At 46.7% G+C, this 126,909-nt stretch overlaps 5 protein-coding genes, 4 long non-coding RNA genes and 1 other non-coding gene across 13 annotated transcripts; 5 read left to right on the top strand and 5 right to left on the bottom strand.

Moving 5' to 3' along the window:
* Window positions 1-6,148: 6,148 nt before the first annotated feature.
* Window positions 6,149-19,393, top strand: LOC135400315 (serine/threonine-protein kinase Wnk-like). The gene is made up of 7 exons (XM_064632143.1): window positions 6,149-6,220; window positions 6,861-7,072; window positions 8,087-10,226; window positions 10,699-11,340; window positions 14,044-14,162; window positions 15,811-15,866; window positions 19,291-19,393. Exons 2-7 carry the CDS (start codon window positions 6,871-6,873, stop codon window positions 19,297-19,299), a joined length of 3,168 nt encoding a protein of 1,055 aa, XP_064488213.1. The 5' UTR covers window positions 6,149-6,220; window positions 6,861-6,870; the 3' UTR covers window positions 19,300-19,393.
* A 6,678-nt stretch (window positions 19,394-26,071) lies between these two features.
* On the bottom strand, window positions 26,072-38,633 carry LOC135400313 (popeye domain-containing protein 3-like). 4 transcript variants are annotated; one of them, XM_064632142.1, is made up of 9 exons: window positions 38,318-38,633; window positions 38,088-38,262; window positions 37,834-38,015; window positions 37,630-37,760; window positions 35,471-35,579; window positions 34,079-34,231; window positions 32,804-32,945; window positions 27,920-28,046; window positions 26,072-27,655 (listed from the first exon to the last, which is right to left on the bottom strand). In XM_064632142.1, the coding sequence occupies exons 2-8, from the start codon at window positions 38,251-38,253 to the stop codon at window positions 27,967-27,969; spliced, it is 963 nt and encodes a 320-aa protein (XP_064488212.1). In that variant the 5' UTR covers window positions 38,254-38,262; window positions 38,318-38,633; the 3' UTR covers window positions 26,072-27,655; window positions 27,920-27,966. The 4 variants fall into 4 exon arrangements, with proteins under 4 accessions (XP_064488212.1, XP_064488209.1, XP_064488210.1 ...); XM_064632139.1 differs by having other exon boundaries at window positions 38,088-38,320; window positions 38,410-38,633; XM_064632140.1 differs by having other exon boundaries at window positions 38,088-38,317; window positions 38,410-38,633.
* Window positions 38,634-38,981: 348 nt separating this feature from the next.
* Window positions 38,982-39,054, bottom strand: Trnat-cgu (transfer RNA threonine (anticodon CGU)). Its single transcript has one exon. It is a non-coding gene; the product is annotated as a tRNA-Thr (tRNA).
* Window positions 39,055-42,877: 3,823 nt separating this feature from the next.
* On the top strand, window positions 42,878-45,354 carry LOC135400312 (engulfment and cell motility protein 2-like). The gene has a single exon (XM_064632138.1). It carries the CDS (start codon window positions 42,959-42,961, stop codon window positions 45,089-45,091), a length of 2,133 nt encoding a protein of 710 aa, XP_064488208.1. The 5' UTR covers window positions 42,878-42,958; the 3' UTR covers window positions 45,092-45,354.
* Window positions 45,355-48,678: 3,324 nt separating this feature from the next.
* On the top strand, window positions 48,679-51,967 carry LOC135400310 (uncharacterized). Its single transcript, XR_010424583.1, has 2 exons — window positions 48,679-49,917; window positions 49,999-51,967. It is a non-coding gene; the product is annotated as an uncharacterized LOC135400310 (long non-coding RNA).
* LOC135400311 (uncharacterized) lies at window positions 50,409-54,334 on the bottom strand. The gene is made up of 3 exons (XR_010424584.1): window positions 53,934-54,334; window positions 53,589-53,731; window positions 50,409-53,536 (listed from the first exon to the last, which is right to left on the bottom strand). It is a non-coding gene; the product is annotated as an uncharacterized LOC135400311 (long non-coding RNA).
* A 3,657-nt stretch (window positions 54,335-57,991) lies between these two features.
* LOC135399664 (uncharacterized) lies at window positions 57,992-59,285 on the bottom strand. Its single transcript, XR_010424378.1, has 2 exons — window positions 58,687-59,285; window positions 57,992-58,139 (listed from the first exon to the last, which is right to left on the bottom strand). It is a non-coding gene; the product is annotated as an uncharacterized LOC135399664 (long non-coding RNA).
* Window positions 59,286-81,143: 21,858 nt separating this feature from the next.
* On the top strand, window positions 81,144-95,260 carry LOC135399663 (uncharacterized). The gene is made up of 3 exons (XR_010424377.1): window positions 81,144-81,336; window positions 89,877-89,931; window positions 95,064-95,260. It is a non-coding gene; the product is annotated as an uncharacterized LOC135399663 (long non-coding RNA).
* Window positions 95,261-100,699: 5,439 nt separating this feature from the next.
* On the bottom strand, window positions 100,700-103,002 carry LOC135399662 (engulfment and cell motility protein 2-like). The gene has a single exon (XM_064631397.1). The coding sequence runs from the start codon at window positions 102,972-102,974 to the stop codon at window positions 100,848-100,850; it is 2,127 nt and encodes a 708-aa protein (XP_064487467.1). The 5' UTR covers window positions 102,975-103,002; the 3' UTR covers window positions 100,700-100,847.
* A 9,961-nt stretch (window positions 103,003-112,963) lies between these two features.
* Window positions 112,964-113,527, top strand: LOC135400520 (uncharacterized). Its single transcript, XM_064632352.1, has one exon. The coding sequence runs from the start codon at window positions 112,964-112,966 to the stop codon at window positions 113,525-113,527; it is 564 nt and encodes a 187-aa protein (XP_064488422.1).
* The last annotated feature ends 13,382 nt before the right edge of the window (window positions 113,528-126,909 follow it).

Raw genomic sequence — 126,909 nt, 5'->3', positions numbered from 1 at the left:
ACATGGCAACCCATTGGGACTTACCTAGTGCGGACAACCTTCAAACACCAGGATACATGAGACAGTCACTCCATCTCGGGCCATCCACTAGACCTGGCTTCCAAGTAGCTGGATTACAGGAGCGAGCCACCACTCCGAGCCTGTCATATCGTGTACTTTTAAGGAATATACTTCTCAACACGATCTCTTCAAGTCGAAATTGAATGCTAGAGGGCCTTTTCTCTAATTCAGAAATTGAGAGATCTAGGTCTGGCATGATTGCTCGACTGCCTCATGTTCCCGGGTGATGTGATCGTACCCACTGGGGCTAGATAAAGGAACATTTTCCCATCTTCAGAAAACCAAGAGGTTGCGGACAAGAACATGGCAACCCATTGGGACTTACCTAGTGCGGACAACTTTCGAACACCAGGATACATGAGACAGTCACTCCATCTCGGGCCATCCACTAGACCTGGCTTCCAAGTAGCTGGATTACAGGAGCGAGCCACCACTCCCAGCGTGTCATATCGTATACTTTTAAGGAATATACTTCTCAACACGATCTCTTCAAGTCGAAATTGAATGCTAGAGGGCCTTTTCTTTAATTCAGAAATTGAGAGATCTAGGTCTGGCATGATTGCTCGACTGCCTCATGTTCCCGGGTGATGTGATCGTACCCACTGGGGCTAGATAAAGGAACATTTTCCCATCTTCAGAAAACCAAGAGGTTGCGGACAAGAACATGGCAACCCATTGGGACTTACCTAGTGCGGACAACCTTCAAACACCAGGATACATGAGACAGTCACTCCATCTCGGGCCATCCACTAGACCTGGCTTCCAAGTAGCTGGATTACAGGAGCGATCCACCATTCCCAGCCTGTCATATCGTGTACTTTTAAGGAATATACTTCTCAACACGATCTCTTCAAGTCGAAATTGAATGCTAGAGGGCCTTTCTCTAATTCAGAAATTGAGAGATCTAGGTCTGGCATGATTGCTCGACTGCCTCATGTTCCCGGGTGATGTGATCGTACCCACTGGGGCTAGATAAAGGAACATTTTCCCATCTTCAGAAAACCAAGAGGTTGCGGACAAGAACATGGCAACCCATTGGGACTTACCTAGTGCGGACAACTTCGAACACCAGGATACATGAGACAGTCACTCCATCTCGGGCCATCCACTAGACCTGGCTTCCAAGTAGCTGGATTACAGGAGCGAGCCACCACTCCCAGCCTGTCATATCGTGTACTTTTAAGGAATATACTTCTCAACACGATCTCTTCAAGTCGAAATTGAATGCTAGAGGGCCTTTCTCTAATTCAGAAATTGAGAGATCTAGGTCTGGCATGATTGCTCGACTGCCTCATGTTCCCGGGTGATGTGATCGTACCCACTGGGGCTAGATAAAGGAACATTTTCCCATCTTCAGAAAACCAAGAGGTTGCGGACAAGAACATGGCAACCCATTGGGACTTACCTAGTGCGGACAACTTCGAACACCAGGATACATGAGACAGTCACTCCATCTCGGGCCATCCACTAGACCTGGCTTCCAAGTAGCTGGATTACAGGAGCGATCCACCATTCCCAGCCTGTCATATCGTGTACTTTTAAGGAATATACTTCTCAACACGATCTCTTCAAGTCGAAATTGAATGCTAGAGGGCCTTTCTTGAATTCAGAAATTGAGAGATCTAGGTCTGGCATGATTGCTCGACTGCCTCATGTTCCCGGGTGATGTGATCGTACCCACTGGGGCTAGATAAAGGAACATTTTCCCATCTTCAGAAAACCAAGAGGTTGCGGACAAGAACATGGCAACCCATTGGGACTTACCTAGTGCGGACAACTTTCGAACACCAGGATACATGAGACAGTCACTCCATCTCGGGCCATCCACTAGACCTGGCTTCCAAGTAGCTGGATTACAGGAGCGAGCCACCACTCCCAGCGTGTCATATCGTATACTTTTAAGGAATATACTTCTCAACACGATCTCTTCAAGTCGAAATTGAATGCTAGAGGGCCTTTCTTTAATTCAGAAATTGAGAGATCTAGGTCTGGCATGATTGCTCGACTGCCTCATGTTCCCGGGTGATGTGATCGTACCCACTGGGGCTAGATAGAGGAACATTTTCTCGTCTTCAGAGAACCAAGAGGTTGCGGACAAGAACATGGCGACACATTGAGACTTACCTAGTGCGGACAACCTTCAAACACGAGGACACACAGTGACAGTCACTCCATCTCGAGCCATCCACTAGACCTGGCTTCCAAGTACACTCTAAAAACAGAACTTCACCGCATATCACGCTGTGCGCCAACCATTGCCACGAATGATATGGTTATCGTTTCTGATTCGAAGAGAAGGGTGGGCGTACGCCTTTTTGTGACAATTTGGATATATGAAAATTGCCACAAAAAGGCGTACGCCTCCCTCTCTCTTCGAATCAGAAGCGATAACCCTATCATTATTCGCAATGATGGGCGCACAGCGTGCTATGCGGTGAAGTTCTGTTTTTAGAGTGTAGCTGGATTACAGGAGCAAGCCATCACTCCCAGCCTGTCATGTCGTATACTTTTGGGGAATATATGCTGGAGAGCCTGGACACCTGCATATAAATAAATATACATGCAAAGATACACGCATAAATAAAATGATTATTAGCATCCAGATGGAAGTCCAATTCTCGGGACAGGCTCCGTAACATTTGGAACGTCGTACGCAGAGGTGGGCAGAGGGGGGGGAACCAGATCTGAGAGCGAGACTGCTAGGGAAGCCAGAAGAGCAAAGACGAGCTGGGGGTGTTCGATCTACGCCACCGTCTGCCTAGCCAACGAGATATGTCACGAAGGGACTCGTTGTGCCTGAGCGCCAGAGGACTCCGGCGTAAGGCGAGAAAGGTATTAACCGTGAGAATACGGAAGCGAGACTTGAGAGAGGGGAGCCGAGCCTCCGAGTATAGCGTGCGGAGGTCGCGTAAGGCAGAAGAAACATGCAGATCACAGCTTATACAAAGTCCATCATCGTCTTTCGTGAAATCTTCTTCTTCTTCTTCTTCGTCCCACGGAGAATGGCCAGAATGCCAAGATGGCGGATCGCCATCAAGGAACGGGCGATAAAATTTAAAATGAAAGAACTAATGTTCTGGAAGATGTGGGTTCAAGTCCTACAGCTGGCTAACCTTTTCAGTGACTTTCATCTTTCATCGATAAAATTTAATTTTTATACGTTTCACGCAATATACGAGGGTCATTCCCGTTAAATTTCGTTCCTAATTTGCTCCTGCTTCATGTAAAAACATATAATTTACCGACTCACCTAGTTACCAGCTCCCGTTGCTCAGTGGTTAGCATGCTGGCCATGTCACGTCGAGACTGGGAGGTACCCGGGTTCGAATCCCGGTGCCGGCTGTGCTGTCTGGGGTTTTTTCTGGGTTTTCCTCAGACGCCTTCAGACACATGTCGGCACAGTTCCCTTAGAAGTCGGCCCAGGACGCACATTCCCCCAAGGCGTCAGTCGTGACGTTACCCACATACGTGAGGCCGACAACGGCGAGCCCTATCACCACCACCTAGTTACTTTCTTTGGTTACAAAAACGCAGTGGTCCCGGTAACGAACTATACATCACGACAAAGTGCCTCATTGCCTCGGGTTCTTGACACCGGCGGCTCTTCAAGAGCTTTAGTGGTAAAGCGTTTGCCGGTGCTCTTTTTTGTCGGCTGCAGAATTGGGCCCATTTTTGGTCTGCGGCGGCGAGGCGAATCGGCGCAGGTCCGCGTGTCGCTGGTGTCAGTGGGAGCGTGATTACAAGTGCCGCACTTTTCGAAAATTATTAAGCACTCGAAATATGGGTGGGCTTCATAATGGTGCCCGTTTCCGTTGCTTTCCATCGTGATTAAGCAGCAAAAGGAGCGTAGGAACCTAAGCGTAACCTAAGCGTAAGAAACTCGGACCCGGTGCTACAATATCTACAGAAGGGCTCCTCGACGGACATGAACGTTTTCTCTGTAGACGTGGAAGACCTATTTTATTCCATTCCTCAAGAGGTCCTTCTCCCCGAGGTGCAAGAAGTGATCGACAGGTCTGGAATCATCGCATTCCAAAACAACGCAGGCATGGCGACGTCGGCTTTCACGGAGCTTCTAACAGCATATCTGTCTTCAACCATCATCAGGCAAGCAGATCAGCTCTTCATACAAAAGAGTGGGACCCCCATCGGCTCAGGACTTTCGCCCGTGCTGTGTGATATATATCTCGGCGCCTGTGACGTTAACGTCAACCGGGCTCTCGAAGGGACCTGTGACTTTCAAATCTTCCGGTACGTGGATGACTTTCTGGTCTTTTTTTCGGGGAGTGACAAGTAGTAACCCCATCTCAAAAGAGGACGTCCTAAATACATTCAGGACGTGCGCAAAGGGCCTCAATTTCACATACGAGATCCCCGTGGATGGAATCATTCACTTTCTTGACCTTCGCCTACATGACGCGAGTCTCCATATGTGCTGGGCATATGATCCCAGGTCAAGGAAGGAAGTGCTCCCGTACAAGTCAGCCCACTCCAAGATCGTCAAAAGGGGAAATGTCATGAACGCCCTGGACTCAGCCCTTGCTAGGTCATGCGAGCACTGTGTTACGGACAGTTTTCACACACAGGTGGCAAAGATACGAAAGGGTGGCTACCCAGAGGTGATGATAATAAAAGTGGCCGAGACATTGCTGAAGAAGATCAAAGCGAGTGCGAAGCCAGCGAGACCGCGACCCCCGGGTCGACCCGTGTGTATCCTCTACGTTCACGCCATAGTCCACAATATAAAAAACGTCGCCCATGGCGTTCCGGTCGTCATGCCGGCACCCATCAAGTTTAGTTCCATGTGCGCCAAGGTCAATCGACCGAAGAAAAAACAAGTGTGTGCCATCCAACATAGGAACCCACATGTAGAATGCCAACAAGGAGTGGTCTACCGGATCCCACTGCAGTGCGGACGCGTTTATATAGGGCAAACCGGAAGATGTCTTAACGTCGGACTTCAAGAACATGGTGCATCGCGCGAACAGATGTACTATCAATACACAATGAGCAGCTAACGAGGGAAATAGTAGAGGCATTTTTCATTACAAAACACGACGACGATCAATGCGTAAGCGCTCCGTCACTGAGCCTGTTGACGTGTGTTCTCACGACGGGAGGGTCATAACTTCAACGTGAATACCGTTGGCACTGGACCGGCACGTTTGAAAAACTTTTGTTTCTGCTATCCAAATTACGGCTTTGCTTTGCAAGCACGACGGTCACGGCTATACAGCTGATGAACACTTCGCGACAATGGGGGTAGTATATAAGCTAATTTACAGAATGTCTTAGTCATCACGTCAAAAATAGAGGGAACGCTGTTGGAAATATGCAGGCAAAAATATTAATCTGTAGAGAACCTTCGGCACATACAATTCTATCCGTTTTATCCAATTTATTCAATTGTGTCAATTGAAACTCCGGTGCCTGAAAAGTGAATGTAACGCTTTTCTCATGGACCGAAAACGCATCTCACATTTACCTTCACTCTGTTGGGAGATACATTCTCGACTAAACCCCCGGGCAGAGAGGGAGACTCGCAGATTACGAGATAAGCCCAGATAAGCCGCTAACGCCGAAGGCCATGTCGTTTCTGTGCTTGTGAATTGCGTAGGTCTGGATTCGGAAAAAAAAAAAGATTGGGTGGATTCTGGCTGGCTCAAATCTGCTACCTCGAGTTTCCCTGAAAACCTCTAATTAAAAAGTTAATCGATTTTTGGTAATTAGACGTCTAGTAGTTACATGCGGTTTCCGAGGTGATTTCCGCCTGGCCGCAAAACCCGCCTGCAAAAATGGCATCAGTGCTCCTCTCGCAAGTTTTTATAAAAATATGCAAAGAATAAAAGAAAATCACTCGTCACCATCACAGAGATGGGTAACGTACGTCGTCCTGGGGGAATGTGAGTCCTGGGTCGACTTCTAAGGGAAGTGTGCCGACATATGTCTGAAGGCCGTCTGAGGAAACCCCAGGCAAAACCCCAGACAGCACAGCCGACCCTCAGGATTCGAACACTCTGGAGTTGTGTCTTGACAACCTGAGAGTAATCAACCATGATAAGACCAAGTGGGACTATGCCCGCGAGAGCGTTTCACGCCCGCGCAGAAGAAGAAAAAGTCATCTCGACGTTCTAATCAGACAGAGCGGTCCACACAGCTGGTGAGTCAGGTAATTGAGCTTTTACATATTTTCAGAACACGGTGTGTATTTTACCTTTACTTGCATGGCATTCGCATGTGCTACTTCTTCAGTACTAGCAATGAGCGGTAGTAAGAACCAGGAACCGTATGGCCATCGGACGACAAACGGAAAAATTGAAAATTAAGCGAGTCTTTCAACAGCTTTTTCTTTACGCTCATAGCGTGTACCTTCTCGAGTAGAATTACGAAGCTGGTGCTCAGTTCCAATAGACCTCTACCAGAGAAACGTTATCATGACGTTGGTAGACAAACCGAAGCCGAAACAAATCGGAAGGGGAGGACTGGGTTCCACGAATGGGCACTTGTTCGCTGCCTCCTATTGAGACGGAAGTAGGACCGAAGGTCGCGTTCCTTTCAGGGATCATCGTAATCCCCTCAAGACCGTGGCTTTCGGGCGCGACCTTGTTCGCCTATAGCTTCGAGCGTAGTTCAACTCTACCAAATTGGTGGCGCTGTCGAACACTATGACGTCATTTGTTTACCAACAGGGAGAGGTCAGTTGAAGTGCCGACTGAAAAAAGAACATAAAAATAAAAAGGAGACTGCTTTACCATTCGTAATGCCACAGCGACACCTTGTATCTGCTTCCTCACCTTCAGCTGGTGGAAGATGCCGTCTCCCTCAAAAGCAGCAGGAGCTGCAGGGGCGGTCGCGAGTCCAGCCGCACAGTCACCTGCACCGCCTGCTGCCAAAACCGCACAGTCACCTGCACAGCCCACCAGTGTTGCATCTCCGCCACCACCACCACCACCACAGCTTTACGACAGCGATGTCGCGTCAGCAATGTCCGGAGCCAACGGCCGAGATGCAGGTGCAGTGCCACGAAGTCCATTGTGGCTAAGTGTATTGTGTTGAGAATTATCCGATTAAAACACGACACTCGGGGTTGCCAGGCTAGCTTGCGTTACCGTTTCGTTAGAGGACTATGCTTCCGACCACTATGAACACGCTCCCACACTGTTGAAAACGAACTTCACTGCATAGCACGCTCCTAGCCAACCATATAATCTCGAATGATATCATTATCTGGTCCCATTTGTTGAAAATGAGAGGCGTACGCATTTTTTGTGACAGTTAACATTTCTGCATAAGTGTCACAAAAATGGCGTACAACCTCCGTTTTCAGCAGCTCACTCGTTTTCAGCCACTCGGGGTGGTGGTTGGCTAGGAGCGTGATATATGGTGTGAGTGTAGTGAAACATAGTTCCGAATGATATCGTACACTCTTAGAAATGAACTTCGCCGCATAGCACGCTCCTCACCAACCATAATCTCGAATGATATCATTACCTGCCCTGATTGGTTGAAAACGGGAAGGGTACGCCTTTTTATGACAATTATGAACAGCATAAGTGTCACAGAAAAGGCGTACGCCTCCCGTTTTCAACAAATCAGGGCAGATAACGATATAATTCGATATTATACTTGGCTAGGAGCGTGCTATGCGGTGAAGTTCATTTCTAAGGGTGTACACTCTAAAAACAGAACTTCACTGCATTGCACGCTATGCGCCAACCATTGCCGCGAACGATATGGTTATCGCTTCTGATTCGAAGAGGGAGGTGGGCGTACGCTTTTTTGTGGCAATTTGGATATATGAAAATTGCCACAAAAAGACGTGCGCCTCCCTCTCCCTTCCAATCAGAAGCGATAACCCTATCATTCTTGGCAATGGTTGGAGCACAGCGGGCTATGCGGTGAAGTTCTGTTTTTAGAGTGTAAGAGTTCAATGCCCACAGTGACAAGAATGCTCGACATTGCATACAATGATTCCTGATCCGGATCCTGACTTTAGCAACGGTTTCGTGCTCTCCCCCCCATACAGCCGCGAAGGTGACCCAAGCGAATGGTTCAAATGCAGCTCCAGTCCTTAACAGTGCAAAGAACAAAAAGAAGAAAAAGAGCAGCGACGAAAGCAGCTCGGACAGTGACACTTCTAAGAACAAGTCCAAGAAGAAGAACAAGGCACGCATTTCTACGCGTATCAATATAATGACGAGCGCCGACGGTCCCAATGTCGGGTTGCAAAGCGGCCCACAAGCGTCCCAACCTCAGCTGCAGTCTGGAGAGGGAGCGCAAGAAACAGCGCCTGACGAGAACATGCTTAAGGTAGTACCTGCTGCAAGCAGCAAGAGGAGCATTGGTTCAGTCGGTAGCCGTCGAATGCTATTATCCCATGACCTCATGGACATGGAAGGGCAAGATGTACTCTTGGTTCCCCTAACGGATGAAGTGGAGCAGATGCTGAACAGCCCGCAATTCGAACCTCAAATCGAACGTCTGATACGTCAACTGACGGGCATACCTTCAGAGCCGAACATTGTGACGCCTGCGAGGCAGTCTATGGGTCAGCTCCCTGGGCAGCAGGTGGTGCAGCAACCTATGGCGCAGCTTCCGGTTGTGCACCAAATGACACAACCAATGCAGCCCATGCCAATGCAAATGGCGCAGCCCATGGCGCAGCAAATGGCGCAGCCCATGGCGCAGCAAATTATGCAACAGTCAGTTCAGCCTATGATGGGGCAGAACATGCAACCAACACATCAGCCTGTTCAAATGATTGGCCAGATTGGACAGCCATTAGCTCAGCAGGTGGTGCAACCTATGGGGCAACAAATGAGTCAACCAGTTGCGATGGGGCAGCCATTGGGACAGCATATGATTGGTCAGCCGATGACCCAACAAGCATCGCAGTCCTTGGCACAACTGGGACAACCGATGGTTCCGCAAATGGCCCAGCCATCGGTACAGCAGGTGGGGCAGATGATGGGCCAACCAACAGCCCAACAAACGGGATATCCAGGCCAACCGATGGCCCAGCAACTCGTAGGGCAGCCACCAATTCATCAACTGATGACTCAACAGCCAATGGGACAAGGAGTGGCTCCTATACACATATCGCCCATTGCGCAACAAACGGGACAACCAGTGGGGCAAACAATGCCACAACAGTTGGGACAGCAGATGTGTCATCCGACAGGTCAAATGACACAGTCAATGGGGCTGCAGATGGCACAGCCGTTTCAACCGCGAGTGTCTGTAACGGGGCAACAGCCTCCACAGCAGATGGGGCAACAGCAAGTGCAGCCAGCTGGATCGCCAGCTCAACAAAACCTGCATGCAGGGCAGAATATTGTTTCACCCCAAGGGCAGCAGGCCACAATGCTTAGCGGACAACCAACTACACAACCTATGAGCCAGCCTATGAGCCAGCCTATGGCGCAGCAAGTGCCACATCCAATGGCTCAAGAAGCACAACGAAGAGAGAGTAACCGAATGAGCCTTCAAACTCAACAACCAATTAACCCACAGACTGGGCAGCCTGGCGGACAGCAACGTATGAGTCAGCAAATGAACCAGCAGACGCCACAACAGCAACTAATTCAACCAATTCAGCAACCAATTAATCCACAGACTGGGCAGCCTGGCGGACAAGTGCAGCAACGGATGAGTCAACAAATGAACCAGCAGGCGCCACAACAACTAAATCAAGACACTGCGCAGATGATGATGCCACCGGCTGCACAGCCTCTTCAGAGACCACCAGGGATTCCGCAAATGGGACCTGGGTCCGCACCTAGTCAACCGGTCATCGCGCAGATGTCTCAGACGATGTGCCACCCAATGATGTCACCGCTGAGACAGCTACAAGGTCAACCAATGAACCAGCAACAGATGGGAGTGCCTGTGGGCCAACCAATGGTCAACCCACAGCAAATGTGGCAGGCCGCGGCCCAGCCTGGAGATCTCCAGCTACAACAGCCCGTTATGCTTGGTCAGCCGATGGGTCAACCACCGTGCCCATATTTGGGGCAAATGGGCCAGCCCATTCAACAACCTGGACAACCAATGCCTATGGTTCCTGACCCCTTTATGAATCAGATGCCTCCGTCCATGAGTCAACAATTGGCGCTTGGTTTAGGAAGACCACCTCCGTACGGAGCAACAATACCAACGCTTGAAGAGTAAGTATGCACAACCGTCTGTTCAGTTTGGTTATATGGTAGCTTGTCATTCTATAGGTCATTATTTAATTTCCAGTCATCAGGGATTGGAAGCGATCCCACAGGCACGCATTATTTCTGTTTTCTCATTTTCATCGGAAAAGACACCAGTTCTCGTGGATAACTCTAATACGTAAAAAATCTCTCGGGAAGAGAAGTTACCTTCCCCAGTACTTTTATGGAGATGTAGGAACAAACTCCAGCACACTATACTACTCTGGAACACTACAACAGATGGTATACCACCGTACCTACTCTTCCTTTCTTACACTATAAAGGGATCTGCTTGTCTATCGAAATTTCCCAGATGACGGTTTGATATGCGAAGCGTTTTTAGTACTTAACGTAGCTGCTTACTTCGTAGTTCTGTGCCCTTTCTGCAGTTCCCAAAACACTATTTTTAAAAATCTAGTTTGATATTTTTATTCTACAGGGAATTCCGGCAAGATTTTCCGTTCAAGTTCGATGAAGAAAAAAAGAAGAGAAAGGACAAGAAGAAGAAGAAGAAAAAGGAAAAGGAAATGAAGAGAAAGCGGGAGGCAGAAGAAGCAAGGCGGGAGCTTATCCAACTGATCCAACAGCAGCAGCCGAAGATAGTTCCGGAAGCTTACGTTCGAGAAGATGTTGTCAAAATAGAAGTTGTTGAGAAAGGTATGGGTTCACGGATGTCTCGACCAGCTTTGGACGTGCAATTGGAGGACAAGGAGAGTGGAACGCGTCAGAAGCTTGTCTGGCCTACATCAAAGGATGAACCCGCACGCGAAGTAGCTGATGAAACGGCCAAAGCGCTGCCGACAGAGGACGCCTTTCAACGAAGGCGTAGCAAGCCGTCCCGTGAAGCTGTTGGTCAGCCGGGCGCAGGCAAAGAACCTGTATCAGAAGACATTGGAGTCGAAGGGATTGTAATTATCCAAGCCACTGGTAGTCGCACAGGGGTAGGAATGGTAGGTGGACCAGGTGGACCTCCGCAACCTGGCGCGCCCTTCCAACCAGGGGTGCCTGGGCAGTTCGGTGTGCCACCAGGGCAAGCTGCTCCTGGCGCGCAGCAACAAGGACCTGACAACCAGTCAGACGGGTAATCTCGGCTATGTTGCTTCTTATCATACACTTACACTGTACACTAGAGCACTGCACGGGCCTGAATTTACCCGCCCGACCAGAGGCCACGGATGCTTAGCAGACCCTAGCACGACACAGGTGACGAAAACTCAGCCCGGCCGAAGCCCGACCTGCAGCTGCACATGATTTGTAATGCGGTCCTTCCCAAGGGTTTATTCATACGGTAGATACACATGCTGGAACGCGCGAGAATAGCCTTTGATGAGGTTTGTGTTTGTAGCATGTTTTTAGCATTGTACGTTGGCGTCGAAGCTTGCGCGCCTGTTTACGGTGCACGCCTCGGCGAGGACGTGTTGCGCCTCAACGAAGCCGAGAATCGAATCCGCCCTGAAGCCGAGTTTTTTTGTCGAAAGCGACACTCGTATTCTAGCGCTTTAGCAGAAAGACTGAGGAAGGGCCCAGGCACTCAGTTGCTTTGCTTCAAAGTGAATGCTGAGGATTCAATGTGAAAGAATGGCACAGATAAGCTTCACCCGACTCAGGCCCGCGAACTCTCGGACAGGACCCGAGCCCGGCCCAGCCCGCGGTCAAAATGACTTTGAGGCCCGATTTCGGACCGTTGGCAGGGCCGCTCTCTGGTTTTAGGGCCAGCCCGGTCATGTGCAGTGCTCTAGTGTACATACCACACAAGATCCAGGACAATTTGTAGCGTGTCACCGGACATTAAACCAGGAACAGTAACGGGCGTATTTTCGTTTTTCTGTTTGATACCAGGCTCTCGTTTCCATATCTGTTTCTGGTAATGCAGGAACGTGGTATGATTTCAGTGATAACCCTCCGTTAACCCTCGGTTATGGAACCCTTGAGACGAAAGCTTCGAACTCTGTATGAACTGTATGCCCTCTGGGATAGACATTTCCCCTTCCCTACCTCCATCATTCAAGCTGATTTTTCCAGGAACGTTAGCCGTATATAAATCAAGGGTTGACCCTACGGTTTCTGTTTACCCGTTAGCGTTCCCTGCATGGGACACTGCTCCGTCCGGCTCCTGTTCCTTGCACACGTTAGTGTTGTAGTCACCTGCTTGGATTTGCTAATCCTTGTGCCATAGGTAACGCTACTGCAAACCCGTTCGCACTAAACTGTCCTGGATCCAGTGGAGTCTCTCCTAAAAGCTGTCTCAGCCCCATGTAGCCCTATAGTGCTGGATGGGGCGAACCGGGTGACGTGCCGTACCAGTACTACCGCTTCCTCCATTCTCTGCGGCACGATGACGCCAAAACCACAAGGGGAGCCCTGTGCGAGCACTTTTTTTTCCTTCGGAGTGTGGTGTAATATGGTCGCCTGGTACGAAAAGAAAAATGGGGGGTGAGGCAAAGATCTCCCGCACGGGGTGACGCGTACCTTGGTGACTCCATTTGGGACTGGGAATATTATTCACTAGACAGCAGCCACCTGAAAGCGAAACAAAGATACGAAGGCAGCCGCACGCTACACTCGTTAAACAAGAGTTCAACTCGTTAAACGCCCAAGACGAGCCACTAAATTATACCGAATCTTGTATCAGGGTAGGGTAGGCGGGAATACGCCTGCCGTGTGAATTTCCGCATATCTTTGGGGGCGCTACGAAAATCCCTGGTGCACCCCCACCCGTGTGTGATCCCCTTTCACTACTACACGCTTAAAAATGAACTTCACCGCATAGCACGCTCCTAGCCAACCATCACCTCGAATGATATCGTTATCTGCCCTGATTTGTCGAAAACGGGAGGCGTACGCCTTTTCTGTGACACTTATGCTGCTCATAATTGTCACAGAAAAGGCGTACGCCTCCCGTTTTCAACAAATCAGGGCAGATAACGATATCATTCAAGATAATGTTTGGCTAGGAGCGTGCTGTGCGGTGAAGTTCATTTTTAAGAGTGTAGTATACACTCTAAAACCAGAATTTCACCGCATAGCACACTGTGCGCCAACCATTGTCACGAATGATAGGGTTATCGCTTGTGATTGGAAGACAGAGGGAGGCGTACACCCTTTTGTGGTAATTTTCATATATCCTAATTGCCACAAAAAGGTGTACGCCCGCCCCCCCTCTCTTCGAATCACAAGCGATAACCCTATCATACGAGACAACGGTCGGTGTACAGTGTGTTATGCGGTGAAGTTCTGTTTTTAGAGTGTACAGTCTAGAAACACAACTTCAGCGCATAACACAGCGCCACACTCTGCACCGACCATCGCACTTCTCATTTGAGGAGGAAAAGAGGGCGTACGCGTTTTTGTGGCAATTAACATAGACCCCCATTGTGACAAAAAGGCGTTTTTTTTACAAAACGCGAAAGAACGGCACCATTCTGCATGGCTGTTCTGAGCACTTTATGCGGTGAAGTTCTGCTTTTAGAATGTAGCTGCTCTACGCTCTTAAAAATGAACTTCACCGCATAGCACGCTCCTAGCCTACCATCATCTCGAATGATATCGTCATCTGCCCTGATTTGTTGAAAACGGGAGGCGTACGCCATTTTTGTGACACTTATGCTGTTCATAATTGTCACAGAAAAGGCGTACGCCCTCCGTTTTCAACAAATCGGGGCAGATAACGATATCATTCGAGATCATGGTTGGCTAGGAGCGTGCTATGCGGTGAAGTTCATTTTTAAGAGTGTAGAATGTAGTTGCTCTACTTAGAACATTCGTGCATGTGGGTTTCTTCCAGGAAAGGAGAAGACGAGAATTCCCCTCTCCCTATGATGCTTCTGGCGGTCGTCATCGTAGTCGCATTAGTGCTTTTCATCGTGTTCGTTGCGGTTCCAGCAATGAGTGCAGCGGAAACAAGTAAGTCGTTTTCAAGTGCGACGTTTTCCGATCATGGTACGCGTCGGTGACCGTAACATTCATCACGTCACTAGCTAAAGTTTGTGAAAAAGAATTGAATGAAGTTTGTTTTAGCAACCGTTCATCTGTAAGTTAAAGGGACTATGAAATTTCCCGAACCCCCATACTTTTTTCGATGGAAACTGTTCTTCCCGCAGAGAAACTAATACGCCACAAATTTTTCCGGACGAAATCGCTCCACTCTGCGAGGAGCGCGCGCTGGAAATGTCCCTTCCGCGTTCCTCCTCTCCCGCGCATATTTCCCTGCCGATGGTGTAACTGTACGGACCGCACTTCGGTTCCCCGTTACGTCACCGGTGTTGCACAATGGCAAGTAATGCCGCGAGCTCGCGCTGTGGCTGCCGCCACTGCCGAAATCTGCCGATCGCGCCAAAGCTGCTGTCATGGAGATTTCCACTCCCGATGAACGCATACGCGGGATCCTACGGCGCATGCTCCTGGCGGGATTCCTCGGCTCGGCAACACGTCACGATGACGTGTTGCTGAGCCGGCCGTGGTCGCGTCAAGTTACCCGTTGTGTCTCCGCTCGGCAGCTCGCCACGGCGTGGCGCCAGCTGTCCTCCCTTCGCCGCTCCGTTTAAATTCGCTCCCGAGAAATCCGCTCGGGCGACGAAAGTAAAATTTCGGTTCTAGACTCAGAAAAACGTCTTCTTTCGAACGAAACGAAGAAAAAAATAGTTTCATAGTCCCTTTAACCAGCGTTGGTGAAACCGGGCCTTAGAGAACTACGTAACTGCCAGAGTTGGAGGTAGAACAGATCGCGAGGTACGAATCCTCGAGGCGAGACATCGTGTCTCAATAAACAATTCGGCAATTCATACTTCGGCGAAATTATTCAATCTCGGCGCATTTGAATGGTTCACTGTCAGTATAGAGGTTCCTGCAACCTATAGTGATGTCATCAATGTCACGTAGCGGCACACGGATATAAGGAACAGTGGCCACAGCGACATGGCTTTGTTGTAGTTTCGTTGCATCATCGTGCCCAAGAGCGACTGCACTCTTAAAAATGAACTTCACCACATAGCACGCTCCTAGCCAACCATCACCCCGAATGACAACGTTCTCGCCCCTGATTTGTTGAAAACGGGAGGCGTACGCCATTTTTGTGACACTTATGCTGTTCATAATTGTCACAAAAAAGGCGTACGCCTCCCGTTTTCAACAAATCAGGGCAGATAACGATATCATTCGAGGTGATGGTTGGCTAGGAGCGTGCTATGTGGTGAAGTTCATTTTTAAGAGTGTAGGGCGAGAACGTTGTCATTCGAGGTGATGGTTGGCTAGGAGCGTGCTATGTGGTGAAGTTCATTTTTAAGAGTGATGGGAGTACACGTGATGGGATTACATTATCATACAACATGATTGCTTCTTGCATGCATAACTTTCGTGACAGTGAACGAATGCATTATTTTAAACGTAGCTGTTCGGTTTGCTGGTATACATGTTGATCAAGCTCGGTTTGTGGCCTCTGCTTGTTGTCCTCGTTATTTGTTGCTGCGCTAGCTAAAAAGTACACCACTTAGGTGACGATTCCGTATGTACTAGGTTTGTGTATTACATAATGTTATTGATATCAACACTTCAGGTACCAGTAACGGCAGCAGTACCAGCAGCAGTAGCAGCTCAACGAACACAAGTCAAGTAAGCTCTCGTGTCATTGATCTCCGCTTCCATAGTAATTCGTAAGAGACACGTCCCCAAGGGTGCAGTGAGGGTGGAATACGTGTGGACACCGGTGTATTGGGCTCGTGTATGTCCCCGTCTAGTGCCAATTCTTTCCTGGACGTTCACGAATCGAAAGACTATTCTTAAAACAGTTGACGATAGCCGTGAGGCACTGTCACACTCAACGGCGCTATGGGACTATCTCTTTTGGGCGAAACTCTAACCATCAAGTTCATAGGAATATGGAACGCATCAAGTTCATAGCAATGAACTTGATGCGTTGCATATTCCCGGCAATGACTAGGAATATGGAACCTATCACTGCCGATCCGGCTGCCGAAAACTCAGCCCGGCCGAAGCCCGACCCGCAGCTGCAAAGGACTTGTAATGCGATCCGTCCAACAGGTTTATTCATACGGCGGGGACTCATAACATGGGATAGAAGCAAAAGAGAAAGGGGGAAACAAGAGGAACCAATGAAAAGAAGCAGGAACGAAGCCGTGTCTACGACAGACAGGTTCCGCGCGGGAAGTCTGTGGTCGGGGGTTTGGGACCCCCCTATATTCGTGATTGGTGTATCGTACTGTAGTGGTAGGGAGTACTTGGAGTAGAAAGTACTGAAGTATACCGGACGTTTCAGTTAAATCTCCGGGTTAAATAATTTTCTAACGGGTGCACCAATCGAAGAAGTTTCCTTTTTTACAAGTATCTGTCCAATACCACTTACAAGCTGCGCACCGTGTGAATGAGTGGGAGGCGCTTATTATTTAAATAAAAATTCAAATGAGTTGCGTAGAAAAAAGTTGCGTAGAGCGCTGTCGGCATTAAAATGGGTACTACCCCTTTTTGGGATTTTCAGTGGACACCTTTTAGAGAAAACTCTGTCATCGAAGCAGGTCATTTGTCGCTGTAATTCATTGGTTTCGGTTTACATATTTTGTCGCGGCTGGTCGCGGTGAAGCGCAAAAGGGCGTAGTTTATTGGTGCAAGGACATAATTCATTGGTGGATAACATAGATTGAGAAGCTACCCGTCAAAAAACTCGTTACAAGTTACCGTGTGCAAAATGTAACTAAGTTAATAACGAAGTTATTCAGCCTGAAATGTAACTCGCAGTTACTGAGTTAACAAAAAGAGCGAGTTACATCCAAGTTACTTCGGACACAAATTAGCATTACGCAGGTGCAGCACGCTTGAGCAGTTGAGTAGTTGCCTGCGGAGGAGTGCAACATGCTTAGATCGTTTTCGTTTATGTCCAACAATAGACATCTCCCTGTTTGTAAACAAATGACGTCATAGTGTTCGACAGCGCCAAAGTTTGGTAGAATTGAACTACGCTCGAAGCTAGAGGTGAACACGTCTTGAGGGGATTACGACATCGTCCCTTAAAGGGACGAAACCCTCGGTCCTACATTTCTTTCAATGCGAGACAGCGAACAAGTGCCCATTCGTGGAACCCAGTCCTCCTTCCGATTTGTTTCGGTTTCAGTCTGTTTATACCAATGGCATGATGACGTTTCTCTGGTAGAGGTCTATTCGAACGCGTTGCATCTGACACCCCTGTGGGCGCACAATGGTTCAGCTTCATTTCAATGGCAGCGGTTCTGACTTCCTGAATAAAATACTGTCATTGATTGAATATCACGTTTTATGGCAAAAAATGCCATGAAGGAGCTGGAGAGAAAGCAAGAAAATATGTGGACGTGAGTGAAAAGCGAGTTAAAAGTAACTTGGAACTTACTTGGAAGTTACTTTGGCAAAGTTACCTGGAAAAGGAACGAGTTCCTCTGAAAGTTACCACGGCCCGCAAAAGTACCGAGTTAAGTACAAGTTACAGAAAAAAGGAACTCAGTTACAGTAACGAGTTACTTGTAACGAGTTACCTCGAACTCTGGTGGATAAGGAAGTGGAAGAGCGTCCTTTTGCGCTTCACTGTGACCAGTTATTAGCTTTTTTGGAAGAGACTCGGACATTTCTTCTATGGAGATGCACTGCACTTGCCCTTGTGAATATAAGAAGAAATAAGAAATAATAGTGAGCAGAATTATCTAACATCTAGTATTTTTTCTTTCAAAGGCATTTGACATTGTTGACCATGGTATTTTATTAAGAAAAATTGAAAGGTATGGAGTTAAGGAAACTCTAATCAGGAGTTATTTAACAGATAGACATCAGTATGTCTCTATTGATGGGTCATGTGTTCCAATATACAACAACGTTTAATCGGGGCTCTGTGTTGGGACCTTTCCTTTTGTTTTTATAAATGACTTGCCGAATTCTTTGTCAGTGAAAAGCATTCTTTATGCGGATGATAAACATATTTGTTTCTACAACAAATGAGGGTAATTTGTACGAAAAGTCAACTCGAGAGAGCTTGAAATACTTTTTATTTGGTTAGAATCAGATACGCTTAGTCCGAATTTAAATAAATCATCCTATACAATTTGTGTTTAGCTCCGCACATCGGAGGCTTCCCAACCTGAACAGGGCAATAACATTTTGTGGCGAAGTCTTACAGGAGGTTAGTGCTACAAAGTTTCGAGGACTATATATATATACATATATATACTAGGACTATATAGTCCTTCTTTTTTTTCTGGAAAGAGTGTTTCATTTTTTGTTGATAGGTGCAAATTTGCGGAGTTAGCTGCAATCATTTGCGAGTTCTTGAATTCGCAAAACAGCGAATCGCTGTAGCAGACGAATTCTGACTATTGTGTGTCCACGTAGCGGATGAAGGAGCGGAGGCATTAAGCCACTGATCTCTATAGTATAGGCTGGATCGCGCATAGGGTCCTCCAAAGCGGGGTCACCGGCCGCAATATTGGTGGGCCCAACGCATTCTGTCGTCTGCATTTAGTTCAGGCGGGGCTGCCCGTATTTTTTAAAATTTCCTTGGCACTAAAGGGCATGTCATGCCAGTTTAAACCGCAATAATTACTCAAAATCAAATCGCTTCTTATTGTTTCCTATGGGAGCAGCCGGCGCCAGTGGGCCCTCCAACATGGCGGCCCGAATGCACGCCTCTCCACCAGAAGCCCCTCTCCCATGCGCGATCCAGCCTTTATACATAGAGATCAGTGCATTAAGCAGGCCTTCCAGGTATCCAGGTGGCGTTGGTCTTGCACTTGGTTGTGATGTGTACATAGCTATTGTGGAAATATGAATATGAGGATCCTCATATTCATATTTGGCCGAGGCCAATTGGTGGCCGAGGCCATTGGCCGAGGCCATTCATGGTGGCCGAGAGGAACAGTCTCTATTAGAAATATCGGCTGCTCTCGTCCTGACAGGCACTTCCTTTCACAAGTACTATATTTTCAGTACATTTCTAGGCACCTGTACTCTACATTTAAAATTGTGTACTCTTTGTGTACTAATTTTTTGACGTTCTTTGCAGGCGGGCTGAACGTCTGTCAGCTTCAGTCATTCTGCCATCATGGATGTACATTATTTTGGGCCAATTTCGTTACTGGATTAAAGTGAATTTCCATGCAACAAAACTGTAGTCAGTAATGAATACTTGGTACATGTTATTCACGGTGCCCAAGAGGCTCTCAAGTCCGTGGTTCGTCCAGGTCGTCAGTATCCGACGACCAGCCATAGATATTTCCAACCGAAGTGAGTCCGAGATTACCGTTTATGGTATCGCTACTGAGGGACTGTACCTAATAATTATCCAAGTTTCCTGCCATGAGTTTCAGAAGATTTGTGGAAGCGGATGCTGTGACGAGAATTGTGTGCAATCACGTTCGCTCATCGAAATACGACGGTCACATATTGGCGTACGTCGCTGGGATCAACAGATAACAAGAGTCTTCAGTACAGATATACAGGGGTGTCGATATAGAGCTATGACAGCCGCATAGATTTCGTTTGTGCAGTTGACTTATACAGTCAGGCGGAAATCCACTCTCGGAGAGTATGTAACAAAAGGTGACCCAAAATTAGATAGCAGAAGAATGGGAGCTTGCGCTGAATTTCGCTATCAAAATGAGCCGAAACCAGGGGTTAAACTTTTGGTTATCCCATAACGCGCGTTAAATGCATCACTTCGGCCCGTGATTCACCACGACCTGTTGCGCGAACTTTAAATATAACAGGAACTTTCCCAGGGGGGCCATGCCCCCTCCGGGAAGTCTACTCAGCTGGCAAGATGAACGTTTCGAGGGATATCCTAAGAATCGCGTGTTTCGTGCGAGTGATCATGAAAATCCTGTGAAAATTTGCCTTACAGCGTCACAACACGGAATTCCCGACACCCTGTTCGACCTCTGTGTAACGAGGGGGACGGAGTGAAAATGTGGAGTGAAATTTTGCTCGATTTTTCATTCTTCTATACAGGACCGCTCACAGACACACACACACAGGAAAAAAATCCAACAAAATGCTACAAATGCTAGACGAAAATACATATGGTTTGTACCTCGTATTGCCAACTGTAGGATGGGACAAGTCCAGTCTAAACCCAGTGTTCACTTTCATGGATGTGGCCGTAACCTGCAACGTCTGCAAGACTAACGCTGTACAACCATTATTACAGTGATGTCGTTGGCCTAAGCCATTTTGGAGCACCTTCTGGAGCAGGAAAAAATTCGGTTGTGGAGGAACAAAACGGTACTTTGGAGCAGATATGCTACATCATCATGCGGTGTCATATACACTTTAGTTTCAATATATGTTCGAAAGAGTGACCTGGATGTGGTCACTGAAGCCAAAGGCTAACTCCTTGTACCGACTGTCACCTACTGCGATCAGCTGTAGCTGCTTACGTGTAATGACATAATTTAGACCAAGGTTTTCAACAATATTCTCAAACAAACCTCGAACATTTCAAGTCGAGTGTAACACAAAATCGAATATAGATCTATGCGAAGAATTTCTTGGTATTGGTAATACCAAGAAGAAGAATTGGTTGAAGAATAATACCAATATTACCAATAATACCAATAATAACCAATAATACCAATACCAATTGAAGAATAATTGGTAATTTCTGCCGATACTCAAGTTGCAGTTACAGTGCCAAATATAAACGAAGCAGTTAAAGAAACTGTCAAAGCTCGCTTGGGGAAAAGTATTGTGCGTGCTCTTAAACCTAATGGCATCTTCTTGGTTACTTCAGCACTCTGTTTGTCCACTGTGCTTTCACATAGTGAATCATAGGCTGAACATGCCCAACATTTATTTCAGGTTTCTCGTTCCACAAGAGCAACTAATTCATGATCTATTACGAGTGTTCTCGCCATCTTTTGCTTTATCACGCTAGTGACGTCATGTGACACCACACTCTTAAAAATGAACATCACCGCAAAGCACGCTCCTAACCAACCATCATCTCGAATGATATCGTTATCTGCCCTGATTTGTTCAAAACCAGAGGCGTACACCTTTTCTGTGACAATTATGAACAGCATAAGTGTCACAAAAAAGGCGTACGCCTCTCGTTTTCAACAAATCAGGGCAGATAACGATATCATTCGAGATTATGGTTGGCTAGGAGCGTGCTATGCGGTGAAGTTCATTTTTAAGAGTGCAGCGAGAAGATACTTCATTACAGCACAGAAAATCCGCAATGGTTTAAAAAATGAAAGAAAGAGTGATAGTGATCGGACTTGTATATCTTCCTTCCTGTCATATTCCTAATGTTTTTGGTTGGGGAGATCTTATCTCTAGATGGCCATACTATTACTTGGCCGCAACAAACACATAAGCAGTTTCATTCTTAAAACTACATATGTCAGGAAAGGGTTTCCTAAGAGCAGGATGGATACCGGACTAGCGCTCGCAAAACAGAAGCGCAATTGTACGGATAAGGAGACGCGGCTGCAGTACCACGATGACTTCTAAGCGACCAGGGAGGTCTGGAGGTTTAAAGGGACTATGAAATTTCCCGAACCCCCATACTTTTTTTCGATGGAAACTGTTCTTCCCGCAGAGAAACTAATATGCCACAAATTTTTCCGGACGAAATCGCTCCACTCTGCGAGGAGCGCGGGCTGGAAATGTCTCTTCCGCGTTCCTCCTCTCCCGCGCATATTTCCCTGACGATGGTGAAACTGTACGGACCGCTCTTCGGTTCCCCGTTACGTCACCGGTGTTGCACAATGGCAAGTAATGCCGCGAGCTCGCGCTGTGGCTGCCGCCACTGCCGAAATCTGCCGATCGCGCGAAAGCTGCTGTCATGGAGATTTCCACTCCCGATGAACGCATACGCGGGGTCCTACGGCGCATGCTCCTGTGCTCCTGGCGGGATTCCTCGGCTCGGCAACACGTCACGATGACGTGTTGCTGAGCCGGCCGGGGTCGCGTCAAGTTACCCGTTGTGTCTCCGCTCGGCAGCTCGTCACGGCGCGGCGCCAGCTGTCCTCCCTTCGCCGCTCCGTTTAAATTCGCTCCCGAGAAATGCGCTCGCGCGACGAAAGTAAAATTTCGGTTCTAGACTCAGAAAAATGTCTTCTTTCGAACGAAACGAAGAAAAAATCGTTTCATAGTCCCTTTAATGGCGCAAACAGATGTTTGGCGCACTAATAACGTATTGTCTTTTAAAGCGTAGTCTTTTTTAAAAGTCTTGAAACCAGCAGGTGTCTATAGCACGAAATTTCGATATGCAAACGAGCCGAAACTGGAACCAAGCCCCTTACGAGGCTTTGACGTGGGAGACCTGGGAGTTTCCGTCACACATCTCCAGGTACAGAGCGGGTGAGGAGGCGAGGAGCAGCTGACGGGCAGAGGGCGTGGTAGAGAACAGTGCAGTCTCCTGCGCACGCGTGGTCTTTGTATTTTTTTATTTACCATGACAACGAGAGTTGCGGTTTCGCGGCTTTGGCATGTCGGAGGTTGAGGAAATCCTGCTTCAGAGTCTAAGGAGGACGGGCCACGTTGGTATGGACACCTGCTGAGCGACAACTGTCTAAGCAAGCCAGATAATGACCTCTGATGTATTGGCATATCATAAAAGTGAGAAAGCGCGATACGCGCGTCCCGACAGAAGCGCGTTTCATACCATTATTACAGCATAACTTACTAAAGCTTAACCCAACTTACAAAAAAGGTATGCACAAAGACGAGAGCACTGGACGTCACGGGGCCGTGTTGGATCAAAGGCTACTGAAGTTAGACTGACCTATACCATGTCCTTGTTGCAGTATATTTTGATGTATACTTCAAATTTTCTATCAGACGTCGTTTACAACTGGCTTTCAGTAATGTCACGCGTATTGGAGACCCCCCCCCTCCCCAACCACCCACTACCGGCGTGTGCTTGCTATTCCAGCCGTAGACATATGTCGGTAATGATACGTTAGGCTGTTATGACGCAACTGTAAATATGATCCCCCATTTCTTGCACCTCCCCCCCGTGCTCTGGGGGTTTATACATCTAATAAATTTATATCTTTTAAATTTATACATGTAATAAATATCTTGCTATGCTGGTAAGCATGTTTTCAAATCAAAATAGGTGAACGAGATAACAGCAGTTGTACAAGTTACTTGAACAGATATAGCTTTCGCTCCCTCTGTACCCGTAATGGGAGCCGGAAACTCTCCCTTCGACGTCAATGACTTAAACTTAGGGCCCCGTGTTTTAGGGTAAAAAGCCGTTTTTATCGCCCGATTTACACCATCATAACTTAGGGCAAAACGGTTCCAAGCACCATCCTCCATCTTGGAGAAAATTTGGTGTCATGGCAGCTCCCATGGAAAACGGTAACCAATGAAATGCGCCTAAGTTTGATTGACAGGTCGAGCCTCTTTTTTAGGCTCCTCCTAATGGCCAGACTCCCTTTGGCATACACGGCATTGCCGCGCCCAAGGGAGAGTTTGGCCATTAGGAAGAGCCTAACTTAAAGCGCGTCATACGACGTCACGGCTGAATGACCTCCCTCGTCGTGCTCTATTGTTGTCCCGTCGTCAGCTGCTTGCCGACGCCATATTGATGCTGATCGTTGTTTACAATCCACGGAGAGAAGACACGTGCGAACTTCTTGCTTCGAAAGCCTTTCGCCCTTGAACTCTTTCAGTTCGCCAACAAAGCCCCCCTTATCACTAGGGCGAGTGGGTCATAAGCCGGTTATTCCTGTAGATTACATTCAGCGCGACCACGAAGCTGTGGACCAGCTGGAGGACAGCATCAATATGGCGCGGACTAGACGGCTGATAAGCGGATTCTGCTCGGATTCAGGCTTTTTGGGCGGCGCAACGATGACTCTGACGTCAAAATAGGCTCCACCCATGAGGCGGCAAAAGATCAAAGAATGGCCAAACTCTCACTATAAATGGCTCTGCCGCGCCCCAGCCCACAGTGCCATCTGTTGCGCAAAAGCGCAAAATTCCAGCCATCATCCAGCCAACTTCCATTTTCCGCAAAATGGAAGACAGCGCCGCCGTGCCATCTGTCGCGTAAAGTCAGCAACTGCCTTTTTTCTCTTTTCTCTCCCCCAACGTGACAGTCTCTGGTCGCGCGTCGGCGCTTGCTGCTATGGGCAGCTTCATCTCGTCTTCTTACTCTGTGCCTTATTGTTACCGTGTACTAACAATGCGTTGTTAGTACACAATTGTTATAACCGTGTGTAACAACTAACGGGTCTTGTGATGAGCATTCGCACGGCGCCCGAAACATCGGGACAGACACGATGTGCACATAGCGGACTGCATCATCGACCCTGTCGTCTGCTACGAAATATCTTGTGGCTACAGCGCAGAATGTTCACCACCTTTAGAAAAGGACGAACTGACATGATGTACCACTCATGACGGAGTAGAAAGTTATGATGTCTTGCGGATCCTCCGCTGGAGTATTCTTGGGAATGTCGCTCGTCGATATTCACACATCATGTAACATTGGTAGCGAGTGATTTACAAAGAATCTTACACAACTTGTATGAACTGCATGTATAGTTATATTGTCTTCGTCATAAAATTGCGTGCCCATCTCTTACAAGATAAAGGTAGAGATGGTGTTGAATGATATGTAATTAAACCGAGGTTATACCAAAGATTCCACTGTAACGAAGAAACAGCTGAGTATTTGTACACGATACATGTACATACATTGCTCAAATATAAACCCACTATCACAGCTTTGGGCCACATAAATATCTCGCACACAGTGGCGTAGCCAGACCTCCAAGGTAGGGGGGCCTCGATACAAAAACTCGCCCCCTCCCCGATTATCCTGGGTGCGACAACACACAACACTTGTGCACACCGCAAAATGCGGCTAAAAAAAAAAAAAGAAACAGAAAAAAAAAAAACGGATTTGGACGTTCACAATACGATTACAAGTCGCTCGATATTTCGGACTCTGTTTGCTCAACCAGCAAATTTCTCTCTTGGGTTTGACGGAAAATATTGGTATCATCCGAAATTCGTATCAAAGGAATCAACCAACTAAAATATTGAAGAAAAAAAAATAAGCAACGATTGTTCATTTTCTATTCCTCTTAGTAGAAGAGGTCTGGCGTAACGCTTTTGCGTCTTCGTTTTTGGCCAACAGCTTGATTCAAAAGGCCCAGCACGTGCTGTCCGCCCGCGAGTCGCGCGACAGCGCTGTAAAGCCCTCATGCGTTAGGTGAAGCCGACTTGCGGACTTGATGACGGTGGTGCCTCTGTCAGTGTACAGTGAAGAAATGTCGCTTCGGGAAATAGAAGCTGATATTATCAGGCAGAGCTGGAAGCGCGTTAGGAAAGCATCGACAAATTTTTCCTGCCTACTAGTGCTTACTAAAGTTTATTTTGAAGCAAAATTTGTTTTTTTTATGAAAGATGAAAGTCACTGAAAAGGTTAGCCAGCTGGAGGGATCGAACCCACATCTTCTGGATTACCGGTCCAGGGCTCTACCAATTGAGCTAAGCTAACACGCCTCTCCAGCGACTTCTCTCTTGTTTTTTTGGACTGCTCGATTATTCGGACTTTTGCGCGATCCCCGCCGAGTCCGAAAAATCGGACGGCGACTGTATAGGCTGTCATGTCAAATGAGGTGGTGTCACGAGATTGGAAGGATTTTGAAAAGCTCATACTTTGAAAACCATTTAAGAGTGCCGCTTAGATAGACGCCATGAACTGTAAGAACTTTCGCGATCGTCACACTGGTCCCCCCCTCCCGTAGCCCCCCCTAGCCCCCACCTCGTGGCTACGCCACTGCTCACACCACAAAGGTGGTATAACATACAACCAGAACAATACAAACTGGCAATATAATTCAAAATGACTAGAAGCACAAAAGCTCCAACAATAACATTGTGGATCCCACATAAGCAAGAAAAAGTGCTCTCCTTACATGATATGCCAAGAAACAGCAGATATCACAAAAAGATACTCTCTTCACATTTTTGTGCAGTCTTCGTGTGAATTTTTACATAGCACGTAAAATCCTACATGGCGTATACAAATTCCAGTCATAAGTTCACAGAGTAAAATCTTGTAAACATGTTTAAAAGTCACATCAGGCTAGTAGATAGTCTGTAGTACAAGATGACAAAAGTTAAGATGGAACACAAAACATATGCAAATCATCTCCCTTATGTGGCTCTCCTAGGCGGGTGGTGTTATGTGCAGGGTTATGACCTTTCGGTTTTATCTGATAGACACCCTCCAGTATTTTTTAAGTGATCGCATTGATCCGAGAAACGTGTCGGCTCGAGAACGGTACTGCAGAGTCCCCTGCATTTCAGTAATTCATATCGCAGAGGTCAATTCTTGACATTGCCATTTCAAACCACAAACAGCCGAACACAGGAAATAGGTCAAAGCACGATTGCCTCAACAGTCTCTTACTCGGGGCACTGCACCACACAGCTGCATGAACAGTGTGTAGCACATACTTGTATCTAGTATGCACCCTTTGCTGCAGCACATTGTTCTTATGAGCAAGTCGCCAAGCATGATGCCACAGAAACAGAAGTTTACGGTGATGTACGCAAGAGACATAAGGAATTTGAGGAGTTTGTATCTGACAGCAGCACATTCATTTGTAAATTTGGCAAAGATAGGTCTCTGATTACAGATACGTATCAACTTGTGTAAATATGAATGTATGTATGTATGTATTTTTAGCATTGTGCTGAAATAAAACACATGTGTGCAGTGCTACCAGTGATGCGGCATCAGTCCTTTCAGTTTTGTTTTATTGCTTGCTTCCGACTTCTTCGATAAACTCTGGGAACCAATTCCGTATAGTTCCGAATTGTTAACCTCCAAAACCTCATGTGCTCGGAAAATTGAACTCTCTAAGATTTCTGCCAGATAAAAACTTTGAAGTCTAAATACTAATTACACAGAATATCATCTCTAGTTTCATTCTTTGTGCTCCATGCTCACTTCTATTGTTGCTAAAACACTCCTAACATTTGTGTTTATATTAATAGACACGTAATGCAGCAATAATATTCCTGAATCCATCTGCACATTTCCCTTGCAATGGACTGCAAATGTAATGCCGCTACTCAGGTTTGATATTCAATTTGAGATTAATCTTTTGTTGGCTGTGTTCATCCCTATGTACTATAAAATCTACTATGTATATTGATAAAAAAGTGTAACAGAATTCAACACACACAAAAAAAGAAAAAACAGGCAAGAACCCTGTCTGAAAGCTTGTGCTGCAACAAAGGTCAAGCAGTACGTGCTTGCAATGTATGTATGATGAAGTCCCACATTCATGGAACATGATGCAAACAGCAGACATAGCGCAAGCTGCTACACTGTGTGGTCACAGCTTGATGGAGAGAAACATGAGGCCGATGCACACTAAATGAGACACCTGTTCAAAAGAAAATGCAACACTAATAAGGTTATAAAGTTCAGCAGGGGTTAAACATGGTACAAGAGATTAGGGTCATGAATTAACAATAACGAAGACAGAGACAAAAAACGAGAAAATTAATCAAGTAATCAATTTAAAAACAACAACAACAACAAATATAAAAGCATTGAGTCCGAACCAAGATAAACTTGACTGGCACAAAAATGGAAAATCAGTATTGCAACGTAATGTGGCAACATGACGATGACCAATCTGACTTACTGTATGAGAAGATTTCGCACAGGCGATCTAATCGTATATTGCTCCTATCAGACCTTTATGTACGATTTTTTGCGGTCTTTTGACTTCTTCTCTGCATTTGCAGCAAGGCTCTCCTGGCTGTTGCAAACTGCAATATAGGTGAATAAGGAAAGAGTACAGGCAATACGGTATGAATACAGGGTATGTTTTTTTCTTCATAACAGGATTTTAATAGAAAAACTAGCAGAGCAAAATATATGCCATTTTTGCAGTTGTGATATATGGCAAGAAAAACTTTCTTTCGAAGAAGGTATGTAACTACAAGACCACTAGTTACCACCAACCAACCAACCACTAGTTACCTAAAATTCATTAATTAGCTCTTTAATTAGGGGATTTCGAGCAAAAGATTTGTAGCAGAACTTTGAACGAAAAGTGCGTACTTCTTGTTTTGACTGATTTGCATAACGAAATTCAGCGATGTATATTTCAGCACACATTTGCATTTCAGGTTTTTTAAAACATGGCACTTAGGTAATTAGTTAATTACCTAAGGCAATTAGTGATCTTGTAGTTACATATCTTCTCTGAGAGAATGTTTGCATATAACTCAACTGCAAAAATGGCAACTATTTTGCTCAGCTAGTTTTTATATAAACATTGTGAAACAAATAAAAAACACCCTGTCTAAGTTTGCTTTGGTTGTTGTAGCTTCCTGCCTACAACAAGACAAAGTTCAGTGATGGGAAGTACTTGAAGTACCAAGTACTCAAGCCCTACTTTAAGTACATTTCTCCATACTTATACTTTACTTAAAGGGACAGTCTGGACCCTAGATGTCAAGTAAATAGGCCTCATCACATGATTCCTTATATCTTTCCGAGCCATCATGCAAAATATTTCGTTTATATTCGGCTCCGAGAATTTGTAATGCAATTTTCAACTTGCATCTTCTGCCTCCGACTGAAAGCCGCACTTTGAGCAGTCGTGACGCCAGGAACGTTCTCTTCCGGTCTTTCTGGCGTCTGCTTGCCTGGCTCTGCCCCCTTCGGCGGGCTGTGTGTTGTGCTTTATGCGTTGCTGGTTCCCGTACTTACAATACGCATTCCTGCTTTTTATTAGCAGTGACTGGTTACTGCATATGTGACGGTGTTGAGGGATGATGCACAGGTGCTGTCTGGTGCATCGTGAGGACAAGAACGGAAACACAACGTGAGTGTCGTTTTTTGGGTTTGGGCAGCACCGAACCCCTAAAACAGTTGCGGATAGCCAGTATTCATCGTCCTGGATAAAAGCTCGGTGCAGTACCGATGCCTTTTGAAGAGACAAGTAAGTGTCGACCTCGTTCTCGTCACAGATTTGGCCTACGCAGCATAAGCATTTGTCAGGTGGATCTCTCTGAGTTACCGTAGCAACACCTGCATAACAAATGACATACGCTACATAGTTCGAAATAAAATAAGTTATTAAACCAAATCGCCAATTCCAACTGGGTCAAGTCTCACTTGAAAATCTCACTTTGCGCCTCAACTAAGCGCCGATTTATTGTTGTGTCGTCTTGTACAATTGTGACGTCGGGAACAACAGTGACGTCACCGAGGAACTGAAACCAGATATGCGGGTTAACCGTAGGATTTAATTCATTTTCTCTAAAACGGGGAAGTTTTCACCCTTGCTATTTTATGGGGATGATATACGTGTAGAGGACAATTAAATGCAGTCTCAATCCGAATACCCTCCGGAGGCCCGGACTGTCGCTTTAAGGTACCTTTCAATTTGTGTACTTTGTACCGTACATTAAGTGCTTTTCTTTGGTACTTTCCCTTCAAGTACTCAACTACCAAATTGGCAATACACAAAGCTTGGTCGCAAAATCATTTTTTTGGTTCATATGAATGAGTCAGATATGTAAACTACTCATGTTTTCAAGCTAGCACTTTGCAAAAATGCTAGCTAAAAGCTTTCTAAAGGTAACGGTCGAAACATAATTACCTCACATTTTATAACTACCAATTGTATTGAAACGTTCAGTGATACAATCTAAAATTGTAACATACTTGGTGAGTACTTTAAAGTACTTTGCAAAGGACTTTGTTCTTTGCTTTAAGTACATTTGTATATGATAGTTTGTACCATACCTAAAATACAACAGGTGTTAGGTACTTTGTACTTTACTTCAAGTACAATTTTGAGGTACTTTGCCCATCACTGGATGAAGCCCACAAAGACTGACACATTTAAAATGATTAAAGGGTATCTTCCTGCCACAGCAGCAGAATCCCACTGTTAGGCCTGGTACAGTGGTGTCACTAGGGTACCGTCACCACCCCGCAAAAAAGTATCTCTTTCCATACCAGCTGATGCACGATAAATAACCATCAAATCACACACAGAAAAAATAATAACGCGCCTGCAAGGGCTCCTGATGTTGTTTTTGCGTCATTACCCTGCAGAGAAAGAGAGGACTGGTGAGAGAGGGTACTCGTGTGGCGTCTCACCCCAGTCCGTCACAGACTGCAGACTGCACCCCCCTAGTGATGCCACTGGATTAGTACATGCTACCCATCGTTTCTTTTGGCAGACACCCCCCAACAGTCCCTCTCTCTCTCTGTGCATAGGGTGTTTAGTGAAAATGTGCTATTTAATGCTTAAAATCAAGGCTGCAAGACGTAAAAATTCACACACACTCACACATTAAATGAACTGCACATACACGGTAAGTCCCCTTGCTGTCAACTTCAGTGCCCACAAACTCACTGCTTGCAGTCGCATTACAGTTGAGCACAACTAATCTAATGTAATCTCCTAGTACAGTTATATATATATATTCTGTGTTAGTGCCACGAAGCAACTTCCTAGTACAGTGGCCGACTGATTGTTCAGACGCCGATTATTCAGACTCCCATGGGAAACTGTGTCCTCCACAGGATTAATAAATTTTTTGTACTATTTTTCTGGTCAGGTTGAAGTCCAAAGGCCCGATTTTCCGGACCAAAATGCTTGCAAACAAGCATCAATAGAACTATTTTCGGCACCGTGACCAAAAATTCAAAACCCCCATTTTGGACTGTGCGCTTGGACTGTATTGGTAATTTGAATCCTAGGCGAAACTACTTTAAAACTTCCGAACCGTACCACTAGGTGACACCAGCGTGGCGGCTCTGCTCTGGCCAAGCAAGAGTGGGCAAGGCTTTTGCCAGCGCCCTGGCGCTTTTGGGACTCGGGACGCTAGTGGAGCTTCAGTTTGGGCAAGCTTTCGCAGTTCACCAGCTTTCGACGCTGTGGCCACGTCTGTTCGGTAAATTGTGCAGCAAGTGCTCGTGCAGCCGTCACTGTGAAGATGCTACTCATCGGCCCGGTTATTGCTTCCTCAACTTCTACAATACTTTGTACTTCAGCTTACCTTAGTATTTTTGTACAGGGGGTGGATGTCCCACGGAAGGTGTTTCATTCTACAGTTAATTATCATCATTATCATCATCATCCTACGCGTTTTCATACGAGCTGTCGCTGTCGTCCAGTGTTGTACCCGCTACCCCTAAAAGGTAGTGTAATACCGATACGCGCTACCTGAGCAAAGAGTAACGAAATCCTGATATCGTTACACTTACCTAAAAGTAGCGGAATACCGCTACCGTTATCCGAAAAAGTAACGCGATACTTCATGCACTACTTTTTTGGGACAGAAACAAACAGTATCGTTGATGATGTACTTCAAACGTCTTAAAATAATATATAATAAAATAAAACAATATCTCAAAGTAATAAAGAATAAAATAAAATAATATCCCAAAATAATAAATCGACGTCCAATGGAAGTTACACGTAGGTCACCATAAGGCTATAATTTGGAAAACCGTTTTTTACAGATTTACTAAAGCCTACTCGATATCCTGCTTATCTTTTTCTCTTCCTCTGAAGCAAATAAAGCACAAAGCAAGTCCACCGATAAAAGGCTCAACAGCTTTGTACCAAAAAGAACTTGCAGAGGACGATGGTCAAACTCATGCTATGACCCATAGCCAGCGGGGGCGGCCCCAGAAAGCAGTAGGAATGACGTCAGTTTGCAGACAACTCCGACCATACACCAAATCAAATAGGGAACACGTGGAGGACACAGCCTGTTTTTTAGATAACGGCCTCTGTGCCCTCCTTTCGGCTATTTGCCCGGTCTTCGCAGAATGAGTTGTGATATCCGGCAGCTTGTTCGAAGGCAGGCAGAATGCAGGCTTGACGATAGGTCGAAGTCGAGTTGTCGCGAACCTGAGCTCGGAAAGTAGCGGTAGCGGTAGTGCTCAAAGATTGCGTTACCGCAAATTCGTAACTAAAGTACTTCTTTCGTTACCAGTTTAAAAAAGTAGCGCGATCTCTACTCCGCTACCGTAAAAAGTAACGGATATGCTAGCGCCGCTACTAGTAACGGCGCTACGTACAACACTGCTGTCGTCTGCATAGTAGTTATACGTCCAGTTCTGCGCGTTCAAAATTCAAATTTCCATCGTCCAATCACGATGTAGATCTCGCGGGCTGATGAGTAGCGCCCCTAGCGGATCATGTGAACGAGCGCCTCATAGGGGTTGCCCATTATGACATGGTCGATACAATCTAGTAGGTCGTGCCTCATGCATCATGAACGCGTTGTCGCTATTGTTAAACGTGTACGACAAACACGTGACGCTCGTGCAAATGCAAGCGGATACCACCACACGCACGTGCCACTAGGGGCAGGGTACAATTACAGACTTCTCTAGCATAGTTGAGATGAAATAAAATTTAACTTAGTGATCGTCAGGCTTGTCAGACTGCCTTGTTATTCGGACTTCTTTCCGGTCACCGCCACGTCCGGAAGATCGGCTTGCCACTGTACTCCCATTGTACTTCACAAACTGGTTGCAAAGAACTTACCAGGTTCATACGCTGGAGCAATAGCAGGTGAATACGGAATTCTGTTGTCTGTGCACGGTGTGCAGATCGAAGTCTGGTACGTCATGGATCCTGTGACGCTGGGAAGACGAATATCAAGGTGGGAGCCTTTCTCTGTCACAATCTGAGAAGTGAAGGGAGAAGGAAGTATTGAAAACGAAGGTAGAGAAAAGAAAGACATCCAAGAAAGCAGCGTATATGTTCATCCATGTCCTATTTCTACAAAGAACCAAAACAAAAAAAGAAACACTTTTAGCTTTAGCCTATATAAGATTTTATAGCTTGTGTACATCATACAGCACAATTATTGAGAGTTCTGGGCAAATTCAGAAAAGCTCACGTATCTTTTCGTGTGTACTATGTATAGAGGCTGTACGGAAATTCTATTTAAAATTATGCTCGTTTTAAAGCGGGTCAATGGTATTCATCTGTGGGGAAGCATTGCCATGACTTACAAGCACGTTCGTCAATTTTTATTTGTGATTAATTAAATTTTCCTAATTGCTGTAATGTCTTTTTGCCAGAAAGAAAACAGACTGCAGGTCTACCTAAGTCCACCATAATGTACGATACCTGGTACAATGGTAGCAGCTGGAAAAAATGTGCAAAACTTGAATTTCATGCGACTGTAAGTTGATCGAAGTGCTTGTAAGGCATGGCAAAAGGTTGCCAATGATAACTACCATAAGCCTCATAATTTTCAGCCAAGTAGCTTTCTTGATAATGCTAGCTTGTCAGCGGTGGTAGGAGTGGGAAAACAAAACAAACAAGACACAACATTACAGAAAAAAAACAAAGAGCCGAGATACAAATACAAAGCAAAATGAGATGATGCATTAATTAATCAGCCTCATGAAATCACTAATGGATGTAGCCCTATCAGCATCAAATGCCAGATTCTTCCATGCTGTAATATCATAAGAGAAAAAAAATTAATTTTGTAACACTTTAGGTGGAACAAGCTGCACACAGCACATTCATTACACAGCACTCTCTGTAACGAAAACGCTAATGTGTTTTATGCTGTGACACATGGTGACATTACAGGGATCAACCTCTCCACGGTTACTAGGTGCTCTACTGGGGTACTTGTGGAAGTGCTGGGACCAGCATAAAGCAAAAAATAGATACCCTAATTAATTCTTATCTATATTTTCCTTTTGCTTTCGGTTTCCCTTTATTCACACGCATGCTATTTAGGTTGAAAATGTGATGTTAAACCATAAATACGTAAAAAAAAGCCATTTTGTTCTTCACCTTCTCGTTCATGGAGTATAGCTTTGTGGTGATGTCTCTAGCAATCAAGAGAGACAAGACGGTGGCAAGATGAGTCTCCTTGATAAGCAAATATTCCAGGTTGGAACGCTGCCAAAATAAGTACCTACAGGGGGTGACAGCAATAATGGAAACCTGCGTGCCACAAAAGAAGCAATTCAGCAAAGTGATGACAAACTTTTACGTAGCAACTGAGTATAGGGAGTACTGTGGACGGTTATTCTGACGGTTACCATCAGACGGATTCACCAAGAAACATAAGAAGTGACAACAACAGCAGTGCACAAAGCCATAATCTGGTTCTTCTTACATTAAAGGAGCAGTCTAGAGGCCCACAACTTTGTTTCTGTTTTTGGTCAGTATGGAATGGTAGGCGGCCGAAAACAGTTTTCCCACAATTAGTGCAACCGTAACGAAATTGGGACGCCTGCAATAGCTCCCCGAACCTCCCGTGCACGAAACACCCTCCTTCGCCTTCACGATAGACACATGATGAGCGCCACCACGCGCGTCACTATGTGACGCAAGTGGTGAGGACGCTCCTCATTGGACCTGGGATCGCATGATCAAGGTGAGCAACATCGCGCAGGCCGGAGCGTCTGCTACCGCTTCGTGATGATGACTACGTGATGTCCGAAACGGAGGGTGTGAAGGCTGTCCACGACACAACCACAATTTTTTGGGACCGCAGACACTACGGGAAGACCGACTGGTGCAGCCCGAAACTAAGTGTGCTTGTACAGCGAAAACCCCGTGCTCCCCGACACTGTGCAGCCTGTCCGACCGTTTTCACCGCACAGTTGGTTCAGTGGCTAACAGGTGGCGCCACAATACCGCCACCATAGCTTGCTTTCGGCTATTGTTAATTCTGAGATTGCACAGAAGCCACAGATATATTACTCTTGTGATCGTAATCTTATTTTCCCAGGCTGCATGTATGCTTTGTTTTTTCCTTTAGAAAACGTGATATAAATCATATAAAGACTAGAAGTCAACAAGAAACGGCTCGCAATGTTCGTAGCAGACGGTTTTTCCTACAAACGAATGAGGGGCTCTCTACCACCAACGTCACAGTAGAGTGGGTGTGGTCTGCAGTTGGAGCGCTCCTGCCTGTCACCGTGCCAGCGACTTTTCCAAATTAATTGCACCGTGGTGAAACAACTTTGGACAGAAATATTTTGTAGGAATGCTTTTGACATACTGCTTTACAAGATGACAGCAGTTTTTGGCCACGATAGATACCACTTTAATGCTCCTTTAATACAGTAACGTTCATGCAAAAGTAAAGCATTCAAAGTGTGCTCCACTGACAGCAGTCTCACAGTATCATAGTATTATAATGGTCCATTAGTAAATGAGCATAATGCTACTTGCCCGGAACTTGTCATCCACGCCGGATTTTGTAGATTCAAACTCGGGGGAGTCCAGAAACTGCCTTGGGTAGATGTAGTGCAGAAAGTGGTGGTCTGTCAAAACACTCACCCTGAAACCAAATTAGAGCAGACGTGTTCATTGCTGTTAACTGAAATACATGTTTTATAATAGAGGGTGTAATTATTGTCCAAACATTTCCCTCAATTATTGCACAGTCTGCAAGGGAGAACTTTTTCCCACTCTGTCGAAACAAAAAAGGAAAAAAAATTGATATATTTATTTATTTATTTACCTTAAGAGCTCGAAGGGGCATTACATAAGGGGGGTACAACTTATGCATCCAAAATTGAACAACAACAATAGAAAAATCTTACACAAAGATATAATATAAGTGTTAATTAGATAAAGAAATCAGACAAAGCAGTCTTAAAAAGTGCTGCATCTTTAATTGTGACTATGGAAGATGGTAATGTGTTCCATTCTGAGATGGCCAGAGGGATGGGTGATTTAATAAATGTAGTAGTTCGAGCCCTAGGGCAGGTAATATAACATGCATGATGAATACGTGCAAGTCGATGAGGCAGAGGAAGCAAACTCGAGACAATTTCGAAATATGGAGAATAATAAAGATTAAGTAAGAGACAAAGCAAGGCTATTTTCCTCCGGATTTCTAATGTTTGGATACCATTATCTTTTTTGAGAGCGGTGACACTTGTGAATCGAGAGCATATATGAGCAGAAAGTCAAAAATAAGCAGAAATGCCACAACAAATGATGATAGGAGCAAAGAAATTGCAGAATAGCATTGTAGAAGAGTTCAAGGAGCACTAAAATGCAAAAACAACTTGCCCTCAAATGAAAGTCTGGGTTTCAATTTGTATAATGCAAGCAAAATTAGTTTACACAGCGCTACCGTTTAGAAGAAAAACGCAATACAAACAGAGCTGTCTTTGGTGGCAACGAATGGAATCCCCAGGAGGCGAAGATTGGCGGCATCCAATGAGACAGCAGGAGAAGTGCGTGCAAACCTATCGTGGCTGTGTGGATTTGGAAAGGGTCCAATCGTAGTGCTCCATATATGTGCGGCATGATGTGTACTGCTGCATTTTTCAATACCGATTCACTGAATTGTAGCCCACAACAGTTGTCGTCAATGTTCCACTGACAACATTTATCTTCACGTCTTTCAGACACCGACGCCACTCCGCTTCGCAACGCGCACTATGTTTTTCACCAGGACTGCTCCACGACACTAAAAACAATGATGCACGTGCTGAAACGACGCTACTGCTTACCGCCGAAGCAAGATAAAGTCTGGTGTAATTTCGATTGTAGCTCCGTAACGGAATTTTTGAATTATGATAAAAAGTACGAAATTAACATAGCATGTAATGTAATTTGAAGTGAACTCGTTTTTGCATTTTAGTGCCCCTTTAAAACGAGTCAAGTCAAGCAAACAAACATTGGTATCGAGTACATCGGCATCCTTTTAATTTGTGTGTGTAAGAAAAAGAAAGAGAGAATAAAATGAGGACAGACAAAGGCTGGGGACGCGGTACATCCTAAAAACAGAACTTCACCACACAACATGCTCAGAGCCATCTGTCGTTCATCTATAAAAACCTATCTAACCCACCCTCGAACCACATTTCTGTACCTTCTGTGGCGGGTTGTTTTCCTTTGGGCTGTTACAAACTGTGGTTCTTGCTGTGCTTGGCAAGCATCGTGGGTTTCAACCCCATAGTTTATTACTTTTGTTAAGTGCGGAGTGGACCAAATGTTCATAGCTGTCCACAACGCATAGCGTGCTCCATGAAAAAGCCGCGGATAAGCGGAAAAAGCAGCTGAAAAGATGGCAGATACCATGGTTTTAGGTTGTTGAAAATGGGAGGCATACACCACACTGTCTCCTCAAGTCTGAACTGATTGACAGTATTGGTCAGCGCAAGTTGGCACAATGCACATAATGCGGCGAAGTTCCATTTTTAGAGCTCCTAACAGGAGACACTTGTTAGGAACTTGTTATACAGAATGAAGAGAGGAGACGCACATGGAATAAGTGGCAGTTGTTTGCCAGAATAGACATATCGAGTCTGCGCTTACGACTTGTCTGTTGTCCCCCTTACATTTGCTTCTAGGAAGAATAGCATCATACTCACTTCCCAGTTATGAGGAGACCCAATCTGTCTGTCTTCGTTAGTGTCTGCATTGCATAAGCTTCCCCGGCATGAAGGCTCATCAACTGAGCATATTCCAAGCTCACTAGTTTCTTGAACAGCAACCGTGGTACCTGAAGTAGACATTGTGGATATGAAACATTAAACGAGGCTTACTGCGCTTCATCTATAAAGTGTAACTACTACCTGCATAGGTTGAAACATGAGCTGGTAGATCTCCTCCAGCTCGCGTGGGAACTTCACTTGCCGCATCGTATACAGCAAATAGAGAACTTGCGCCATGTTCAATAACATGAAGGTGAAGCTCCAAGAAAACATATCAGGTGCACAAACAACATTCCACGCCCATGTGGAGTTCAACAAGAAACCTGGAACAGTATAGGCTCATCAGGGCCTGATTTTTAGGCTGCTTAATCAGATTAAAAAAGCAAAAAGCTCACCTAAAATTAATAACGCGTGAAGGAAGAGGATCCCGTACCGCGTATTTGGTGTGAGATAAGAAACGCAGAAACACGTATTTGCTAGCTGAAACAGTATGTGCTGCGGCAGTTTCCAAACATCGCAGGTTGTATCCCCAAACAGGTCAGGAATGGAGATGTTACGCATTGTGTACGCCTGAGCCGAAGCATTTATCAGCATTTTTCTGCTTGATTCTGTTGTAACACAGTACCTGCTGGAAATTCCGCAAGCTTCATGTAGTATAGTGTACACATATTTCGCCCAGTGCAGACTACAGTCATGTGGCTACTACCAGCTACCGACCTCTAATGTGCATAAACAACCAAATGGTACTATTGCTTCCTCAGCAATGCACCCACTCCACCGCACGCAATGGAATGCTGAACCATCTTGAGTTGTCAGTGCAGACTTTTAAACCTTCGTTTAACCATTTAACGGCAGCAAAAAAACAAAAAACAAACTACTTTTCATCACGTTCAACAGCCAGCCGCCTCGCCTTACTCTTGGCCAGTCTCGGCTTGGATTGATTATCACCACTCTAAATGTGCCAACGAGCGACATCAAGGAGACTGCTCCTGAAGCTGAATTTAGAAATAGTGCAAGGAGTGCATTGCTGTCAATTGCTGCATAGTAGAACCATTTGTTCAAATGTACCATTTCTTAATTCCAGACTTAGTAATGACAATCGTTTACTTTGAAAGTCATTTAGTTATTGAAAGTTATTTCGGTTAATAAGCTGCTACCCGCCCATGATTCACACCTTCTCACGACAACTTTCCAGGTCACTGAAAGATATCAACCGCACATTGCAAAGAAAGGTAAACAAACAATAGTAGCGCAAAGCAAAAGCAAAATTCACAGCAATTCCTGATCGAAGCCACCAGTGAGGTTCGAACTCACGACCCCTGGTTTACGAGACCAGTGCTCTAACCACTGAGCTATGGTGGCTTACGGAATGCGGATTTGTAAATGCGCTACATATACACGGGCTCGATTTAGCTGAATTACTTTTCCCGCGCCATTTTATTTGCTGCAGCGGGTAGCGCTGCAACAACCACAACAACTGCAACTACAACAGGAACTGTCGGTCAGAGTTCCAACAGCGGTAGCGGCCGATAAGTGTTGGGTAGGGCCGATGAATAATCATCATTTTTTCCTCTGTGGATGCACGTTACACCTCTAATATACCCAGAAAAGGACTTCCGGGGGCGCGGGGTGGGAGGGAGGAGGCGGTATCGAGCTTCCAAGGGAAGAGTGGGGTATATGGACACATGTTTGTGGGTATGTGCGGTGTTAGCTGCACGAGCTCTGTTTGGCAGTTAGGAATCTTCAGGGTGGTGTTGCAAAAAACTAAGCGGTGTACTCCTGGTGAGGAGGGAAATCCCTGCCTCTAACTAGAAATTTCGGTATCGCATCGAACGTTATCGCCTTTATGCATGTAAGAGATGGTTCGTTGTGCACAGTGCGCGAAGCTCGATCTCTAAGTTTTGCGCGTGCATAGAACCATGCCGTTTCTGGTTATACGACGGAAGATTTTCTGTCTTGTTTCAGCGTCGAACATGAGAGAACTGATGTTCTGAGGCTGGAACAACATAGAAGGGACAAACACATACAAAGCCTCAATTCTCCACCAATTTGTTTCAGCGTTTTGCTTCTCATTCGTCTCTCCGTCGATTCGGTTCGTACTCTCGAGCTCGCGCTCTCTATCTGCTCCGCTATTTGCTGTACGCGCGTGCGCTTTCGGTTTGTCAAGTTTGCATGCTTAGTTTTCGTAATACGCTTGCACTGAGCTCTCAGCTGTGTTGCGTGTACGAAAGTGTTTATTACTTGATTGTGTTCTTCCTCCTCCCGTTTCTTTTTTATTTTGAAAACTTCGTGTACATCAATCTTTAGAAATGGGTATGAAAAATATCCTTAAGTGAGCTCTAGAACACAGGACACTAACTGTCGTTGGAGCTATTACTGGGGCGTGATATTAAAATAAAGTGCAATAAAAGCTAAAACAAAAACACGAAGTATTTTTGTCAAAAACCTATTTCTCATAATTCGGTCTAGAGGGAAATCGGTCTGGAGGCCGAAATGTGTCGAGTGGTGGGTTTATTGTAGCGCCGCCGCAGTCGTGTACGGAATGAAGAAAGTAAAATATGACAGCAGCCGCTACGTTAAGCCATGTATTTCACGGCACAGCAGCCCTTGCGTCCACTGCGAAGGTCTGCGACGACCACTAGGACCCGCAGGTGCTGCAAATAGCGTAGCCAGAAAAATATTTCGGGAGGGGTTCGTTGGGAACTTTACATGGGGGAGGAGGATGCCACCTTCTTTTCCCTCTCCCAAATGTACTACCAAAGGTACGGTTTCGGGAGCGGTTCGAACACCCCAAACCCCCCTCTGGCTACGCCACTGGCTGTTGCGCGCATGATATAAACGAAGCACAATATTGCCAAATCTCACGAGGTCAACTACTGGATTCTTGGGATGAACCATCCCAGTCATCGTCGCATCGAAAATAAAGTTTTTGCTCTTATTCCCTTCTTCCATAGTGCGTGACAAGAAGAAGAAAGACAAACAAACCATAAGAACAAATAAATATGGCCGGCAGGAAGCTCGGGCGCCGAAACTTGACTGGGAAAGACGGTAGTTCTTTGAAGGAACAAAACCGAATGTAATATTTGTCAGCGTCAATGTCATTTGCCGGAAATGACATTCAATTTCCTGCACGACAGAGCTATAATAACCCTGTCACACGGGCAGACTTCAATTATCATTGAAACGAATGGCCATTAAACATTCGCATAGCGCCACCAATAGTATGACGTGCCAACTTCTCAAAGAGCATTGGACATTGGACCCGATGTTCCCTGATAGGTTCGCACGTCACACATTGGTGGCGCTACGTGAGTGTTCAATGGTTAGTGTGTGGTGCCTAAAGAGTAACTCCCTCTGGTATTAAGGCCCCCTAAAGTTCAATGACCATTGTTTGCAATGAGTGTGAGAATCTTGGATTGCTGGTAATGATTCATAATTAGAAGCGGTAAAACCCTTTACGATGCAGTACTAAAAATAGACGAAACGAAGGAGACGACCATAGCACACAGCGCTGAACTTTCAACAACTGTGAATTTTATCAGAGTAGAAAATGGACGTCTGAATTATGCATTTTTCTTGTTGCGTTTTTTATCTGCTTGGCTTCCTCGAACAATAGTGCAAACTGGCCCTAGCCTGAATTAAATATTGCCTGAATTGTGTTCCTTTGTTGGAGAAAACAGAAATCGTGAATAGATCTATTAGCAATTTCTGTTTTCTCGAACGAAGGAACACAATTCAGGCAATATTTAAGTGCTCGTGCATTTTTACTTTGAGGATTATCTTGTTACATCTATTATGTTCGGCTGTCCTACGCGACAAGTGATTATGCCGATGCTTTACCACAAGCGAAATGAATTTCATAAACATTTGTTTTTTCTACATTGTATGTATCTATTAGTATGCTTGCTTTGACAATCGAAGTTTTCCATGCGGTAGTACGTCATAAACTTTACAAGGCAACGAGTTCAGAAAAATACAAATGAAAAATAAAAAAGAATAAATAAAAATAAATTTACGTTCTGTGCGTTCGAGGTTTACGTGTTTGTGTCGTCCATATTTGCGGCCTGCCTCGGCTAATTCTCGTTTTTTACGTCAAACAAATTCCCTTTTCAAAAAAAATAATTGAACCCCATATTTTCCTGCGATTTTTTTTAGATGGTGGGGCGCGGTATGTACGTATGGCACGACTGCTATATTTTTAAAAATATTTCCTGAGTGCTTTTTTTGTTTTCTTTGGTTTAAGTCTCTGAATACCCTAACGGGATATGTCATAGATATACGAGTCATGATAACCTGGGCTTTTAAATCTATTGATCTGTTTGGAAAAAAACTTTCATTCATCTTGCGTTCGCAATACTTATTCAAAGCGTTTTTATAGCTCCCAATAAATTTGCTGACTACACAGTTTCTGAGCAGTTTGATCTATACGGTAGAACTGGTTTTTGACTTTTGTCTATATTTCCAACAAGTATAATTAAAAAAAGCATTAAGTCTAAAAATTTGAATTTTTACATCATTTGGAACTTCTGTGGTAAAAAGCAAACCCGGTGAGTTATATTTGTTATGTTTGTCAACCGTCGCGGGTTACAGGTTATACATCCAATTTCGCCTAATCCGGATTATCGGATTATGGAGGCGGGACGGGTGACTCGCGTCAGACGAAGTGGGAATGCTGTTTTTACCGTTGCTTTGCCTTCTTCAGCGCCGTAAGTGCACACATGTGTGCGACATGTAGCTTAAAATACTGCAAACGTATTTTTATTCGCGATGTATTAATTTTCGCGAATCCTATTTGGGAGCGAGTATTAAATTTCGCGATATCAGGTCTGTTTACTTCCGCGGGATCAATGTCAAGCTGTGTTCGCGAGTAAAATTTTTCGCGATTTTTTAGCGGTCGCGAGATTCACGAAAGTTAGTACATCGCGAATAAAAATACGTTTGCAGTAGTGTGCGGGAAACTACCTAAGTGCACTGCAATCACAGCCGTAACACAAAACCGTCTGGCCGGACGGTGTGTTGTGAAAGCTTATGTAGCAGCGTCCCGTAACACAAAACCTCATTTTTGGAGCGTGACTTCGACGCCGTTCGTCGCGCCAGCGTTAATAATCTACGCGATTCCACGCAACGCAAAGTCCGCTCGTGTTATCACAGCCATGCCGCGATACCCGTCCACATACACTGCTTTATCATCTCACAAACACGCGCGACAGATGACGTCGCTTGCGACGCTCTCTGCATGTACGTGTTTCGTTGAAACAGCAGCATCATGTCGACGATGAAAAACGGGACAACCATTAAGATCGGCGTCAAGATACCGGACCGCGACGCTGAACTTTTGGAGGTGGACCTGAGCGCCCCCTTAGCGGATTTCGTCGAAGACCTTTGCAGACGAGAAGGAATTACGAATGCGCAAGATTATGCTCTCGCGTTTGCGGATCGCAAGACTGGATACATCGTCGAGTCGAGGAAGCAAGACATCAAGAATGGCGACCTGCTTCAGCTCACACGCTCTCCATCCAAGGTGCGGCAGGAAATCATTGAGAAACTCAGCTTTGGTGCCATGGACGGTAAAGCTTTGGCTTTGGGTATGTTGCACGAACGGGTGACTGACCCAGTCTTCGCCAGAGAGTTCACCAGCAACAACGGGCACAAGCTGCTCGTAAGTGCCATGGAAAATGGATTTTTTAGAGGCAAGATAATGGGCAAGGCTTTGCAGTGCTTTGAGGGCCTTATGGATCATAACATTCTCTCGTGGGATATTGTGAGTGAGAAGTTCGTGACCCGGCTGATAAGACACGTGAGTTCTTCTTCTCATATCGATAACATGACCGTTGAGACGTCACTGTCCATATTGGAGTCGGCAGCCACGCAACGCTTCGATCTCTACACCGTTATACATACGACGATGCCCTTTGGAAATTACGTCAACTTTGTAGGAAACGGTTCGATACCCGTGCTGAAAAACGCGCTCGCGCTTTTGAACATTGTGTTCAAAAGAGCAGAGCACGCGGGACAGCGTGCTCTAGAAGGGCTCATATTAAAATTCGGGCTTAAGAACATGATATGGCACCGTTTATCTCACATGACTCAAGTGGATATTGAGCTGGCCCACCAACTATTCGTGATGCAGTCTCTCCTCCTGAACTTGTACCAAGAAATGAGAACTTCGGTGTTTGATTTGAAAGACACGAGTCACGAGCAAAAGATCAAGTTGCTGCTGAAGTATGGGTTCGACATTGATCCAGACGACCAAGAAGCACCCGGAAACCGTTCTTCGAATCGCTTCTCGGCTGAATTCAAGACGCTTGGGATCAGGTACACTGCGGCGCCAATCAAGGACTTTATGAAGCCATGCGGAAAATTAGCATTACATTCTCTCGCATATTTCGCGGAGCACGATAGCTCGAGTTTCTCGAGACTGGTACAGGAGAACAGTAGTTCGTCGCAGGAACACAGCTGCCCCCTCGCTGCCAGCAGCATCAAGCTCGCCGAACTCCTCTGCAACCTCTTCCACATCGGAGAAACCGTGGCGGATCAGGGAGTCTTCTACCCCATGTTCTTTTCCACTCGCTACTTTTTAGAAGAACTCTTCATTGTGGGAATGAAGCTCGTCTTCAAGACCTGGTGCGAAATGAGGGCGACGACGGAAGACATCGACAAGGTGTTCGGCATCGTTCGCGAACAAATCATCCGTACTCTAAAAAGCGAGCAGAACAGTCCAACGATCCAGGACTTCAGGAGGTCCTTATGGCAGATGCCCTACTCGGTAGTTGTCAGCGAGCTGCAGAAGGAAAGAGCAGAGAGGGAAGAATGGGAAAGTCAGTCTGCGGCCGTGCGTCAACTGCGCCGATCGCTCGTGCCCGATGTCATGGAGCTGGTTGAGACGAACAGGCTGAACTTTCTCTGCAGGGGAACCATGTTTCAACGCTACACACAAAAGGGCCAGAGGCTGAAGGACAAGTACTGTTACGCGATGCTCTCTCACAATCACAAATATCTTCACTATGGCGAATGCGCTGCCGACGACGAGCCGATACTCGAAGAGCTGCAACACAGCCAGATGGTTTCAGAAATAGCAGGATTATACACCGGGGCGGACTGTCCCCATGCTCGGAAAGGCAACAAGGCCATCACCGACCTGGCCTTCTCGATTGTTCCTCGTTACGAAGAGCCCCCGCTGAACTTTGTGGCGCCAAACGAAGTTGTGTTCCAGTACTGGATAGATGGACTGAATGCTCTGATCGGACGTCCCATGACCAGTGAGGAGACCCAGAGGGACTTGGAGACGCTGTTGCACATGGAGATTAAATTGAGGCTGCTTGAGACAGAAGGACTGAGCATTCCGGAAGTGGCGCCTCCTATTCCTCCTAGTCCAGAAAACTATGATTTTCATATTTGAAAGTCTGCCATTGATATCAACGGATAAAATGAAGCGCCACAAGGAAACAGTGAGACGTTTCTTCAGGTCCAAGTTCCAATGCTACCGCGTAGAAGATGCTTTGGGTCAGGATCGGAACATTCATGCTATGCACCATGACGTGAATGAACATCATGGTTCGAGTGAACGTTAGTGTTCGAATGTACGGGGTGCTGCAGTCTTGTGGGATTGAGAGTGCGTGGTGTACCCTATTTTCAGTCGTCTAAAGATCACCCTGGAATGTGTTTTCTTTCTTTTTTCTTTTACTCTAGTCACAGCAGCCATCCTCAACAAGGGAGACGCCCCGTCAACCATGTGAAAAGGATTGAAGCCGCACGCGTCCGTCGTGGGGTAGCTCGCAGTGGGGTAGCTGCTGCGGCGTGTCGCGCGCGATTCTGGAATAGAAGCTGGTATAAAGCGTAGGTCAGCGCGTCACCGCGATGCGTTGCACATTTCGTGAGCTGCAGGGAGTAACACGTTGAACCGAGAAGCTTAGCATCTCTATAGTGGTGTATATTACAGCGGCAACTGTATATGCGCGGAGTTAAGCATCGCATATAGCGTGCGTGCGCAGTGTGTCCCTGTCATCGCGGCGCGTAGAGTCACGGACGGAGCTTGATCTGCGAAGGTGGCGTGATGCTCACCACGTTGGGTATCACGTGAGGTGTCGTGATGCAGGTGGCGGGAACGGAAGGCAGAATATGCCGGGAGTTTCGCCAGAGGCAGGTTTTTAGTGCAGACCTGATTGCTGCGAGGAAGGCGCGGAATGCAGAAAGGCGAACAGCTCGTATTGCATTGGTAAGATATAATTTCGAAATATTTACATATAATATGTTAAGAACTCTCAAACGCAGAGAAAGAATCATGTTAAAGTCTGCCCGCAATGCGTAGCGACACAGTTGTCGCTGTATTTCAGCCGCGAGTACCAAAGGTTGCACAGCTATACTCGGAATTATTTTTTTACAAAAATGCTCACACATTCCTTAAAATCTATAAAACTCTTAATGTGGGGACAAAGACAAGGGCGTATACAAAGAAGACGAAGATACAGCACTGAACACAGCCTCTAGCCCGCCATACAGCTGTATACACGCGTATACAGGGTGTTTCAGTTAAATCCCCGGGCTAAATAATTCGCGAACGGGTGCACCAATCGAATAACTTTCTTTTTTACAAGTATCTGTCCAATACCGCCTACAAGATGCGCACCGCGTGAATGAGCGGGAGGCGCTCATTATTTAAAGAAAAATGCAAATGAGTTTCGTAAAAAAGCGTAACTTCTAAAGCAGGGCGCTGTCGGTATTAAAATGGGTACTACACCTTTTGGGACCTTCAGTGGACACCTTTCAGAGAAAAATCTGCCACCGAAGCGGGTCATTTGTTGCAGTAATTAATTGGTTTCGGTTTACGTATTTTTGTCGCGGCTGGTCGCGGCGAAGCGCAAAAGGACGTAATTCATTGGTGTAATTCATTGGTGTAAGGACGTAATTCATTGATGGATAAGGGAGTGAAAGAGCGTCTTTTTGCGCTTCGCCGCGACCAGCCGCGACAAAAATACGTAAACCGAAACCAATTAATTACTGCAACAAATGACGCGCTTCGGTGGCAGATTTTTCTCTGAAAGGTGTCCACTGAAGGTCCCAAAAGGGGTAGTACCCATTTTAATACCGACAGCGCCCTGCTTTAGAAGTTACGCTTTTTTACAAAACTCATTTGCATTTTTATTTAAATAATGAGCGCCTCCCGCCCATTCACGCGGTGCGCATCTTGTAGGCGGTATTGGACAGATACTTGTAAAAAAGAAAGTTATTCGATTGGTGCACCGGTTCGCGAATTATTTAGCCCGGGGATTTAACTGAAACACCCTGTATACAGTGTCTTTTTTTTTTTCGATGCAGATTTTTCATTTCAAAAAACTATAAGGGCTATAGACATGCTGTTTTCACTTCTATCACCTCAACGCCGGCGAACGTTCTTGGCCACATGTTGGTTAACCGTCAAATGACTAATTACCTCAAGATCGTTAATTAACTTTTTAATTATAAAAACTGCGAAGTTGTCCCAATAAGAACATCTGTTCCCTTCGGTGACCCGATATCGCAGCCCTTTTGAGAACAAAAATCCGTTCGATAGAGCGTCCGCAAAAAATTCGTGAAGGAACATCGTTTTTTTCTTTATTTTGTTCATTGCGCATCTTCGGAGACCCGTCTTTCCTTCACCCCCAATGTCAGAGGGTTGAAAGAGCACACTGTCGCCTCCTGCGTCCTGGAAAAAGATTAACAGAAAATGCTGTTAATGGTAATTAGTCATTTGACGGTTCAGAAACATATGGCCAAAAACGTCCGCCGGCCCAGAGATGATAGAAGTGAAAACAGCATGTCTATAGCGCTTATAGTTTTTTTTAAAATGAAAAATCTGTATCGAAAAAAAAAAGACACCCTGTATAATCTTTGTCCATACAAAAATAATAATAATGGTGCCGTGATGTTACACGTAAGGTATCAGGTCCCTGTAACAACAAAACTGTAAAACACTGAAGCTTTACAGTTTTGTTGTTACTTTTGCCAAGTGGATCTAGACTCAGCCCTCTACATTATTCGACTGTATCAGGTCCTTCAAATTCGCGTTCGAATCTCCGCCGTGGGGAGGACGACACTGTGGGCCTGCTCTTCCTTGAGTTGCGAGAGCAGAAGTATTTTTGAAAGGCGATGTTGTCGTGGACTGCGCATTGTCCCATCATGCAGTTTTCAATAGAATATTCTTAGTGGACAACTATGCCCGTGACGAACAGCCACACGCGACGAATTCGTATGTCCCTGTACGGCCGAACTTCTGACGAATGGACCTAAGCGAATTACCCTGCGATCGGGCTGCGGAGTTCCCATTCAGGAGTCTGAATGATTCCGGAATCACTTCAGCTTTATCAGAACCTGGTATGGAATGGGAATCAAAATGAAGTACGTCCCGGCATGCTCGTGAAGCAGAGGGGCTATCTGTGCCAGCGAGGCTTCTAGAGCTTTAGAGGCTCCTCGTGAGACATAGCCGAAGGAGAGATGGCGTAAACTAAAGTCAGACGCTGCCTATATCTGCGCCATCCCTGCCCTTCATTGATGCACTAGTATGGCGTCGCTAGAAAGACTATTCTGTAGTTAGACTTTACGGTGAGTGTTATTGGGTGCTGGGACTCAAAGGTGCGAGGAAAGAAAGTGGTCCACAAATGGCCTTGTGTGCGGTAACCACGTACCCAGGGTGCGGTCACCACGGATCTGGAGAGGGTCATCATAAGCCGTATTTCTCAAAATTAGAAATTACATTACCGACGACGAGACTACGACGAGACGAGATTACTATGTGAAACATGTGGATTTCTATGCCATAAATTAGACGGTGTGTCAAGACACAAGGTTTAGTCTTCAGTAGCACTTCTATTTTTATTTTGTGTTTTTGTGTGGCGCTTATTTTATTTAGTCCATTAAACGAAGGTACCTCAAGGATCCTGTACGCGAAATTTCAATCCTGCTTGCGAACGTTGTGCATTCTATCAATTTTTGAAGATCTGCTGACCCCCCCCCCCCCCCCCCCCCCAGAGTTTCGATGACGCGAGGAGCAGGTGACGTCACGTGTTCCACACAAATAGCAGTGACGTTCTGGAGAGAGCGCTCGTCTCCTTGCAACGATGCCGGAGTCCGGGGAGGGACACGTGGTGGAGAAGTCACGTAACGCTGATCCAAAGAGGGGGGAAATGGGAGAGATGTTTCTTCCTCGAAGGGTGGGGAGGAAATGTCACGTGATAGAGCCGAGCCACGCTCCTCCTCCGCTCCACCTCCGCAGCGAGATGCAAAAAGTGAGCCCCCCCGGAAGACGCGAAGGGCAACAACGTTGCCAGGTGAGAGCCGGGCGCTCCGTCTGAGCATTACATGTCGTCAGATTGGTCAAAAATAAAAATTAACTTTTCTCCAACTTTCGCTCCACGTAGAGCAAAGATATTTTGCAGGAATGTAAAGTGAGGCAAGCTGATTTCAGTAACATAATTTTAGAAGTATTCTGAAGACACGTGATTTAGCCCGTGGTGGTGCTTTAAAGGAACTGTAAAGTGAATTTCAACCCAGGGTTATCTTATGATTTTATGAAAGCCTAGGAAGAGTACATCTCAGTTACGAAATATTTCTTTTTAAATCCCTTCTTTCTTTGAGTAATCGAATTTCAAAGATTGCATTCGAGCGCAAAGCTAAGTACTCCCTCAGACACAACACTGGGTTGGCTCGTGTCGGCTACGGCTAGTCTCGCTTTTCTAATCCGCCTCCCGGTCTGTGGCGAAGGCGTATTGTTGTTTTGAGGTCCACGTCGTGTGATGTTGATTTTTCCAAACTTGAATGCCCTCGAGCTTGCGATAGTCCAGCAGTCACGCCCGCAAAACGGTTGTTCGTACGAGTGCACGCGGTAGACGCAGTATGACACGACATCATCCGCAGAATCGTCGACGGAGGATGAATTACCGTCATAGCAGTCACCTAGCCGCCGTGGGAAACACTCTTCATGTGTAATGAAAATGTTGAGAACCTCGCAGCGGAAATATGGCATTGCTCTTTCGGTTCAGGTGTCCTTGTGGCAGATGCATGCTGATGCCGACGGCAGAAGAATGCCTTTGTTGCCGCGAAATGAGACGTTACTGAAGCAGCACAGCGGTTGCATTTCAAGAAATCTGTACTTTAAAATACTGTGATTGAAGACTGAGTTGCTCCAGGTATCCTCTGCTACGTGAGAGGAAGCGACGAGTACGCTGTTAAGAGGAACAGCAAAGTGAACAAGTGAGTTCATCCATGTGTGCCTTCGATTTGTTATTAGTTAAGTTACATATCATAATTTTACGTTGTCCATGATACATGCAGGAAGTTTTGGTACGTTGCCTATAAACAGTTTACCAGGTGGCTCTGGGGACCATTAGGAAAGCTGAAAGCACTGCAGAAAAGTCCTCGAAGCATGTGCTGTACATGCCATAAGGGAAAACTTTCCTTCTGAGGCATACAAAGGTTTTTGCCTTTTTGACGTGTGATGCAGTAGGTGCTGTCTGACCATGTATATGTCTGTTTGCTTTCACTGAGATGAAGCTCTCAATTTTCTTTCAGGTGCTTGAAGGCAGCATTAAATGCCTCCCATCTTGACAGCAGTACACTGGATGGTTTGATCGTGAACACTGCTTTATCACAACAGTATCCCTTTCATGAACAATAGAGGTCTGCCATATACCCTTCTGGAATAACCAGACAGCCGTTACACAGTAAAATACATTCTACAGACATCAAGGCTTGTAATGTTGCTTTATTGATCACTGTGTTTATGAATGAGCATACAAGAGATAGCAGTAAACAAGCAAACAATGAAGGAGAACATCCCCATATTGGTTCACACCACCGCAGCCAGAAACACAGACAAAAGGCACACACAAAACAGGACGAACTGCAACTCACGACTACTTTACTGTTGAACACACATACACTCTTAAATACCAGAGCAGGCACCTGTTCCCCTATGTATCTGACCTATTTTTTTAGATAACAAAATTCCTCCTGTATGAGGGCGATAGAGGGAGCGCTGACACATTTTTCTCCTTTTTCCTCAATCAAGAATGCTTCGTATATCTCTCGATCCTGCTGTGATCGGAGATTAATTTCTATTGAGGTTTTATCAAAGGCAGGCGAGCATCCACATCTATCGCAGTGGAATGCCAAGTGGCCCGACGGTGGCATCCCTTTCAACAACGTCGCGTGCTCACGTAACCTAGTATTGATACACCTGCCCGTCTGGCCGATGTACACTCTTCCACAGGATAGCGGAATACAATAAACCACACACTGGCGGCAATCAACCCATCTGTTTTTGTGTTTGGTGTTACACACATGTCTTTTTTGTCGCTTGTTCACCTTAGGGCAAAGACTATACAACTTGCAAGGGGCTGAGATCAAAACAGGAACATTATGTCTGACACCTACTTTCTTTATGTTATGTGCAAGTCCGTGAAAATAGGGAATTGAGACCGGTCTACCCTCCACCCGGCTCCCACCAAGCTTCGGTAAGCCCTTACATTTCCGAACAAGGCACTCTGCCACAGAGATGAGTAGATCCTCGGGATAACCCCCAACCCGCATTTTTTCTAGCTGAGACTCGAAACTCCCCTGTTTCTGGCTGCGGTGGTGTGAACTTGTCATGTACCGACTTCCCCAACTTCGGACCCTCAGTGACTATATCCCCATACTGTATTCATATCAATTTGCAAGTGCTACTTCACACCAACCAGTAACGCAATGTATGTATGCTTTTTTTTTATTCTGTGCAGTGCACAGGTGTTTGCCGCAAACACGTTCCAGTCCATAAGCTCTAAGAGAACATAGGCTATCACCTTGCCTATAATTGATTTATATATTGATATAGATATATACCGATTCAGCTGCGATCGTATCAAGGGTCCATTTCTACGTTCCACATTGCAACACTAGAACCCACAAAACATTTTATGTATGTGGTAACAGTTACAAGAAATCGCCTTCTTTGAGGCTTCAGATTGTATATAACTCCCATTCCGGGGTTTTTGATCTGTTCAGTGGTGACCTATTTGGGGTCGTACGCCAACTTCGATGCCTCCTTCATGATGGGTCCAAAGCTAGGCCAGTTGTTGTCTCGCCATCTACATGGTTTTGTCTTTGTCGTAGTATTTGTTTTTGTTTTATCGTATGTAATTATGGCGTTTTAATTCATTTCTTTGTATTGACTGTCTGTATGGTGCACCATTAGGGAGGCCCTCTGGCCATTCATGGGCACCAGAAAAATAGAAATAAATAAATACATAAATATAACACCTCGCGTTCATGACTTTATCAGTATAAGAAGGCCTTACATGGGGTCATGCCAATCAATAGTGGCTTCTCTTGAGAGGCATACCTATCATTGACAAAAATTTTAGACCTTTTCTGTGTCTGTGCACATCCATCTTTGCAACACTTTCTCAATTTCTTATTATAAATTTCCCATGTTTTCCCTCATACCAGTCCAATTGCAGCCATTGGTACGGGCTCAGGCCTTTTGCAGACCGCTACTATTTCACTGTAGCTCACATCTTTGCAAGTTGTTGGTGTTTCACTCCTGAGGTGATCTACATCCTCTGCGAAGATAAGATATGGTCATGGCTAAGTGTCTTCCCTATGCTCTTTATATCGAAACATGGCCCCTCATGGCTGTCATGGCTGTTGAAAGCGTGCCAGGTCAAACCTAGACACATTATCTCGAAGCTTCTATACATTGTTTCCTGAATGACAGCTGATTTGTATACGTAAGCTCATACTTCTCCACATGCTATGTAGAAGCTCTGCATTTCCCTCAGAATTGGAACTACACCTGTAAAGGTGGTTACAAGTACGCTGCATCCACTGGTTTAGCTCAGCACGTGCACGGCACTTGATTGCAGGTTCGAGCTTTTTCTTAACTCATCGGTATCTTAGCCCTCTGTTACAAGGTCCTCTTGTGGACTACATCGCCACTAAGCATTCCTGAGCATGGCATTTGCATATTGCAATTGTACAAGCTTGTTCTTTTTACCTTTTACTACATGTACCTTTTATGTCATTGTTGCAGATAGAAGTATTGTAACTGAAAATTCAACTACGCAATGCCTGTGTGCCTTGTTTTGTATTATTTTTTCGTGCCCTCAATACTTTCTAACAAGAATTTGGATTTCCTCCTCACTACCTTCTTTATTCCCTTTCTCTAATGTACATCAGTATAAATATCTGTACCATGTGTGTCTGTATCATACCTAATGAAGGACAGACTCTATTCGAAAGCTTGTGTTTCAGTAAGATTATTTGGATGTTTCAGTCTCTCATGACCGTGAGTTGATAATCCTACCTGTGTCGCGAAATGGAGCCTGCGACCTTTCTGGTAGGTGTTGTAGGTGAGGTATGTTGAGGTGACTTCAATATTAATTAGCTCGAGTAACCACAGAACTGGTCAACAGCAAATACTACAAGGTGTCATTTGAATCTGTGAAAACATAAGGCACTATGAATTCACACCTTGGCTACACTGGTCCCATTGAAAAGGATTGTGCAGGACAGCAGGATGTTCCCTGCAGCCATCTTGTTGACTTCTGGCCGACGTTGTTGTGTTCACTTGGGCACTCTGCTTTTGTGGTGAGAAGCGTGATGCGAACATCAGTGGCCTCTTTGTGAGATGCACCGGAAGTTCTGAATATGATGCACATTTGATGTACTTCTTCTGGTCTGGTGAACCAGAGGGCACAACACTGCAAAGTAGAAGATATTTTGGTATCTGCAAACTTGTATCAGCAGGCCATTCAAAACTGTTGTCTTCAGATTTCCAGAATGACTCAACAGCTGGTTCCACCAGTGGTGAAGATATCGTCATATCATGCACCTGCAAGGCATGCAGAAGTTAAAATGTTAAACAAAACAAGAGCTTGACCCACCTGTGAGCATGAGTGTGTATGGACCATAGATGTTGAATTCATCACTGGATAAAGGTTGAGAGGTGTTGACGGTAAATCATGCGTTGACACCCTTTTACTTCTGAGTTTCACATTCTTGTCAGTCACGATGGAAGCCTGTGTCGCTGATATGAATGAAGAATGCAGTCAGTATCTATAGCGCATAATTTATTTGACACTTATATTCTCCTGCGAGAGCTCGGGGCTGCCCAGGGGAAGGGGGATATTGCGTTTGGTACATTACGCAGCGTAGGCATCACAAAAATCGATTTGAATTTCAGGTGAACCACACATATGTATTATTCGTGTGTATCGGTACATACATACCTCATCTGCACTGGTGTTCGCATCCTCAGACGTCACATGTTGAAACACTGGTGTCGGGGTCGGGGCTGCCGTCCGTGTGAGAAGTTTTCGACCATCCGCTGCTACCATTTCGTACGAGTCGTCAGAGAAATGGGTTGAGCAAATACGGCGTGGCTCACGAACGTCTTGACCAAGCGCTTGCAACAACTTTCGTTTCCGTGCATTTTCCATTGGAATCTTGTGGTACACAACGTCCCTTGTCCAAAGAGCACACTTGGTGTATCCCCGAACATTACAGCAGATACCTGGCATCGTCTCAGGTGAAGCTTTGTTCAATTTCGGCACGAAATGAACTTTTTTGCGTACACAAACCTCGCAAGGCCGCAATAAACGCCGTCGCCGTGCAATATGGTTGGGAGGCAGTGTTGCCAACATTCTAGACGAATGATCCGCCAAAGTAGCCAATCGATTCCGCCAGAATCCGTTAAATTTTGCGAAGAAGCCGCTAAAATCCGCTTAACGCTGAAAAGTGCATGAACACGTTGAGATCTATGTATATTTCACCTCTGTTTATGATGTTCGGGATCGTGTTTCGCATTCTCGTTCATTTCTTCTTCGTCGTACCGGGGAGGGCGTACTCGAAGCAGCTCTTCGCGTGCCATCTCAAGCCCGTGTCTTGACCATGTCCGGCTTCATTTTATTGCGCAACTTGTCCTTTATCAAGTTCAGCTAGCTGAAGGCGCCATGAAGATCATCCTTGAAGTGCCTATAAAGCACGTTCTTCAAGGTAGCTGAACATTTGGAGCGATACATCTTTTATTCCTTTGTCTGGAATTTTCGCACTGTCCGGGAAAGACTTGTAAAGTTCCCCGACATGATCGGCGGTCAGCACTGAACTGTGTTCAGCAATAAAAAACTCTGTCCCGCCTTCAGCCTCATGCGCTGGATCGACTTTCCCCGGGGCGATGCGAACTTTCTGTTGACCGGACGTGAAATGACTGCTTCGTACCCAGCACAGACTCACACCAGCACTACACCGAAGAACTAGAACCAGCAATATACCGTTTCGTCCAATCTGCCGTCGTTCTGAACGGTTCCTTAGCACAGGGTCCCGAAGCCATTCCTTGCAAAGCTTTTGTGTGTAACTCACTTTTGGCATTTCAACAAACTAGAAGAGTGCCATAGACTCTAGTGAAGAAGAGAAACGAAGCCACATCGCATTGGGAACAGCAATCGGCAGACTTTGTGGGCTACCACAAGAGGGAGCAAGATGTCCATACAAACTTTAATTCGTGTTCTGGTGCAAAATCTCGGGTTATGTGTCATCATTTCCCCTAGTCAACAATGCTGTGCTGGGTGAGAGCAGCATTTAAGGCCTTAGTAGTTAGGGCCTTAATTTCACGCCCTAAGGACAGAGCAAAGTCGCTTCTGTCCGGCGCGACATTACGGCCCTAACATATAAGACATTAAATGTTGTCATCTGACCGAGGTATTGGTGGTGTGTTCTCCAAAACAGATCAAAAAGGTTCTACCACAAAGGAAAGAGAGCGAATCGAAAGTGAGCTTTTTGCGCGCAAACAGCCGTCAGATACCAAATTTCAGGTGACTGGTTTCGGTTCGGAAGTTAGCATACTGTAGGGAATAAATTGATTTTTCGGGCTTTTTAGCCAAAATGCGGCGAAAGTCTGAATCCGCTAGAATCCCCTAAATTCATCCAGGACCCCGTCAGAAATTCCGCTAGCCGCTAAAGACATTTTTTCCCCGCTAGATGCAAGTCGAATCCGCCAGATCTGGCGGGAAATCCGCTAAAATGGCAACACTGTTGGGAGGAGAGAAGACAGAGGGCGCTGACCGCGCTGACGGTATTTTGGTATACTGTTTCTTCGATATTTTGAAGAATTGTCTCGGTAATTCTTGTGATTCTAAAAGTAGTGTTTATTGGAGATTAGTAGCGGGTCGTAAGTTCATTGTGTATTACTTAGGTATCATGTGACAGGAGTACTCCCATCATGACTTTTTTAGCTGTTACGGGGCGCAACCTACCGTCCGATTTAATTTTTCTAATTTATGTTGTGTAATAATTAACCCGCTTTGAGTGCTTAGGCTCTATGTGAGGCATCACACAGGCAAACACTACCAGGTCACACACAGAAACAGGGGGGTCAAATTTCACTTTACAGTTCCTTTAAGAAAAAACATGGCGAACACGAGAAAAAGAACACTATGATTCGGGGGTCATAACAGGACCTAGCATTGGACTTCTGCTGCAGAAAGCCTAAAACAAAGGATAATTACTAATGTAACGTCCGAGCAAAAGCAAGCGTTTAATGATTAGCAGAATGGGCCCGCACACGATGGGTCCAGATTCCAAGAACGAACTCAAAGCTCTCTGCGCGAGCTCAAGGTCATCAGAGTCTCGCCCAAGTTCTTGGCGATGGTGATGACACCCCTAAAGCAGCCAGCGGCCGCTACATTATCCCCTCCAACAGAAGAGCGTTCGCGTCCCGCGAACGTGTCAGCAGTGTTCGCCTGGTATCGTTGAGGCTGTCGCAGGGTCGCCCTTGGGCGTAAACGCATTGGTACACAGCGACGGTCGGAACTCCCGTGGGAGTCATCGGATTGATCATCCGTTATGTCCTCAGACGGATCTTCAGGGGCTCCGACTTCAGAACTATCCTCAGAGACGCTTTTGTCAGAGCTTCCGTAGTCGGGGTCGACGTTGCTTAGCAGTTCGGGCACATCTCCGGACGGACGACCTTCGGAGCTTGCAGTGTCGGGTCGACATCGCTCAGCACAGGGGGTGTCCCGTCATCCAGCGCGGTCGAAGGAGTGGCGTGATGTGGGACTGGCGTCTCATGATCTTGCGTATCGTCCAAGCACTGCAGAGCCAGGTTTCCTTCGTGGGACAAATTGGGTGGAGTACCCCCAAGGCGCTCAGCATGACAGGGTAGCGTAACGTCACAATCGGAACTCCCGTCGCGGAGCGGGACGCTGTGCGGTGAGGAAGGGTGAGCCACCGGAGCCAACGAGCGGTCTGCAGTGCAGCCCGGAGACTCAACCGGATAGGGTTTCAGGAGATTGTGATGGACGTCGGGACGCTTCCTACGATGCTCGGCGTGCTGTAAGCGGTAGACATTGTTGGGCAACTTCTTGAGAATAGTGTACGGCCCTTGCCATGGTAACCGAAGCTTGGCAGACTGTCCCCGCGGCACAGCTGGGCTGTGGAGCAAAACAGTGTCTCCTTCAGACTACTTCACCTCGGCCGTCGTGCGGTCATAGTTTGTCTTCTGCCGGGATTTGCTCCGGACATCATTGGACATTGCCGCTTGACGTGCTGCTTGCAGGGATTGTCGAATAGCCTCCACGTCGGCGGGTGCTGCAGGGTGAGCGTGGTGGAACGCGTCGACAATGCCATCTACCGGTACCACGGGCTCGCGGCCGAACAAAAGGTAGTAGGGAGAGTATCCCGTGGAGTCGTGCACGCTAGAACGGTATGCCATCATTACCATCGGTAGGTAGGTGTCCCAATCTCGTTGGTTCTCGTCCACGTAAGCACTCAGCATAGCCAAGAGGGTGCGGTTAAAACGTTCGACGAGGCCATCAGACTGAGGGTGGTAGGCGGTCGTTCTAGTCTTCAAGAATTGAGCACATGTCGCGGAAGACGGCGCTCTCGAACGATCTTTCTTGGTTAGAATGGATTGAACCCGGGAGCCCGAACGGGAGAAGAAGTGGTCAATGAGGCAAGTGGCAATGGCGTCGCTGCGTTGTGACGACATGGGAGAGGCCTCCACCCAGCGAGTACAGTAGTCGGAGACAACAAGGATATACCTGTGGCCACAGTCCGTTTGCGGTAGCGGACCTAGGACATCAGGGGCAATTCGCTGGAACGGAGCAGTGCTGATTTCCGTCACTAGGGGTGCTCGGGGCTTGGCTGGGGGCGGTTTCCTGGAAGAGAATTTCAGGCATTTCGTGCACCAATCAGACACGGCAGACGCCATGCCGACCCAGAAGAATCCCGAAGGCACAGGCACCCCTAAAGCAGCCAGCGGCCGCTACACTAACAACACCATCGACGTGAGTGGGCACGACTGTTTATATTTATTCTCATTCCTCCAATTTTATATCGCTGGTACGTGCCGTATCCGTGTTCTCACACTGGAGAGCTGAAGGCAGGCGGACACCATCCTTGCATCTGCCAGTGAAAGTCTTCGACACTTCTGGAGCAATCTGCAGCAAGCATGAACGATTGTCAAGTTGAGCACAAGGAACAGCAACGAAAACTGTACATACATGCGAGCGGGTACCAACACTACCGATAACTGTTCATTACTTATTTCAATTTGGAATAATAATTCGGGGTTTATGTCGCGAGACAACTGAGATCATGAGCGACGCCACAGTGGTCGGTCTGTGGATTACTTTTGCCCATCTGACGGTTATTTAACGTGCGATAAAAGCTCATCAAACGGCACTCCGTATTTAACGTCCCTCGCGGAAGACGGCGTGTCTCAGAAACGTGTACTCTGCCACCAAGTTGCTGGCATCCTCGGCTTGGATCGAACCTGCGATCTTGGGATCAGAAGGCGAACACGCTACCGGCTGAGCCACCGAGGCCGGTTAATTATTTCAATTTACATTTCAATTTAAGCCAACAAATGTTTACATATTATGTTCCATCATTGGACCATTCCTTTTGACTATTACTTTGAGCTCCACTGCCGTCCAGTAGCGCGCCGTTGCCAGACGGGGATACCGTGAACGAAGGATATCTCACCACAGGGACCAGATGGTATAACGCTCTTTCTTGCTCCGACGAGGACCATCGGATTGGACTGGAACACCCACCGAGCACTGTCGTCACCTCCACATCTTGCAAGGCTGAGCAAATACAGGGAACGTCGTTCGGAGTTGCTGGGGTTACCATATTCGCTGAACGACTTCTGTCAGGCTATTGGATGCAGAGCGATTGTTTGTCGCTGATGGGTCCAGATTCGGTCCCTGCTTGCCGAATTTTGTTGCTCTGTGGCGGATTCGGGTGATTGCTCCAGATGGACCAGTGGAATTCGCCAGAATTGTTTACCGTGCCGTGCCATGCCGTGCAGTAGCATATACCATGCTTTGTTCTTGCACAAGAACCATAGTTCCAGCTTAGCATGTTGCATAGGAGAGAGGTTTTTAAAGGGAACACCAAGGTGCAAAGATTTGTGCTCGCAGAATGAAAGATGCCGTTACCTTAACACTAAGACAACAGGAACGGGCTTCGTCGGTTGTGACGGTCGTGATTTATGAGCAAAAAAAAAAAAAGAATCAGAAAGTGCACTTTCGCTTCTAGCGCAAAGACTGCCAACTGGCTTGCCCATTGCGCGCGAACGTGAGGCTTGTTTCTACATCCTCTTCCTCACCTTCTCAAGGTCGACAATGCAGAACTCGCTCTCACTGGTCTCCCCAAACGACTTGTCTAATCATCGCGGGAGGTAGGGGCCTCCCTGCATTGTCGGGCTCCTTGAGAGGGAGGGGGAGAAAGTAAGCGTACACAGCGGTTTCTTCGTGTCACAAATTACAGAGGAATGCAAAGGACGAATTGCGTTGCTTTTGTGTTGGTCTTGAGGTAGTGGCATGTTTAATAAAGAAATAAATTTTATGAGAAATTTTTGCACTCTAGTGCCCCTTTAATCTCCATAGAATCACTTCAGCTCCTTAAAAAATCACACCATAACGCAACAGGAAACAGTGGAAGTGCCATTCGGGTGGCTCATATAGCTCGAAGCGGCCGGAGAGGTATGTGGTCAGCGGTGCACCGCACTCTGTTGTCCTTAGTGCTAAGGATAGTGCCACTAAGTTTTGTAGTGCTGCAGTATTGCAGCATTCGACTACTCGTTGATGGCGTGGTGTCAAGAACGATTACTGCGTGCCTGGTTTGATTGGTGCCTCACATGGCCAGCTCTTGTTTTTTTTGTTTTTTTTTTGCGAGTAGTAGCTGAGTAAGAAATGAACTGTCTCTTTCGCCCTGCGTGTTTTGGCATTACATTATGCACCGTTAAACACCAAGTTCGCTTTTTTTTCTCTACAATACATGTTTGAACCACAAAGCAACTGGCAAGTGTTCCTCTCTCCACTCTGCTATTCAGCTCCACCTTTCTTGCTGTTTCCCCTTTCTTCCTCCCATCTTCTTCCGCGCCACGCTCTCCCGGTGGATCTTCAACTGCGTGCGTTCTAGATGGTGCCCGTATCAGACTATGACAGTTTCTGATTTTGAACGATGGGGCTTTGAACCTGTATGTTGTTAACTATTAGATTTTGGGATACCCCCACAGAGAAGCCGCCTCTACAAACGCTTCTATGCAGGACAGCCGGTTCGTGGTTAATGGTACACAGCGACTGATAAATGAGGCCGGTTCAGAAAAATCACCAGCATCCCGTCTTTGACGCAGCGATACGAGGTCTCCCATCTTTGCAATCTCCGCGTCACAAAGCGCGTGCGCTATGCACCTTGAGCAGCTCTAGGAAGCCCATAGGCTTCCTGAAATCAAGGGCCTCATCAACCACTGTTCGAAAATCCTTTAGCGTGCCTGTTTTCTAGGAAGCGCTCATCACACTGGCATTAGCTCGGCATTGAATAAGGTAAACCCACAATACCCACACGTGGATGCTACTGAAACAGCTGTCGAGGCCAGGAATGTCTCTATTCTGGAAGCGTTACACTTACATAGCACAAAGAGCCATCCAGCAGAAATCTATATTCAGTTTTCCCGTTAGTGTTGTCTATACATTTGAAGAAGCAGCTGTCATATGTCAGGTGCTGTAAAATAAAGTAAACAAACAGCAAGATTATGAATTCGCTTCTGTTAAAAACACATCAGTAACTGCACTGTCGGAACAGATGCGTTACATTGGAGTGCAAAACCCTGTTCACATGGAAAACACATGGAGGGATAATGAGAACAACCGTTTTGGTGAGGATTATGATGGTGATGAGGGGGATGACAGGGCAATATAATGAATATCACAGGTTTGCTTTGTACAATTATTAGAAATATAACACCTCGCAGAACAGAATGTCCAATCAACAACGAAAGGACGGCAATCGAGGAAAATGGAGCGAGTGGCATCAGGAGCAGATCATGATCCTCATTTTTTTGGAGGGATGGGCGGTTTCTTTCTGGGGTGTTGCTGGGATATTGTACTACATTCCCCGCACCAAGACCAGCAATGCGGTAGAGTACCGCCCCTGGCAATGAAACTCCCCTTTCATCATCCCACAAGAAAGCTGTTGTTGTTGTTTCTCAAAGCTAAGCGATGTCGAAGCGCGTACTTCGTACAGGACTAATTACGCCGTCCCTCTTAGTAGGTTGCCCCAGAGTTTGTGGCAAGCCTACTGCGAATAGTGATGACGGACGTGCGGAACTTGGAGGAGCAGATGCAATAACGTACGCGGCGCGGGGCTGACCGGTCTCTCATGGCGTCTCCGTCGCTAAGGTGCCCCCGTTCGCTACTACTTCGGTTTGCAACTGTTTTGAGGGCTCTGCGCCATCGATAATTCTGAAATCATGCAGTTTCTTACAGTCATCGTCACTTGAACGCCGCAGGAATCAGGGGCCAGTTGTCATCTGCCAAAAAGCTGCAAGGTGAAAGAAAAATAATTAAACCCTCCACTAACGTTCTGAAACAACATCGACTTACAACGTGTAAGAAAAGGAAAATATGGAGACTGTGGCTTCACAAGTGGTATCGGCTACTCCAGTCCATTTGTACCGCTAGAGCACGGTCAATACAGAGCTTAAGTGGACTGTTGACAGCGTCACCGTGACGTTGTCGTACATACCAGTGGCAACGTGCGAAAGTTTTAGTCTTATTCGTGGATTTGATACGGTACTTCGGAAGCCACGTTACCAATTGTCAACTTACACTCTATTACCACGGACCGCGAAGGGGTTGATGGAGATGATGATGTGATTGCAGCATAATGAGTGCGAAAGTTAAATAAAAAATATATGAAGCCATGCCAGTATAACTCTTGCAGTGATTTACCCAGCATTTTTATGTGATATGGGGAGTCGGATTTTCATAGGGGTGTGGGGTGTGGTGTGACACACGTATCGGTTGACTACCACTATGTATGTCCATATACAAAATGCATTCGTATCAGAAAATATTGGGACACTGTTGTAAAATCTTTCGGTGGCCGGAGCAATGATGTTAGAGACATGCAGGTGGCGTCACTAAGGCATGCATCACACGGTGCGGGACCTCTTTTCGTCAACCCCATCCCGCCCCCGCAATAATGTACCATTTCCATAACAATATCATACTGTACGCAGAAACAAATCACATACTCGCCGATGATTCCTAATTGTTTTTGGCGTAATCTCGCCAGAGAAAAAGAGAGGAGGCGGTGGTACTGGTGCAGCGCGTCACCCGCTTCTGTCGCTTCACCCGATGCGGACCGCCCCTCTAGTGGTGCCACTGATGGAGCAGAAGCAGTGCTGTACCCGTTACCAAAACGGAGTAACGGAATACCGCTACCCGCTACTCCACAAAGGAGCGCAACACTGGTGTCGCCATAAATTTGGTAAAAAGTAAGGCGATACCGCTGCAGATACCAAATAAAAGTGATGTAAATACTATGCCGCTACTTTTTCGCTAACGTAGCCTTCTCTATATAGGCAACATCTTACCTCAGGCATGGTGCAATATTTGTGTTGCCCCACATAGCCAGCATGCAGCATAAAGTATACGATTACTTGCAGCCAAGATACATCATTTCATATTGATATTGACCCAATCGAAGATCCATCAGAGCCAATCCTAATGGAACCATTAGGCCTATAGGCCTATCGTAATTTCGGACATCTCCAATAGGACTAACGGTTTAGCAGCTTGATGGGACGATTAGAACCTAAGGGTCTAATGGGAGCACGACAAAAGTAAAAAAAGGAAAAACGCAAAATTTGTTTCTCTCTGTCTTTTTTCCGACCCCTGTCATGACAGCAATTAATTTATCTTGCTTGAATTCTCTGATTTGTTTCCAAGACTTTTCAAGGTATACAATGCGCGCAGCATTTGAAGGAGTGAACAGAAATGTAAAAAATAAAATAAAATAAATGCTCACCAGAGCTGAATGACCAAAACCTCATTGAGGATGGCAGTGTTCATTTCACTTGAGGCATTGGCATCAAAGTGGAAGAGGATGCACCACATACTATATTATAGCTTGTATCCGTGATTTGGTGAGTCCGACAGCCCTGTTTACTGCCGCTGTTAAACCGAAGGGGGTGATGTGTCTAAATTTATTTAATTTACACACACACGCAACATTGAAGTGAGGAATGGCTTGGGGTATTAAAGGGGCCGTAAACAGGTACAAAAGGTGCACATTTCTTTTTGTTATATTATTGGAACTTAGGCAGTGAAAACTCCTTGCAATTACTAACGCTCAAAAACAAAAGGCGCTTGCATACGGATGAAATATTCACTGCACTCTTTCGCATTTTAGCTCCGCCCCGCGCTCTAACTTTACGTCATTTTGACGTAGCGCTTTCCTCACCAATTACGATCGAGTGTTCCACGTAAGAATTTATTTCAAATGCGGAATTGGACTAGATGAACGTTAATCCTCTTCTATTCAAAATCTAAACAGTTACAGCCTCAAACTGAAAGATAAATGCGTTTAATTTAGGTATCATACGCGCACTACGTTTTCTGGGCAGTAGCACGCAGCACACCACGAGCGCGAATGAATATCCGGGACTACAGTTCCGGAATCTTAGGTAGGTGCGCGAAGGAACATCTTCCTCATCTTCAAATGGTTTCCGACAACTGGGCTGCCGTACTTTGGTTTGAGCCACGCGGCATCGCGTCACCAGCTCGCGTGGTACAGTGGATAGCGTGCTGGCCATGTCATGTCGTGACTGCGAGGAACCCGGGTTCGAATCGCGTCATGTGATAGCAGCCCAACTGTTGACGTTTGCGCCAGCCGGAGATGTTGAAGATGTCATGACGTTGAATTTCGGAATCACGGAGCGCAAAAAAAACGTCGTTTCACACAAACAAACTGAGCGCTCCGACTCCACAGCTGATAACGAAGTATGTTTATTGGCTGGTAATTTGAAACGTCATGTGCGCAGCTCGGCCCCCGATTGGACGGCAAAGCGCTACGTAGCCATGTGACGTATGCGTGGTGGAGAGGGGCTCGCTGGTCACTCATCTTTGATAGCAGTTATATGGGTCAATGAGCTGGCACGAGCCGAACGCGATGTATATTTGGGTATTATGATCTGCGTTCTTTCATGGGGTATAATTATTTCAGAAATGTTTGGTGGCCTGTTTACGGCACCTTTAACTCAAGACTACCACAACGTCTGTGTTTCTTACTCATTTTGGTTTAGACATTCTGTAGATCCATCGAGAATCAATCTTTTGCAGTGCAATCGCCCGTTTTTTTCTCTCTCGCAGCACTCCATTCCATCAGAGAATTTCGACAAGACAAGGAAAATTTTTGAAGCTGCCGACAATCGACATTCGGCGGATATACGGAAAGCGACGTCCACCGATGAAGATCCCAGTTATTTTCTGAATGGTTATGGTTTGGATGGATGGTATGGATGCTTATGGTACTCGCGCAGGCACGTGGCCTTTATAGAAAATTGTTAAAAATTGGGCTGTTCGGAGATAAAAAAACCCGTGCGTTTTATGGGGGTCACATATCACGAACGACTGCATCTTGAAGAAAATTAGAATAATCCGAGTCGTAATGAGTAAGACGGCATAAAAAATTAGTAGCCTGACGGTTGGAGGTCTATCGGCCTGTCAGGACAATGCGAGCTGCCATATTGAATACTGGAAGAACGTCGGCTACAGCGTTGCTCATTTTTTATAATAGCTAGAACTTTCAACGCAACGAAACACTAAAGGACAAGACTAGGACAGGATGCAGGTTCCGTCTTAGCTTTTGCCGTTGTGTCCTTTACGGCGTTCTGCATGGAGTGTTTTGGCGATTATATGCTATTCCATATCTGTGATGTCCTGTTAGGGGCCCCTGATCTACAGTGACGCATCACCTGTTCGAACGCAAAGCCTTGTTGACGTACCATTAAGTTCTCCTGTGGGACCACTAAGCTCACCTGATGGGCAGTTAGATACCCTTTGTTGGGCCATCAGGCCTTTTTGTGGGGCCATTTGGCCCACCTGACAGGCTCTGGGACAGCATTTGTCGGACCGCTAACAGTCCTGTTGGACCACTAGGAGTTGCTAATGTGCCGACAAGCTGTTTTGATGATCAATTGACGATTCCATGATTGATGGTTCCATCAAAATATTCTAATGGACCATTAGGATCTTTGATGGAGTCTTGATAGATTTTCCGATCGGGAACCTTGAGATGATGCGTATTTAAGACACAATTTAATGTACACAGCGCATATGTGCATTTAACAATTTTCACGGACACAGGGCTGTTTTTCTCCAATAACAGCATTTTGTTCGAGATATCCGTGAATCCCAATCTTAAACTTTTTTTTTCGTCAGCTTATTGTCGACGGATTGATCAGTTTTCCCTGTGGTCAAGTTGTGCAACTGCCATTATAAACGACCACTCATCGAGTTATTGATAAGTATGTACAAGGTGGTAAATAGACCAGACGAATGGCTTAATGTTTCTTCATGCTTTCTCCAGGGCCAACGCCTCCAAGAAGAATGACGGCCTCCTGAGTACTGTTGGCATACCGCGCCAAAGCTCAAGTCTCACAGGAATTAGGGGTTACTGTTGTTGCCTACTTCCTGCTTCGAATCTTCCAGCCACACGACGGTTTCTCAAATATAGCTTTTAACTATACAAAAAACTACATTTCACACACTTTTTTCCGGGGTATGGGGTCGTCTTGAAGAGTCTACACGTGAGATTACCTCTGTAATGGTGCATTTACATTAAAGCAAAATGTTATGTAGCTTGTTCTAAACATGTCAAACGCTGTAAACAGGCAAATGCTTTAAAGTTAGTCGCCTGCGCACCGCCACCACCACCAACAACAATAAATGAAGGAGAAGTGATGATGACATGGGATGTTTCCCCGTGGTAGCCACAGGACCCTACCCCACCAAGCAAGTGTGCAAAGATAATTAATAAGCATGTTGGTATACACCGACTCCCGAATAATGATATTTCCTCATTTTATGTGGCTCACATACCTACAATGTAACGCATTTAGTGTGAAAAAATAATTAACCTGTGTGAGCTAAGGTGAGCTATATCTTGCCAGAAATGATTCGCCTACGGCACAAACGCCTTCGAGGAAGGTCGGCGGTGCGTTTAGAGTTCAATGACTATGGCGACATAGCGTTGCGTTTCCTCTATATTTTAGTATTCCTGTTCTAAAATACACGACGCTTTGTTTATCTGCTCCGAACAATAAAGTTGCAAAACACAGTTTGTTTTAAATAAAGACTAGTTCTGCAGCTGACTGCATGACGGAAACTACAGCTTCGTAGCCCATTTATTTCTTATTTCTTAATTTTATTTATTTATTTATTTCTTATCCTATTTCTTTCTTTCTTTAGTTCTTTTCTTTTTATTTATTTATTATTTCTTAATTTTATTTATTTATTTATTTATTTATTTATTTCTGGAACAGCAAGCCGACGTCTCGTTTGGCTGACCTTTCCGCTGTTTTTTTTCCTTTTTGTCTAATAAATATATCCCCCCCCCCATATTATGCTGTATGTTATACATGCCTGTTTTGTTTTGCAAAGGTAGGCTAAAAAAGTAAAAAAGAAAGGCGCAGAATAACACAAATTATATTCCTAATAATTCCATTACGCTTGTCCCATGACAGTAAGTGAAACTGAGGAAGATTGTCGTATCAATATGGCCTCATTAACAAGCAACTTCAAGGAATTACAATTAAGAAACAAAAATTATGCTTCACGGCTATCTCGCTTTTTTCTCTGTGGTCCACGTCTTCCATATTATGAAAAGTAGTGGTAGCGGTAGCGGAGAAAGAGTCTGCCGCTACCCATCTTTGTAGCGGAAATACTTTTTCCGTCAGCGATTTAAGGTGTAGCGGGATCGCTACTCCACTACCGAAAAAGGTATAGCGAATACGATATAGCAGCGCTACTACTAGCAGCGCCACACTGAGCGGAAGTCACTGTTTATGATACAAGAAGGGAAGGAATACTAAGGCAACGCCACATATAGATAGAGAAGGTCTGCTTAATGCCTCCTCTCCTTCCTTCGCTACGTGGACACATATTGTCAGAATTCGTCTTCTACCGCGATTCGCCGTTCTGCTAATTCAAGAACTCGCAAATGATCGGAGATAATTTCACAAATTTGAACCTGTAGACTAAAACTGCAACACATTTACAGAAAATTAGTCTTGAGAAAAGTATGGGACCAGGACCGTTTTGCGCTTTATTTTCTTTTCCCATTTAGTTCGCGGGGACGTTCACCTTCGCAGACGACAGTGGCTGCCCACGCGGCTGACGGTGGCTCGTCTCCATGGCTACGACCGCTGAAAGCACGTTCGTGATTGGCTGCGGCCGTTGTAAACAGGATCCTGATTGGCTGACTCTTAGTTACGTCACGTCGACAAGTAAGCATGCTTTCTCTGTAGACCTTGGCGCATTAAACTCTCAAACCACCAGGCTCCGTGCGTTCCTTAGCTCCCAGCGTCAACACAACAGGGGTGGACTGCCAAAATTACACCTTCCCTTTGGGATGAATACTGGTGGAAGTCGTCCTTAATTAGTATGACTCATGACAACGTAGCATTCTGCATAACCAGTCATTCGGTAAATATTTGAGTAGCGTATCAATGTTGGAAAGATATCGCCTCCGCGTGCGATATAGGCAGTTGTTCACGTGAGCAGTGCTGGCCGATGCCGTATCTTTTCTACACCGGTTCCCGAGCATGAAGAAATGAATGGACACGAAATGAACAGGAACGAATACAAAAACGGACGAACACACACACGAGAAAATGAAGGAACTCTGCAAACGGCAGTCCACACCGTGGTCCACACGTGCACAGTTCCTGTGAGTACCACGTTTCGCAGGACTGGCAGCACTAATGGCGGCGCCCAGTCTTTGAATCGCGTTTTCTGTATATGTGTTGTTGACTAAGGGTATGGTATTAAGGGCTCGGAAGCTCGCCCCCCCCCCCCCCGGAACCGATGTCGTGATGAGGGTGCTGATTCTCTCATATCCCCCTACCCCCATCCGAGGGTAAAGCCATACCGGCGTCGATTAGGTCAGTGTGGTGGATGCAAGGTTTCAAACGAGAGACGTGGGCATTTCCCGTGGAGGCGGCGGTCCGAAGTGGGTCAACGGGTTCTACAGTGTAAGTAACGTCGGAAAGGTGGTAGACGACGCGATATGAACCCATTTAGCGGCAGAAGAGCTTTTCCGAGAGCGCTCAGCAGCAATATGGTCTCATACCAACAAGCCCAAATTTTGACACTTTTCCGAGAGGCAGGGACGCCTGATGGGGACCCAAATACTCCATAAATTGGCCTTTTCTATATCTTGCAGTACACTTCCAGCTGTCACAAGAGCTATTACAAAGCGAAAAATAACTAAATAAAAGAAAACAAAAGCTAACAAGCGAGAAAGCGTAATTTTTGTTACCAGTATCACATTAAAAATATGATTAACCAGCACAAAGCAAAAACTTATTTCACGGTACAACAACTTGTGGTGACCTCAAGGTGTACATAAAGTGAAGGCAGCATAATTACTGATTTCCAGTGGTAAATTACTGCTATAATGCAAATACAACAAGAAAGAAAAAAGAGAGAAGAATTTAAGAACAACAACTACTACTACATGATACTATATGACGATGGGGAGGAGGTGGTTTCCTATATCGTAATTGAATGATAATTTCGGGGTGCAGCAGCCACCTCAATAACAACGTTGCGATGGAACACTCTTATCATAACTCTCTCACACACACATACACACGCAAAGATGCCACTGTTGTCAATAAAACTGATAACAGTGGCTGATTTTAGGCAACAGTTAAAGTGACTTTTGCCCGATACAGTTATACCACATAACCGCTACTACCACTAACATTAAATATGCGTCTCAAGACCATGGAGATAGCTTGCTTACCGCCTACAAATATCAGGGAAACGAAGAAGCCCCTCAGTACAATCATGCTGATCAGCAGTTCGCGATGTCTTATGAATAAACTCGTGCTTTGCGACATTAAACTCACTTTTAAAAGTGTTCCTAAAGGCCATGCTATCAGATGGTTGGAAACTGAAGGAAAAGTTACTGCCTGAACAAAAGGGAGAAAACGTTACTGTATCTAAATTCTCACTAGTTGCCCTTATGCATTTCTAAAGGTGACCTGAAATTGGCTCGTACGACCAGGCAGCTGTTTTCGATCTGCTATCATAATTGGCTTTAGTTGCAAAACAGCTGCAGTTGGTGGTAATAACTTCGCTCCTGCAAATATGAAGATGACAATGCAATGTGGCGGCGACATTTGTCTGCCTTGGCGTCTCTCCCTGGTCTGAGCAGCACGTTCCCATTTTCTACTATTCCATGTTCCATCTCAAGCAGGCTTGTACAAGATAGCCAGAAAAAGTATTTAAGTTAAGTTACTGAGTACCTGGCAAAAATATAACTGAGTAGAGTTGCCCAATCTTGAAAAGTACTGAAGATAGAGTATTAAATAATCCTAAAAGTAACTCGTTACTCTCAAGATACTTTGGTGTCACAGTTAGAATTCGCTATAAAAATACGAAGTGCGCAAAATTGAAAAAGGCACTACAAAAAAGCTTTATTAGCTCGCAGGAACAACTGCTTTTCAAATTTACTATTTGATAGCCCTGCCCCGTTTTTAACAAATTACATTGCCCCCAATACTTATCAGGCGTTGTACAAATGCGAACGAATGCTCTACAGAAACGACAATTCACTGCCGTTTTTCTCCTTATCGTTGCTTTAACCTCATAAAGAGTTATTAATACTTTACGTGCGCTCTCTCACTACGGCTTTCCGCACGGGTCTTCTATCTTGCCTGATAGAGGTTCCTATCATAGAAATCATATCGAGTACATGCTAGAAGAAAACGTCCGCTGAAGCAGCGTATAAGCGAGGGACCCACCATAGAGTTCATATACGAGGACTCTAGAGAACGGACTTTGCGCACCAACAATGGGATTCTCTAGAGTCACTTAGAGTCACTGAATAGCTTCGGAGTACAGCAACTGATGTACAACTGCAAGTTCTACGCCAGGGGGTGCCGTGTGGGGACGCCATATTGGCTCCATTAAGTTCGTCTGCTATGTTAATCATGGATCCCGTCTGTAGGCGTTCGTTCTTTCTTCTTTATTCGACCACGCTTTTGCGTCTTCCCTGACGACAATGGATCAAGGCCCTCTAAACAAAATGTCACGTGCTGCTACTGTCAGCGCGCTGCAATTTGCGATGTGAAATAAGTTTCCCACAGCATACGGTCGTTTTGGCTGTGCGGAACAGAAACTGCACTCGTAAAAATGAACTTCACTGCATAGCACGCTCCTAACCATAGGGATGATAGCTAACTAGGAGCGTGTTATGCAATCGAGTTCGTCCACTGTACTGCGAGATAAATCACGGTAAGCTTGGCACGTTAAAGAGCGAAACTGGTACCGTACTTATAGATGAAGTAATGTGCTTGAAAGCTAAAATGTACTCCATCAAATTAGATGGAGGTAAACAAATTACAAGAGCTAAAGGTGTAAAGAGAATATTGTGTGTAAACACCTCTTCTGTGATACATATCGCGATACCTTGTTTAACCACAGTAATGTATCGCATGAACAGGTGTCAATAGTGGGAAAGAAACAGTGCATGTACACCAACAGAAACGTGAAAAGAAGTCTGATGGCATACAAGGACAAACGATTCCTCTACAACGACTTCGTCTTCTACCCTTATGGAAGCTGCGAAATGGTAAGCTTAAATGGATGACCTCAATAGTGAATTTAACTCCATTCTTTCTTGCTTCAGACAATGTGGAGGAAGAGAGCACATTCCATTGTGCCATTTAGACTGTGTGGATCTGACACTTCCGAGGAACAGCATGAATGAATCTATCTGTCCAAGACAGCCATGAGTTTTCTCAAGCATGTACTCCAGAAACATTGAACTCTATCTTCGCGTGTCTGTATGGCCGCAGTAGAGTTGCAGTGGGGTGATAAAAACGCTCTAAAGCTTAACTGCATAGCATCGAGAATCGCAAATAGAAATGAGTCTCCCCATCGACGACTTCGTAGTACATGCACAAGATCTTGTCAGCAGAGGTGGGATTCATCTAACACATGCGTGCAACTGGGTGAAGCCAACTTTACTTGTGTTCTATGGAGGTGCACCGAGTCGGTTTTGAGATGTGTGCATTATACCCAGAGAAGTGACTAATAAGTGGCTCTCTAACTAGAATTACGGATCACTAAGCAGCTAGGCAGTTAGGCACTTAAGGCGGTGCATCATAGCCGGCACTTCGTCGTCTACAGTCGAGGGATGGCGCAACGAGCGAAATGGTTTGTGCAGTCACCGCTTCACAACATTTTGGCGCTTGCTTGGAAATGCAGTACCGGTGGTGTAACGTCTTCTTTTTGTGTTATTTTTGTTTTCTCTTGGCGCGCGACGGGTCAAGCGAAATCTTGTGCAAACATACGACCGCTCGTGCTCACCCATGTCATGTCCAATACTGTAAACACGCATATCGCGCTCAGCCAGACGGAACAATTAGTGGCGCGGCTTTTGAATGCGCACAGGCTGTCCAGCTGTCTCCTGAACTTCTTCGTTGATCTGTTGCTGTTCCGTGCTGTGCTGTTGTCGGGCGAAGGGTTAGTCACCAGTCGTTTCCTGTGATTTCTGCAATGCTTGGGCATATAGTAAACGAAATCTCCCGGAACACAAAAAACCTAAGTTGGAGAGGACGCGGTTGAAACAAGTTTGTGTCGACATGTTATAGCCTACCGACATTACTCGTAAATTGCGAAACGAAACCGCAACCTGTTTTCTCTATTTCCTGTCACCCTGGGCTTACAAATTTCAGACCACGTTGTGGTGGTGCAAAACGCTTCATTTACTTGCACAGTCAACGGAAATGAAATAAAACTGCAAAGAGGCTGCATAGCATTTCCCATATCAATGGACATCAGTGGAGGAGGAGGAGAAAGGCAAAAGAGAAGAAGAAAAGGGAAGAAAAGTAGGGCAGAGGAGGAAAATGTGTGTGCGTGGACCATACAGCTGCTTGGAATGTAAAGTGCGAATGGAGGTTTCCAGTTTGGTCGAGTATATAATTCGGGTCTGTTGTGGTCATCCTGGTCGGCACTAACCACTGCCCCAGACTTCACTCATGTACAGATCAGCAAGACGTGAACTGGGTCTTTGATGTCCCATTCGGCTGCAGATGACTTTCAGCTCGTGGATCTTGGAGTGAGAGCATTTCATAACAAATTGTCATTGTGAGTGTCACCTTGCCTATCCGCGCAGGAACTTCCAGAAATCCACTCTAGCTTTCTTTCTCGCCCTCGTCGAGGCTGCCGACATCACATGAGCTTGTCTCGATTAGCAAAAGGTACAGGGTACACTGATTACAATTCTTCTGGCTTATCGTACTTCCTTCTGTAATCGGGAGCCCTAATTCGCATGCTTCGAGGATAGCGAGGCTCAACAGGCTCTGGCAGGAGGTAGTCGTTATAAATTCGCGCAAGGTACACCACCCTTTTCTCGTTGCGAAAGGCGTCGTCCAGCACCTACAACGAAGAGGCAGTACTGCCGGTTGGTTATACGTGGAGTTGGCCGTGGATCTGGTACCAGTAGACATGCGCGCACTTCCACAGACCGCACTTCCCCAGTTCCGGTACGTGACTCTGTCCTGTACGCTTGCTACCGTCCACCAGTTGGTCCTGATATTTCGCGAATGTTCCGGTCGCCATACACGGCATGCTTAGTGCGCCATATAACTGATCATCGGCGCAATATGCCGTTCCACTAGAGAGGACTCCCAAGACTACAGCGGTGTTCACGTCCATATGATCTTGTCCGATGCTTGGTGGAACCTCAGTGTCAGTCACACCCGTTAGTGCGCACATTTTGCACTGCAGTGTTAGTTCACTGCGCAGTCCTTTTCTGCGTTCAGAAACGACTTCCATGTCCGCAAGTGCACAACTGACTGGGTGATAGATTCCGAGCGCCTTGAAGCTACTGATCCGCATGTGAGCATCCAGGTGTTGTAATCTTTGCTTCATCGTGCGAGCAACTACACATGTATAACTTTCTGAGGTACCCCTAAAGTATTACTGGCATCATATGCTCACGTTCAGTGTCCGCCCTGACGCCCTCACTGTGTAACGGTGTGAGGAAGACGGCACTGTGGGTTAGCCGTGCCGCCTGTGTTTGACGCTTCTGCCATCCCAGTGCTCGCTCATGACGTCGTAACGCTGATATTCATTTCCCAATCTGAGGGAGCCAACATTTCTATCCATTTATTTACCGTACTTCGATCTGGGTCCCAAGTGCTCCGATTCCATTTCAGCTTCCATTCTGATTCAACTTCGATCCTGAATAACTTTTCTCAGCCGGAGCATATTTGCACACTTGCCCATCAAATTGTCCGCTGTACCTTATTGTACACTAAACGATATAGACGTGTCTGAAATCTGCCCCAACCAGCTCCATCCGCCGCCCGAAATTCCAAATGCTTAGAGTCTAGGGTACTTGATCCGCGCTCCTAGCCACGTCATGGGACGAGGGGATACCCAGTGCGGTTCAAATAACTATTGTAAAGTTGTCCCATGAAACAATAACCCCCCCCCCCCTTCCCGTTGACACCGTACTGGATGAGTGCTAAAAGCGCTGCCAGGTTTCCGGCATCCAGTGTAAAAGAAAAGATTTCACTGTATAACCTATCCAGCGCCACTATTTTTTTACAAACATGATCCTTCCACATTTCTGTGGCTGCGACTGGGAATTCCGAGACAAATAAGTTTCATCTACTGTTCCCCGAGGAAATAAGCATCGTTGAACAAACAATAAACAAAATTTGGGGCTGGGCTACGCTGCCCGTGCTCGTGCTCCCGCGTCATGGTCAACGTCGGCCTCGTCGTCTTCCGGCCACGTGCAGCGGTATATCATTTCCAGCGGTCAAATTGTTGTTGCTTGTGACGACACACTCGATGATAGATGGCAGCACTTTGCTTCCCATTCTGAAGGGACGTACTCAACGGATGACCATACCTGACAAAAACTCGTGTGCCGAGTCAACGGCTTAACATAGATGAAATCTTTTTGTTGGTATTGGTTCTTGATATGTTTTTCTAGTGCGTGATCGAGCCAGATTTTCGATTTTGGGCGGCTCTATTTTGTAAGCGAGCGGAATGTCGAAATACAGCTTTTCCCAAACCTTTCGACGACGATATAAAAATTTCTGAGTCTAAAACGCAAAATCTGCTTCGATCATGCACTAGATCTAAGCATCCTCTTCCATTTAAAAGCAGTTGCACGTAGATCATGTAAAGATGGAACTTGCTGCGCGACAGAAATGCCGGGTTTCTTTTATATTTTTACCTCTATGTGCCCCCGCGCTTTCGGAGAACACGGCCGGACACTTTGAAGATGCCACCCTCGTTCCTAGCACGTATGGTGTCTAGATAATGCTCCTAGAGTCTGGAGCGAAGACACGGGGGATCGGGTTACCGTGAGGGGTTCTTCAAATGGTTGTGTGTAGCAAACAGGAAGCTATAAATCTCAGAGTTCGGGGATGGTTTGGATAGGCGAGTTAACGTTTGGACGAGGTGTATTGTTTTTGTATTATTTTCGTCAAGCGGGTAACTTAAGTCGTACAAAGGGAAGGGCAGCATTGGGGACTGGAAAACAACGCCATGAGCAGCAGGGTTGAAAGAAAAGAAGGGGACTTGGCGAACGGGACTCCGAGGCGAACGGACGTCTCAGGACGAACGTCTTGACTGTGCCTTGTAAATATCATCGTATTAATAAACCCGTCGTGGAGTGACTGAGACGTTGCCCGATTTCATCATCAAACGCAACAACTGGCTACGGCAAGCAGTGGGATCAGAAGAAAACATCGAACCAACAACTTCGCTCTCACCAACGAAGTTTTACTGGCGCAGTCGACAGGATCCCCTGCTTGATCACAACGACCACCGATGATGCACATGGAACAAGGTACAGGCAAGTCATTCGTGAGCACTGCCAAGGACAGCCGTAGGGGCGGCTGTGTGAGCAACGACTGCGAAGGACAGCGGCGTTGAAACCTCAACTGCGACGGACTGCAGCATTCTACACTGCCAAAGGCCAGCAACGACTGCGACGGACAGCGGCGTTGGAATCGTATCTGCGACGGACTGCAGTGAACACGACTGGACCGGCAACGGGCAGCATCGACGGCGACGGACAGCCGACGCGAAGAGGACCAAAAAGGGTGAAGCACCGTTGGAGCGGCGGCATCACCAGGGTCAACAGAGTCAACAGTGTGTATGCCACGGCGTAGACATTGAACTTTGAACTGGCGACTGGACGACGGTGTTGGGACGACGTTGGCACGACCATACACCAGGTAGGAGAGCGTTCACATACTCCAGAGTCCAGTGTAGTTAGGAGTACCTATAGGAGTAGGACTCTGCACGCATGCACACACGCAGTGGTGCAAACTATACGCTTGATAGCAGTGTGTTAGTTGCAGCTAGCATTGCGTCAAGCCAGGGTAATCGGCCGATGGACAGGCAGGAGACACTTGATAGCAGCGTGTTAGTTGCAGCTGGCATGGCGTCAAGTCAACGTAACCAGCCGATGGACAGGCAGGATAACATTGCTCTCGACCGGGGTGATCTTCGCGACCTTGCACTAGAGCGACTGAGGTTAGAGATCGAGCTAGAAAAAGAGCGTGCTCAAGTAGAGAAGGAGCGCGCTCAAGCAGAAAGAGAACGCGCCAGGCGCATAGAGTTGGAATTGTCACGGGCAAGCAGCGAGAGGTCATTCAGGACCTCATCTCCTCCTGCAATATCGCGAGAAGATACATTAGAACGCTATGCTAAAAGGCTAAAGAGCGTACTCTTGCCGTTACCACCTGACTTAGAGGTGCCGATGTGGTTTGAGGGAATCGAAGGCGTATTTCGATCATACAATGTGCCGGCTGATATACAAAGCCACCTAATCCTTCCGTTGGTCACGAAACGGGTAAAGCACTTGTACTCAAGGCTCTCTACAGACGAGTTGGATAGCTACGAAGCCGTGAAAGATACCGTGCTGAAAGAGCTGAGGTTAGCTCCGGGGGAGTACCGCAGACAATTCCTAGCGGCGTTCAGGCTTGGGGACGAAGGGTGGACACATTTCGCTTCGCGCCTTAGGAGCTACCTGTTGTACTACGCGAAGTCACGTGACGTCGATAATTTTGAGGACTTCGTCGAGTTGGTCGTAGCGGATCAGCTGAAAACGGTTATCAGTCCCGCGGCGTACGATTACGTTAAGATACAAGAAGGAAGCGGATGGGGAAAGGCGGCAGAAATTGCCGAGATGGTAAATGCTTTTGAGGAAGCGAGAGGAATTGGTGCTGCAACTGGAGCTCGAGCTCCACAGTCGCCGAACGCTGGACGACTGCAGCCACAAACGGAAGGAACCGCAAACGCGAGCGCAAGGGACGCGCCTAGAGAACCTCACAGAAGAGGACAAATCGGTGGGAGCCCAAACGACTTAAGATGTTTTATATGTGAAGGGCCGCATTACGCACGAAATTGCCCGCAGGGACAGACAGAGGGCAGGTGCGTTCAAGCTGCAGTAAACGTAGCCACCGTATCAACAGCAACGGATCAGGCCGGGACTGCCACGGTCTGCGACACGTTGGACAATCGAACGCGGGAATACAGGGCCAACTGCACGACCGCGAACGGAGCAAAACACATATCCGCCTTGCAGATTGTGGAACTGCGCAGCGGAAGCACCCCCGTACAAGCTGTTGTAGATTCAGGAACTGAACTAACAGTGATGAGATCTAGCTTATTCCCAAATGAAAGTGCGGAAGCCATGGAAACTGTAACGCTGGTATCGGCATTCGGCCAAAAAGTCCAAGCAAAATCGGGGACGGTGCCGCTTAGTATGAGTGGGAAAGAAAATAACCACAAAGGCGCCGAAGGGTCATGTTGCGTACACTGCGCCTTTACGGAGGAGCTAGCTGAGGGTACAGATTGCCTTCTTGCGGGAGGAGCATGGGAACTCCTGACCTCGGGCGCGCTGACTAGCGTAGGAGGTAGACCAGCAAGAGAAGCCAATATGTCTAATGTCCCAGTGGCGGTGAAGGCCGCAGAGTCAGACGAGGCCGCCCAGAGAGCGACAGAGGCAAAACCGCGAACAACCACAGCCAGGGGGACGCACGCGAAACGTAGGGGTCATAACTCAGAGGTGACAGACAGCGCGTCGTGCCGCGGGGAGAGAATACGGGGGCTCGTACTTCCGCAGGCCGCCTCCAAAAGACGGCCGGAGAAACTGACCACTGATAGTGGTACCGTGGTATCATGTCCTAAGACCATACTCGGACAGTCCAGTAAAAATATGTCCGGAATGCCGCGGGGTCGACACGGTAGTATCGAAGTACTGCCGCGGTTCCCATACCGCCGTAGGAAGCGATGGAAAGCAAAACATGACACAACACCACCGTAGAGCACATATAGGGCAGGACCGCAGCGCAGACACACTATATGTACAGAGTAGTGTGATGCAGTGACTTTATCTAGGATTGTGGACCCTGGAGTGATGCTGACGGTCTCCTATGATCTGCCGCATTTTGTGTGTTTGTGTGTGATATATTTTTGAGTAGTTGTAAGGTCGGTCGCACCGCAAGTTGGTTTGACTGTGACAGCGCAAAACGCCCTGTCACATTCTTGTGGCGGGAGGTGTAAAGATGGAACTTGCTGCGCGACAGAAATGCCGGGTTTCTTTTATATTTTTACCTCTATGTGCCCCCGCGCTTTCGGAGAACACGGCCGGACACTTTGAAGATGCCACCCTCGTTCCTAGCACGTATGGTGTCTAGATAATGCTCCTAGAGTCTGGAGCGAAGACACGGGGGATCGGGTTACCGTGAGGGGTTCTTCAAATGGTTGTGTGTAGCAAACAGGAAGCTATAAATCTCAGAGTTCGGGGATGGTTTGGATAGGCGAGTTAACGTTTGGACGAGGTGTATTGTTTTTGTATTATTTTCGTCAAGCGGGTAACTTAAGTCGTACAAAGGGAAGGGCAGCATTGGGGACTGGAAAACAACGCCATGAGCAGCAGGGTTGAAAGAAAAGAAGGGGACTTGGCGAACGGGACTCCGAGGCGAACGGACGTCTCAGGACGAACGTCTTGACTGTGCCTTGTAAATATCATCGTATTAATAAACCCGTCGTGGAGTGACTGAGACGTTGCCCGATTTCATCATCAAACGCAACAACTGGCTACGGCAAGCAGTGGGATCAGAAGAAAACATCGAACCAACAACTTCGCTCTCACCAACGAAGTTTTACTATCAACCAAATTTTCGCGGCGCTACGAGAGTTGAAAAATGTATGGGGATTCCCATAGAGCGTCGGTGGTGATGCACCGCCTTAAGCAATGATGTTGTGGAGGCCCTTGGACGACGACGACGACGATGCGCCTCTGCTGCCGCGCGCTACTGCTCCTGGCAGCCAGTTCTGGCAGCCAGTTCTGGCACCGTCCTAGCGTGAGGCCACATCCCAGCGTGAGGCCACATCCCTCTGCCCGCTGGTACATTCCATCTTCGCCGGTCAGAACTCTTGTGGGGGAAGACCACCTCCTCTACATTTGGTGACCCGAACAACAAACACCATGTTTGGCGTAATTTGGCCATTCACCATCCTAAATTTTTAGGCAAACCATCAACGAACTATCGTCTAGCAGGCAAGTCGCGTTGGGACCACTGTTCTACCGGGGACCCGCAGGGAGACGACAGCATGCTGAGTTTACGACCTCCATCTGCTTCATAATGGTCCTCCCCGGCACTTCTCTGGCGGCAACTAGCATCCACGCTTACGTACCGGTCACGGTACTGTCGCCTACTCCGCAACACACTCACTTAGCAACAAGCAATGCAGCGGCGATCACTCAACGCAGCACAACGCGCTCAGCGCCGCTCAACACAGTCAGCAACCACTGAAGCGTCCAAGCAGCCAAGCACTCCGTGTTCACATCTCATCACTGGAACCCGCCCGGATCGCAGCGCCCTTGTTCCCGCCATCTCGCTGCTGCTGCATCAACAGCCACAATCACAAGGCGTGTGTCCAGTCGCCCACCATCCACGAGTCGTCCTGATTCTCTTTTTCATGGTATCGACGCGGACCTCAACCGCATGCAACGCTCCACATCTGAGGGGGGAGCGATGTGGCGGCCCATGGACGACGACGACGCGCCTCTGCTGCCGCGCGCTACTGCGCCTGGCAGCCAGCTCTAGCCAGCACCATCCTAGAATAAGGCCACGTCCATCTGCCCGCTGGGCCATTCCATCATCGCCGGTCAGGACTTGTGTGGAGGAAAACCTCCTCCTGTACAATCTCTATGATACAGGTGGACCAATAGCAGCCTACCAGAGTGGAAGTGACCAATTATTGGCTGTCCTAGCAGGACCAATGTACAGTTGGAGCTGTCCTCTGTATGAAGTCTGTAATCAATTTCTCGTGTCTGTCTGAAGCGGCTGCCCAGTGGCCCGTGCACCATCTGGTGAAGCCTTGTCTGTGTCGGACTGGCTTAGAAATGTTAGAAGCCTATGAGTGATAAATCCGGGTGAAATCAGCCTTCAGTAGGCTTAGAATGAACCAATCAAGGACGGAGTCAATTAACATAAAGGGACGGAACTATGCCATCCAATCAGCGATCGGTGGGCTTAGAATGAACGATTCCACTTGAAGGGTGTCTGAGCTTAGAACAATCGGAGGGCTTAGGAGTCTAGAAAATGTGGAGAGGAGGATGCAGAGCCAATCACAAATAAGTAGGCTTAGAATCAGGATCAATTTGCATGAAGGGGTGGAGCCAAGCCAGGTGTTAGCACAAAGAGGCGGAGCTATGATCGACTAATGAGCGATCAGCAGACTTAGCAAGGACCAAACAGCATGAAGTGGGCGGGGTCACAAGGTGCGTGTTAATCAAAGTGGGGTCACCAAGCAGAGCTCAAACCAATCAGTGTGAAGGGGTAAGGTCAAAGTGGGGTCACCAATCAGAGGGCTTAGAACTCTCTTGTGTTGGATTAGAATTGGCATCTATTAGATTAGAATTGCCTTCTATTGGATTAGAAAAATGATTTTATTATCCATGTCCCTACTATACTACTAACATCACGTGTAGCATAAGCTCATAAGCTCATAAGCATAAGCATGTAGCATAAGACATAAGCTCACTTTCGGGAGAGGTTGGGAGTGTACGACACCAAGGCAGCACAACATGTTGACCTAACATTGGCTGGGCATCGTCAATACTGATTCAATATATGTCCAGCATTGGACCAGTATTACAGATATTCTGCCAATATTACATAAGGCACTATCCTTCTGTGGTATTTTAAAAAATAGCACCTAGCTAAAACATAAAATTGGGTTCTCAGCGGCATCCGCAGTATATGATATTGTGCTGTCTTGTGGAAGTTGAAAGGAGAGAGCATACATCTTTTCTCAACATGTTACTCATATGCAAACTGTCGCAGAAATGGTGTATGCCTCTGGTCCTCAGCAAATCAGGTGAAGAGCGATATAATTCTGGGTGCTGGTTGGCCCCGAGCAGGTGTCATGCGATGAAGTTATGTATCATTAGTGTGTGTCAATTTCACGAGAAAGCGTTCCTGTTTCGAAACGTTCGCATGGAGTAGCAAATGAGCTGTCATTTTTGTTACAGTACTCTCAGAACCAGTGACGGTGAGGCCGGGAAACCTCCACTTAGCACGGAGGCATCTCGCAACCTAATAAACGGTTACAAAATCGCGATTCACAACTAATATCTACACGTGTATGTTGGTAACGCATTGCAGCTGTTGTGGCCATCATCCTTAATTTCTGTTGGCAGTCGAACATGACGTCTACTTGTTTCATAACGAGACATGATAGCGAATCACTCATTTCTTAGCTGACCTTGCGCAGCCTATCTGATGAGCCATTATTGAGGAATGGGCTACACAGTGATATTTAATATGTTTTCTAAGAATTTTACTCGCATCAGGTTATGTGTATGCGCCTTGGTCACGTAGCCGTGCAGATAAAACGAGGCAGAGGTGAACAGGTGGCAGAACACCTCTTCAGGATACTTCGAGAAGACAGTGACCTTCGTGAGAGAAAACTACCTCGCAATGAAGCTCACCATTATGATATGCTTCGCGTGCATTGTAATGGCGGCAGGTCTCAACGTGAAAAGGACTCTAAAGAAAATGGTGTAAGTGGTCAACTTCAGTTGCTTAGATGGGGGAAATATCTCCAAGTACCTTTCTAAGAAAATCGGCGAGGTACTTCATTGACGACATCTACTTAGGTGTCGCACATGCACAAGCACCGGCAATTTATTCGAGGGTATGCCTCTACCGCAGAAACGCTGTAAGCTATACTAGACGGAAGGTAGTGCGACAGTTGAAGGATTAATGAATCTGCGAGGGAGGGAAGGAGATGAAGATGACGATGTCCATCCGGTCTCCTAATATGTATTGTTGCGCGAACATGAAATTTGCTTTTTCCCGCATGATATGTGCATTCTAGTTGTGAGTCTTGTCCCTGCGATACCTATTGCACTGCATACCAGCTCGCGAGGCTCAGTGGTTACTGTGCTGGCCATGTCACGTCGAGACTGGGATGTAACCAGGTTCGAATCCTGGTTCCGGTTGTGCTGTCCCGGGGTTTTTCCTTGATTTTCCTCAGACGATCAAACGCTTTCAGACATATGTCAGCACAGTTCCTTTAGAAATCGGCCCAGGGGCCCTTTTCCGAGCTACCGATTGCGCGTGACCGACACTGTCGGTAGGCGATGATCGCTCGCTCTCGATCGACATTGCGGGAACGACACATGCGACTTTTGATATTGCGACTATGTCCGCCATAATTCCGACGGCGCGGCGTGTTTGAATCGCGAGGTGCACCGCACGAGCTATCGAGTTGTTTGCAACCGATGGCACGTGATGCGTGATGTCACGTAACGACGGCACCGAGCATTTGGTATTTCCTTGCGTTCTAAACGTGTCGCTTGTGAACGACACTATCGGCGGAGTGTCGGTGCACGAGCGGTTTCTCGGACCCAGTCGTTTGGCCTGTCGATTAGCCGAGAGCATTCAAGAGAGGTGGCTGCAAGTTTGCTTCGCGTGGCTGCTGTCGAGGCCAACGCGGTCGGAACCTATGTACACGTCGACCTGCCTCCATCACTCTCTGAGGCAGAAGCGGCCTCGGGCAGTGCCATATAAATGACCGTTGATGCGGACCCCGAGGCCGGCAGTGCCCGTATCCGGAGTCTCCTGCATCCCGGTCGTCGCCACTTGCCCTATCACAGAGGCGAGCCGCTCCTCCAGCTCAGAGAGCGATTCTTTCAGAGGGAGGACCTCCTCCCGTCCCCCGCGTGTGGTGTGAGATGCGAGCTGCCTTGGCTTTGGTGGCGCTTTTCCAGTCGGTCCACGTCTAACAGTTCCCATTGAACACAACTTCAATCAAGCAGTGGAATATTGCAACAACAACAACATATATATTCTGATGATGAAGGGGGGAGGTTTTCCACTCTGGGAGTGGAACGCTACCCCATAGCTAGGGGGTCTAATATGAGTGGTGAGAATGATGAGTGATGACGATGAGAGATGACGGTAATGATCGGAGCGGCGATATGGCGATGACGAACGTGATCGTGATGGTGGTAATGTCCGAGAGCGCTGCTAGAAAAAAAAAAGAAAAAGGAGCACAGCTTGCTTCTTTTTATTTTTTTTTTTTTTTTTTTTGCGTCGTCTTTCATTGCCTATGTTTGCTTTGATCACAAATGGACAAAGTGATATTTGCGAACGCGCCCGTGTAATCGCTTTGTCGTCGTCGTCTGGGATGCGCGTGACAGTGACGTTGAACACGTCGACGGGCTGAACGATGGTAAATAACCCAAGCGCGCGATCGTTAGACGAAACCCGAAATACCAAAAGTGGCATGTATCGTTCCCGCCGCCTCGATCGCTTCGCCTACCGACACCGTCGGTGGTCCGGAACTACATGTGGTAGCTGCTCAACGGATTGGGAAGTTGTCAGTGGTTCCTTTGCCTATGCCTTTCGCACCTCCGACTGCTTTTCACTGCATATATTCACTGTCAGCGGTGGCAAAAATTGCTAGAGCGGGAAGCCTCTATAGAACGTAGAAAAAAAAAAAAGCATTACACACGTTGCTTGCTTATGAGGGTCGGCACCAGGCGGCAGTTGTCTTCTGGTGGTTCGTGTTGAAAGTTGCTCTCTTTCACGTTCCCTTCTGCTGAGCTCTCCCCGCAGAACAAGCGTGCGCATCGGTCAAACGACTGGATCGCTCACGCGCGGCTCGTCGGGAAGCACAGGAATACCAAGTTCTCGGCGCTGTCGTTCGATGACATCACACACCACGCTTGCAAACGACTCGATTGCGCGAGCGAAGCACCTCGGAATAGGGCCCCAGGTACCCTTCCACAACCACCACCTATTACATTTCATTGATGGACCCAAGGACAGAGACACATTTACTTTCGTCTTCTTGTAAACCTGCGCGAGTCTTGTACAACGATTTAAACGGCAATATGCTAATATAAAAGTAAAGAGTACGTAACTGCAAACTCCTAATTATATCCATACTTTCCTTTCTTGTTTCTTAATAAACATATCCCCCCCATACTTTTGCTCCGAAGCGTACACTCTTAAAAGAGATGGTGGCGGTGCTAGTGAAAGAGCTTGCCATTGTCGGCCTCACAAAGGTGGGCAACGTCACGACTAACGCTCTGGGGGGAATGTGCGTCTTTGGCCGACTTCTAAGGGACCAGAACTTCACCGCATAGCGAGCTTGTGTAGATCCACCATCCCGAATGACATCATTCTGCCTCCCGATTTGTTCAAAACGGGAGACGTACGACTTTTGTGACATTTTTGTGACACTTATCAGTTGTGTTCATTGTCACAAAAATTGAAGGGACGGTTACGCAGTTGTAATGCGATTTTCAGCGTCAGCTGTGTGTGAATAAATGCTTATAATACAATGGTTGAAATGGTTCATTATCACACGATGTCTACCGGCCAATCCGGTCGTGCCTTCGTAATGTCACCCCTCTCATGATACGCTGTCTCGCCAATCCGGTCTCTCCGCGGTTTCGGGTCTTTCAACCTATGTTTTGCGCATAGATGAACCTATTCTTTTCTCAAATGTTTTATCTTACGAGTATGAGTTAAACCGATTTTTATTGCTGATCGGATTACACTTTGTGGGGATCACGTGACGCGCGTTTTCAGCTGGTGCTGTAAAACGTCACCCGCGTCCAGACTTCGAACGATCGCTTCAGCGCAAATTGAGTGTAACCCCCCACCCCGGAAACCGCCTGCGGGCTTCCGCTGGGAGGCAAGAAAGAGTGCTTGCCGCCCTGCAGCGGCTGGCTACCGCCTGCGGTTTCCGCGGTTCTCAAGATATTGACGCTGACGACCATGCCAACGTGCTGCAGACTTCGTGGGGTCAGGAAAAAAACAAGAGCATGACGCAATCTCCGTTCCACCTGATTGGACGAAGATGCGCGACATGCCGCTAAAAATTGTGCGTTGCGAGGTTGAGGAAAAGTAGCACGCGGAGGCGGCTCCTTCCGCACCGCGACAACAATTTTCCGCTCCGCATACGCGTTACCGCGCGTTTTCGTGACGCGCGTTTTCTGCGGACGCTAACCACGCGATTTCGGCTGGATCTGCCCGTAACACCTGACGGTGTAAAAGGCGCATGCGCCGCGCTTTCCGCAAATCAGGAGTGATAACGGTATCATTCTGTGCAATGGTTGGCCTTCACCGCGCCAGTGTTGCCAGGTCACTTAGACGGAAATTCAGGAGGTCGGCACCAGAAAATTCAGTAGAATTCAGTTGCTATACTAAAAGTGGCTATACTGCAAAAGAAAAGGGCTAAACTCTCATCCGCGACTCGACTAGTGGGCCATATGATAACTAAACACGAACTATACAGGGTGTCCCACCGAAAAAGGGCCAGGGGCTAAAGAAAAAACGGAGTGCTCTACGCAAATGGAACCAACTGCACGTGCTTGGCAGTTGTGTAGTCTATCCAAAAATATTTTTTCATCGCCCCTTGTCAATTAATTAGCGGTAATTAATTTTCTAACTTTTTAGTTATTGGTTTTAGCTCTCAGATGTCAATCAGGAAGTTGTAGTACATGTCGAAAAAGACGCAACTGAAGTGGTTCGAGCTTGCTATGGCTTGTGGTTTCGTTTTCTCCCGGGTTTAAAAATTGGTTTCAGAAGCCGCGCGCACCACAGAGCGCTCCCCATAATTCGGCGCCCGCGCGCGACGATTGCAGTGCACTCTGATAGGTGTGCCGTGAAACAGGTTAAATATCTTCGTCTTGTGTGACGTGGCCCAAGGATGGTCTCCAAGCGCTACTCTTAAGGTCAATGTACGTCGGAGGGCGCTGGAATCGTCGCGCGCAGGTGCCGGATTGTGGGCAGCTATCTGAGGTCCGCCCGCCATCAGAAACTCGGGAAAAAACGAAACCACAAGCCATAGCGACCTCGAACCACAACAGTTGTGTCTTTTTCGACATGTACTACAACTTCCTCATTGACAGCTGAGAGCTAAAACCTATAATTAAAAAGTTAGAGAATTAATTATCGCTAATTAATTGACTAGGGGCGATGAAAAATATTTTTGGATAGACCGCACAACTGCCAAGCACGTGCAGTTGGTTCCATTTGTGTAGATCACTCCGTTTTCTCTTTAGCCCCTGGCCCTTTTTCGTTGGGACACCCTGTATATCACGGTATATACGCGAAAGAATACAGAGCTTACGCTATTGCCTGCGCGAAGCTCTCTCTATGTTTTGCACGTTCCCAGAAGCACGACCAACGCTATCCCTTACGTACGCAAAGGGGATAGCGTACGGTGCAATAAAACTCTGTAATAAGATATACGTGTTATTTGATGTGCACAGTACAGGCGTGCTTGCACACCATTATTCGATCAATTGGGAGTAGATTTACATATAAGGTGCGTCCGCCCGCCTTTGTATGGCTATATGCTGCACGTGCTGCAGAGTTCTTGTCTTCTAGCAGTCGGTTGGTGTGCAGCAGTCCAAGTGATAGTTGCTGTCGACAGAAGCGGTCGGCGTGTCGGTCGAGAGGCGAAGGGCGGTCGTAATGTGGTCGTGATGCGTCGAGTAATGGCGACCCTGTGATGGGCCTTATTCCGAGCGCGCCAGCGCCAGCGACGGTGTCGATAGAGGAGTATCGGTAGAAGGCGATTACGAGCACCGGGAGCGACACCTACCAGTTCTTGTATTCCCATGTCGCTTTTAACGATAGTGCGCTTGGTTTGTTGACTGTCGTTAGAGGTTAAGACGTCTAGGAACGAGACGCCGCGCCCTCAGCCAATAGTGCAGCAGGAGGGCAATCACGTGGAATGCCCTTTGTTTTGGAATAAGACGACGACGACGACGACGACGACGCCTTGACGATGGAGAAAAAGTCTCGCGTTTCTCGTTCAACGCATGAAGATCATGAAACGGTGTTGCAGTTCATAATCGAGCAGCACAATTTATTCACGGGCATCTTGCTGGCGGCCTACACGCAATTAGACAAAGGAAGTGGACAGAATTAGTCGCGATATTAAATTCCCGGCGAAGGAGCTGCCAGGTCAGTTGACAAGTGGAGAAATGTGAGCTTTAGGGAGACCTTTGTGTATTGTGCTGATAATCTGGACATGGATGATAGTGAGGTATAGCCTTCGCGGTGAAGCAGTTTGACGAAAGACGTCTAATTTGATACAAACGCCTTGTCGTCCGATCTAAACACCGCCGCAAGCCGTGGCGGTATTCATAAGACCACGCAAGTAACTTGCAGCAGTCTTGACAGCTCTCGCTCCGCTTAACGACAGTATAGATCACCATAACGACAGGGTCGAGGCTGTCGTTCCCGTGAGCGAGAGTGTTGTTTATGGGCGACGCGTTCGGAGCGCAGGGAATACCAAATTCTCATCGCTAGCGTTACGTTGCGTCATATACTAAGTACGCTAGCTCCCGAATGACACGTTCGCGCTACCGACATAGATCGAAATAGGTCCCCTGACCCTGAGCTACCAGGCACAGCTTGCCTTGGCAGTGCTCGTCGATGGTGTCGTCAGAAGTTTGGGATGGCGAAAGGCCGAATTGCGCAGAACTTGATGTTCGGGTCACCGTTCGGGTCACCAAATGTAGAGGAGGTGGTGTCCCTCTAAGCCCTGAGCGGCGATAATAGTATGCCACGGAGAGGCGACGACAGCGGCCTGTCTCCAGGGCCGCACCGGTGGAACTGAATCCGGTGCTCCAGGCGCGCGGTCATTGTCGTCGTTGTCCACAGCCCGCTACACGTGTATGAAAATTTCACGTGCCTATCTCGCGGAAGCTAACGTTAGAAATCCGGACGCGGGTGACATTTTACAGCGTCAGCTGCAAACGCGCGTGACATGACCCACGCAGAGTATAATCCAACCAGCAATAAAAAGCGGTTTAACTCGTTCTCGTAAGATAAAACATTTGAGAAAAGAATAGGTTCATCCATCACACCCGCGATCGAAAACATAACTTGAAAGACCAGGAAGACCAGAGAGACCGGATTGGTGGCGACTGGCGAAACAGCGTATGATGCGAGCAGTCATATCACGACATATCACGACATCTTATGATGATGAACCACTTCAGCACTGAATTATAATAACATGTAAACATTTAATTGTTAAGGGGACGGTGTCGTACAGCCGGGGACACTCCGAAAGTTAGCAAAAACTATCTTCACGAGTACTGTATACATACAATCGTCCAACTTTCATTCAGAGTATCAAAGTCGTTTTCGAGGACTTTGTCGAAACATGCCGTAATAGCAGACGACGAAACCTGAGCGAGCTTCACTCTCATAGCAGTTACAACCTGCAGGAGGACCTTGGGTTGAGTCATTCCCATTGCTCTCGAAATGGGTACGCTCACACGTATATCTCCGTGAGCGGGGAATGTAGTTCATGCATTGTGGGGCAACGGGGAGTGTAATAGGAGCGCGCGTAATATATATTTGGTCGGAGCTGTAACGCGACCGCGGGCGCTGATGACTGGTGACTTCATATTTGTGATTGTGGGTGGGGTTGCCCTGCGACTTTTAACTTGTCTCTGAAGGTTAGCATAGATCTTCTAAACCAGCAAGTGGGTCACTTCTTACAATGTGCGTTTTTCACCAGAGAACTGAAAGAAAACGTACGAGAGTTGCCGCGGTACCCATTCACTCCTGAAAGTCGTCTGCTCACGCCGGTGCACTAATGCGCGCGAAAGCAGACGATTTCTGTATCCTATCGCGGACTTTCCCGCAGGGTGACTTCGCCGTTCTAATTGTTGTCAACACAGATCGTGGCATACTCCGCAATCTTTATCAATTTAATTCGGTTATTTAATAACCGTGATGTGCCTTGTCGCGTAAATTCGCAGCATTCAATTTTCAGCAAAGGGCAAACGAATGGTACACTTTATCAGAGGGGCAGGCGTACGAGACCGTCCCTTTCAAGAACCATTAAACCATTAAGCAACCACCACTAAACAAGAACCGTTAAACATCACACAGCTGACGCTGAAAATGAGGTTACAATGGCGTAACCGTTCCTTCAATTGTTTGTGCCACTTATGCTGTCACGTTAAATGTCACGCGAAGGCCTACACCAGACTGTCTAAAAAATGAGGCGATAACGGTATAATTTTGCGTTTGCCTCGTGTGTGTGATGCGATGTGATAGAAAAAGAAAAAAAAGGGGTATTTAAGTCACGAAAAAGTCGGACTGGCTACCCTAGAACACTTAGCACCAGTTAGTTGAAATAAATAAAGAAAAAAGGAGAAAACCCAGTAGTTGGGGGGCGGAAGAGAAACGTTCCGAATTAGTGGGAACACTTGTGACAAACGAGGGACCAGAAAATGTCACAAAATGTCAATGAAATGCGTTTCTTAAAGGAAACGTAGGAGCGCTTTCAATGCAGCCGCCTGGTGACTGAATGGCTGAAGACTCAGGAGCTTTGCAATGTGAAATGGCCGTGCGTCCTGGCGATCAAGACTTGGTTCTAGTGTCCTGCGACTGTCGGCATACTTGGAGCACCTGTGAGGAGTATGTGCTCTGTGTCCTCGACAACGTCGCACTCGCTGCCGTTTGGAGATGGTCACTGGGCCAGTTTGTAGAGCAACCGATCGCTGTACGGGATATTCAGCCGGAGCCTGTGCAAGAAACACACTGCTTGTCGAGGGAACGACGGAGGTACCTGGAGCCGTAGCTCGGGGTGGACACCGTACAACAGCGAATATCGAGCAGATTCTATCCGCCAAGAAGAGTTGCACATTTGTTGTCTCAGTTCACGTATCATCCTCTTGTGGTGAAATAAATGGCATTTGTTGTACATATATACGTACGTTTGTACGTATATGGCATAGATATCTCAGTACATTGAGTCTGCTCTCCGCTCTCGTTTTGAGAGAATGCACCTCTGCCGCCCACGACAAACTCTGATCCAGAGTAACCCCTAGAAATCTATGATGCGGCACTTCGGCATATCTGGAAGCTGCCAATACGCAGTTGAAATTTCTTTAGATGCCGGCGCGAGAAGGGAAGCATCACAGCGTGTTATGTGATAAAGTCGTATTTTAAGTGTACAGTGTAGACACAATCAAGACCTCCTGTAGCATGTTGCTTTGCTTTAATATGACGTGCACTTTTCTCTCTGTTTGCTTTCTTGGTGAAACAGCGGCCAGGACGATTGCGCAGACGCAAAAGGATGCAGCAAAACTTCAGGCGAATTTGTGAGTCACATACTTTTATATGTAAACTTTTTCTGTCAAACCTGGTATAAGTATGTATGCGGGTAGAAATTCAGCGAACCGGTACGGAAGCATGGAGGGAATTGCCTCAGGACGTGAGCCGCGGATATTTCAAACAGAGACTATCTCTGTTCGAAATATCGGCGGCTCTCGGTCCAGAGCTAGGCAATTCGCTCCACGATATAAGTATGAATAGGTATATGGTGAAGTTGAGGCTAGGATTTCCTTGTATTATATATATATATAGAAGACGGACGCTTTCAAATGATTTCAACTGAAATTTGATCGCCCCAACTAAATCTACGTTTGCAGAACGCATTCTAGCGTACTCGACACAGATAAATGTTTCAAATCGACTAAACTGAGACTTCATTTTTTCCTTCTTTTCCCTGTTTATTTCTGTCTTTCCTTTTCTCTTTTGTTTGTGTTATTTTTTTCTGTTTCATTTTTAATTTACTGTGTGTAGGTGTACTGGGGCAGCCCAGCTCGACCTTAAAGTGGCCTACCGTCCACGTTTTTCAATGCGATAGCATTTATGAGGGAACCCACTGCATTTTCTTGAGGCAGGGTATGTCGCCGCGTAAGACAAGCACTCGTTGGATGCTGCTCGGAGTCAGGTGTGTTGTGATAACGCCGAGATGTTCCCAGGAGAAAACAAACGCGGCCACGAAACGCGCAAAAGCTCCCTTGCATTGACGAGGGAGCGAAACCATTAAATGCGGAAGTGCCAGCAGCACTACGCAGAGAGAAAAAGAAGAGACAAGACGAAGCTGAAGGAGTGGCCTATTCACAACAGCAGCATTGCAGAGCGCAGACAGAGGACAGTACAGAGCTCAGCCACAGCAGAATTGCATGTAAGCAAATAAACATCTTTGCTTTTCGTTAACTTGTACGCTGCTGTGTCCTCTGGGGCAGCGGCTGTGGTCAGACAGGTCGGAGTGTGATTTTGAGGTGGGTTTTCCCATACGTTTTCGAGCGCGGATATAAAACCGCCATGAGGGAGGGCGCGCTTTCAGATGTCACACCGTGGACGTCCCGACGCCACGCGTACTGTAGTCGACATGGCGCAAACAGTAGTCAACGGAGGAACTTCTCCAGTTGAAGCGTAAGTGTTTGTGTCTACGGAGGAGACTTCAGACCAACTAAAAGCGCGTTCGTCCAAAATGCGACAAGCTAAGCAGGCGAAGCAAGGCGAATGCAAGAGGCAGATTGCAGCAAGTTATGTAGCCCACCAGCACATCTGAACCCCAACTCCAGGAGATTATGCTTACCAGCAAATAAGTTAACGGTTTTCCCCTTCCCATTCTTCCACTGCCCTCTCCCGGGAGAAAACGTGCCACCAGCCCAGGCCGGCAGATAGCTCGTCTGCTCAGCGTTACCTTCTTCTTTTACCCTTCTTTTGAGGGCGAGTGTGTCTATTGAAAACGACAAACAAACAAAAAAGGAAAAAGAAAGAAAGAAGAAAAAACCCTAATAGTTTCGAGATTTCCGAAAACATGGTGTACCGGGTCAAAGAGGACGACAAACATGAAGACTCTTAAAATGCAGAATCCCAATGCACATATTAAAGACAGCGACTGACACGATACTGACCAACTGCAACGTCCTCGCCCACTAGGAGACCTGGACCAACCACCGGAAGGCATGTAACGCGTTTCCCTTATGAAGAGAGAAGACAGCCGGTGCTGCCACCTACTCGAGAAATGACGAAACTATCTTAGCAACCAAGACAGTCACGCTCAATGTAGACAATGATGTAGGAAATGCCCTAGCCGTTGCAGACGAAGTTGGTGACGTATGCGTCGTAAAGACTGGGGAATGGTGTTTGAGGGAGGTGCAGTCAGCCTGCTCGTGGGTGGCGGCAGAAAGTTGGCGTCATAACATGTTCAACTGGATCCTTTCATGGACCATTCATACCCCGGACGTCTGTGGAGTGGAACGGCTTGACCGGATCCATTACAAACATCGCAGACAGCAAGGAGTTTAAGAAATGCCAATGTGGCTTTCTTCATTTGATTGTAGTCACCTCATCCCTTTCGCTTCCCCCTTTTTTGTTTAGTGTTGCTCTTTGCCATAATTTTATGCTGTTCCAATTGTTACCTGCACTGTATCCTATGCTGTATTTGTGTTTTTGTATCTGTGGCCATTTTTCTCATCCCGTTCCTATCGTTACCTGTACTGCAGCACTGACTGGATTTGTGTTTTTCTTCGATAACCCACCCCCCTCTGCATTGTCGAAGGCCTTGAGGGTATGTAAATAAATAAATAACTAAATGCCGAACTGCATCCCTCTAGTCTTCACAGGCCTCTACTGTTCATCGTCGGAGAATGCCAGCTCTTAAATGCTATCGCATTTCAGGGAAAATCTGCACAGCAATTTCTGCCGTAATTTTTATTTTCTTTAGTATAATCATCATCCTCCTCATCATCACCATCATCATCATCTAGCGTACACTTCAACACCACCTAGGTAAAGAAAGCCTGCTTATTGGTCGACGTAATGTTAGCAGAACAAAAGTACGCAGTGGACCGGTCGTTCGAAGAACAAAACCAGACAACGACCATCTTCTTTGTCAGGCTACGAAACAACTAAGAGTCAGCCAATCAGGACCGTGTTTTCAACGACGGTAGCCAATCACGAACGTGCTTTGAGCGGTCGTAGCCATGGAGTCGAACCACCGTCGTCTGCGAGTAGTAATTGAACGTCTCCGCGTACTAAATGGAACAATTTCAAAAAATAAAGCGCAAAACTATCCCGTATCTTTCTCGAAGCTGATTTTCTGGAAAGCGTGTTGCACTTTTTTTTTACAGATTCAGGTCTACAGGTTCTAAGTTAGCTGCAATCATTTGCGAGTTCTTGAATTCGCAGAACGGCGAATCGCAATAGCAGACTAATTCTGACGTTATATCTCCACGCAGCGAAGGAGGGAGAGAGAGGGCACAATTGTTACAAGTCTTTAAATACTCTACTAAAAAACTGCTTTCTGCATTTTGTGCCAGCCATGTGTGAGATAATTCGATTTTAAGGAAATGTAGGGGTAGGGGAGCGTTATTATTTGAGGAAGCGAGGCAGATCAGGTTGTTTGCAGATAATTGTGTAAGTTCGTGTTCAGTATTTTACTCTGATAAGATACATGCATTTCTCGAAAACACGAGCTAAAAACGTGTGTTTGACTGGAACCACGTGGCGCTGAAGTGTTGCGTAAGGTGGTGGATCATTAAACATTTGTTGAAAGTGCAGTGCGTCCGCCCTGTGTCGTCCTTAGTGTTTTTAGCACTGGTTTTAGCGATTTCATGATGTGTGACCGACAGGCCCAAATTGGTACTTTATTCTACGATAAGCTTTATTTTTCTTTTCACTGTCACTATAGTTTCATGGCTGCACAAGATGAGTAGCATGTATCGAGAACTATCCCTCCGGGGTTTCGTAGACTAGAAGTAACTAGGTGATACACCGAATAAAATGCATCAATGAAACAGCGTTCGACAGCATCTCTTTTGACGCTCACATGCTAGCTTTACAAACTAGCGCAGCAAAGGAGAGCTCTCTCTATTGCGGCAAGGTGAGTCCCTTTCGCCGAGACGTCGCGTATTGAAGTCCGGACTGATTGATTGATTGTTTGATTTAAATATACAAAATATGAAGGTGTGAGTCCCGACAAAGTCGGGATATGCTACTCCAGAACAGGGAAAACGCTGAATTGCGTTCTTGGGACGGCTGCTTTTCTTGCTGTGCATCACAGACAGCGCTATAATATCCTCCGCAAAAGTCAGATTCCAGTAACGTTAAAACATATTAAAAATCGAAAGACCCCGGATAGGTTGTTGAGATGTTTCTGAGCCGTTATTTTACCCGGGAGCTGGGGTTTTTTCGATTGCTTCTGTAGAGGAGCAATGGGGTGACATTTAACGTCACTCGAAATCTTGCCTCATCTTTCATGCTGTCCACCAGGACTCACCATGCAAAATATTTTCGCTACGCAGTGCTTTACAGCTGTGCAATCGAACTTAAAAAAAAAAAAAAAAAAAACAGTCGGAGAAAGCAGCCGCAGACGGCCGACACGATTCTCGCGTGACGTAGTGGAGGCCCCGCGCCGGGTTTCTTTGTTTTTTCTTCGAAGCTCAAGCACGGCCACCTTGCGCACGGCTTATACATGTTTGAGCTGTGCCGCTGTGCGTCACTGGTCACGTGAGGGGAGTAGCATACGTCACGGCGTCCTCTCGTTCTGCGATGCGCTCTTTTCACGAGGAGAAGAATTTTTCAAAGGTGTGCGTAACACAGCCCTCGCACTCGCTTGTAGGTCACCTACGCTCATCGTTCTTTCGCACGAACTCATTTTATTCGTTGGAGAACACTTCGCACCGAAAAACAACGAAAAAATTTGGGGGTCACCTCAGTGCGCCTTTAAGATGTGCGCCTGCAAGAGAGCAGCAGCAATATCGGTGCGGCTCAGTTCCGGTTCAGCCAAAAATAACGTGAGAGGTGTAGCTTGTTGGTATTTCATAGAGACTGCGAAACTTTCAAACTATAGACATAGACGGAGAGAAACGGCACCTCGGTCTTGTCGTTTAATTCTGTCCCTCCTTGTATACTTTTAGCGCTTCACGGTCTCCCTATGAAAATACTGTTTATTGTCGGGTTTCGGTTCGCTTCGACACTCCGTTGAGGAGACACAAAAAATCCGGTTCACTTTCGTAGCATTCTATTGCACCACCGCCGTAACATAACGCCGGTTAGACACATGCACGACAGAATACGGGACCCGTCGTCCGACGCGTCGCAACGCAAAGCGGGACGGATTGTGACGAAACAGGTCGTCGCAGCGCGACGAAGCTGCTTGGATATCTTCGCTCCCGTCGGCGGGTTGTCGCGGTCGTTGTGCGGAGGTGGTCTACATACTTTTCTTCACATATCCATTCCCCCATCCGCAGGATCAGTTCAGACGGTACTGCACAGATATTTTCCGCCTCAATTTTATGGGACACGTAGGTAGTTCCACCGCCTTGACGAACCACGTTATCGCGGGCAGTGTTGCAGTTAGAGCAGGTTTTTGCAGGAGACGCTTCGAGCATCGCACAACGAAATAAATAACTGGTATTCCGTTTGCTTGCAGTGTCAACCTGGAGGCGGAGGATGCAGTAGTGGTTGCATCTGCTCAGTTAGTGGCGGTTGTGGGAAATGCGTGGTGAGTTCGGTTAAGTAGCTGGCAGGAAACACGGGCCAGAGAAGACCGTCGGTGACCTGACTTCCCGCCAACCGCCTTTTCTACTCTTCGCCGTCGAAAAAACAAATAAAGTAACGTGAAGCAGCCTAGAACGTGTCATTTCATTTATATTATGCCAATCTATACAACTAAAACTCAGCGCGAATTTCTAGACAGTCAATGTGTACGACCGCACGCTTCGCGGACAATGCGCATTAATTGTCGGTCTTCACGGCGGCGCTTTGAAGACTGCCTAAACCGGTGACTAATGAATGAACACTGAGATAGAGCTCAAACGACGAAGATGTCCGCTCCAATATCTCACATGCATGTACGCCAGAGTTGACCCTAAATACATTATTGGTGTATTTATGCATGAACACAAAATACTTTGTTTAACAATGTAGGTAAGCGAAGCTTTGTAAGTCAAGTATTTCAATACAAATATGAAAATATCAATTTTACTCGACGGCGCACTGCCAAACGAAATGCGTACGAACTGCGTAAACTGCCAAAACGAACTGCGTACGAAATGCGACAGCACAGCAGCAGACGGACTATGGTCACCGTACATGACATCCATGCGGCGCAATGGCAAGGCCGACCATATAAGCTGGTATGGGCCTCGTATGGGAACACTGGTTTTCCCTGCAAACGCGTTCACTTCTTGTTGAAGGCATTGTACTCTTTGGTGCGCATTTCTGAGCATCTGGCCGAGTGTAACGGCGGCTGCACGCTTGGTCGCACGTCGCTTCCGAGCATTACTATACAAAAAAGAAAAAGAAGAAAGAAAAAGAGCGCACAAACAGAAGTCACAAGTGAGAGAACCCTCACCAACTAACCCCACGCTTCATTCCTAGCAATATGAGGCGCACTGCGATTACGTTTCATCTCATCCCATCCCATTACCCCATCTCATCGTCATCATTTATTGTTGTTGTTGTTGTTCCACATTTTCGGTCACCGCGACTGCATCTCCCTCATCCCATCGTCGTTATTAATTCTTTCTCTCTATTCTCTCCCTATTAAAGTATTGTTAATCTATTTTTGTTTTTGTTTTTTCTTTCGACAAACGATGCCTCCCCCCACCATCGTCATTCACGTCGGGAAGTTACTATCAGTGTGTGTGCAGTATAATTACGTGAACACGCACTGTTGTGTTGTCAGATGTTCTTAAAACCGAACGGCAATTGGCGATAAACAAAAAGTCTACTTCTAAAATTTTCTCAAATACGTTAACACAAACGAATTCATTGAACAGCGATATCTTAATAATGAATATGATAAGAGATAACACTTCAAAATTCGTGTTCCACCCGCGGGCGCATAATGTAGAAATCATGCTCTCAAAATTATACCTAACTCAAGAACTGAGGTCAAGAGCAGTTACTAAATCAAAATAAGCTGAGAAAAGTTCCACAGGCGCGCCAAGGTAACTTCCCTGCTACACACCCCTGCAACGCAGAGAAGCCACTTTCTTTGTTTCCAAAATTTGGCATTTGTGCCAAGTTTGCCGCACAAGGGAACCGCAGACGGTTCAGTGATTCTAGCACTTCTTCTAAATGTTAAATCTAGAGATACCGTTCAACAAACGGGAATATTACAGTGCATCATACATTACCAGAGATATTAAGCGATTACATCGTCTCCTGCGTGAAAATACCCATACCTCCCATGTATATTCACGGTCCGAAAAGCGGGATGTCCGGGGAACCAAAGGTATTTCATGTATAATGGTATTTTTCATTTGTATAAGCTTAGAATAGATGTCAGAACGTGTATCCTCGGGAATATTACGATACCTTGGATAGAACAGCTGGTACAGCACTTTTCTATTGTCTTGGCGGCAAGTTTCACTCAACGGCCGCGAGAGGGCGCAAGGCGTCGCTGTCCACGAAAGCTGGGGATCAGTAGCTGTTGTTCCCGCAGCAGCCCATAGTCGGCGGATCTGCTAACTATATACATGCACGAATGCTCCGCAGCACATCGCCTACGCCGGTGGTTCCCAAACACTGGTACCCTGCGACCCATCAGAACTACAAGATATCGCGTCGCGACCCCCACCCCCTTCTCCAATTTCGCGATGCCACAAGCATTTCGATTTCAGCGCATGAATATCAGCCAACGCTGAAGTTTAATGTGACAGCTGATATCGTGCAGGTAGTTAGATGGGCTAGAAACCATCGCAGACAAAGAAATAAACTCGTCGCAGCAGGGATGACTGTTTCTATTCATTAAAGTGAGATTTGCTTTGTAGACCTTATGGTCCCCTACCCCGAGCTTTTTTGCGACGCGGCATAGTAGGCAAAGCATGGTCTATGGCAGTCTTGGGATGTAACTTTCAAGTTAGTAGCTACAGTAACTATTAAGAAAAATGAAACTTGTCACTGTAACTAGTTACAGTTACTTTAGTTAGTTACTTTATTTCGAAATTGTAGATTCTCACGATGATTTCCACTTTGCATTTATTTCGCAACTCCATTGAATGTGGGGCCGTCAGCAGACTCCAAAGCAACGAAAACAGCGAACGACGACGGCCAACAAACACACAGACACAATGAATCTCTATTGTTGCACTCCAGCTAACTAAAGCGCACAAAGAAGTGGGCACGGGTCATGTTCTCCTCCTTGGATGTTTGACATCGACAGGAAGCTACCTCAGGGATGTGAAGCATGCTGCTAGGCTATGCGCGGTACTCTCGCCTCGCACGGGGCGCAGTAGATGTAGTATTCCTCTTTGACGGACAGTACAACATTAGTTTACAAAGAGAGCCACTTCAACGAGGCGCAATAGAATTAGCATGCCTCTTTGACGTGCAGTACAACATTTGTTTATAATGAGAGACACTTCGATAACATTTGGAAGTGGTCAATCCACCGACGTGCAACATGGAGGTTCCTTGGCCAATATACGAAGGAACATTTGACTTCGTGTGCTCTACGGATGTCAACGTCAAAGTTTGTTGCAAGACGTGCAAGAAGACTTATTCATGCATGCAGTAGGACATCTACATCCAACTTGATCAAGCACTTGGAGGTAATGTACCTTGAACTGCGAAGAATTTGCAGACATCCACGGGTTATGAAGTGGCTTTTAAGACGCAGCATCCTGGTCTGTACCATGTGGCACAGCAGAAGCCTAAGTCCCTGGGATAACCAAAGGCGGCTAGGGGCCCAGAGACAGATAGACCGGTATGTTTTATATTTTGTTGTGGGGAGCATGCAGTGTTTTTCAGTTGTGGAGAACGAGCAGTTCAGACGCATGATTTGGTGTAGGTCTTGTGCGAAGCACCCCTAAAACAGTTTCGCCTGCGTCACTTGTACTCGTTCTGTCTTCTGTGCGTTTCCTTATTGATCCCCTTGCCATTTATACAAATTGTACGATATTATCCGGCTTGATGCAGAGTCTTAAGCAATCCCTTTGAGTCTGGTCCACCTGACGAAGAAGAGCAGAACGGAGAACCTGGAGAGACAGAGATTCGAGGCCCAAGTTGAGCTTGAAAGACGACGCCTTGAATTGGATGAGACGCGAGAGGAGCAACGCTTAAGGATGAAAGAAAGTGACAGTGAAGCTCGAAGAGAGGCTGAAAACACACATGCAAACCTGATGCAGTTGCTTTTGGAATAACTTTTAACTCGTAAATAAATACCGACTGCATATTGTACACCGAAGCAACAAGTTTGGGGGTGCGCCCTCTTCGCTCTCCTTGAGAGTGTCACAGGGAAAGAGACGAAAACTGGACCAGGCTATGCTTTTGGCCGGGGGCGACTGCCCCCAACGCCAACCCCCCTTGGGACCGCCACTGGCTGAACAACAACAACAACTTTATTTTCGGCCTTGGAGAGTGGGGAGTTTCATCGCAACAGGCGATACTCTACCCCAGTGCTTGGTGGAATGGGGGGAATAAAATAACTTGCCCCTTTACAATAACGATCGAAGTCCGATGGTGTCCAGAAATGTCAGAAGACCTTTGAGCGCAGAGCGTTGCTGGGCTGGATTGGGCCAGGGACCAAGCAATTTCGGTAGGGAGAAAGGGCGAGAGTCCAGCTGACGAAGAGACTCGGAGAGTGTGGTTCGTGAAGGTTCGTAGTGAGGGCAATGAAGAAGAATGTGCTCCAGATCCTCCGCCACTGGCTGAACGTTGCCCTCACCCGTTCATTCCTGTTCAAAATGGACCGCGTCCTCGTTACCTCGCCAGACGTGTAAGTAATTAAGCCCCTGAAACGGGAGATGACTGATTTGAAGTCACTGAATACATCAGAGACTTGTCCATCATGTCCCAGCACCATTACTGTATACGGTTTTATGATCGCAGTGAGCTAATGTCGCCTAAAGTGCCACCACGGACTCGGAAATCGACATTTATTTTATTTAGTCCATGGAAATAAGGTACATCAAAGATTATATACTGTGAGGAAGATCACCGATCGCAATCATCCCCATCGCTCTGACCATCGCGGGAGACCGCGCCCGATTCATTCTGTTCTCGGCCTCCATCCTTTCCGGCTGCTATTAAAAACCCTACCTCCATTGGCTACACCTGTCTCGGTTTTCTGCCTAACAATACACAAAATCTGGTAAGACTCCACAAGTTTCGATGACGCGAGAAGGTGACGTAATGTGTTGCCCGCAAAATGCAGTGATGTGATGTTCTGGGGAGAGCGCTCGTCTCCTATCGACGTGGCTGTCTCCCTTCCGTGCGACCCCACCATCTCGCGTGTGTCGGCGATTGATGCATTGGTGTGGCTCGGGAGCACACTCGGAAGACGCGAAGGGCAACAATGTTGCCAGGTGAGAGCTGAGCGCGCCACCGGAGCACGACATGACGTCACAGATTTCAAAAATAAGAATTATTTTTCTCTAACTCTCGTGTTACGTAGAGACAAAATATTTTTCGGGGATATAAAGGGCGACCAAGAAGATTTCAGTAACATAACTTTAGTAGGATTCTGAGGACACGAGATTTAGTCCGTATAGGGCCACTTTAACACAGTGGACACGACAGTCCGGAACTGGTGGGCAGCTACCCTGTAGCCCTCTTAATTCCCGACTGAAGCACAATGGCCCCAGATCCACTGCAAAAACATACGATAGCATTCGTCGCTATAGACGCTGAACTCGGTATATGATTCCTGCCTCGACTGGGTCACGCGAGCCACGAAAGCATGCATTTCGATCGTTACAATGCAGCCTACGCCACTACGAAGACATAGTAGGTTCGATACGTTCAAAAGATAAATAAACAGCTTCGCCTCAGCAGCAAATACATGAACCGACGATGACTGTGTACATTTGTTACTTAATTTCTGGCTCACTGCCCCACTTTCACCTCAGGACATCCCCCATGTCTCTGAGAAAATCATGTCTTCTGTGGTTAGCCAAGTAGCACACGTAGGAAAAATTCCATTATCCTGGTACCCTTATGTAGAATAAAATAAAAATAAAAATGACTGAAAATAGAGCACATCATGCACTCTCAATCCAACTACACTGCAGCGCCATATATTGGGCCAGTAACATTCACTGAAACCATGATAGCCATTCACGTCATGATTTATTAACGCACCGTATATGAGCTGTTCTGATCCAAAACATTTTTACGCGGTAACATCGTAACTGACTTGAAGCAATGTTTCACTATCACTGTTTCATTATGGCGCTTCGTTATATTCATTAACATCGATAGAAGGTATTCAAGAATGAAAATCATAGTTTTCTGGACTAGACGGAATAGGAGGCGCCACTTCCGGAATGCTCAGTCCTTCGGTCTCAAGCAGACGCAATTTAATCTCCATGTGCAACAGCGTCTCCAAGTCCCTTTGGGTCTCTTCACTGGTCATGGGACGACCGATTAAAGCATTCAGTCCATCTATCCAGTACTGAAACACAACTTCGTTTGGCGCCACAAAGTTCAGCGGCGGCTCTTCGTAACAACGAACAATGGAGAAGGCCAGATCGGTGGTGGCCTTGTGACCTTTTCGAGTATGAGGACAGTCCGACCCAGTGAGTAGTTCTTCTATCTCTGAAACCATATGTGTGTGTTGCAGCTCTTCGAGTCTCGGCTCGTCGTCAGCAGCGCATTCGCCATAGTGAATATATTTGTGATTGTCAGAGAGCATCGCGTAACAGTACTTGCCCTTGAGTCTCTGTCCCTTTTGTGTGTAGCGTTGAAACATGGTTCCCGTGCAGAGAAAATTCAGTCTGTTCGTCTTAACCAGCTCCACGGCATCGGACACGAGGGATTGACGCAGTTGACGAACAGCCGCAGACTGACTTTCCCATTCTTCCCTCTCTGCTCTTTCCTTCTGCAGCTGACTAACAACTACAGAGTAGGGCATCTGCCATAAGGATGTCCTGAAATCCTGGATTGTTGGACTGTTCTGCTCGCTTTTTAGAGTACGGATGATTTGTTCGCGAACGATGCCGAACACTTTGTCGATGTCTTCCGTCGTCGCCCTCATTTCGCACCAGGTCTTGAAGACGAGCTTCATTCCCACAATAAAGAGTTCTTCAAAGAAGTAGCGAGTCGAAAAGAACATGGGGTAGAAGATACCCTGCTCCGCCACGGTTTCTCCGATGCGGAAGAGGTCGCAGAGAAGTTCCACAAGCTTGATGCTGCTCGCAACGAGAGGGCAGCTGTGTTCCTGCGACGAGGTACTGTTCTCCTGTACCAGTCTCGAGAAACTCGCGCTGTCATGCTCCGCGAAATATGCGAGAGAATATAGAGCTAATTTTCCGCACGGCTTCATAAAGTCCTTCATTGGCGCTGCTGTGTACCCAAGCGTCTTGGATTCAGCTAATAAGAGATTCGAAGGATGCTCATCTGGCGTTTCTTGGGCGTCTGGGTCAATATCAAACCCATACCTGAGCAGCAACTTGATCTTTTGCTCGTGACTCGAGTCCATCAAGTCAAACATTGAATTTCTCATTTCTCCGTACAAATTCAAAAGGTGAGACTGCATCACGAATAGTTGGTGGGCCAGCTCAATATCCACTTGGGTTATGTGGGACACACGGTGCCATATCATATTCTTGAGCCCAAATTTTAATATGAGCCCTTCTAGAGAACGTCGTTCCGCGTAATCTGCTCGTTTGAACATAATGTTCAAAAGGGCGATCGCGTTTTTCAGCACCGGTATCGAACCGACTCCTACAAAGTTGACGTAGTTTCCAAAGGGCATTGTCGTACGTATAACACTGTAGAGGTCCGAGCGTTGCGTGGCCGCAGATTCCAATATGGACAGCGACGTGTCAACGCCGACGTTATCGATACGAGTGGCAGAACTCACGTGCCTTATCAGCCGGGTTACAAACTTCTCACTCACAATATCCCACGAGACAACGCTGTGATCCATAAGACCTTCGAAGCACTGCGAAGCCTTACCCATTATCTTGCCTCTAAAGAGTCCATTTTCCATGGCACTTACGAGCAACTTATGTCCGTCGTTGCTGATGAACTCTGTGACGAAGACTGGATCCGTCACCCGTTCAAGTAACATACATAAAGCCGACACTTTACCGTCCATGGCACCAAAGTTAAGGTTCCTAATAATCTCCTGTCGCTTCTTGGATGGAGAATCTGTCAGCTGAAGCAGGTCGCCATTCTTGATGTCTTGCTTTCTCGACTCGACGATGTATCCAGTCTTGCGATCTGCAAACGCGAGAGCATAATCTTTCGCATTCGCAATCCCTTCCCGTCTGCAGAGGTCTTCAACGAAGTCTGCCAGGGGGGCGCTCAGGTCCAGTTCCAAAAGTTCAGCGTCGCGGTTCGGTATCTTGACGCCTACCTTAATGGTCGTTGTGTTTTTCATCGTCGACATGATGCTACCTTTTCAACGAAGGACTGCCTCGTATAGAGAGCATCGCAGCCACGTCATCTGCGTGTCAAGGAGATGATAAATCTATATTATGTGCACGCTGCTGCTGTAATAACACGTGCGGACTTTGCGTTGCGTTTAATCGTGTGGACTATTAACGCCGTCACGCTGCAAAAAATGGGGTTTTTGCGTTGTGTGGCGGTGCTACGTAAGCTTTCAGGGTATAGCGTTCCTAGGCGTTGTATTACAGCTGCGGTTACAGAGGGTGACGCCGAAATAAATAATTGAAGAAACATTGAAACTAAGTCACGTACAAATCCACTTTTCAAGATAAATTAAATTATAAGATATAAAGAGTATAAGCACGGAAATGTAAGATGTAATGGCCTTTTCGTCACCCCTGAAGAAGGAGCCGATTCGGCTCCGAAACGTCGGGATCCCTCTTTCGAGCTAACTTTGGTTGGATCCACGTTGATCCTGTTGAGTTTCTACCCAACAAGGCACACCTGTGCCAAACATGTTCACGTTCATGGAAATGTAAGAGTAAAAATAAGGTATAAACTCTGTCAACATCCACGGTGGCAAAATCAACTCGCAGGAATACACTTCACGAAACCAACCAACTCATCAAGGAAAAAAAAGATCTGTCAAAAGAAATCCTCACTGATGCGCGAAAAATAGTAAGACTGTCGTCGGCAAGGCCTCGATATCCCCGATTATACGAGATTTCCTGTCTCGAAATTCACGGTCTCGAAACAGAGAAACCGCTCCGATTTCTTCGCAAAATGGTATGCAGTGTTTAAAAATTCGACATATCTAATCAATCGCTCCGCTTCACGTGCCTTTGATGTCTGTGAAAGTGCTTTTAGCGAGGCATATTTCGGCCGTTAGGCCTAGCAGTGCGTACACATCGGAACAGCATGTTGGTTAGTTCATTCGCTAAAACGACTTTCACAGACATCGCGAACTCTTTAAGTATCCCTTCGCTGTCCGACGTCATCTTTGGTGGCACTACGCCGGCTGAGAAGCGCAAACGGACTGCTGCCCTAGTCTGCTTCTTAAAAGACACAAGTCTCATCCTACGTTTTTGACAGGCATTTAAGCAGGTGCTATTTTGCTGGCTATGAACCGAGCCTTTTTGTCCCACACGGCCGCCTCAAGATCGTCGCTGCGGCCTACCTAACCTGATATAAACTCTGTGTGTTGTGTTGTGCTCTGCGTCATCCTTGGCCGCCTCAAGATCTTCACGCGTAATGATCTACTGCCTAGAATCTCATCTAACCGCATCGTCATCTAATCATCTACCTCATCCTCCTGGGTTAGTCGCGACGTTGCCCGCTACAAGCGTCGCCGAACTCGGCGAGCAATTTTTCCACCACCTCCACCACGACGTGAAGGTGAGGGGACAGTTAGTGATATCGGATTCACGCACAATACGGCATTTTTTTTTTTTTTTTTTTGAGACCGTGGATGCCGAGATCGGGCGTCGTCTGGGCGCCGAGGTGCTGCGTCGTCTTCTGCACTTTTAAGCTGGACATTTCATTTTTTCCATCTCTCATTAGAAGACTCATTATCAACAACGGTAGAAATATGCATAAAAGACGTTCGAGTGGCGTTGCATTGAGAACAACATCGTGTCGCCCTTAAATTAACATTCGGCACATTTACACCCTAAGCCTAACTATGGGGGAATATGTTTATTATATCAAAAATAGGAGGGAAAGGTTAGCCCGCGCTACGGCGGCTTGCTATTCCCAGGAAAGAAAGGACAAGAAAAAGAAAAAGAAAGACAAACAAGAAGAAAAACAAACGAACAAAAAGGAAACAAACACGAAATTTTTCATAGTTCACCGAGAAGGGATCCGCAGGAACTGATGATGATTTACTATGATTTAACTATGATTTATTTGGTAGTGTTTATTTTGGGGCCATGGACTTTTCAGCGATTTATTTCGGAAGACGGATTTTTACGAGGATATCCTTAAGCGTATATTTTTTAATGTATTATTTTTAATGGTTTATTTCGGCGTACACCCGGTTACAGCGCCGTTTTAGCCGCATCGCAGAAACAACAGTGAAGGATACGCTTGCGCAGTTTACGTTCGGTTTCCGACGTATTGCACATTTGTTGAGGCACTACCTCACACGTTTTATTATGCTCATATATATCGGACACGTATGTACAGGTACGGTGCACAGGAAGGCATGCAGAACTTCCGTGAAAACATTGACTACATTCCTTACTTGGTGCGTTCCTTGGAATGATGCAAATAACCATTCCCCTTCCGCGTATTCGAATAAATGTTTAACGCTTTGCTTTCCTGCAGAAGCCAACCAAAGTATTGGTTAACATTGTATTTCACCGCTTGAAACGCTTTTGAAATATGTCATGTGGTGTCTTCCTAAGTCATATATATAGTTGTGTCCGCTACCGAAATATGGTATCGCGATACCGATACTCGTTACTTGAGTAAAAAGCATCGAAATGCCGATATCGATACTTCTTTCTTAAAGTAACAGAGTACCGCTACCGTTACTAAAAAAAAAAAAGTTACGCGATCCTTTTGTTTGAAATACGAAGATGATGCAACACAGAAATATCGCTTATGTGAACAGTTTTGCAGTAAAAGGATAACATATTTATTACGTAGTTGGGACACTTTGCTTAACTTTTATCAATAGCTGCATGGTTCTCGAAGTCGTCTTCTGCCATCCTTGCAGGCCGTGGTCTCTCCGGCAGCGTGGTCTCTCATGAGCATGAAGATCCTGTGCTCCATGGTCGGGTTCTTCACCTGCTCATTGACTTCCTATCATCCACTGGATTGCTCCAGACCTTTTAATTTGTTCACGTATTTTCATCCTTCCTTCATCATCTTCATATAATGTTCCTCGTGCAATGGGGTAGGGTACCGCACCGCCACGGCGAAACACCCCACCTAATCATCATCATCTGTTATTGTTGTGGTTGCAGGGGTCGGCTCTTATAACTCCTGCGCACTCATCCTCACTCATCTCAAGCTCCGCTCCTTGTTTGCTTACTCATATTCGCTCACACGCCACTCAGTTGCTAACTCATGTTCACACATTCCCTGCTCAGCTCCTCGCTTCACCCATGCTCAATTCATTCGTCACATTGACGGTTAGTGAGCATGGGTGAACATGCTCATACGTGTGAATTTTGTCAAGTATATCGGGTTCCTCCGTGTAGCATCTGCAGCCACTCTCACCATGAGACTCGATTTAGCCAATATGCTACCATTGTAACTGTTTAGGATCGAGAAGGACTCAATGGGCTATCATGATGTTTAGATTGGTAGTGGGGAGGGGCACTCGTCCGGCTTATCTACATAGCGCCCGCGGTAATCCCGAGACCTTCGTTATACAGATCTCCGTTTGCTCACTCAGGCTCTCACTCACTCATTGCTCAGCTCTATACATATATGCTCACGCGTGCTCATTCACCCCCTGCTCAGCTCTCCGTTTGCTCGCTCATGCTTAACTCATTCACCACATTGAGCATGAATGACCATGCTCATGAGTGAGTTTTGCCGAGCGATTACCAATGCGCAACAAAGCGATGCAAGGCCATCACAGACTACCTGTGATGGCCTTGGATAGATCCCCAGCGATATAGTATTCTAGCCCTCGGATACGAATCAAACGATATACCTCGCTGCGGGTATTTATTTACCTAATAATTATTTCTGCTGTACCATTCGCTCGTTTGTGTTGACTGCAATTATCTGTAAATGCACACACACGCACACACACACACATAAATGGGATGATGATGTGGTGGGTCATTATGGTCCGTTATGGGCGGTACACTGCCCCATTGCGCTTGAGGAAGGGATGAGAAAGTGATGATGATGGAAAGTTGTCCGGTTAGAGTTCGTCCATTAGTCCTGTGCTGGAGAGGAACTCAGCAACAGCTCGTAGCCTTGCATCAGATGGGAGGGGTCCGACCATGGCCCGAGAATTTTGGCTAAGTCGAACTGGCGTTGATCGACGCGTTGGAGAGCGGTTTGCATGAGGGCACGCTTGCGATCGTACTCTCCGCAGACCAGGAGGACGTGATGGAGGTCGCCACGCACACCACACGTGGAACAGAGGCTGGACGCGCCGACACTGAGGAGGTGTTTGAAGGCCGGTGTAAACGCCACATTAAGTCTCATGCGGTGGAAGAGTGTGGCAAAAGAACGCGGCATTCCGCGGGGGAGAGTAAGGGACAAGCTGGGGTCAACGTAGTAAAACCGATGAGTGGGTGGTGATGTCACGTTGCCATTGAGACTGCATCATGGGGCCAGTGAGGCTTGAGACGAGGTAACGGCGATCCCCCCGAGAAAAGATGACGGGGACACGCCGGGTGTACTGGTGCGCGCCTGCGGCTGTTCGATCTGGGTCCTCGTTTCCGCTGATGCCCACATGACCCGGGATCCACAGGAAGACGATAGAGTGGCCCTGTGCGCTTGCATTCTGGTATACTTGTAGAATTTCAATGACCACGGGACTGAGGAAGCCGCGAAGTCCCATAGTTGCCACACATTGCAGTGCAGATCTCGAATCTATAAAAACGACCCAGGAGCGAACGGGGCTGTCAGTAATTTTCCGCAAGGCGAAAATAATAGCATAAAGCTCAGCGCATGTTGACGATGTTTTATGTGAGAGATGATGGCCATCTGAAATTGACTCGGAGGGAATGACAAAGGCAGACGACCAACTTCCCCCCGTGGTTGAGTCGTCCGTGGAAACTGCGGTGGAAGTATCATAACACGAGCTCATCATATCGAGAGTGAGCTGCTTCGTCACGCATGCAGCGACGTTGCCTTTCTTCCCCGTTAGCCCAGGCGCCGATAGAGAAATGCAGGGCACCGGAAACGTCCAAGGAGGAGTGCTGGGAGCTGTGGGTGCGACCACAAAGTCAGGTATGCTAGCCTTCAGTTGAGAGACACATGGGTGTATACACTGCTGTGCTTGCGTCTCCGCAGCTTCCTAACTAGCGGATGCCGCCGATGGTGAGCTAGAAGGCGGAGGTACTGCCGACACGTCTCCCCGTAGCGAAGAACTTCAAGTGGGGCTTCCTTAGCCTCAGCAATGAACATATGGGTCTCTGCCGCCCGAGGGACTCCCAAGCACACTCGGAGACTGCGCGCCATGAGGCACTGAAGCTTATGGACTGAGGAAAGTGGAAGACCATTCAACACAGGCAAGCTGTATGCAAGTGACCCGCGAACCAAATCTCGGTGGACGGCCAAAAGCGACACCATGGCACTGCCCCACTTCATGCCTGCCAGATGCCTGATCACCGCAATCCACCTGTAGAGGAGGTGGAGTTCCTCTACATGAGTCCTGACCGGCGATGATGGAATGTCCCAGCGGGCAGATGGACGTGGCCTCACGCTAGGACGGTGCCGGTAGAACTGCCGTGCCAGCCCGTAGCGCGTGGCAGCAGAGGCACGTCTTCGTCATCACACACGGGCCGCCACACACCGGCGGACCTTGGCTTCCAAGCTCGCTATGTGCTTCACCCAAGACAGCCCTGCGTCTACCGTAACACCTAGCAAGCGATAAAAAGCTGTACTCCTCAGCTGTACACCAGCTGTAAATGCAATCAGGTATTGCGTTGTCTTATATTGTATTACTCTTCTAAATTAAGATTAAGTTACTATAAAGGTTGCAGTTATATAGTATTTACGGAATGCGTAGTGCCCTGGAGCATTGATTAAACAGCATTGACAAATTTTCACTTTGTTTGTGACTTCATTAAAATTGATTCGTTATTAACTTATATTAAATTACATTATATAGCGGGTCGTAACAAAGAGAGTTATTTCGCATGGCACACATCACATAGTCAACTTACGCCACCGAACTGCTGGTGTTCTCAACCAGGATCGAACCCACAACCTTTTGGATCAATAGGCAGAGACGCTACTAACTGATCCACGAAGGCCGCAATTGGTACAGACGGAGGGGATGGCAGAATGCGCATACTGTCACTTTTCCTGGGTTTTCCTCAGACGCTTTCAGACATATGTCGGCACAGTTCCCCTAGAAGTCGGCCCAGGACGCACATTTCCCCAGGGCGTCAGTCGTGACGTTGCCAACATACGTGAGGCCGACAACGGCAAGCCCTTTCAACATCACCACCACCACCACGACCACCACCACCACCACCACATACTGTCACGGCGATATCAGCGAGGTTTGAAAAGTGTGCGTCCAAGAGAAGGAAGAGGTGACCGAAAAACGAGAGGAGGCGCAGTTGGAGAGTCACGTGGGGTAAGCTGATAGCCGGCAGGAGATTAGGACTAAGCACGCTGCTCCATCTGTTGGGTGGTGTCAAAATCATCTCTAAAAGGCTTGACTGCGCGCGAGTTTGAAACACCTGGGGTAACACCCTCGCATGTACATAAGTTGAATGTATGAATAACTGCAACAACAAAAGTGCGGAAGTAGCCGAGGTGTTCACAACAAATTTCATGGGGGCATCGAACGCTTGTCGCGTTGCCTCAGCAACAAGCCACATCAACAAGTTGATTTTGAATGTGATGTGGCATTCTCCAATATAATTTCATTTCATTTCGCTTATTAGCTTGCCCATAAACGGCCCTAGAGCCCAAACAATGGCGCAAAGACACTCATTTAAAAAATTGACATACACAATAGTAGATTAAGTACTAGTTAAAAGCCCTTTGAATTTTTTAACGTCTGAAATATACATGTCAATATCACAAGCATCATGTACCCTATTCCTTGCAACCGTATTATTGGATTTTGTAAATTCACTTGAACCACTTCGAACACTTGATAATGTCTTAGATAAACAAATAGCTGGCGTCAAACATCCAGAGTCAAAAATACCAAGCGCACACTTGTAAAGGAAAACCCAATCACGAGTTGTACGTCTACAATCCAACGACTGTATATCGCAGCGATTTAAAACTATCAAGCATTCATAATAGAAACGCCTTCCCAAATATCTGTCATGACAGATTCACATATCCTCGGTTTGAGATGTCAGAGCTAGACCAGTACTATTCCACACTACTGAACAATATTCAAGCCTCGGGATAACAAGAGCACGGAACAACCTCTTAAAACAATGGGGGTCACTGAAACCAAATCTAATGGCCAAGGACATACCCGATCCAGGACAGCGCGAAGATCGCATCAATGATAACTATATCGAGCGCAGAAAAGCAGGATGTCTTTACTGTCTTTACAGCTCAGTGGCGTTACCGCTTGAGACATGCTGACTCTCCCACCTGCTGCCACTGTGGTGTCCTTGAGGATCTGGAGCATAATGTTCTTCATTGCCCCCACTACCACCCTTCCCGAACCACACTCTCCGAGTCTCTTCGTCAGCTGGACTCTTGCCCCTTCTCCCTATAGAAATTGCTTGGTCCCTGGCCTAATCCAGCCCAGCAACGCTCTGCGCTCAAAGCTCTTCTGACATTTCTGGACACCATCGGACTTCGATCGTTATTGTGAAGGGGCTCGTTATTTTATTCCCCACATTCCCATCAGCAATGGGGTAGAGTATCGCCTGTGGCGATGAACCTCCTCACTCCCCAAAGCGAAAAATAAAGTTGTTGTTGTTTTGTTGTCGTTGTATTCTCTTGCAAGAATACAGGATTCTCCGCGCTCTTGCTGGGAAAGAATGCACACCATCAGTACGTGCTGCAAGTCGCACCGCACGCTCTGTGTTGGGCAGAGGTCTGGCGTTGCAGGGACAATACGATGCGCTGAAGAGCGGCGTGCAGCAAAGCTCTTTACAAGGACCGTTGCAAAGTTTAGGGGCCGCTATCAACCTCAACGCATCAGCTTCAGGATCTCAGCCCCCTCTGTAACCTTTTCGCGAGGACCGACCTCGTGAGCTCACTGCAATCGAATGTAATCGCAATCGGCTCACCACTCAGACGGCTGTGGGGTAGGGCTCGGTTTCAATGGCGAACGACTGTCCTACATCATATTAGTGTGTCCGTGTACAACAACAAAGACGTGCAGTGACGAAGGGTAAGGAAATTTGTGGCTCGCTATCTCAGGGAACCCTGGTGCGAGATATAAAAGGATGTGGCGATAATGGATGAATAATGATAATGCATCGAAGGTACGCCGAACAGTGGAAAAAGTCTACAGTCTGGTGAAGGTTGATCCGAACAAAATCTTCAGATCGGGAACCACCGAGTTTCAAACAGATCCTGCTTTTCTCTGTTTGACAGTCTTTTCGAACAGCCTCCGTGCGAAATATTGCCCATCTCCCAACTTTAGGCTTCCGCTTGAATCTCCATCCAGGGTATGACATGAAGCTGTCATGACCAGATAATGTCAGTACTCACAGGCATAAAAGTCACAATACCACTGCAGTTCTACGAAGGGGTGTATAAAGGAGATCAGTGTCCATTAGGAATTCCACGAGGAAGGCCAGAGGAAGACCAGTGTCTGGACCACGATACTGGATCAGGGGTGTAGCGCCCATGCCAATGTAAACGGTGCCTCAGTGATGTTATGCTTCCGGTCTTGTAGCGACTTTCGTGCGTTGAGATACAGCCCCAAAGCCTGTTTAGTAGAACGAAGGACAACTAGGCGTCCACTGCACGCGTGATTATCCTGGATTGGACATTCTGACACCGTTGCTGATGCGACAGGTGCTTTACCATATAAGAAGAGTATTGGCAACTCCAGCAAGACGGACGCCACCTAGCGCTCAAGCTTAGAACTTCTGAAAACAGGTCACGACGTAGTAGTGGTAGTGGGGCGGCCCGCTTCGATTGTACGGGAGACATTGCGAGTGTTTTGCATGCGGCATGTGTCCACATAACAAAAAACGTGTGTCGAAGGAATTCTGTAGCGTACCGCAGTGTCTATCAGCCAGATGGAAAGATAAATCAATATCTTTCCATCACTTCCCACACGGTAACGAAAATCACTCCGACCAGCCACAGCGTCGAACAAATCGCCGCAAAGCATGGATACATCGCCTTCGCATCGGGAAAACTGTCACCCCAACGATGCTTGTCTGCTCTAAACACTTTCGTGATGAGGACTACATCTTGCCACGTAAGTTTCACTTACATACAGCTTACGTACACGTAAGTTTCAGTTTACGTACACTTCGTTCAGCGTGCAAATATCGTGGGTGCACGCGCTCTGTAACTTTCCTTCGGTGTCTTCTCCCTGCCACAGAAATTCCCACGAAGACGAGGCGACTAAAGAAGACGGCAGTGCCGAGTCGAAACCTCCCTACAACATCAACGTTCAATGCCAAACGAGCTGAAAGAGAGGCGAGGCTTGGCGATGAGAGACTGGCTCGCAAGGAGCGGCGTTCTCAAGTCCAAGAAAACAACGTAAGTGCAACCATGTGTTCATGGTTCATGTTATTCACTTTAGCCTAAATGTATGTATTTGAACCACAACACCAAGCAATGGAAACGACCAGAAAACCAAGTTTGTGCAACAAAATTGTTGTTCTTTCTTGAAAGGTGCACTGTTGCGGCTGTGACGAAAACACCTTGGCCGAGCCCCAAGATGACAGACAGTACTCTGCTGCTGAAATCGAGGTAGCAGAACTGATGCTGTCATTAGAGAGCACCATCCAGAACGAGACAGGAAGCTCAATGCCATCTACCACCCAGGAAAGAGCAGTCCAAGTTACCTCAGGTGACTTTGCACAAAAGTTTACACTCATGATAAATGATGCAAACATAACATCCTTCACTGGTCTGCCATCACTAGCACTTCTCAATTCACTTGTACAGTGCTATGAAAACATAGTTACTCTTTCTGCAAGGCACCAGCTGTCAGCAAGAGAAAAGATTGTGCTGACAATGATGAAATTGAAACATAATGTATCAACAACATTTTTGAGCAAGCTTTTTGGTTGCTCGCTTACAACATGCTCAAGTGTAATTACGCACACTGTCAAAGTTCTAGCCCAGGTTTTGGCATCAGTTGTAGTGCTACCTGATAAGGACGAGGTAATAAGGAATATGCCGAAGCAGTTCAAGCAGTTTCAAAATGTCAGGGCAGTTCTTGACTGCACTGAAATCCCAGTGTCGCAGCCAAAGTGCCTCAGTTGTGCACTTAACGTGTACTCTTACTACAAGAAGGGATTTACATGCAAATATATGATTGCAGTTACACCTGGTGGCATAATCGCCTTTGTTTCTAAGGGTTACGGGGGTAAGGCCTCTGATAAAAAAATATTTGAGGACAGCGGTTTTGTCGAAAAACTTGAACCATTCAGCGATGCACTTAAGGTGGACAGGGGATTTTTAATTGATTCAATCTGTGAGCAACACCTTGTTAATGTGGTGAGGCCACCTTTTAAGAAACAGATGAAACAGTTTCCTAAGCGTGAAGCTCTACAGACGCAAAGCATTGCTTCCGCAAGGGTTCATGTGGAACGTGCAATTCAAAGAATAAAGGTATTCAAAATCCTGTCAACCAGAGTGTTGTGGAGCATGGTACCTATCCTAGATGATATCGTTATGATCACAGCTGGTGTAACAAATCTGTCTGCACCGATTTTTGCACCGGATAGATTTTTGTAGGACATTTGTGCAAGGTACTTCCAGAGGAGATATCACCGTACTACACTCAGTGAGATTTCATCTGAAATATTTTCTTCAGTACAAATGCTCGCTAAAAGTTGTGATATACATTTTCATATACATTATATTTTTGTGATTGTCTTTGGAGATTTTTCTTTACAGTGACTTGTGTAAGATGTTCTCGTGCGTGTACTTTTGGGGACACGGTTAGCTAAAATCGCATGTCAGTAGTTCCGCGGCCCGTATTACCTCAGTTGAACTTAAAAGTGTTGTGCCAATATTATATTTGAAGGTGGACCATGTGCTGCACGTGTTTATTACTCGAAAGAAAGTCTTGCAACACCTTGCCATTTCAGATGGGATAAACCACGGAGTGCTGATTTTAGACAGCTGTGTCCCATACACTACAATAACCAGCTGTAACCTTGTAATTCCTTTGGAAGCTGTGATAAACTTTTTTGTGATATTTTAGTTTCTGTATATCTTTTGTACATCAATGGCTAGCAGTGTACATGTGTGAAGTACTGAGTCTTGTCATATTTGTTTAGTGTGTGCACAATACTGTTTTCTAGATCTACGTATACATCATTAACTGCCTTGCACCTGTAATGAGCTGTAGGTTTGTGAACGAGTTGTGGCACCAGATAGGTTTTCGTAGGACATTGTGCAAAGTACAGGGTGTTACCCTATAAAAGTCTACCCGTGCCGCCATGCCGTATTCGCCAATTACTCAATGCAGGTGGCATATTGTGCGATCTTTATACAAAGCTCATAAGGACATTTAATCTTGGTAAATTTCAAAGTGATGGAGTGCCGCAGCACGAAGTTATAACTCAAAACGTGAAATTCCCATAGTCAAAACAAACAAGATGGCGGCGTTGAGAAGAGCACTTGCACATGCCGCTCCCCACACGACAACGTGTCGCATGTCCTGCCAGCCGGATCGAACTGCAGATTTCATTTCGTTTTCGTGTAACTGTCATATTTTGCTCAGAAGTAAGAAACGTGAGTAACGATAAATGCCGACGCATACTAAGCAGACGACACCCAAAAGGGATGTCGTCTGCTAACTGAGAGGCGCCATCTTGGCTGTTTTGACTACGGGAACCTCACGTTTTGCGCTATAACTTTGCGTTACGGTGCTCAATCACTTCGATATTTACCATGATGGAATGTCCTTATGAGTTTTATACGTAGGCAACACATTGTACCGCCTGCATTGAGTAATTGGCGAGCACGGCATGCCGGCGCGGGTAGACTTTTATAGGGTAACACCCTGTACTTCCGGAGGAGATATCCCCGTAATACACTCTGCGACATTTTCTCAAGCTGTGATAATACAACTGTAATAATGTGTTCAATAACATTATTTTTGTGATCTCTCTCGACTTTTTCATCCTTTACAGTGACTTGTGCAATAGTTTTTCCTGTAAATATATAATAATGAGCTTTTGACCTTGTATTTACTTGGGAAGCTGTGATATTGTACTTTTCTGTGATATTTATTATATAGCTTTTATTGACCTCTGTATATCAATGGCTGGTCTTGTATATGTGTGAAGTACTGAGCCTTAGTCTTGTCATAATTGCTTAGTGTGTCTGCAGTATCTTGTTTTCTAGATCTGCGTCATTACTAACTGCCCTGCATCTGTGATGAGCTGTAGAGTTGTGACAGAGCATTGATACTATTGCCGTTCTTCCAGCCTTGTAATGTGCCTATGCTATTAATTTTATAGTAAAGATACAAGCTTAGATATTGCTGTGAATGTGTTTATACACTATCAGACTTTCACAAAGAATAACATACAAAATATATACATGGCAATAAACCTAATACAAGCAATTTTTTCATGGCAACATAATTCATGTTCACTTTACACAAATCCTGGTGCGCAGCTCATCAATCACATACTCCCGATAAACTTCGGTGATTGGTTTGCACAGGCTATGAAATGCATTGGCATCATACACTACTTCTTGCAAATAATAGTCTGTAAGACCAACATACACAAAAAAGTGCGCTAATGTAATTCCACACACTCCCATCTGTACATTTATCTGAGTGGCATAGTCCCTCTTTATGTTGCCCTTTTTATAGTTGGAAAATGAGTTTTCGATTTTTGTTGGGCACTTAATTTCAAGGAGGACTTCCTTGCCTGCGCAACAGTTGCACTGAAATACCACTATACCATCTGGTGAACAACCAATGTAAGGCTCCTTGGCATATATCACAAGCCCGCTGATCTTAATGTAGACCTCATGCCCCTGAGAACGAATAAGTGACAAGTATGCCACACGTGCATCTCTTTCTTTATCAATCCCCGCCCACATCTGCTTGGTACAGACCCTTTTGCTACGAAGTAGCAGCTCAATAAGGGGATGCAAATTTATAGGTTTTTGGCTACGCAGTATTGAATTACATTTTGTCATGCAGGCATGAGCAATACTGGCTGTCACCAAACCCTTTCTGTGACTGTGCCATGCTGGTGATTCCGACTGGTTTCGCGTTACAGCTTCGACGTGCTGCACTGCTCCAGGGTTGCTGTATACAGAACGCAAGTGTTGCAGCAGTTGTTCAGCTGGCAGGGCTTGCACATGTGGCAGCCTGATGTACTCCAAAAGCGGAATGGGATGCCCAGAGTCCAGAACTGTAACATTTGCATAATTGCATGAGCATATCAAATTGCACCTAAAGTACATAATCAATTTGCTTACGATGGTTGTTGATGCCGTTTCCATCTACTGTTTGTGAAAACTGCCTCTTTCGCTTTCTGCAAAACAGCGTAGACTTGACTTAAATGGTCTGGTGAACTTAAGGTACCTGTTCTAAATCGACAAATCCTCAGCAATTGTATTACCGATGTTGTTCGATTGCAGAATCTGGGCAGCCCTTTCGTAGGATGTTTGCATTGGCTTCTTGACTTTGGCGAGAAAGGGGAGGCATTATATCTGTAGCCACGTGACAGAAGTCATGAAGAGGGACTGCTTCATACATTTCTTGAACTTCCTTTTTTTTGGTTGCCCATGCGCACTCCACATCAGTGCAGCTTAGGTGGTTCAACGATGATATCCCAACACTGTTGAGACACAAGGACAGATTAACTGTAGCAAAAGTTTTTGCGATGCTATTAACACAGGAACCACAAGTGATACTGCATAAGCCCACTTGTAATCGTTTAACAAACTGAAAATCTAAAGGCGTAGAGATCCAAGTGCTCTACTCTGCTGGCGGCAGCACCGTAGCCAGAAAAAATATTTCAGGAAGGGTTCTATGGGAACTTTACATGGGAGAAGAGGATTTCCACTCGTTTCCCTCTCCCAAATGCACTACCAAAGGTACCATTTCAGGAGACGTTTGAACACCCAGAACCCCTCTCTCTGGCTACGCCTGCGGCAATGCTCGGAAACGAGTGTCATCACTCATAATGAGAATCTGCGCAAATATGCAACTTGCAATATGCAGAGCAGCCAAGTAATATTTGTAGCCATAATTTGTATCATGTGTCACAAACAGACGCTACGTTTTCGACATGCTGGTGCTAATTACATTGAGAATAAACGTTACTTACTGGTAGCAGTGAAGCAGTAGCGCGGCAATGTGTTTACATTTCTCCGATTGCCCAGCTGTGCAAGAACATAAACATTTGATCACTTGTGGAGTTTCACTGCCGCGTGATTGAATGGAGAACGCGGCTTCCACGGTATGTGGCTGGTCGTATATGCCCGAAGTTTGGAGGCAAAGTCCGACGACTTTTACTTCAAGGGCGTCGGTTTGCGTGATGCCAGCAAGGATGAGGTGTTTTGCTGCTAGCACACGTTCACCCTCAACAAAGCAACGCGACTCGGGCGTGCAAGCGAGGAATTTCATTATCGCAGAAAGTGTGAGCGTGCCTACGGACCTGTTTTCGGGCGCCATTTTGAAAAGTAGCAGCGCCCTCTGTGGTTGTTGGAGTTGCCAATACCCTCATGTCACCTCGAGAGAGTATACTGGAATCGTCCTTCGGGACTGATAAGGAACTGTTGCCAACTGCGCAGCGGTACTGTTTTTGCAGTAGAGTTATACGACCATGCGGACGTGCTCTCGAAGAGGTTATGTAACTACTATAGATCACTATTTACTGTGCGACATCTGCAAAGTGCCCCAGGACACGTTACACGTACTTATACAGTGCCCAGAACAAGGAGACGCAAGGGAAAGACTATATCAGACTCTTCAAACATGGACAAAACATCACTCTCTTACTGCAAAGTAATGGGAAGATGGCCCACAAAGGAACAAGACATGAAGGCACTCAAGGCACTGTGTGTCTACCTAGGAGAAAGCGGTATATACAACCGCTACTAGCAGCCACAATTCGTAAACCTCAAAACCACCTAAATGAGACGAAGCTGCAGGTGCCCTTAGGGCAGCCAGCCTGCTACAAGTCCTTCCCCACTTTTTTCTTTTTTAACAGTTAATTACTACTACGTAAAACTCATTAAATAACTCTCTAATTATGGGCTTTCAGGCAAAATTGACATAGCATTATGGGAAGGGATTCTCGTTAACAGCCATTCCATTTTTTTAAGAATCCTTAATAATAATGGTATACCGTGATGTTACATGCAAGGTTTGTCTGCCTGTTTGTGTGGCAACATGTCGCACGTGCCGCAGGGTAGGATTGCGGATAGTTTCGACCACCTGGGGTCCTTTTGACGTGCGCCGGAAATCGCCCGCACACGGTGCTGGAAGCAATGTTTACCTCCCCCATATTGCTGCCGTCCTGGGCCGGGATCCTTAAAATCCCAAAATCCTTAAGAATCCTTAGTAATGCACCCTGTATACGTGCGCGCTTGTGTTTGAATCTCCGCATGCATGACAATTTGGAGAGCTCAACTTAGCAATCTCATTAATATATTTCAAATCTTTCTAGATCCTCCCCTGATAACTGTGTCCCGTAAAAGCTTTCTGAAGTGATAGCACGATGACGTCACTCTCAGAGGCACCCAAACAAAAAGGCCAAGTACTTGCTCCAGAGCTGATTTAAGGCACCCACGTGAGGGCGCAGCGTCCCTTCTCGTAACCAGGCCTTCAACTGTGTTTGACAACGTGTATATTTCGAACAAGTTTCATTTCCGCATGTGCGACGATTGCGCACCCGCGCTGTCGTCAAAAGAGCACTTGGTCTTCTTCAGTCACTCATAATGTGAGCGTAAATGTTACGTATCGAGAAAAAGACAGGCATTTCGACGTCAGTGGCACGCTCCATTGACCTCTCGCATTTCTGAGTGCGAGCCGCACAATGTGCATGTCCTGGACGTCAGTCTTGTCTTCCGCATTTTTGCTTGTGTATGTATGGCCAACCAGGGATCCACCTTGGCTTAACGTGAGGGCTCCATAACCGAAGGGTGCACCGAAGGGCATTACCACCTAAGCACAATGTTCGTGACAGGGAGAACACAGGGGAAATGTGCATTTTAACGATATTGCAGATATCATTCGCAGACAAGGTTAGAATCATTCCTATCATCTCGAATCTTTTCATGCTCAAAGGAAAGGGACCTCCGCATACGTGAGTTATGATAGTCATCTCCTTTTTCAAGATGATGACACAGCATTCATGGTGGATGAGTTATTTCTGGAAGGCATGGAGAGGTTAGCGTATCCGGAGTGACCAACTTTAGTGAAAACACAAGGCAATAATCGAATCGATCCCATCGAGTGGGCGCCATTAAATGGAACGTGGGTGATTTGAAAGCACGCTTTTCGTACAGTTTCCGCGAAGTTCTTCCGTTGTGTAGCGGAATAACCTCGGGTAAAATTGTTTCTCATCGTGGTTTGTCAAGCTCCGTTCTTGATGTGAATGTTGGGGAAAAAAAATGTAAACATAAAAATTAAAATAATAGGGAGCATTGTGTTGAGTTCTCGATAGCGATTTGTGGCTGCAAGACCATTATGGTCACGCAATGCGAGAACTGCAGTATTACAAGATCATTGCTAGCGTTTACCTGGTGGTGCTCTCAGTGCCCTGACCGGTGAGGAAGTGACGATAATAAGTGTAGGAGTACGTGAACGCGCAAAAAGTCGAAACAGGACCACAAGGGCGACACACAGAACACATTTTGCTCTGCTGCTGTCTGTACACGCCCTGCATACTTCTAATCGACATGATCGTCGTGTTGTCTTGGACCTACTAGATTCTCGGCATTCAGGAAGCTGACTCGAGGAAGACTGCTGCAGCTGCGGAAGCTGCTGAAGGAATGATCAGCTCAGCTACCAGGCGACTGCAAGATCAAGTCCTCGTCAAAACACCCCTCGTGATTTTGTAGAGCAACAAACAAACAGACAAATTTCTTATGGCGGGTTGTAGCGGGGTAGGTGGTTGTAGAACATGGTTGATTGCAAATGCAGAAAGAGAAATTTCTTATGGGCATCGCGGCTCAGCCAACATTTTAATGACCAACAATTCTCCTCTTCCTACATTTCGACTAGCCGGCCCCTCGGTTGTAGGAGTCAACATCTCCACTGTATGATATTTTTCTCTCTATTTCGGCGGAATAGAAGTATGTATGTATATTGTGAGATTTAATTTTTCATATCGACAGGACTTAAAAATGTTTGTGCACGTGTTTCTGAGCAAAGCAAGGAATCGTGCCACAAGTTGCACACCAGGCGGAAGTGATACACTTGTAACATTATTCACATAAAGAAGTTTATTCGTATTCGGAAGTCACATGCAGTTCTTCACATTGGGGCCATCATAGGAGCTGTCAAGTTACGCGAAGCAGTTTCGATCACTGCACGCAGTGGCGTCGGAACTATTTTTCCATTGGGGGAGCGGAAAAAAATGCTATCATCATCATCATCATCATTTATTTTCCTTGAGGGCTCATGCAGGCAATACAGGGGTGGTACACAAATCGAAAACGTGCGCCAGGCAAATTACGACATGCGCATACTTGTACAGCAGAACTAAACTAACATTGCTGAAGTAATGTGTATGAATATGTCAGTTAGAAGATAATGTTAATATAATTACAAACATAATTTACATATCTGGGGGAGCCGTGCTACCTCATCTGTAAATGAGGGGGAGCCGTCGCTCCCCCTGCTCCCCCTGTTCCGGCGCCCCTGACTGCACGAACATAAGTCTGCGTACTTTTACGAGAAGGATTTGGCTGGGCACCAGGGGTGGCTGCAGCGCTGCCTCCTGTCCACGACGGAAGGAGTGTGTCATACCGCGTCTTACCATTCAAGTGTGGAGTTGCTGGCCTTGGTTTCTCTTTCCATTGAGGCTCGATCATTATTCACGCGAGAAATCACGGCACGATAACTTACTGAAAGAAAACGAAGCAAAGCAGGTGGTAAGAAAAACAGCACATATGTGCCAGAAATAAGAACGAAAAAAAGTCTCAAGGGGTATTTTTTCAGCATAATGCATGTTGCTCTCTATCTGGCACACGCTGAATATGAGCACGATACTACACATGTTTTGTAGGTTATAGCGTCCAGTCGGCATTTAACCCTACCGTGGAAAGGGGGGGGGGATATGTTTATTACGAAAAAGAAAAAAAAAAGAGGCAGGCAAAAAGGAAACGTCAGCCAGGCGGAAGCCGATTTGCTACCGTGGCTGCTCTAACTAGCCTTACTGCCAAACAAGAATGTCTCCGACACAGAAATCGATGAACTGATTCCATGTCTTAGCTGCACCTCGTCCGCTTTTCCACTCCCTTCCCCATGTGATGTGATAAAGAAAAAAACTGGCTACCCCAGTACACTTACACACAGAATGTACAAACATGCGATGGGATGATGAAAAAACAAAGAGATGACCAGAGAAGAGCAGAGATGGTAATAGAGTTCAACATGTAGTTAAAAAGTTCCGACCAAGTGAGAGTAAAATATCGGATCGCTGAGGGCACACAACACACATTCATCGAGTCATTGAATGCCCATAAGCCCGGTTGTATGCAGAGAGTCTTCAAGTGCCCTTAGCGCCTTGTCGGACGACGGGGGACCTAACAGTTTCGCGATGTCGAAGGCTCGAGAGTCCACACGAGAGAGGCTCGTCTCTAATGCCCTTCGAGCATCAACGTATTTCTGATACCTGAGGAGGATGTGTTCTACATCCTCTACAACGCCACGCTCACTATAGTTCGGAGAGTTTCTGTAGAGATCGCTCCAGATGCGTGACAAATCTGATGGTAGACAAACCTTTACTCGCTCCAAACCCTAACAAAAGGCCACGTCCCCCATGTGACCTGTTCCCTTCTAGGCACACGTCAGAATGTCCCCTTCCAGTCTCTTGCTCATGCACATCGTCGTCTTCCGTTCAGCGCGGCAGGTAACTGTCCCGACACCCCCTTTCTTTGAGTACCATGTCACTACCTTGTCACTACCGAGTTGTAAGGGATCGGGAGGTTTGACAAGTCGTCCACTTCTGATCAGTGTCACTGAAGGGACGTCCGACTCCGAGGCGTTCCTGCGTACGCTGGCTCTTGGTTGTAGATGGCTCCGTGTCGGTCTGGTAGTTCCAGTTTCGGTCGGTATGACATATATGACACCACTGTCCCGTGTGCTGCTGCCCCAGTCTTCACGCGCGTATTGGGCATCAGCGGTTCGTACTCATTTACTCGCCGGCGCTTGTTGTAGTAATGAGCGTCCTTGGTCTTTTGTACTTCCAGACGTCTCCTATAATTCTTATCATCCCAGAAACTTGGCTGGTACCATAGGTACGTTGGTCTTCAGCCTACGGCCCATCAACAGCTCTGCTGGGGAGTACCCCTCCTTTCCTGGCGTTGCCCTGTGGGCTAAGAGAGCCATATGTATGTCGCTCGATTTTTTGATGAGTTGCTTCGCTGTTTGAACCGTCCGTTCGGCCGCGCCGTTGCTCTGTGCGTAGTACGGACTTGAAGTGACGTGGGTTATGTCCCACTGTTTTGTGAATGTCTTCAACTCCTGGGAGGTGAACTGGGGGCCGTTGTCTGATCTGATAATATCGGGGGTCCCAAATCTTGCAAAGTTTGGTTTCAGTCCACAGACAATGTCTTTTGTTGTCGTTTTGTGAAGCTTCACTAGTAATCCATTACCACTAGGTAATTCTCTCCATTGAGGCAGAACAAGTCAGTTCCGATGACTTGCCATGGTCTCTGTGGCAGTGGAGTCTGCAGGAGAGGGGCTGTGTTCGGCTTCTCCTGGCATTTAGGACAACCTTGTACAAACTGCTCAACATGTCGTCCAATGTTTGGCCACCAGACCGATTCCCTTGCTCTGGCTCTACATCTAGTGACTCCTTGATGTCCTGTGTGGATGTTGCTGAGCACTTCATTGCGGAGGCTAGGTGGTATGACTAGCTGCCTCCCTTTGAAAAGGAGACCCTGAACTAGGGAGAGTTCCTCCTTTACAATTTTATAGCGGTGTAGTTCTGGAGGTAGCGTTCCTTCCCTGGGCCATGGCGTTGCAATGTACTGCATTATTCTTGATAATGTGTAGTCATTCTTAGTCTGCCTCCTAATGCGGTTTGTCATGCATTCTGATGCTGGAAGTAGTTCCAATGTAAGTCCCTCATATTCTTTTACTGTCTCGCCGAAGTCATGGGCTGGTGTGCTCGGTTCAGCCATCGGCTTACGAGATAGCATGTCTCCTGTGTGGATGTTCTTTCCTGGAACATGACTCAGTATAGTTGAACTCCAGAAGACGCATACAAAAACGGTGTAAGCGAGGGCTTAACTCGTCTAGCCGTTTTGTGGTGAGTAGTGGTACGAGGGGTTTATGATCTGTCTCGATGTGGAACCACAGACCGAGAAGATACGCTCGGAAATGTTCGGCCGCCCAGGTGAGTGCCTGGGCGTCGTTTTCAATCTGTGCATAGCGCTGTTCCGTTTCCGATAGTATTTTTGAGGCGTATGCTACCGGACGTCGATGCCCATTGGTTTCCTGCAGAAGTACAGCGCCTAAACCGTGTGCAGATGCATCGACTGACAATGTATGGTTGGCTCATGGATCGTAGTGTGCTAAGACTGGAGTGGTAGTGAGCGCCCGTTTGATGCGCTGGAAGGCTTGGCTTTGGGCTTCTCCCCATATCCAGTCTGCGTCCTGTCGTAGAAGGTCTCTGAGTGGTTTTGTTTGTTCGGCTAGTCTCGGTAAGAACTTTGCGAGGTGGATGATCATACCCAGGCACGAATGTAGTTCTGCTACGTTTTCCGGTGGCTGCATGCTTGTAATGGCCGTGAGCTTTGTGGGATCCGCACTTACTCCCTGAGCTGAAACAACCTGGCTCAAGAATTTGATTTCGGGTTTCCGAGAGGTGCATTTGCTTGCATTCAGTGTGATACCTACATTCTGCAGACGTTCTAGTACCCGCTTGAGGTTATCGTCATGCTCTTGCGGCGTTTTCCCGAGAACGATAACGTTGTCAAGGAGACATGCAAGGCCAGGAAGCCCCTCCAGTACTCTGGAGAATTTCCCGCTGAAAGAATTCCGGTGCTGTTGAAATTCGGAAAGGCAGCCTGAGGAATTGAAGGCCTCCGAAAGGCGTAAGGAATGTAGTATATTCCTGCGAGTCTTCGGTCAATGGCGCTTGCCAATATCCTGATCTGGCATCCAGCTTGCAGAATATCTTGGCTCCGGCCAGCTTTGCAAGACACTCTTCTACGGTGGGCATTTGAATTCGTTCGCAGACTACTTGTTTGTTGAGTTGACAGTAGTCGACACAAATGCGCAGTTCGCTGTTTTGTTTCTTCACCACAACCACTGGTGCACCCCATTGGGTTACCTTGGTGATGGTGATGGTTGCGCTGCGCTGCTGTCTGGTTCCTACTGGTGTCGTCACCTGTGGTTGCGACTTGCACACAGAAGCAAAATGTCCAGTCTTCCCGCAGTTGTTGCATTGTTTACCGGACGCTGGGCACACGTCCCTTTTGTGCGTCTGTGCTGCACCGCATCATTGGAATAGTCGTCGATTCTGTGATGCATTTTTTGCTTTCTTGCGATCACGTTGTCGTGCATTGGTCGTTCGTACCTTTTCGACCCTTTCCTCTGCATTGCCGGACGAGCGCAAATCTCTCTGCTGCTGCTTTATCGTCTGCGCGTTTCTTGCAGCTGTTACAGCAATCTCTAAAGTGAGGTCTGGGTTAAGCTGAAGTCGCTCGGAAAGGTGCATATCCGCAAGTCCTACGACGAGACGGTCCCGTATGGGTTTCTCTTTGAGTTCGCCGCACTGGCACGTTTCTGCCATCCTGTGAAGGTCCGTTATGAAAGATTCTACGCTTTCATGTGATTCCTGTCGTCGTTGATTAAACTTGGCTCGTTCGTAAATGACATTTGTGCGGGGCACGAAGTGCTTCTGAAATGCTGCCGTAACTGCCTCATAGCTCTTACTTTGTTCCTCGGTGAGCTTAAGTGAGCCAAGAATATCTTCACTCTCGCGACCCATTGCGTATAGGAATGTGTTTACTTGCGTCTCCTGAGGGCGAAGATGTAGATCTGTAATGATGCGGTACCTTTGCCATCGTCGGAACCAGTTGCTCCATGTTTGTGGATGTCTGAAGTCGAAGCTATCTGGCAAATGGACGGACAGGGGGCTGAAGTACGGTGTCCGTGTCGCCTCAGTGCGTGGCTGATGGCTCGAAGAATCCCCATCGGCGATCTTCGGTTGTCCGCTTCTGTCGTTGACTGACTTAGTGGACGTATCGTCCCTCGGATGTCAGGTAGGTAGATGGTTAGAGCACCGCTGGCACCATGTAGAGATCGCTCCAGATGCGTATGGTAGACAAACCTTTACTCACTTGAAATCCTAACAAAAGACCACGTCCCCCATGTGACCTGTTCCGTTCTAGGCACACGTCAGAATGTCACCTTCCAGTCTCTTGCTCGCGCACATCGTCGTCTTCCGTTCAGCGCGGCAGGTAACTGTCCCGACAGTTTCCAAGTTTGAAGAGGAGACGTGCGCTGTACGGTGCATTGAGCCGTAGCCTGTGTAGGGACAGTCATCGTTTGTTGCGTAAGGGAAGGTGGTACTCGAAAGCGTAACTCTGGGTGGACCTTGTACAGAAGCGAATCCCGAGCAGCCCCGCTTCCCCATGTTACTCTTTACCAAACCCCTCTTCGCTGTGACCTTGGGGACATCGAGCCACCTAAGGCCATTCCGGGGGAACCAGTGATAGCCTCGTACACGGCGTTTGAGGGAGAACCCCACACTGTAAATCAAATACTCATCGGTTTCCCTACACTTCGAATGTCTTGGCTAGCGAATAAAAACTTTGGATTCGTGACTATGAACCACGCGAATGATGCTTCAATTCCGCTTAAGTTGCTGGGAAATTCGAAACACACATGCAGACATGTTACCCAGCCAGCTTCAAATGTAGTACTTCCAGTGCTCTGCGGGAGATGGCACGGCACGTGATGGCTCAAAGAAGCGTTCTTAGATATAGGTCAGTTGGCGATCTGCGCCGCTCCCCCATAGCACAGGAAGGGACCGTCGCTGAAGCCACACGCGCGAAGGCGCCATGGTCTCATCGGGTTTACAGGCCTAGGGGAACAGTAACGTTACGCTGTACGCTGGCGGACATCGCGGCTCTAACTGCCGTTGTTTGCTGTTAATGGTGCGCAAATTTGTGCGTACAACGGCGACCAAACAAAATGCACAAGTGTATGCAACAGGTAGAATGCACACGACACACAGACAAAACAAAAGGAGGAATGGAGCTAGCAAGAGCCATATGCGATTGCAGCGCCAAGACTGCGCGGCTTCAGTGGCAGTGCGCGGAAACAACGCCAGTTTGTCAACTGAGAGATCTATGAACGCTGGGCTCAACGTGTGTACCAGTTATGGCACAAAGTGCAGTAAGGCTTGGAAGCAGTTCTATAGCTCGGAAAACGCGTTCCATTGGTGCATGAAATATGTGACCCACCGATACGGCAAAACCAAAACGTTCAAAGCGGCTTACCCCAGATCATGATATAAACTCGGTATGATCTGTTCCCACTACCGGTATGCTGTCTGAACAATTTCTAGCGGATTTTCCTATTAGATATCGGCAGAGTTGCGCCACGTAGTCGACCCAATAGGCCCCATGCTGATCACTTTGTTTCCTTTCTACCGTCTTCCATCCATCTGTCACCGTATTTACGTTTCTCGTAAGCACATAGTTACTTCACTAAATCAGATTAAAAAAAAAAAAGACACGAGAAAACATCTCTACCTTGTGAAGGTCTGATATGCTGCAGTATAGGTTGCATATTTTGATTTTGCGTCTTCTGTACAGACCAGACTATCTGATTTCGCTGTTGTTGCGAATATCTGACACTGCTGTTATCATCATAATGATTGATGATCTGAACAACATTCTAGATAAAGCGTTCTCTTCGTTTCATAAAATCTTAAAATGGCGAGCATCAC

This window comes from Ornithodoros turicata, chromosome 7 (assembly GCF_037126465.1).
Source record: "Ornithodoros turicata isolate Travis chromosome 7, ASM3712646v1, whole genome shotgun sequence".
Lineage (NCBI taxonomy): Eukaryota > Metazoa > Arthropoda > Arachnida > Ixodida > Argasidae > Ornithodoros > Ornithodoros turicata.
Note: the sequence above shows the minus strand (reverse complement) of the source record. Positions and strands in the feature narration are given on the sequence as shown.

What these genes read in the sequence shown, in the direction of transcription:
- LOC135400315 (XM_064632143.1), top strand. Translation starts at nt 6,871, where the DNA reads ATGCCGTCTCCCTCAAAAGCAGCAGGAGCTGCAGGGGCGGTCGCGAGT. An exon ending in CCTGACAACCAGTCAGACGG is followed by an intron (nt 11,341 to 14,043) that starts GTAATCTCGGCT and finishes GGTTTCTTCCAG; the next exon opens with GAAAGGAGAAGACGAGAATT. An exon ending in AATGAGTGCAGCGGAAACAA is followed by an intron (nt 14,163 to 15,810) that starts GTAAGTCGTTTT and finishes TCAACACTTCAG; the next exon opens with GTACCAGTAACGGCAGCAGT.
- LOC135400313 (XM_064632141.1), bottom strand. Translation starts at nt 38,286, where the DNA reads ATGCTGATAAATGCTTCGGCTCAGGCGTACACAATGCGTAACATCTCC. An exon ending in TCACGCGTTATTAATTTTAG is followed by an intron (nt 38,016 to 38,087) that starts GTGAGCTTTTTG and finishes ATACTGTTCCAG; the next exon opens with GTTTCTTGTTGAACTCCACA. An exon ending in TGCTCCAGCGTATGAACCTG is followed by an intron (nt 28,047 to 32,803) that starts GTAAGTTCTTTG and finishes CCTATATTGCAG; the next exon opens with TTTGCAACAGCCAGGAGAGC.
- LOC135400312 (XM_064632138.1), top strand. Translation starts at nt 42,959, where the DNA reads ATGTCGACGATGAAAAACGGGACAACCATTAAGATCGGCGTCAAGATA.
- LOC135399662 (XM_064631397.1), bottom strand. Translation starts at nt 102,974, where the DNA reads ATGTCGACGATGAAAAACACAACGACCATTAAGGTAGGCGTCAAGATA.
- LOC135400520 (XM_064632352.1), top strand. Translation starts at nt 112,964, where the DNA reads ATGCCGAAGCAGTTCAAGCAGTTTCAAAATGTCAGGGCAGTTCTTGAC.